The sequence below is a fragment of the Pongo abelii genome, chromosome 19 (genome assembly GCF_028885655.2).
Source record: "Pongo abelii isolate AG06213 chromosome 19, NHGRI_mPonAbe1-v2.0_pri, whole genome shotgun sequence".
In the NCBI taxonomy this organism is placed as follows: domain Eukaryota; kingdom Metazoa; phylum Chordata; class Mammalia; order Primates; family Hominidae; genus Pongo; species Pongo abelii.
This window is the reverse complement of record NC_072004.2, coordinates 66,180,163-66,281,177: the sequence shown is the minus strand read 5'-3', so window position 1 is coordinate 66,281,177 and position 101,015 is coordinate 66,180,163. Positions and strand designations below refer to the sequence as shown.

Genomic DNA, 101,015 nt, shown 5'->3' with positions numbered 1-101,015 from the left:
GCTGGTTTCTAGAGCAGTGCTTAGTAGGAACAGTCTGCATCCTCCACACCTGACTTTCCTAGGCACCCCCTCCTAGAGGAAAGCCTCTGGAGTGGGGATGTTGGTTGAGTACATTCCCAGGAGACTGTGTATAAACCAAAAGATCTGTTTCATGCCCCACTTTAGATTTCTTTCTTCTCCACTGTTCCCACTTACCTTCTTCAAGTCTGCCTCAAAACTACAATTGTCCCTGGGGGCAAATAAGCTACAATATCTTTGACATTCTTCACCTGATTCTACATCCACTCCCGCTCCCTTCCCTTCACACCATGCACCAAATCAGGCATCAAGTATCATCAAAAGGGCCAGGTACGGTGGCTCACACCTGTAATCCCAGCAATTTGAGAAGCTGAGGTGGGAGGAGTACTTGAGCTCAGGAGTTCGAGACCAGCCTGGACGATATAGTGAGACTTGGTCTCTAGTAAAAATTTAAAAAATTAGCCAGGTATGGTGGGGCATACTTGTAGTCCCAGTTATTTGGGAGGCTGAGGTGGAAGGACTGCTTAACCCAGGAGATCAAGGCTGCAGCAAGCTAATTTTGTGTCACTACATTCTAGCCTGGGTAACTGAGGGAAACGCCACCTCAAAAAAAAAAAAAAAAGTATCATCAAAATCCAGTTCAAGCTGGGTGCGGTGGCTCATGCCTGTAATCCTAGCACTTTGAGAGGCTGAGGTGGGTGGATCACAAGGTCAGGAGTTCAAGACCAGCCTGGCCAACATAGTGAAACCCTGTCTCCCCTAAAAATTCAAAAATTAGCCAGATGTTGGCCGGGCACAGTGGCTCACGCCTGTAATCTCAGCACTTTGGGAGGCTGAGGTGGGCAGATCACAAGGTCAGAAGATCAAGACCATCCTGGCTAACACTGTGAAACCCCATCTCTACTAAAAATAGAAAAAAATTAGCCGGGCGTGGTGGTGGGCACCTGTAGTCCCAGCTACTTGGGAGGCTGAGGCAAGAGAATGGCATGAACCTGGGAGGTGGAGCTTGCAGTGAGCCGAGATTGCACCACTGCACTCCAGCCTGGGTGACAGAGCGAGACTCCGTCTCAAAAAATAAAAATAAAATAAAATAAAAATTAGCCGGGTGTGGTGGTGGGTGCCTGTAGTCCCAGCTACTTGGGAGGCTGAGGCAGGAGAATTGCTTGAACCTGGGAGGGAGAGGCTGCAGTGAGCCAAGATCATGCCACTGCACTCCAGCCTGGGCAATACAGTGAGACTCTGTCAAAAAAAAAAAAAACCCAGTTCAAAGATATGAAAATATAACAGAAGAGATGAGTAATTTGAAAAGTGGTCTATGGTCTGATTTCCTTTAGACCCAGGGCATAGGCCCCAGAGCTTATTTTCAGAGTCAAAAAATATCATTTATGGCCAGGCGTGGTGGCTCACGCCTGTCATCCCAGCACTTTGGGAAGCCAAGGCGGGAGGATCACGAGGTCAAGAGTTCAAGACCAGCCTGACCAACATGGTGAAACCCCGTCTCTACTAAAAAATACACAAATTGGCCGGGCGCGGTGACACACCTGTAATCCCAGCACTTTGGGAGGCTGAGGCGAGCGGATCACAAGGTCAGGAATTCAAGACCAGCCTGGCCAACATGGTGAAACCCCGTCTCTACTAAAAATACAAAAAATTAGCCAGGCGTGGTGGTGGGCGCCTGTAATCCCAGCTACTCGGGAGGCTGAAGCAGAGAATTGCTTGAACCTGGGAGGCAGAGGTTGTAGTGAGCCGAGATCACACCACTGCACTCCAGCCTGGGCAACAGAGCAAGACTCCAACCAAAAAAAAAAAAAGAAAAATATCATTTATATCGTAGATATAAATTGTTGTAGAAAACTACAAAATATCACCACAGATTTTTATTAAATTTTATTTTCTGTGCCTTGGTCAATGAGATATCCCCCTGCCCTGCAACTCCATCTTCACCATCATTTACTTTAGCGTCAAATTAGCACCTTGCTTTCTCCAAGTGTTCCTCATCTGCCCTTATGCCCTTATCAGCTACTAATTCTTTCAGGACTTAGGTGTTCAGTTTGTAGCCCATAATAATTTTGTAGTAGCTTAAGGTAGCTTTTTTTTTTTTCTTTTTTGGCGACAGAGTTTCGTTCTTGTTGCCCAGGCTGGAGTGCAATGGCACGATCTCGGCTCACTGTAACCTCCGCCACCCTGGTTCAAGCGATTCTCCTGCCTCAGCCTCCCGAATAGCTGGGATTACAGGCATGCGCCACCATGCCCAGCTAATTTTTGTATTTTTAGTAGATATGGGGTTTCTCCATGTTGGTCAGGTTGGTCTCAAACTCCTGACCTCAGGTGATCTGCCCGCCTTGGCCTCCCAAAGTGCTGGGATTACACGCGTGAGCCACTGCGCCTCGCCTTAAGGTAGCTTTATAATTTCTCTAAGTCATTTTAAATCTGGTTGTCTTTTCTCCCCAACTGAAAGCAAAGGAACTCATTAACTCTGGTATTTCTTTCTCTTTTTTGAGATAGTCTCACTCTCTCTCTGTTACCCAGGCTGAAGTGCAGAGGTGCAATCATAGCTCACTGCAGCCTCGACTTCCCAGGCTCAAGCAATCCTCCTCCCACCTCAGCCTCCGGAGTAGCTGGGACTACAGGCAGTCGCCACACCTGGCTAATTTTTGTATTTTTTGTAGAGACATGGTTTCGTCATGCTGCCCAGGCTAGTCTTTTTTTTTTTTTTTTTTTTTTTTTTTGAGAGGGAGTCTCGCTCTGTCATGCAGGCTGGAGCGCAATGGCGCGATCTCAGCTCACTGCAACCTCTGCCTCCTGGGTTCAAGCGATTCTCTTGTCTCAGCCTCCCGAGTAGCTGGGACTACAGGCTTGCACCATCACGCCCAGCTAATTTTTGTATTTTTAGTAGAGACGGGGTTTCACCATGTTGGCCAGGATGGTCTCAAACTCCTGACCTCGTGATCTGCCCGCCTCAGCCTCCCAAAGTGCTGGGATTACAGACATGAGCCACCGTGCCCAGTCAACTCTGGTATTTCTCGTCAGCAACTAGCACAAGCTAGTGCATCCAGCAATGTTGTCAGTGTTGGTTATTTAAGTATTTGACTGTTTCTCCAACTAATATTCCTGATCCACTCCTGAAAGTTGATGCTAATGGTCCTGCAGGCTGATAGTGGGAAAGGCTCCAGATTTTGTGAGGCCTGATGTTTCTTCTTAAAAAAAAAATCATTTTGGGGGGTTCCTCGTTAAGTAAAAGAGTTTAAAAAATTATACACGTAGAATTAGGTACAGTGCCTTGGAAGGGGTCTATGCGAGTGAGGGGCTCTGACTCCCTAAGTTTCACTAGCATCACTGTAAATCTACTTCTCACCCCACCCTCTGGCCCCCCTCTGTTGCCCAGGCTGGAGTGCAGTGGCGCGATCTCAGCTCACTGCAACCTCTGTCTCCCAGTTTCAAGAAATTCTCCTGCCTCAGCCTCCTGAGTAGATGGGATTACAGACATGTGCCACCATGCCCGGATAATTTTTGTATTTTTAGTAGAGACGGGGTTTTGCCACGTTGGCCAGACTGATCTCAAACCCCTGGCCTCAAGTGATCTGCCTGCCTAGGCCTCCCAAAGTGCTGGGATTACAGGCATGAGCCACTGCACCCGGCACTGTAAATCTACTTCTGACTGAAAGAATGAAGCCCAGTTACATCCCACCCAACACTTCAACCCTGACTGAATTTGGTGTCTATTCCTGGTTTTTACTGTGAATTTCCTGTACCCAACACATCTATTCCACAAGATGGCCCTGGCTCAACAAAATGGCCTTGGCAGTCAAGTCTCTCTATCTGATGAAAAAGTCCCAAAGGGCTGACTGACACTCCTCCCACTTAGTAACTTAGTGGCTCTTAGAACAGTGCTCCTTTCGGCAGGTGGTTTCTCCTGCTGTGCATGGTGGAAGGTGAGGAGCTTGTACCCAATTCTGGAAGCCCCTGATGGTTCAATGCCTCGAGGAGTTGTGTTGTGCAGCAGAAGGGCCTGGAATGTTCCAGTACATTCCACCAGTGGCCTCTGTGACCCCTGCTTCCATTCAACTTTGGCAAAGTCCTGGTAGTCTACAAAGTAGCCTGTATTCTGCTGGGGTAGGAAGCAGCTTGGCCTTGCTTCTTCCTTGCCACTCTGATAATATCACACAAGTTGGCACCTTCCCTGGAAGTCCCACCCAAAAGCTCCGTCCAACTCTCTGGCCTCCTGGGTATTCGCCCAGAATGTCGAGTTAGGGTTTAGATACCAATCCTGTCAATTTCTTGGCCCTGTAAACCCAATTCTGAATTCTTCTCCTGATGAGAAACCATGGGGATTCCTGAACCAGTGGTGGGTTTGCATTCCTCGGAATGCCAAAAAAGCACCACCCCCCTCCCTTCATACGCCTGTGGAGATAGTAACATCAAGGCTCCAGGAAGGAAGTAACACAGCCAACAGCCATGATGTAACCGGCCACGTGCCCCTGCTTCACAGCACAGAAGAAGGGCGCTTCCACTTGCTGGGCGCTGACCACAGGCTAAGCAATTTACACACATGGTCTCATTTGATCCTCATGACTACCCTATACAGTTGGTATAATCATCCCCATTTCACAGGTGAGGAAGTTGAAGCACAGAGAGGTTAAAAAATGTATTGAGGGTTATATAGCTAGAAGGGAAAGGTCCAACTGCTTTCAAAGACTGCACAACCACTACTGAGGGGCTCAGTGGACTAGGTCAGAGAGACCCAGACCTAGACAAGTGAGGAATACAGGCCAGACCAGTCATTCCCCTGCCTCTCTGTCACCTTCCACAGCCCTAAAAACTCTACAGCTCTGATTTTGTTTATAATGCTAAGAAATTATGGAGGTGCGTCTAGAGGTTTCTAGCTGCTCCTGGTATAGGAGTTGAACTATTCTGCGAAAGGATTATTATTTACTATTATGTCTCTGCCTCCAGTGGACTAGCCTAGGACCAAATCCACTCCCTTTCTCCAAGCTTCCTACTTTGGGGGAGGAGAGCAAGATGGGGAAAGCTGGGGGGTTTCCATGAAGGAGAAACCAGAAGATTAAAGGAGGAGGAGGCTGGCACTGCCCTTTCAGAAAGCCTGCCAGAGCTAGGGAACCGGGACTCCTAAGACACTTCAATAGCGTGCCAGGGAAAGTAGGAAAGCTCTTTGTGGGGTCAAAAGGGAAGCTGCAAGAGGAGGCCCTAGGGTAGACTTGGTGGAAGAGGGTGGAAGAGGAGATAAGAATCCATGCAGGACCAGAAGCGTGTGTGGATTCTGAAACCACCAAAAATTCAAAAGAGAAAAGGACTCACTCCTTGACTCTGTCTCCCCACCTCTTGGGTGGGGCAGCCAAATAAGGGGAATTCTTGTGGGACTGTGCTCTCCATTGCCAGAAAACACTGGCTGCATTGCCTGCCCAGCCTGCCAGAATGCTGCTGGAAAGAGTGGCTGGCCGCTGTGTTTGGTTGATAAATGATGGGCACCCCTGCCTGCTGCCCATTCTCTCTTTTCTCCCTGCTTAGCTTGCAGCCTTCTGCCTGGCAGGGAGCCTCAGGGTGGGGGTGGAGGAACAGGGTCCTCCAGACAGTATTTCATACTCAGTGATTTATAGGCTGCTGGAAGGGGAGGGGTGGGAAGCAAAGAGGGAAGCCCCAAGCCTAGTTTCCATGAGGCACCAGTGCACCACTGACAAGAGTCAAGGTATCTCTTTTCTTGATGCCTATTCCTTCAGACCCAGCTTTGGGACAGGATGCAGCCTTCATCCCTCCTGGGGCCTAAGACTCTGGTAGTATCTTGTATGAGACCTATGGAACTGGCTGGAATGAGGTTAATGGACACACATCCAAATCCTCAACCTTTTCTTTAAGCTCCACACTGCTGGGAGAGGGAAGAAATAAGTGAGGCCAAGCAGCTTAATAGCTGTTTTTGGAGGATTTTTTTTTTTTAATGTTCAAGAATTCTTTTGAACCCTCCATGGCTCCAAGAAAAACTATTTGAAATGTCCCTTCTTATGGGGCCAGGGGGTTAAGTGCCAGGGATGGAAGGCTAAATGCCAGGGATGCTGGTTGCAGGGATTCTTGGGACCGGGGCTAATGGCCTCCCTGCTGTGGGCTCAGAAATACCAGGCCCAGGCACTGGTTGCCCTGAGAGATGCAGCCATTTTTACTTCTGATTGAAGGGCACCACCTTCTGGGATTTTCCCTTCTTTGGTGGAAAACAGAGTAGAATATGCCAAGGGACCAACAGGGTCTGTGCCCAAGAGTGGAGGGCACTGAAGGCGATAACATGGAGGCACTGGGGTAGGGTGAGACCAATGACTTACACAGCTTAGAATTTGGTCCTTCCTGGTGGGAAGAAGATGCACTTTGTGGGAGCACATGGTGATTGCCCTTCCTAAGGATGATCTCAAAAGGTCAACGGATGGGCCTTGAATAGCCCTAATGTCCCTGAAACAGTCCATTGTATAGCTATTGTCTATACACGTAAAGGAACCCTTCTTGACCCTATTCATACTTTACTTTTCTTGCCTCTGGGGTTTCCCAAGTGAATAATTGCATACTACCTTATTTATCCTTCCACCTAAGTCTACCTCTTTTAAGCTAACAACAAAAATAGTTCAGAACACATTTCTCGAGTCCCTATTAAGTGCCAGGCATCATGCTAGGCGCTGGAGATATTCAGATAAATAACACACGGTCCCTCCTCTGGAGAATGCACAGTCTGTTTTTTAAAAAATGACCCTTAGTGTTGACTTTTGGGATTTTGAAAACAAATCTGCATGTATCACCTTTATATTTTCATATACATGGATCATGATCTCAGCCTCTATCTTTTCACAATCTTTTAACATTTTGCCTGGTATAGTAGTCTCCATTTAGATCAATTTAGATTACTTTCCCCGACTCTGATATATCTTCGTTTGCAGGTAGAGTGACCAGAATTAGGCACTATATTTCACATGCAAATACTATATAAATGTATGGACAAGAGTAACACTATGTTTTCTAACTTCCCTCATTTACCCACTTGCCATTCATGCATACATCCGATAGTTACTGAATGCCTACTAAGTGCCATGCACTCTGCCAGGTCCTGAGAATGCAATGGTAAGTAAAATGGACACTGCCCTCATGGAACTTACAGTCTGGGGTGTGTGTTGGGGAGACAGAAAGTAAAGAATCCAAATAACACACACATAAATGTATAATTACAAACTGAGACAAGTGCTATGAAGAAAAGCACAGTGTGCAATAAGAGCCTGGCAGTGGCGGCCTTGATCTAGCCTGGATGGTTCAGGAAAAGGTTTCCTGAGAAAATGATATTTGAGCTGAGATCTGAAGGATTAGTGAAAATAGGCAAAGAAGAATATGGGGGAAGAACATTCCAGGCAGAGTAAAGAGCATGTGCAAAGGTCCTGAGAAGGAAGAAACCTGCACACTCCTAAGGAATTGCAGGAAGGCCAGTGAAGCTGCGGCACTGAGAAGGAGGCAGGTTTGTGTGAGATGGGCCAGAAGACAGACCGTGTAGGACACTGCAGGCCAGGGAAGGGTTTCTGTCTTTACCCCTCCATGAATAGGCACATGGAATGAAGGTCTTTACAGAAGAGCTGCCAATGGTTCTTTCTCCCAGATTACTAATGCTACTTATAGTTGTCTGGAAGGAGAACAGTCATGGCGGTCTAAGCTGCTAGGAACTTTCCCAGCATCCTGATATGGTGTGGCTATGCCTGGCTGTCACTGGGGAGCCCCCAGAACCCACGGATCAGCCCTAGCCTACAGCCCTCAGACAAGGGATAGCCCCCACCCATGTGGACAGAGGGGCAGGGTGGAGGGTGGGTGGAGTGCTTTGCCTGAGATATCAGCTCCGCATGACATTTGGAACAGCCCCAAGACTATGGCTCTTGTTCCTAGATAACTCTATCATGTGTACCCCCCATTTAAATGGCCTGCCGCCCTTCCTACAGCAGCTGTGCTCCCCACCCAATCTGGAGAAGGTCCCTGGATAAGAACTCTGACTCTGTCCAGAGCCTTGGGTCTTGACCTGCTAAGTTTAGGCCTCAGGACTGTTGGGAACCATGGATATATACATATCCTTAATAGTTTTCCAGGGGTATTAATGGAAGCCATGGCAGAAGACGGTCACAATTGTCGGACTCAGCCTTTCTAAAGCCAGTCCTTTCCTTCCAGTCATATCTTTGGAAAATGTGGTTTGGTGTAGTGACATCTGCTGGCAAGGCTAGGCACATAATACAATGACTGGATGTCCACTCATCCTCATGTAATTTCCAGACTAGCAAGAAAATCGTCCTTAACTTCTGAGATTGGATTGGGCTCAGTAACCTCAGTTGGCAAGAGCAAGACCAAGATGTCCAAGGTTGTGGGTCTGAACTATGTATGGGCTGGTTTGCCTTAAATAGAGAAAATGTGTTTCCTAGTTGTGGCTTATACCCCTCCCATTGGCCAGTTGATTCATATTTGGGTACAGTTAATCACAAGGGAGATTGGGCAAACATGTATAAATGACTCAGAGGAACCCGTTCATAGCCCCTATGCCTGGGAAAGCATCTCCCAACAAATAAAAAGATCCACATTTTACAAATGGCAAAATGCAGTGTCATTTTTTTATCCTCCTGAGGTTGACTAGTTTGGGAAACTTTTTAGTTTCTCCCAGGTTACCAGGAAAGTAGTGTCTACAGAATCATCTTCATGGTTCTTATAGTGGGCAAGACTGACTATGGCTTTTATAATGGCCCCTCCACACGTGCTGGGGTAAGGGCAGTGGCGTGATTTTGGCTAACTGAAACCGCTGCCTCCTGGGCTCAAGCAATCCTCTCACCTCAGCCTCCCAAGTAGTTGGGACTACAGGTCCACCAGTAATTTTTTGTATTTTTAGTACAGATGGGGTTTTCCCATGTTGGGCAGGCTGGTCTTGAACTCCTGGCCTCAAGTGATCTGCCTGTCACAGCCTCCGAAAGTGCTGGGACTGCAGGCATGAGCTACCACGCCCAGCCTCTCCTCACCACTTTCATCCATGCCATGTACACATTCTGTTTACAATCTTACTCTTTTTCAGTAGTATGTGAACTTGACAGCATTCACCACTAGATGTAATCAGGATGCCAGGGGGAAAGGTGAGGAGAAAATACTAAAGACATGATTCTGAAGCAAATGTTCTGCCTTTTTTTTTGAGATGGAGTTTCGCTCTGTCACCCAGGCTGGAGTGCAATGGCACAATCTCGGCTCACTGCAACCTCCACCTCCCGGGTTCAAGCGATTCTCCTGTCTCAGACTCCCAAGTAGCTGAGATTATAGGTGCCCACCACCATGCCTGGCTAATTTTTGTGCTTTTAGTAGAGATGGGGCTTCACCATGTTGGCCATACTGGTCTCGAACTCTACCCAAACTTGGCCTCCCAAAGTGCTGGGATTACAGGCGTGAGCCACCATGCCCGGCCATGTTCTGCCTTCGTAGTAACAGTAACACTGACTCATAACTGAATGTAGCTCAGACAAAGCATCTCTTTCTCTCATTCAAACTTAAGAAAATCATCAAGATAAATTAGTAATGAATAGGGTTTCCCAGAAGAGGAAACAGACCTAGTAAATAAACACATGAAAGACCGAAGTATATCCTCAGTAGAAATAAAATCAAAAGCACATTTGGGGTGCCATTTTCATTTTTATTAAAATGACAAGATTTTTAAAAAGTGGTAACGCTTAGTTCTGGAAACAATGGAAACAATGACTTAAATTGGCACCCTTGCACTGATGATGACACTGTAAATTGTGCAAGTCTTTAAGGAAAGGAAAGAAGCAATATATAAGTGGCAGAAATAAAAACAGGAGAGAGCTATGGATGCATGCAGACACTCACTGCAGCATTATCTGACATAAAAGAGCTTTAATAACTCCACAACAGGGGAATGAGAGCACATTACATCATAGCACCACAGTGCAATGTCACACAGTGAGTATAGTTACAATTATGAGGACTCTAGGGAAACAGAAAATGCTGAGAAGACGTACAAAATATAAAATTTCGGCCAGGCACAGTGGCTCATGCTTGTAATCCTAGCATTTTGGGAGGCTGGGGCAGGAGGATCCCTTGAGCTCAAGAGTTTGAGACCAGCCTAGGTAACATAATGAGACCCCATCTCTACAGAAAATAAAAAATTAGCAGGGTATGGTGGCATGTGCCTGTAGTCACAGCTACTTGGAAGGCTGAGCAGGAGGACTGCTTGAAACCAGGAGGTCAAGGTTGCAGTGAGAGGTGATTGTGCCACTGCACTCCAGCCTGGGTAACAGAGCAAGATCCTGTCTCAAAAAAATAAAAATAAAATTTCATGTAAATAATGAGTCTATCTATATTAAAATATGCACATAAAATGTATGCATTAGGAGAAAAAATGGAAAGCAATATACAAAAAATAAAAATAGTTGGGCCAGGCATGGTGGCTCACGCCTGTAATCCCAGCACTTTGGGAGGCCGAGGTGGGCGGATCATGAGGCCAGGAGATCAAGACCATCCTGGCTAACACAATGAAACCCCGTCTCTACTAAAAATACAAAAAAAAAATTAGCCAGTGTGGTGGTGGGCACCTGTAGTCCCAGCTACTCGAGAGGCTGAGGCAGGAAAATGGCATGAACCTCGGAGGCGGAGCTTGCAGCGAGCCGAGATCGCACCACTGCTCTCCAGCCTGGGTGACAGAGCGAGACTCTGTCTCAAAAAAAAAAAAAAAAGCTTTGTGCCAGGCATGGTGGTTTATGCCTGTAATCCCAATCCCAGCATTTTGGGAGGCCAAAGCGGGTGGATCACTTGAGACCACGAGTTTGAGACCAGCCTGGGCAACATGGTGAAATGCTGTCTCTACTAAAGATAGAAAAATAAGCTGAGCATGGTGGCACGCACCTGTAGTCCCAGCTACTTGGGAGGCTGAGGCAGGAGAATCGCTTGAACCCGGGAGTCACAGGTTGCAGTGACTTGAGATCACGCCACCGCACTCCAGTCTGGGTGACAGAGCTAGACTCTGTCTCAAAAAAAAAAAAAAAAAAAAAAAGCTTTTGTGGCAGCAGTGAGATTAAGGATGTCTTTTATTTTCCTCAGATTTTCATTTAGTGTTATTACACTGCGTTAATCATTTTGAAATGGTGGAAGGGGTTGAGGGCAGGTGGAAGTGCTCCTCTAGCCCCTTCCTGTACATACTTGTCCTAAATTGACAGAGAGGAAAGACCATGTCTGCTTATTCAGCTTCTGGCCAATGCCTAGCACCTATCAGGTGTTAAATAAACATTTGTTGAATGTATAAATGAAAATGCCTGCAGTCTAAATGTCTTAGCCCATGGTGACCGGGTACTTTCCACCCCGGGAAATAAAGCAATTTGATTTTGCTGGAATCAAAAAATGAAGGTTTATCCATAATGGCAATTCCCTGGTCTTCTTGGTAAGTGAATTTGGGCATGGAGAACCCAGGAGAGACAGTCTGTTAAAGAAAACCCAATTACCATTGTGGAACATATGTTGCCCTGAGGCCTCTGCTGCCATAACAACATCTTGTAACTATAACTACAGCCCTGAAGGGCTTTGGCCCCATAGAATATGGAAAAGGATGTCTTCATCATAAGACAGCTTTGTGCTCAGATTGACTTCCCTAGGGAGCTTGGATCAGGGAAGGGAGGTAGATAAGTGGAGGAAGGGGGGAGATGAAGGGCAGAGGTGGGAGAAGAACTGCTATTGAATCAAGATCAGAGTGATTTTTTTTTTTTTAGCGATTTTCAAAATGTGGTTATTTGACTGTTTAGCTTTGGTGGTTATTTATATCCCCAGCTGCAGAGGCGGGGAGCTGTGCCTGAGCCTGCTGGGATCTGTCCAATAACTTCTCCCAGGGTGGGGCTGCGGGTGGGGGCTAAGGGTGCTACAAGATCCAAATTAGGTGGCCAGAATGTAAGAGAAGCTCCAGGCCATCTCCAGCAAGAGTAAGGAAGAAGGGCCTATTAGCGACTGTGCTGACCATTTTTAAGGCAGCTGCAAATGAAAACATTTTAATAGGAATTACGGTCACATCAGCAACCTCTGAGATTCTCCCAAAGGGATAGAGACTAGGCCAATACTTTGCCTCAGAAGTTATGAGACTGGCCTGGCTACACTAGCATTGTCTTTAAAAGGCCAAGGCATGCTTCCCCCATCTTAAAAGACTGCACACAGAGGAAATGGCTATCCCTAACCTCTACTAGCCACCTCACTGGTCAGAAAGAGGCTTAGAGGAGAGAGCATGGCTGGTTCTGTGCAAGCCTCTCCTAGCTGAGTCAACAACTGGCAGTGTGGTGAGAAACATTCAATTTGGTGCCACCCCAATTACTGAGCCCTTTTGGGTGCCAGGCAGCAAGGGAGAAGCTGGAGATGCTGTGGCCATCCAGGCAAGGCTCCCAACCTCTGGGAGAAGCAAACAATGAACAACTACATTTTGTATTTGAAATACGGTACCTATAATTTTACTGTCAAGGAAACATTTTAAAGGACATCAAGGGATCTTTTAGGCAGCTTACAAAACTGAGGAGACAAGACACTGATACAAGTAAGGAAATAACACAAGCACATACACACACAAGATTGCCCCCACTCCCAGTGCCTATTTCAGTCCCTCCTCGTCTCTGGCTAAGGCTATTTCAGCAGCCTTCTAACTGGTCTCCTGCCTTGGGTCTCCCTCCTACTCTGATCAGTGCCCTTCACAGCTGCCAGAAAGAGATTGCTAAAATGCATGTCTGACTGGCGGCCTCCTCTGCTTAAGGACTTTCAGAAATTGCCTACCACTTCCAGTTCAGTCTCCATAGAAGGGTGCTGAACACTCTGCATGAACTGGTTCCCAAAACCATGCCTCTTATGTACCCTCCTAGGCACCCATAGATAATGCTCCTCCACACCTCTCTACTATTGCACATTCTGTTTTCTTTGCATGGAAAACCTTTATATTGTCCTTGTTTACTGGCAAACATTCATCCTGTGAAATTCCACTCTTGTTTCATGTCTTTTATGAATCCTTTCCTAAACTTTTCAGAGGAAACACTCTACCTCCTCCTCTGTAGCACTTCTGAACCTTGCTTATCTTCCTATTTTCCCATGTAATACTCTACAGTGTTTTGTAAGTGTGTGCTCACTGGCTTGTCTTCCCTACTGGATTCTAAGCTCCTTTAGGGGAAAGTTGGTGTTTTGTCCATGGGGTATAACTCAGTGCCTGGTACCTGGGTGATTAATGCCTGCGTAATCACTCTGCATGTCTTCAGTTAAAGTGGTTGAACAGAGGTTGAACAGAGTTAAAGAGGTTGAACAGATAAAAGCAAACAATCACTGAGACCATGTAAAGATATAGTCACTAACATTAGAATGTTATAGCCATGACTAGAGTGACTGGAAATACAAATAACAATAGCCATTTATTGAGCAATTACTCCATGTCAGGAACTGTGCAAAGAGCTTCAAAACACTCATCTCCTTTATTCCTTACAACCTTGTGAGGTGGCTATTAATGTCCCCACATCACAGGTGAGAAAACTGAGACACAAACAAATTTAAAACTTGTCCAAGGCCAGGCATGGCTCATGCCTATAATCCGAGTGCTTTGGGAGGCTGAGATGGGAGGATGGCTTGAGGCCAGGAGTTCGAGACTAGTCTGGGCAATGTAGCAAGACCTCATCTCTACAAATAATTTAAAAATTAGCCAGGCATGGTGGTGTGTACCTGTAGTCCTAGCTACTTGGGAGGCTGATGCAGGAGGATTGCTTGGCCCAGGAGATCAAGGTTGCAGTGAGCTATGATTGTGCCACTGCACTCCAGACTGGGTGACAAGAGTGAGACACTGTCTCTTAAAAAACAAAAAACAAAAAACAAAAACAAAAACTTGTCCAAGAGTAATGCAGGTAGGAAGCAGCAGAGCGGAGATTAAATTGAGATCTGACATCAAAGCCCTGTACTGGACACTAGTAGAGCTGATGATACAATAAACATGATTTATTTATGTTTCTATTATCTGTTTGGGAAGGGAAATGAACAGAATTATCTACCAAATTGTACAAGGAAAATAACAAATCCAGCAGTTAAGTGCAAAATAACGTATCATTACGCCCTACTACCTTACAAAGAATGAATTGGAAAAGATTTTCTGAAAAAATAAAATTTTAATGAGGGTTAGGAGATGCATCCAGGCAGGAAGGAAAGCCTGAGAAAATAGAAAGGCAAGGAGAACTGTCCAGAGTGTCAACGTGAAGTCTGGTGGTTGAGGACAGCCGGGGGCAACCAGTCAGAGGCTTTGAAATCAACATCAGTTCCTGCTTGGAAAGCTAATTGTGTTGTGATGAACATGACCCTCAAAGTAAATATTATATTTGGTTTAAAAAAAAAAAGAAGAAGGAATAAGCTTTTAAGATCCTCCCCTTCCCCATTCTAAATATACCTGGCTGGTCTACTTTCAAGTACTATACACATTTTTTTCCTTATGATCATGCTTCTATCCTACTGGTGTTAGTTTTTTCATCTTTCTGCCAGAGTGTACACTTTCCAAGGACAAGAACCATATCTAAATGAAACTGTAAACTCTTTAGTGTCAGCTGCAGTCTTAGGGAATCTAGCATAAGAAATTAACTAATGTCAAACATGTGTAATGCTGGTATTGGTGTGATGGATGCAAGTCAGGAAAAGATCTTATTCTAAAACACTAATTTCCAGGGAGGGTAACTTCACCATCTCTGAGCGCTATACATTCAGAGACTGTAAAACAGTAATGATATTCTTACTGAGTAGCAAGCATTTACTGTGGGAAGAACAAGGTTTGAGCACCATTAGAAAGCATGGTATGGGCCGGGCACAGTGGCTCACACCTGTAATCCCAGCACTTTGGGAGGCTGAGGCGGGTGGATCACCTGAGGTTGGGAGTTCAAGACCAACCTGACCAACATGGAGAAACACTGTCTCTACTAAAAATACAAAAAGTAGCCAGGTGTGGTGGCAGGCACCTGTAATCTCAGCTACTCGGGAGGTTGAGGCAGGAGAATCGCCTGAACCCGGGAGGCGGAGGTTGCAGTGAGCCGAGATCGTGCCATTGCACTCCAGCCTGGCAACAAGAGCAAAACCCTGTCTCAAAAAAAAAAAAGAAAAAAAAAAGAAAGGCTGGTATGGCTGGGAGTGGTGGCTCACACCTTAATCCCAGCACTCTGGAAGGCTGAGACAGTAGTTGAGCTCAGTAGTTTGAGACCAGCCTGGGCAACATGGTGAAACTCTGTCTCTACAAAAAACACAAAAATTAGCCGGGTGTGGTGGCACACGCCTGCAGTCCCAGCTACTCGGGAGGCTGAGGCAAGAGAATCCTTTGAGCCCACGAGGTGGAGCTTGCAGTGAGCTGACATCCAGCCATTGCACTCCAGCCTGGGCAACACAGCAAGACTCTGTCTTGAAAGAAAAAAAAAGAAGAAGAGAGAGAAAAAAAAGAAGGATGGTATGAAATAATTGAGATACGCTCTTAATGTAAGAGATCCTTACCACCAGTTGGGGAGCCAGAACATTCAAATGTAACCTCAGGAACGTATCAGTGAGTGCAAAATAACAGAGTAATGGTATGAAATTAAATGCTTAAGTGGTGAGGGGCTACAAAGAAGTAATGTGAACCATTTTCAAATAAGTTCTTATGTGCAGTTCAACCTAAGTAGGTTATCAAAGGTATTTATACTAAGCACTAAAAGCTAAGTATTAAATACTAAAAGCTGCCTGTGTCAGCACTGGCCCAGGACATCCCCAAGGAGAGTGCTGGCTAAAGGTCTGGAACTTTAACTCTTCAGAGTTCTTTACTTAGCACATCAATCAGATGTTTACTTTCTGCTTCTTTGTTCTTTAGCCCTGCTCCTGGGGGACATCTCCATCTTAACGGGGCCTTAGTTTGAAATTGGGGTTCGGGATCCTAACTTAATGACTGAGCGTGCTTGGGTTCCACCCAGTCGCAATTGGCCAAGATTTGGTCCTCTCAAGGCCTTTCCTCCGGAGAGATTAATTCCTCAACGCCTGCTCTCCACTTTCCAGCCTTTTCTTAAGGCGCTTCTTTCAGCCTAGTATCTGTGACCAACTTCTCCTTCCTAGGCCCTCTCATTATTATTTAAATGTCCATTCTTTTGGGGGCTTCAACTTCACTAAAAACATTCCTTCCTCTTCCTCCGCCTCGTAACTCTCTGCTCAAGCATCTGGATTCCAGAGGTCATTTGAGCTAAGTGGGGTTCAAAGCTTTTCTGACTCTGGTACTGCATTCCCCACTTTCAAATCACATTTTTCACCCCAGGGCCCCCAGTGGTCTCAAACCCAAACACAGTGCGGGAAGGAAGTGGGCGCTCGCCACAGAGTTAAATTGGGAATTCTTTGAGCTGCAGCTTCTGGAGAATGGTTTTGCCTCCTCCCCGCGACATCAACTAACTCACTTGCTGTTAGCTAAGGGCAAGGACAATGTCTCCTCTACCAGACAGGAAACTTGATGGCGGACGCTATCCTTTAGTTCCTTTTTCAATTCCCCATTCCCATCCCTTCGAGACCAGGATGGTTCTTAAAATACAAACTTTCTTTTACAAAACATCCCTCCGCAACTTTGAGTTTATATAATAAACGGAAACGTCCTTTAAACAATCAGGCTACGAAGGGGTTAAATCTAATCTCAGCAACCTGATGGGTTCTGGGGGGTTTCCTTCCTCGACTCTAGAAATTAAAACGACCGGGAAGGGAAATTTTGCCCAAGGTAAAGATGAGAACCGTTTACATCAACTGTCAGGCTTCTGCCCCAAACAAGAATGGCTACCCACGCCCACAAACAGAGCCACTCACGTAACTAAAAAATGGTTGGCTCCGGGTTCCACCACTGGAGTCACTTTCTGCCCAACTTCAAAATGGCGCTCACTAGCTTCACCAAAATGATCGAACCTCCCAGCACCCTCTCTGGCCCGTAATGTCAGGTGACGCGAGACCCAGCCGGAAGTGAAGGAAAAAGCGCTTCAGCCCGCGGCGCCTGCGCAGAACGCTCCAGACGCTGAGAGGCAGGAGGCACTAGGGATCGTCCGCAGGATTGGGACTGCTACAGAGGCCGCCACGGAGCCCGCCGGAGCCACCGTTCCTGCTGCTGCTGCCGCCGCTGCCCGAATCGGAAGCGTCGGGCCGCAGCCGCCGGCAATGCCGCGAAGGAAGGTGAGAAACGGGAGAGGAGGGATGGCGGGTTTCTAAGGACAGTCGATTGAGCACCGTGACGCAGTTGGCCACGCCTCACAGTGCTTGGGTCCCAACTTCCCGCTCTCCCGAACCTTGTTCAGCCACCCTCTCTTCTGTCCATATCCAACAGAAAAATGTGGGCCCGACCCTGGCCTCGGCCTATGCTTGCAACTATTCCCGCCCTCTGCTTGCCTGGATCGGAGGCGTTCTTCCTAATTGGTCGCTGAAACGTCTGGAAGCATATTGATTGGCTGGTGACGCCGCCTGTTTGGGCCCAACGGTCACCTCCCCGCGTGCGGGGTGGTGTCTGGCCCCGGCCCCAGCGCTCTCCCACTGGCTGGAGAGAACGATCCCTCCTCTTCTGGTTGGTCGGGGTTGGCAGTCTGTCCTGTGGGGGCGCGGCTTAGGCGGACCTCGATTGGGTGGCCCGAATCCCCGCCTTTCCGAGCGGGGACGCTGATAGGTGCAGAGGCGGGGTTTTGGAGGCCTCGTTACCTTCCAGGTGAGGGGCACAACAAAGCAGAAGACTGAGTGGTGGGAAGTCAGCGTCCACTCCCAGGGGATCCCTCTCAGGCCAGTTGCCTCCGAGCAGTTGCCTCTTTCCTTATTTGCTAGTTCGACAGCGCCTAGAAAATGCAGTTGGTAAAAACTAAAAACTTCTAGAATTAGAAGGCACTTAGAAGATCAGCCAGGAATGGCCCCGTCCTTCCTTCTTACAGCTGAACTAACGGAGGTCCATGGAGTGCCGCGAGCCACTCAGGCCTCTCAGGATCAGTGGCAGATCCAGAATGTAGAACAAATGTAACTCAGTTCAACAAATGTCTATTGACTACTTTCTGCGCGGTGGTTGCTGAGGATTCAGAAATTAATTAGATGTGATCCCTGGCTTAAGGGTATCACAGCCCAATAGGAGAAAACAGACATGAATAACCTTAGAAGGATGTAGTAAGTTCTCAGCTTGGAGGTGTATACAAAATGTTGCAGGAGGGAAGTGAAGGAGCAGTTAAGTCTGCCCTGGAGTACAGTGGGAGGTATATTGGTAAAAGCCACAGAAAAGAGCTGAGTTCCAGGATCAAGCCAGGAAGGAACAAGTCTCACGTCAAGGCTTTAAATATCTAGGTAATTAGACTATAATGGTGACTTTTAAGATTCCCCCTTCATTTCAGCCGTTTTCTGTGATTCTTGCTCATTTCCTGGCAGGTTACCCTTAAGGTATTTGGAAAACTGGGTGGTATTCTTACTCATATCAATAGAAATCTTTCTCTTCACAGAGGCTTTTCAGGTTGAAAATGTACACTTTTTAATGCCTCCCAAAATGACCTCAGCTGGTGGGTGGTATGTATGTGTTTGTTTGTTTGTTTGTTTGTTTTTGAGACGAGGTTTTGCTCGTTTCCCAGGTCGGAGTGCAATGGCATGATGTTGGCTCACTGCAACCTCCGCCTCCTGGGTTCAAGCGATTCTCCTGCCTCAGTCTCCCTAGTAGCTGGGATTACAGTCGGATTCCATGACGCCCAGCTAATTTTTGTATGTTTAATAGAGACGGGGTTTCACCATGTTGGTCAGGCTGGTTTCGAACTCCTGACCTCAGGTGATCCACCCGCCTCGGCCTCCCAAATTACTGGGATTACAGGCATGAGCCACCACGCCCGGCCGGTGGTATGTATGTTAAGGCTAACCAAATGCAGGAATAATATTGGTGCCTTGAAATAGGGCCACAGTCCTCTTTCTTAATTTCCCAAATACCAGGAGTTACTTGAAAATGTACATTTTTTTAGTAACCTGTTTGGCGGCAAACCTGTCTTAATCTGTCCTGAGGCTACTTATGGTTTTTGTGTGTCTCATTTAGTGTGACTGTTTATATTTTTTGCTGCAGAAATATTATTATGTTTTGTTATTGGGTGGTATTTGCAGGATACATGCAAAGTACTCCCCTTCTAAAAATCCAAAACAATTACAAATTCTAAACACAACTGGCCCTCAGGGTTTTGAATAAAGAATTGGGACTTACAGTGTGAATCTTTGTATTGTTTTTAGCAAATATTTTTTCCTTTTTGGTTTTATAAAGGGTATAGCGTTAGTGCTTGATTGATAAAAGTTATCTTTATGGCTAAGAAAGAACTCCTCAGGAGGATAATAATTGACAAATACTTGTTCATTGAAAAGATGGTTTTGAAAACAACTGTTTTTGAATACCCATGAGTCTTCATGTGCAAGCTGTCTTTTTGGAAGATAGATGGCTTTCATGTGGAGAAACTTCAAGGATAGATGGCATACGCACTAACAATTTTCATCTTTTTCTGCTTAAATTCTTTTGGGATTAGAGTTGTGGTCCATGATATTTTGAGATAGTATGTGGTTTTTAAAAAATGTGATAGCTTTTCATGGAGACATTGAACGAAAGCTACTGTAAGTTAAATGAGGTCCAGCACCAACGATTTTCTCACTACAGTGGACCTTTTTTGTGATGTTGATCTCCAAATGGTCTTGGTTAATACTTAGTGCTAATACAGTAAGAATTAATTCTCTTCATGGCCGGGTGTGGTGGCTCATGTCTGTAATCCCAGCACTTTGGGAGGCCAAGGCGGGTGGATCGCCTGAGGTCAGGTGTTCAAGACCAGGCTGGCCAACATAGTGAAACCCCGTCTCTACTAAAAATACAAAAATTAGCTGGACGTGGTGGCAGGCGCCTGTAGTCCCAGCTACTCGGGAGGCTGAGGCAGGAGAATCACTTGAACCCGGGAGGCGGAGGTTGCAGTGAGCCACGATTGTGCCCTTGCACTCCAGCCTGGGCAACAAGAGCGAATGAAACAGAAGCTCTTCATTTATTTAACAAAAGTCCCTTATTTGTAGGTTGTTCCATTTAAGTGTTCTAAATAAAGTGAAGTTGCCTGGGGGTTGGGAGGATGGGAAATGCTTGTGGAATCCTTATTTAGGTTTGAACTTGGGGTTTTCAGTGTCACAGCTTGTTTTATTTTCAATGTTAATGCAAACTCTTAGACCAAATGCTTCTATGCTAATATCTGGATCTATGGTATTACAGAGGAATGCAGGCAGTAGTTCAGATGGAACCGAAGATTCCGATTTTTCTACAGATCTCGAGCACACAGACAGTTCAGAAAGTGATGGCACATCCCGACGATCTGCTCGAGTCACCCGTTCCTCAGCCAGGCTAAGCCAGAGTTCTCAAGGTAAAAAATCTTCATTTTTCCTTACCACTCTTCACATCTGGCTGACTGGCCCATCACATTATTTTCCTAGTTAATGTGGAAACTGGTCCCTTGGCTTGGTGTAGATGACAGTGCACCAGATGATTGGTAAAATGTAGAGTGAATGCAGAGTTGTCAGGTCTTTAACAATGCTTCTGTTGGGGGCTACTATCCAATTTGTAGACCCAAAGGAACTGTGGATGGTATAATGGATAGAGGCACACGTATGTCTTGAGTTGTTTGTTTGTTTGTTTGTTTTTTTAGATCGCAGTGTCTCCATCAGTAAAATGGGAATGTTATCCCTTCACTTTCTGTTTGAATGTTTGAGGCTTAGGGACTTGAAGTCCAGATGATATCTGACTTATGGTGGTTTGATTTAATTTTTTTTTTTTTTAACTTTACAGTGGTGCTAAAGCAGTATGCATTCAGTGGAAACTTTTAGAATTTTGAATTTCGGTCGTGTCCTGGGCCAGCGATATGTGGCCCAAATATTTTCTCATGTTGCTGAGCGGTGGCAATGAGCCATAACTCCAGTCAGTGAGCCGTAACTCCCAGTCAGCCATTTGATCATGAGCGTAAACCAGTACTCTTCAGTGTACTGTCTTTAATAAATTATATGCAATATTCAACACTTTATTAAAAATAGGCTTTGTGTTAGATGATTGTGCACAATTGTAGGCTAATGTAAGTGGTTTGAGCCTATTTAAAGTAGGCTAGGCTAAGCTATGATGCTCGGTAGGTTAGGTGTATAGTGCTTTTTTTATTTTCTGGAGACAGGGTCTTGTGCTCTGTTGCACAGGTTGGAGTGCAGTGGTGTGATCTTGGCTCACAGCAGCCTTGACCTCCTTGGCTCAAGTGGTCCTCCCACCTCAGCCTTCTGAGTAGCTGGGACTACAGGTGCACGCCACCATGCCTAGCTAGTTTTCTTTGTTTTTTGTAGAGACGAGGTCTTATGTTGTCTAGGCTGGTCTCAAACTCCTGGACTCAAGCAGTCCTTCCACCTTGGCCTCCCAAAGTACTGGGGTTATAGATGTGAGCCACCATGTTCAGCCTGTAAATGCATTTTTAACTTATAATACTTGCAACTTATGATGGTTTTATTGAGACTTAACCCCATTATAAGTCAAGGAGCATCTGTAGTCTCTTGGACTTATTATTGGCAGAGGCCCACTTCTAAAACCATGTTTAATTCTGGAATGTAATCCAATAAACACTTGATAGATATTAATAGTTGTACCAAAATATCAGTGTGGAAAAATGGAATTTTGCTTTGGTAATAAGGAATCGAGAATCTTGGGGTTGGAAGGTAGTTTCAAGTATCTCTAGTGCATTTAGGCATCTGGGGTTAGATTTGGAGGGTACCCTTGACCCTCCTGGCTCTGCTTTGGTATTCCCTGAGGAGGAAAGAAGGTTGGAGCTAATACAGAAAGCTGATGATCAATAGGTGATAATAGATTAAGGGAAAAAAACTTCAACATGTTTTGAGCACTTCAACAGTGTTGCTTTGGTTAATTTTTTTTTTTTTTTTTGAGATGGAGTCTCGCTCTGTCGCCAGGCTGAGTGCAGTGGCATGATCTTGGCTCACTGCAACTTCCGCCTCCTGGGTTCAAGCAGTTCTCCTGCCTCAGCCTGCAAGTAGCTGGGACTACAGGTGCACGCCACCATGCCCAGCTAATTTTTGTATTTTTAGTAGAGATGGGGTTTCACCATGTTGGCCAGTATAGTCTCAATCTCTTGACCTCATGGTCTGCCTGCCTCGACCTCCCAAAGTGCTTGGATTATAGGCGTGAGCCACCACGCCCTGCTGCTTTGGTCACTTTTATATGAGTATGTTGCACAATGAGAGAAAAACCATCAGTTTTTCAAGCAAGAAAGTGGGAATATCCTCTTTAACAACTGTTCCTAACTTTATTTTTGAATTTAGGATTTCAGCTAAAGTATTGCTATTGTCTCTTGATTTCTTAAGCTTTAAATTTTTACCACAATGAGATTATGGATAAATAGCTACTATAACTCAAGCAGTATGTTATGTACTAGGAACCATGATAGAAAAATCATAGTTCCTGTCCTCAAGGATCTTACAGTTCAGTGCAAGATACAGATATGAAAATTAATCATGGGAATAAATTATGGCAAGGGCTGTGAGAGGGGTTTGCATAGAGTACTACATAAGCCCAGAGGTGGGATAGCCAACTTAGGGCAGCACTCCTACAATGATGAAGTCTTTTTTGTTGTTGTTGAGACAGAATCTCGCTCTGTCGCCTAGGCTGGAGTGCAGTGGCATGATCTTGGCTCACTGCAGCTTCCGCCTCCTAGGTTCAAGGAATTCTCCTGCCCCAGCCTCCCAAGTAGCTGGGATTACAGGCGAGCACCACCATACCTGGCTATTTTTTGTATTTTTAGTAGAGACAGGGTTTTGCTGTGTTGTCCAGGCTCATCTTAAACTCCTGATCTCAAGTGATCTGCCTGCCTTGGCCTCCCAAAGTGCTGGGATTACAGGCGTGAGCCGCCGTGCCCAGTTGCACACTGATGTCTTAAAGGCTCTGATAGGAATTTACAAGTTGAAAGATGGGAATATGTTATTCTCGGCAGATGGAACAGCATATGCTAAGGAAAAGACATAAAGTTCGTAGAAAGTATAATTGACCATGCGCTAGACACCTGAAAACTAAATATTCAAAACAGCTAGGAAATGCGTAAGCGCCAAGTCTCTTTCTGGTTATCATACCTCATGACCACAGAGTTGCACAACTCCAGGGGTACCATTTACAATGTCAGCAATGTAAGGTGGTCCTCCCTAGAGCAAAATGTAGATCATATTGTGAAAGGAGGCCCTTTGGAGATGTACAAATTGATAACCTTGCTCTGTGCTAACTTTTCTCACCCGAAAGTTGGGAAATTTTCAGTTTTCTTCTTTGGAGAATCTATAAGATTTCTTCAGATTTTTTGTTTTTAAAATATACGTTGGGGGGTGCAGCCGTGAGAGAGTGAGGCTGACACCACGCCCTGGCCTGTGCATCCCGCCCTCCGAAAAAAAAATTAATTAATAAAAATAAAATATACTTTAGAGAGGATTTTGAATGTTCTCACCACAAAGAAATGACAAGTGTTTGAGATATGGATATGCTAATTATTTTGATTTCATCATTACACAATGTATACGTCTATCAGCACATCACAGTATACTCCATAAATATGTACACTTATATGTCAGTTAAAACAAAACTAAGACTGCTAGGGACTTACGCGGAGGGAATTGAGCCAGCGTCACCACAATGTTGTTGTTGGAGAGCGAGGAGTTCCTGACGGAGCTGACCAGACTTTTCCAGAAGTGCCGGATGTTGGGCAGCATCTATACCACCTTGAAGAAGTATGGTGGGCGAACCAAACCTGTTCCAAAGAAAGGTTCTGTGGAGGGCTTTGAGCCCTCAGACAAGTGTCTGTTAAGAGCTATCGATGGGAAAAAGAAGGTCAGCACTGTGGGGAGCTCCAAGCAAGTGAATAAGTTTCAGATGGCTTATTCAAACCTACTGAGTGCTAACATGGATGGGCTGAAGAAAAGGGACAAAAAGAACAAAAGTAAGAAGACCAAAGCAGCAGCACAGTAAAGGGCACAAATTTCCTGCTTTCACCTATTAACTATTGAATTGTTATTTTTTCCTTTGGTTTTTACTTTTGGCCACATAGCTAGGTTTCTGGTTCCCCTACACTAGGTGTTTTCACATAAGATGTAGGATCCTTTTGCAAAGAATAGTTGCAATGTTTATAGGGTAGTTGTGGTAAGAATCTAGTTTATTTTACATTTGGCTAATTGGTCTGTACTGCATGGTTATATACTCCTGGATTATAGATTAGAAGTCTGTAGTCATCTCTGAAGAGCAAGCTATGATTAAACATGCCTCTTTATAAAAAAAAACACACAAAAAAACTAAAACATATCTACATATATTTTTAAAAAATGCTTTAATTTCAGCTTTGAATTTCCTTCATTTCCTTTGTCATCAGGTTAGAGATATAAAAGGGCTGCTGAGTGCCTCAGAATAGGTTTTTCCATCCAAAAAACAAAATGCTGCATTCCTGCTTTACCTTTACGAATATATTATGATTGTGCCAGAGAGGGTAATAAGAAAAAAAATCAGCCCCTTAAGAACGGAAATCGTTTTGTTTGTTGTTATATCTTTGGTAATAGAATATCTGTTTTATGGTGGGTTAGAAAAAGGGCAGAATGAGAGGATGCAGTTAATATTTATAAAGCACTGTGTACCACGGGTCATGTTAAGTGCTTCACATGCATTATCTCACCTATTCCCCACCACAGTGTTATGAGGACTGTGCTGCTGGTATTTTCCTTTTCAATAGGTCAGGAAACAGGCTTGGAGAACATAACTTGCCCAGGATGCTGCAGCTAGTTGGTATGGTGGAGTGGAGTTGAATCAAGTTCAGTCCTAATTCCAGAACCTAAACTTATTAATGCTGTACTACATTACATCTGTATACCTGAGCTAGGCGCTTTTGCTTATATTTTATTTAATAAATAGATATTTTAAGGATTTGTTGGATTTTGTGAAATATGAAGAGGAGGAGCGACATTCTAATAAATTATATGGATAGGTAGTAAAACAGATTTCCATCTTTTTTCTTTATTTTCTTTTAAAATTGGGATCAGATTCCAGTCCTGTTCGAAATTTGCAGTCTTTTGGCACTGAGGAGCCTGCTTACTCTACCAGAAGAGTGACCCGTAGTCAGCAGCAGCCTACCCCAGTGACACCGAAAAAGTACCCTCTTCGGCAGACTCGTTCATCTGGCTCAGAAACTGAGCAAGTGGTTGATTTTTCAGATAGAGGTGAGTGGGTATGGTATGACTTAGACCTATTACAGAGCATCTGGGTAAAATTCTTTTTAAGGAGGGCTTGGGGCCACTGCAGGTAGATGCCTAATACTTCAGCTAGATGAATGCTGTTTGCTTGCTTCCTTATGTCTTTTTTTTTTTTTTTTTTTTTTGAGACGGAGTCTCGCTCTATTGCCCAGGCTAGAGTGCAGTGGCGCAATCTTGGCTCACTGCAAGCTCTGCCTCCCGGGTTCACGCCATTCTCCTGCCTCAGCCTTGTGAGTAGCTGGGACTACAGGCACCCGCCACCACGCCAGGCTAATTTTTTGTATTTTTAGTAGAGACGGGGTTTCACTGTGTTAGCCAGGATGGTCTCAATCGCCTGACCTCGTGATCCACCTGCCTCAGCCTCCCAAAGTGCTGGGATTACAGGTGTGAGCCACTGTGCCCGCCTCCTTTCTTACGCCTTGCTGAGGACAGTTTGATATCAGAATATTCTCAAGGTCCAGAATAGCTGGAGTATATTAAATCAGACCTGTAATAGGAAAAAGAGACTGGGCCCTTCTTAACCACAGATGAAAAGGGCTTGAAGCAGACTTTTCTTATAGCCATACTTCTCAGTCCATTTATCTCCAAATTTCTTAATGCAGAGGTTACAGACTGGTGAACTACTTACTTCTAGCTGTCCGCATGGTTGGTTGGTTTGCTTGCACAGTGTTTAAAATTTTTTAAATTTGTTGCTAGTGTATGAAAACAGAATGATTTCATATAAAAACCTGGATTAATAGTTTATTTTAAACAATGAAAAGATCTGGGAACACTGGGTGGCCAATCACCCATAGTAATAATTGGCTGGAGTTGAATAGTAGTTGTCCCCTTTAGATGGACAATGAGCTGTCTATTTGGCCTTGCTGAGCCCCTGTAGGCATTTGGTTTGCAATTCCTGATTTAGAGTCTGGAATTTCAAGATTGAATTGTTAGACTACAAACAGGCTCACTCAAGAATCTAAGTCCATTCACATCTTACACCAAGCCTGTTCAGTGTCATCCAGAAAGACAATCACTGTCACTCATCTTCTGTCCTGTGTATCTCCTGGAAGGGAAGTGGGATAGTAATATTTTAAAAATGTATTTCCATCTAGATTTGATTATCCATGATTAGCAACTCAGGAGAAATACAGATAGGTGTAATAGATGAAGTACAAATTTAATTTTAATCAGAATTTAAAGTTGCACAAAATGAATGGTGTAGAAGTGCCTCTTCATTTTCCATTTAGCCGTCTGGCAGCTGAGTAGCTGAAAGTTACTGGTTAAATCATAGAAAAAGAATCTGGGAAGCCCATAAACTCTTCTGAATAGTAAACTTCTAAATAAATGAACTCCACTCATAACTTCTACCAATTGCTTTTGCTTTAGAAACTAAAAATACAGCTGATCATGATGAGTCACCGCCTCGAACTCCAACTGGAAACGCACCTTCTTCTGAGTCTGACATAGACATCTCCAGCCCCAATGTGTCTCACGATGAGAGCATTGCCAAGGACATGTCCCTGAAGGACTCAGGCAGTGATCTCTCTCATCGCCCCAAGCGCCGTCGCTTCCATGAAAGCTACAACTTCAATATGAAGTGTCCTACACCAGGCTGTAACTCTCTAGGTCAGTGTGCCCCAGCTTCATGACATCCTTTGTTCTGTGGTTCTCCCAGGATCATCCAGAAATGTTTTGTGTTCTGTTGGGATTTAGCTTCTTAGGCTCTTCAGTGATCATGTGCTGAGTGATAATGAGTTGCTCATTGAATAAAAGCATTTCTCTTCTTGGCCGATGGTCCATAATAATAGATCTGGTTGTAAGGAAATTAACTATGATGAGCCATTCAGTTTATCTAGAGCTTTTCCCAGTGAAAAATTCCCTCATTTTCCTAGCAAAAGCAAAAAAGACTATCTCCAAATATCTTACTGCGTGGCACATAGCTTGTACTCAGTGAGGACTAGTTAAGGATAAGGTAGTGCAGAATAGTGGTTGCATGGCCATAGCTGTTAAGGAAATGAGAAAAACATTTCCTGTCAAGAGGCTGTGAAATTAGGAGTACACATGGGACCCTGGCCTTCTGTAACTTTAGTAGCTTTAGGTCTCTTGCTTTGTGTACTTAGTAAATATAAACAGGATAAAATATTTCTTCTGGGATAAATAAGTATCGTATTATTTTCTTATGAGTTTTACCCCTTAATGAATTACTTCAGAGATTCTTGTGGTTTGAACCTTATTTGTGCACCTTCGGTGAGCTGAGGTGCAAATATTGGGCTTAAGGTTTTGTCTAGAGTTGAAAGATGCTGATTGGGAGGTAAGGGGCCTTTCACTACTGGGTCTACTTCTCAAATTCACCCTTTGCATGTGGCTATCAAGTTTGAAAAACTGTAGAACAGAGTAAGTTGCTGCTTGACAGGCCAACAGTACACTTTCTGTAGTGTGTTTTGTTTGTTTGTTTGTTTGTTTTTGAGATGGAGTCTCGCTCTGTCGCCCAGGCTAGAGTGCAGTGGTGTGATCTCGGCTCACTGCAGCCTCCGCCTCCCAGGTTCAAGCGATTCTCCTGCTTCAACCTCCTGAGTAGTTGGGATTACAGATGCCCACAACCACACCTAACTTTTGTATTTTTAGTAGAGATGGGGTTTCGCCATGTTGGTCAGGCTGGTCTCGAACTCCTGACCTTGTGATCTGCACGCCTTGGCCTCCCAGAGTGCTGGGATTACAGGCATGAGCCTTTTGTTTGTTTTTATAGAGAGACAGGGGTCTCACTTTGTTGCCCAGGCAGGGGTGCAGTGGCATGATCATAGCTCACTGCAACCTTAACTCCTAGGCTTAAGTGATCCTCCCATCTCAGCCTTCCAAGTAGCTGGGACTACAGGCACGTGCCTTTCAAGCTTGGCTTTTTTTTTTTTCTCTTTTTTAGTGATGAGGTTTTTGCTGTGTTGTTCAGGTTGGTCTTCAACTCCTGGGCTCAAGCGATCCTCCCCACTCAGCCTGCTGAGTAGCTGGGACTACAAGCGTGAGCCACCATGCCCAGAAAAAAACTTTTCTATAGTGTTTAATTAATTTGGATTGTTTCCTGGCCTTTTTTTTTTTTTTTTTTGAGACTGAGTCTTGCTCTGTCCCCCAGGCTGGAGTGCAGTGGCGCGATCTTGGCTCACTGCAAGCTCCGCCTCCCAGGTTCACACCATTCTCCTGCCTCAGCCTCCCGAGTAGCTGGGACTACAGGTGCCCGCCACCATGCCCGGCTAATTTTTTGTATTTTTAGTAGAGACGGGGTTTCACCATGTTAGCCAGGATGGTCTCGATCTCCTGACCTCATGATCCACCCGCCTTGGCCTCCCAAAGTGCTGGGATTACAGGCATGAGCCACCGTGCCTGGCCATTTTCTGGTCTTATAGCAGTTTCTTAGATAATTTCAAACCATCAAAATGAATAAATACAGCAAAGTTGTCTTGAACTCCATACCAGTTGTCACTCAAAGAAGATAATTGTTTCAGGCCTGCATTGATTTCCTTGGAATAAATAATGAGAAAAACTAAGAAAGACAATATATAATACTAGTATATGATATGATGGCTAATGTGCTTTAAGAGTTTAAGGGGATCGGCTTGCCATGCAGCAAGAAAAGGAATTTTCCTCTGCTTCTGCTTGTTACTAACCATGCATTGCTAAATTGTTAATTTTATGTACTATATTTGGTCATTCATGCAGCAAATATTTACTGAATACTGGTCATGTGCCAGATACTGTTTTTAAGTTATGAGGATGTAGCTATGAACAAGTCAAAGTCTCTGCTCTCATGGAGCTTACAGTCTAGGTGAGGAAGGCAAATACATAGACGTATAATATATTAACTGGAGGTAAATGCTGTGAAGGAAAATGAAACTGGGAGTACTGAGGGTAGGATATTATGTGTGTATATACATACATATGTATATGTATATGTGACATATATATGTAGTTGGCTAGGAAAAGCTGCTCTGATATGGTCACATTTGAGTGGAGATTTGCTGTTGGAATATTTGAGAATAAGCATTATGGGTAAGGAGAACAGCAAGTGCTCTGGGCAAGAGCATAGTTAACCAGTTTGAGGAACACTTAGAGGCCAATATACCTGGGGCAGAATGACCAGAATGGAGAGGAGGAGATAGGTCAGAATGGGGCCTGATTGTGTTATTTATGTCCTGAAGTTAACCTCTTAATGGGGTAGACCATAGGGTAAATAAAAAATATGTTGTATTAGAGGAAAGTTTACTTGTATTTGTTTATTTATTTATTTTGGAGACAGAGTCTCACTCTATAATTACCAGGCTGGAGTACAGTGGCATGATCACTCACTGCAACTTCCGCCTCCCGGGCTCAAGCGATTCTCGTGCGTCAGCCGCCTGAGTAGCTGGGGATTACAGGCATGTGCCACCACGCCTGGCTAATTTTTTGTATTTTTTAGTAGAGACAGGGTTTTGCCATGTTGGCTAGGCTGGTCTCAAACTCTTGGGCTCAAGTGAAAAAGTTTACTTTGACTTTGGTTTTAATGTATTGGAACTTTGAAAAATATGAACCTGAGCTTCCAAAGTATCCTTTTTTTTTTGAGGCAGAGTCTCAGTCTGTCACCTAGGCTGGAGCGCAGTGGTGCGATCTCAGCTCACTGCAGCCTCCGCCTCCCAGGCTTAATTGATCCTCCAACCTCAGCCTCCCAAGTAGCTGGGACTACAGGCACATGCCACCATGCCCAGCTAATATTTGTATTTATTGTAGAGACAGGGTTTCACCAAGTTGCCCAGGCTGGTCTTGAACTCCTGGGCTCAAGTGACCCTCCCACCTCAGCCTCCCAAAGTGTTGGGATTACAGGTGTGAGCCACTGCACCGGGCCCCAAAATATTCTTGACCCTAGTCTATTCCTTAAGAGTTTTATGTACTTGTGAAAAATTAAAACTATAGGAAAGTTTGAAGTACATTAAGTAAAAATTTCCCTTCACTCATACCCCCAGAACTGTGCCACAGATACAAAACTTCTGTTTGCAGTTTTCTATGAATGCTTCCAAGTTTTTCTACATATATAAGCACACATATATGTACACATATTTCCTTTTTGTGATTATTCATAAAACGGAAAATAGGATACATTTGTTGGTTGTACATCTTGGATATTTGTATTTAGAGGCTTGTCTTTTTAAAAGATGCAGAGATTTCATTATATTGATAGTTTATAAATTATTTAAATTGTCTTATTGACATTTAGATTGTTTCTCATTTTCAGCTTTTTTGAACAATATTGTAATGGGTAGCCTTGTATGTACATATTTTGGTGTCTTTGTAGCAAATCTGTAGGATAAATTCAGAGCAGTGGAATTTTTAGGTCAATAGATCAGCTGTTCCTTTTTTATTGTAGATAATAGATTGGTTTTAATTAACATATAAAATAAAGCATGCCCTGAATAAATTACTAAGAAGTATGGATATGCCTGGGTGCGGTGGCTCATGCATGTAATCCCAGCACTTTGGGAGGCCGAGGTGGGCAGATCACCTGAGGTCAGGAATTCGAGACCAGCCTGGCCAACATGGTGAAACCCCATCTCTATTAAAAATACAAAGTTAGCCAGGCTTGGGGTTGGCGCTTGTAATCCCAGCTACTGGGGAGGCTGAGGCAGGAGAATCGCTTGAACATGGGAGGTGGAAGTTGCAGTGAGCTGAGATTGGCCATTGCACTCCAGCCTGGGCAACAAGAGTGAAACTCCATCTCAAAAAAAATAAGACGTATGGATACATAGTATCTGAAAAGCAAGTCTTGCAATAGTAGTGACATTACTTTTTTTTGAGACAGGGTCTCTCTGTCATGTAGGCTGGAGTATGGTGGTGTGACCATGACTCACTGCAGCCTTGACTTCCTGGGCTTAAGTGATCCTGCCACCTCAGCTTTCTGAGTAGCCAGGACTACGGGCATGGACTACTGTGCCTGGCTAATTATTTTTATTTTTGTAGAAATGGAGTCTCACTATGTATGTCGCCCAGGCTGGCCTCAAGCTCTTGGAATCACATAGTCCTCCTGTGTTGGCCTCCCAAAGTGCTGGGATTACAGGTGTGAGCCACTGAGCCCAGCTGTTGCTACATTCTATGTATGGTATTTGATCAGTGAGGATGGTTTTTCGTGTTCAAGATAATTTTGCGGACCTCTAAAATTGCAATTTTTTTTTTTTTTTTTCTGAGACAGAATCTTGCTGTGTTGCCCAGGCTGGAGTGCAACGATGCGATCTTGGCTCACTACAGCCTCTGCCTCCCAGGTTCAAGCCATTCTCCTGCCTCAGCCTCCGGAGTAGCTGGGATTACAGGCATGCACCACCATGCCGGTCTCATTTTTATATTTTTTTAAGTAGAGACGGAGTTTCACCATGTTGGCCAGGCTGACCTCAGGTGATCTACCCGCCTCAGCCTTCCAAAGTGCTGGGATTACAGGTGTGAGCCACCGTGCCTAGCCCTAAAATTGCATTTTTTAAATTTATTTATTTTATTTATTTATTTTTGAGATGGAGTCTCGCTCTGTCACCCACGCTGGAGTGCAGTGGTGCAATCTCGGCTCACCGCAAGCTCCGCCTCCTGGGTTCACACCATTCTCCTGCCTCAGCCTCCCGAGTAGCTGGGACTACAGGCACCAGCCACCACGCCTGGCTAATTTTTTGTATTTTTAGTAGAGACAGGGTTTCACCGTGTTAGCCAGGATGGTCTCGATCTCCTGACCTCATGATCTGCCTGCCTCGGCCTCCCAAAGTGCTGGGATTACAAGCGTGAGCCACTGCGCCCAGCCTAAAATTGCATTTTTAATAATACAGTCCCAGAGAAATGATGGCCTGAATGTCCTAAAATCACCCATTCATCAGTACTTGGACTGTTTTTTCCTTTTAAAGTTTATTCTATAAAGTATGTTGTGTAAGCTTTAAACTCCACTTTCTTCTTTACCCCAAATTAAATGTCTTTTTTTTTTTTTTATGAAAGATGAAGATTTTTGTAGACTTGCTGTTCAGGTTAGCTAACTTTTTATCTCATTAGCATTGTCCTACGACCCCTTTCAATCTTAGGTGTTTTATAAACCTTTGGGTTGAAGAGAAATATATAAAAAGGAAATAATGTTCAATTCCCTGTTTGTTTTCAAAACAACCAAATGAAAAATAGATGAATGGGCCGGGCGCGGTGGCTCGCGCCTGTAATCCCAGCACTTTGGGAGGCCGAGGCGGGCAGATCACGAGGTCAGGAGATCGAGACCATCCTGGCTAACATGGTGAAACCCCATCTCTACTAAAAATACAAAAAATTAGCCGGGCGTGGTGGCAGGCGCCTGTAGTCCCAGCTACTCAGGAGGCTGAGGCGGGAGAATGGCGTGAACCCAGGAGGCGGAGCTTGCAGTGAGCTGAGATTGCATCACTGCACTCCAGTCGGGCAACAGAGCGAGACTCCATCTCAAAAAAAAAAAAAGAAAAATACATAAATGAAGAGATACCCATTTAAATAAAACAAGCTTTCGTGTTTTGTTATTCCTAACGTTTTTCTGTCTTCAGAAGGCCTTGTGTTACTGCCTGTTTCGGGCTTGGTGGCTCATGCCTGTAATCCTAGCACTTTGGGAGGCGGAGGCAGGAAGATTGCTTGAGTCCAGGAGTTCAAGACCAGCCTGGGCAACACTGAGACCCGTTTCTACAAAAAATTTTAAAATGGGCCCAGCGTGATGTTGTGAGCCTGTAGTCCAAGCTACTTGGGAGACTGAAGTGGGAGGATCACTTGAGCCCAGGAGTTCAAGGCTGCTTTGAGCCATGGTTGCACCACTGCATTCCAGCCTAGGTGACATAAAAAAAATTTTTTAAAGTAAAAAAATCTGATTATAGAAGAATCCTAAATCTTTAAGCAAAACTCAGTTCTCCCTCCAAAAAATAAGTATTTAATCTGGTTTAAAGTTATGTAAGTATGTTTGCTTATATGATAGAAAAGGCCGCTTCTCCATTTTTCATAAATTTGAGTATTGAAAAGGGTTAAATTCAGGTTGGATAACATTGCACAGTAGAAAGAAAAGTACACTTATTATACATATAACCTGATTAATTTAGTATAGGAGAGTTACAGTCCACCGAAAGAAAGTGTTCCTGTTCATAGTCTTGTGCTTTAATTACAAATGTTGACTTCGTGACATTTTGAGATTTGAGAAGTCTAAGAGCAGAAAGAATTATAGTTTATATTGATCATACATAAGCATGTTCAAAGATTGCCAGATCCATCCTGTGGAAGAAAAGAATGAGTGCAAGTTATAGCCCTACCAGCCTTACCTTTGGTGGATTCAGTCTGATCAGACATATATTTGATAAAAATGATGTAGCGAAAAAACAGGTTTGTCTCAGAGAAACATACTACCTTCTAAGCTTGTCTTCTTTCTTGAGATTAAGTTTTCCCTCCTTTAACAGGACACCTTACAGGAAAACATGAGAGACATTTCTCCATCTCAGGATGCCCACTGTATCATAACCTCTCAGCTGACGAATGCAAGGTAATTGTGCTCTCATTTATTCAACACATGCTTATTGAGTGCTTACCGTTTGCCAGGCACTTTGCTAAACACTGGGGATACAATGGCCAACAAGATGGGTAGGGTCCTTGTTCTTACATTGTAGTGGAGGAAACATAAAAAACAATGTGCTTTTTAAGAAAAAACTAGTTAAACAGACAAAAGAATTGTAATATGTAATGAGTGCTTTGAGAGAAATTAACAAGGAGATTATGAAACATTTGGAACATCAGCCACTAGTGCATTGATATTTTCTATTGAAAATTGGCTTTGAAGACTGCTAGGGACTTACTCCACTAAGGAATAACTTGCATAAATATGTGATCTTAATATTTATGCATTCGGTTCTCTTCTCATAAATCTATGAAGTCATTTTGCTTTTAAAAACTTTTCATAATTCTTGTCCCTTTTTCTGTCCATTTCTGTGAAATACTTTTTGTTACTCTCAGTCACACCTACTCTTGGCTAATTCATCTTTTAAATTCTTGAAACATAGCTCCTAAATAAACCTTTGGGATTTTGAGATAATGTATTTAAGTAGAAGCTCAGCTCCTATTTGTGTGTTCTTGTGTGGGTTGCTGTTCCCAAGGATGCAACCAAAGATCTAATTATGGGGAAGCAAGAGTGGAAAATGTTATTAATTAAATGGATTGCTTGAGTAGTATTGGACAGGTTATCTAAGCTGGTTAGACCAAAGTATTATTGTTGTTTTTGTTGTTACTTTGCTAATGACACCAGGGTCACAGGTTTATTCCTGTCTGAGCCAATTTCATTGTGAGGAAAATTAGATTCCCTAGCTAACATTAATTTTCCTTGATTCAGAATTTGTTCTCTTATTTACAGGTAGACCGCAGGGGTAAAAGTTTCTTTTGTGTGGTTAGTCTTTCAGTAAAGTTGTGTACTTTCGGTGCTTATATGGATTTTAAAGTCAATGACCCTACTCTTATTTTTCTTCATTTCAAATCTTTTTATAAGTGGCAGTTCCTTCTGCTCTGTGTAAAAGTAAGTTGTAGATCTTCTCATTGTCCTCCCATTATTCTGGGACTAAATCAAAACAGAAAAAGCTGTGCCCACATCTATGTCAGAAGCAGGAAAGGCTTCAGGTACTTCTTTCTCAGAAAATAACTGCGATCCCTGCTTTTTGAGAGTTGTTCTCTACCACTTGTCTCTAAATATAATGATCTGATACTATGGATGGTTTTACATAAAAATCTTCCCGAGATGTCTTTTGCTTTTGAAATTGTTAGTTTGTAGCAATATGACCATGTTACGTTAAGCAGTTTATTTTAGAAAAAGAAAAATTTCAGTTTGGTGAAGAAAATTCTGACAAAAGGAAACATTTCTATCTTGAATTTATCCTCTTTGTTCTCTCTTCTTTGCAAGGGGCATTAGGCACAGAATAATCCGTCTTTACTACTGGAACATGTGCATGGAGGATCAGGAGAATTTCTGAGATGATATATTTTTATTACATTTAGAACCCTAAGTGGAAAGATTAGACAAATTCCCCACATTTATTAACAGCTCTAGTGTTTTTGAAGAACCTGCATATACGTGATTGCTCTTGAGTTTCCCAGGACACCCTTGCGATCAGTGATGTTACATTTGTATTCAGTCATATATTTCTGTAGCTGCATGTGCCAAATACAGGTGTCTGAGGATTCAGTGAATAAAAGACTGCATTTAAGGAGCTCATGTTCTCACAGGGGGAGGCAACGTAAACCTTCAAATTAATAAGTAAATAATTTTGTGCAGTGATAAGTATTGTGAGGAAAAAAAGACGAATGATATAGAGAGAGTCTGTTTCGGGGGTGAGGGTGGGGATAGCACTGCTTTTCCCAGGATGGTCCTGGAACACCTTCCTGAGGAGATGGCATTTGATCTGGGACGTGGATGATGGCAAAGAAGCAGTTGTGTAAAGATCTAGAAGAAAAGATATCTAAGTGGAAGCAACAGCAAGTGCAGAGGCCATGAGGCGCGGCTAAACTGATGGGTTTGAGAGGCTGAATGAAATTAGGCCGTGTATGGCTGGATCCAGATCATAAAGGACCTTGTGGACCTTGGCACAGGCGTATATTTTTGTTCTGATAGAATGAGAAGCATTTGGGGGCTTTAACAAAGGCACGATAGGATTTCAGGCACACTTTTTAAAACTGAAGACTTGTTAACGTGGAGAATGGAATGTGGGGGCAAGAGTTGATGCAGGGTATAGGGTGCTTGGGAGACTGCATAGAAGTTCAGGCAGTAGTTGGTGGACTGGACTAGCTTTGTATCGGCAGCAATTCTAAGACTAGATTGGATTCAGGATACGTTTTAGAGGGGAGCAACCTGTTAGGCTTGCTGATTGATTTGATGTGAGGTGTGAGAAAAGAGAAGAATCTAGGATAACATTCAAGTTGTTGACCGGATCAGCTGTTTAGACAGTATTGCCATTTATTAATACTGGGAAGATTTGGGGTAGAGCAGATTTGTGGAGAAATGCCAGTCGTTCTGTTTTGACCATTCTGAGTTTTAGTGGTGAAGTGGAATAAGTAGTTGGATATCAGTTCCCAATTCCCAGATTATGAAACAGAAACTGTTGAGAGCTGATGTGATTTGTCTGAGGTCATGTAACTACAGAATTAAGTTTCCCTGGAGACTTGAACCCAGGTTTTCTTTTTTTTTTGAGACAGTCTCGCTCTGTCACCCAGGCTGGAGTGCATTGGGGCAATCTCAGCTCACTGCAATCTCAGCCTCCTAGATTCAAGCAATTCTCATGCCTCAGCCTCTTAAGTAGCTGGGATTACAGGTGTGCGCCACCACGCCTGGCTAGTTTTTGTAGTTTTAGTAAAGACGGGGTTTCACCATGTTGCCCAGCTGGTCTTGAACTCCTGGCCTCAAGTGATCTGCCCACCTTGGCTTCCCAAAGTGCTGGGATTACAGATGTAAGGCACTGCATGTGGCCAAGCCCAGGTTTTCTTTCTCTTTTTTTTTTTTATTTTTTGAGACAAAATCTCGCTCTGTTGTCCAGGCTGGAGTGCAGTGGCGCGATCTCGGCTCACTGCAACTTTTACCTCCCGGGTTCAAGCAATTCTCCTGCCTCAGCCTCCCGAGTAGCTGGGATCACAGGCGCCTGCCACCACGCCTGGCTAATTTTTTGTATTTTTAATAGAGGCGGGGTTTCACCATGTTGGCCAGGCTGGTCTCAAACTCCTGACCTTAGCTGATCTGCCCGCCTCGGCCTCCCAAAGTGCTGGGATTACAGGTGTGAGGCACCACACCCAGCCCAAACCCAGGTTATCTAATGTTTTCTTTGTACTTCCATACTCTATTCTTGCACTTCCTCATGCTTTTTTTTTAAAATTTATTGTACTTTGGGAAGAGTCCAGGCTCAGAGTCATCAGACATGATTAAAACCTTAGTGATCCCATCATTTAGCTGTGATCATTTCAACTTCTCTGATCCTGTTATTGGCTGAGAAGGCAGAATGTGAAGCTTGCCTTATCTTTTTCTTGCAGAGATTGTGACAATAAGTGTGAAGACCCTTTGAAAGTAAAGTACAACATAAATCCAAGGCGTTATCATTGTATTCTTATGCTTTAAGTAAACGTAGTCTTAGAAGCAGGTGGATTTATTGACGTTGTTGATGGTTGCAGGTGAGAGCACAGAGCCGGGATAAGCAGATAGAAGAAAGGATGCTGTCTCACAGGCAAGATGACAACAACAGGCATGCAACCAGGCACCAGGTATGGGCCTTGTTAAAGCGCTGGCCATTCATAGTTTGAGGTCCGTTTCTTGGATCTCCTCTATAATTGTCTTCAGGCATGTCTATGCCTCATTTCCTGTGGTATGTCTTCCAGACGTAAACTTAGAATCATGTTTGTTTTTCAAACAGTAAATTTTCACAAAACAAACACTTCTACCTCATAAATAAAGGAATCATGCTATCTACAGTAGTAGTAGTAGTAGTAGTAGTAGTAGCAGTAGTAGTTAGTAGATAATTCTGATTATTTGAAAGATTATACTTGCTGCTTCATTTCCTCACTTTGCATCCTTTAAGACTATTGTAGCTTGCTTTCAAACCTCTCCACTCTGCTAGCACCTTTCCAAGGCCACCAGTGGCTTTTCCTCAGCATTTGACACTTGCTGACTGTGTTATTTTTCTTCTACTTATCTCTTCTCTTGGTTTGTAGGGAGCATCCTGGCTTGGTCCTAATCCTCCTCCTGCCTCTCTGAACATTCCTGCCACATTGGTTCACTTAATTCCTTGTTCTTCCCTGAATGCCTTTGGTCTTCACTCTTCCTGTTTTCCTGCCTGGAATGCTATACCTGTACCAAGAAGAGATGGTATTTTCTTTCAAGGCCCGTGCAGTTCTCAGCTGTTGCAGGAATTTTTCCCAAATTCTCTCCCACCGTTAAGGAATTTCTTCCTTACGTATTCCCATTGTAGTGCTCTCAAAATGTTAGCCTTTGTGACATATTATATTTTGTTCATCATTTAGGTGTCTGTTTTTGCAGTTAGATTATAGGTGGATAGCAGAGATATATGGTGATGAGGAAGAAGTTTGACTTTGGAGCCAAACAGATGTGAATTTGAATACTGATTATTTAACTCCAGCTATGTTGTCCTGGGCAGGTCAACTAACCTATTTCTTTGTTAATAAGAAGAGGTGAATAATGCCTACCTGGCAGGGGAGTCAGCTAAATTATGTATGTAAAGTGCCTATACCCAGTGCTTGGCAGGTAAAAAGCACTCCATAAGTGGTAACTACACTTTTCTTCGTTGTCTATCTTGGGTTTAATTTAATTTAATTTAATTTAATTAATTTATGTTTTAGACAGAGTTTCACTCTTTTTGCCCCGGCTGGAGTGCAGTGGTGTGATCTCAGCTCACTGCAACCTCTGTCTCCCGGGTTCAAGTGATTCTCTTGCCTCAGTCTCCCAAGTAGCTGGGATTACAGGGGCACGCCACCACGTCCAGCTAATTTTTGTATTTTTAGTAGAGACAGGGTTTCACCATGTTGGCCAGGCTGGTCTTAAACTCCTGACCTCCAGTAATCCACCTGCCTTGGCCTCCCAAAGTGCTGGGATTATAGGCATGAGCCACCATGCCCAACCTTGGGTTTTATTCTTATTCAATTTTTCTATTTAAATTAATACATATAAATGAATTTTTGTACCACTGTTGATCAGATCAATAAGCATTAATTGGAAAACAGTAAGCATTCTATAAATGATTAGTTGCAATGATCTTAATTTTATTCTTGTTGCTTTGGTGGAGATGTCTATCCTTAGTTTGTGTTAATAGTAAAATAAGTTTGTATTCCTGAACCTATATTTAACTGGCAGTAAACGTGGTGGGGCGATGAGAACCTGATTTGGAATTTTTAAATTGCCATATTCATGAAAAAATTAGCTGGGCTTGGTGGTGTACACCTGTAGTCCCAGTTACATGGAAGGCTGAGGCAGGAGGATGGCTTGAGCACAGGAGGTGGAGGTTGCAGTGAGCCATGATCATGCCGCTGCATTTCAGCCTAGGCGACAGAGCGAGACCCTGCCTCAAAAATAATACAAATGAATAAAATAAAATTGCCATATGATTTGCAGTGTGGCTAGAAAATTTCTGGCATTGTTTTCTCTTTAAAATTTTTTAAATGTTTTGGTACCTTCTTCTTTTTTTGTTTTTGTGCCAGATTCTCACTCTGTCTCCCAGGCTGGAGTGCAGTGGCATGACTGGCTCACTGCAACCTCTGCCTCCCAGGTTCAGGTGATTCTCCCGCTCAGCCTCCCGAGTAGCTGGGGTTACAGGCATGCACCACCATGCCTGGCTAATTTTTGTATTTTTAGTAGAGATGAGGATTCACCATGTTGTCCAGGCTGGTCTTGAACTCCTGATCTCAGGTGGTCTGCCTGCCTTGGCCTCCCAAAGTGCTGAGATTACAGGCGTGAGCCACCGTGCCGGGCCTTGGCACTTTCATTTTGAAGCTTAGTTTTATAAGGAGTTTTCTCTCAGTTTTCTCCTTTTTCGTTTTAGGCACCAACGGAGAGGCAGCTTCGATATAAGGAAAAAGTGGCTGAACTCAGGAAGAAAAGAAATTCTGGACTGAGCAAAGAACAGAAAGAGAAATATATGGTGAGGGAAAGTTAAATATTTAATGAGCATGAACTCCTGCTATCACATTTGATTCCTTTTGCTTTCTGAGCTTCTGCCTTTCAGATTTGCCATTTAGTATTCTCTACATGTGAATACCAAGTGACTCTTCTATGGCACTTAGAGTTTATTTCATCCCCCAAAACTGAATTGTTGAGAGTGGAAACGGGAGGTCTTGGGAAAATGAAATTTAATTGGAATTTAAATTTAAAAAAATTTGATCCTCTAGTTGTTCATAAATTTTACTTTCACCTTAAAGGGTTAAATTTACCCGCTAGAACACATGCCATGGCACTGGAAGCATCTGTATGAAGAAAAATATTCAAGCTTAATAGTAGTCTGCTTATTTTAATGGAAAAATAGATTTCCTCCATGATTAAAAGGTATTAATTGGGTGAATATTCTATAATAGATCTTCTTGTAGTATTTTAACATTTTTTTCTAACTTTAGAAGTAATGTACATTTGTAAGAGAATTTAGAGTGATTAAGCAAAGTATATGGAAGAAAACAAATCCTACTACCTAAAAATAGCCACAGTTAGTGTTTTTGGATATATCCTAGCTTTTTCACAATCTCTTATTTACATAATTACCTTCTTACTGTATGTAGCACTTTGAATTCTGCCTTTTCACTTAAACATCTTTTTTTTTTTTTTGAGACAGTCGGCCAGGCTAGAGTGCAGTGGCACAATCTCGGCTCACTACAACCTCTGCCTCCTGGGCTCGAGTAATTCTCCTGCCTCAGCCTCCCGAGTAGCTAGGATTACAGACATGTGCCACCACGCCCAGCTAATTTTTGTATTTTTAGTAGAGATGGGGTTTCACCATGTTGGCCAGGCTGGTCTCGAACTCCTGACCTCAGGTAATCTGCCCACCTCGGCCTCCCAAAGTGTTGGGATTACAGGCGTGAGCCACCATGCCCGGCCTTAAACATCTTTTTTTAGGAAAAGATTTTATTATAAATGTATTAATACATGCTTACTACTGAAAATACCAAAAATGTAGAAAAGAAACATTCCAATAAAAAAATTGTCTTTCAAGATACAAACCACTGCTTAACATTTTGATGTGTGTTCTTTCACAGTCTTTTTCTTTTTTTCTTTTTTTTTTTTTTTTTTGAGACAGAGTCTTGCTCTGTCACCAAGGCTGGAGTACAGTGGTGCGATCTCGGCTCACTGTAACCTCCGCCTCCTGGGTTCAAGCAATTCTCTGCCTCAGCCTCCCAAGTAGCTGGGATTACAGGTGTCCACCACCACACCCGGCTAATTTTTGTATTTTTAGTAGAGACCGGGTTTCACCATGTTGGCCAGGCTGGTCTTGAACTCCTGACCTTGTGATCCACCCGCGTCGGCCTCCCGAAGTGCTGGGATTATAGGCATGAGCCACTGCACCCGGCCTTTTTTTTTTTTTTTTTAAATATTTATTTATTTTAAATTTTAGATAAGGGTGTACATGTGCAGGTTTGTTACATAGATCTATTGTGTGATGCTAAGATTTAGGCTTCTGATGATCTTATCCTGTCACCCAAGTAGTGAACATAGTGATAGGTAGTTTTTCGACCCTTGTCCGCCTCCCCACTCTTGGAATCCTCAGTGTTTATTGTTCCCTTCTTTGTGTCCCTCTGTACCCACTGGTTAGCTCCCACTTATATGTGAGAACATGCTGTGTTTGGTTTTCTGTTTTTGTGTTAATTTGCTTAAGATAATGGCCTCCGGTTGCATCCATGTTGCTGCAAAGGACATGATTTCATTCTTTTTTATGGCTGCTCTTTTAGATTTTTTCTGACATTTTAGTTTTTTTCATAGAATTGGAATGTTTTCTTATTCAGCCATTAGGACAGATTCTTAAACATAGGGCATGTGAATACTTAGTCAGAGCATGGCTTCACTAAGACAAAAATATGTCAGACTATGTATAGTTGACCCTTTGTATCCTTGGATTTTGTTCCTGTGGATTCAACCAACCACGGATTGGAGATATTCGGGGAAAAAAATGTGTGTTTGTACTGAACGTGTACAGACTTTTTCTTGTCATTATTTCTGAGATAGTAGTGTTAACAGCTATTTACATGGCATTGACATCACATTATAAGTAATCTAGAGATGATTTAAAGTATACTGCTGGATGTGCCCAGGTTATATGCAAATGTGATATCATTTACATAAGAGATTTGTGCATCCATGGATTTTGTTGTATGCAGGGAGGTTGGGGGGGCGTTCCTGGAACTGGTCCCCCAGGGATATCAAGAGATGACTGTATTTACTTTTCTTTTTTTTGAGGCGGAGTTTTTGAGACAGAGTCTCACTCTGTCACCCAGGCCGGAGTGCAGCAGTGGTGCAGTCGCAGCTCACTGCAACCTCTGCCTCCTGGGTTCTGGGTTCAAGCAATTCTCTTGCCTCAGCCTCCCGAGTAACTGGAATAATAGGTGTGGGCCACCACACCCAGCTGATATTCGTAATTTTAGTAGAGACAGGGTTTTATCATGTTGCCCAGGCGGGTCTCAAACTCCTGACCTCAAGTGATTTGCCCACTTTGGCCTCCCAAGGTGCTAGGATTACAGGTATGAGCCACCACACCTGGCCTGTATTTACTTTTTTGACAGTCTTCACTGTCTTAAATGCTAATTTTATGAATACGTGGGCATAGGCCAATGTAAGATGGGTTGTGGGGTGAATTTGTAGTTAGACCTTTACACCAGACTGTGTTGGTTTGTACAGTGAGGGCTTCAGTAGTGGGCTATAGGGTACCAGATTGTTTGCTTGCCCCAGTCTTGTTCACTGTTTCTATCTGCAAACTGGTTAGAAGGGTAATAAGACAATGATATCGTATATTGAGTGATTAGTGCTAGGCACTGTGGTTGTGATGTTCCTTTGATCTTTTAACAGTCCAGTATGATCGGTGATATTTCCCGTATTTTATATACAGGAAAACTAAGACTGAGAGAGGTAACTTGCCCAAAATCATACAGGTAGAAAGAGTGTCTGAAGTAAAAGTTCTTGAAATTTTTAACCTTAACAAACATCTGCTCTGCTTTTCAGTAATTTGGGATAGGTTATTAGGACCCAACCTCCTTGATTAAAATGCTGGCTAGGACTTTTTTCAAGCTTTTTTTTTTTTCCAGTGTTCCTCAAAATAGAAGAAATAACTAATGCTTAGAACCCAAATCTTAGATGATAGAGTCCAAATTTAAAAAGATTCACAGCAGATGGAATCAGATTAACCAGAAGAAATTTTAATAGGGATAAAGATACTGATGAATGGTGTCTTCATATGGTAATATGTGTGTGAAATCTATAATGTTTTCCTGGGATGAGCCATCCACTCCACTTAACTACCATTATCTCCTATTCTCTGGATGGGAGGTGGAGCTTACAACAGAGTGGGAAGGGCTAAAATCAAAGGCTTAAAAGGGAAGTTTCTTTTGTAGAATCTCTTTCCTGGAAAGGATTCTTGCAGTGACTGCCATGGTAAGATTGGGGAATTATTTAAGACTGGATTATTTTCATGCTTTTAATTTGCTATGACTTTTCCCTGTCGTATTCTTGCTTAATATTTAGTAAGTCATTTTTCTGTGCATGTGGACTGGAGTTTGAGGGTAGCACGCCTTTTGCAGACAGTGTAATGGTGGCTGGAGCAATTCAAGTGAAAGAAGTTACAAAGGACTGCTTCATCCAGCTGCCCCTGCCCCTCCCTTCCTGCAGATTTTCTTTTGAGTCTAAAATCTTAGACACTAAGGCTTAGAGAATCTGGTTTTTGTTTGTTTTGTTTTTAAATCGGGGAGTATCCACCAAAGCTCCTTCCAAATCTCAGGATTCTGGGAATTTGTAGTGTCTCTGGGTTTGTTGTACTTTATTTATTTGTACTGTCATGTACATTTTTACATGAAGGAATGGAGGCATAGCGTTCTGATCCACAAAGTGTATCTTTTCAGAGATAGAAGAATGAAGCTCCCTTCTGGAGGTGTGGGAGCATTTCCTCTCCAGATTCACCGGGGTGGGTAGTGGGAGTCTTGTGGCATTAACCTGATAAGTAGTATGTCTTGTGCTCAATCCCTAGCACCTAGTATGTAGGCACTAAATAAATAGCTTATGGTTGTGTGGTTTGCATGGATTGAAATGAAATAGATTAAAAAGTTCTTAGAAGCAGAGAGTATCAGAGTATCATGCTCTGGTTATTTTCCTAGGAACACAGACAGACCTATGGGAACACACGGGAACCTCTTTTAGAAAACCTGACAAGCGAGTATGACTTGGATCTTTTCCGAAGAGCACAAGCCCGGGCTTCAGAGGATTTGGTGAGTATTAAAACCTCCAAACTGAAGGCCACTTGTGAAAGGTGCTTAGAATTGCCAGGAAAAATGATTGCAAATCAGTTTGATGGGAATTAAATGTACCTTGCTTCTGGAATCTCCCTGTCTCCCAGCTGTCCCTTTTTGGAGACTAGCCTTCCCTTTCAGATTTAAAACGAATCACCCCTCTTCCCTTCCTTTTTTTATTCCCTCCTTTCCACCCCAGCTCCCGGAAGTGCCAGTTTGGCTAGAGCTGATGAGGCTGGATAAAACCATAGGCGCCCCTTTGTCTCAGCTGGACAATTTGCAATTCTGAGAACCTGTAGCCTAGGAGAGACTCATCTCTGTTGTTTTCTTAATCCCAACAGGAACTCCCCTTTTGCTAGGTTTCCTCTGCAGTAAGAATGAAAATAACAGTGAAGAGGAGTAATGGAAAAGGCTGTTGTCAGATGTTTTAGAATTAATCTTTGACACAGCCAAGTTTGATACATTGGTTTTCCATTCTGATATTTATTTAGAGCTAGTTTATACTGAGTTGCTGTCCTAGGCAGAATTTTTAACAACTTTGCTTGAAGAAAATTCTGGTGATTGAGTTTACCTCTGATATAACAGATTAAATGTGTTCAGGGAAGCTCAGTTTTAAAGTAAATCTCATCTTCACCCCCTTCCCCCTTGTATTAAGAAAAAAAATTGTATCAAATACTAGACTTGTTGAAAACTTGGCGGAGGCAGGGTTTGCTGGCTACCCTTGGCTGGGATGGGCTGTTACTGCTGCTGGTTTTCTCTATCCTATTCTGGCATGGAGCATTTCGTGGGCTAGCCTTTCACAACTTTACACCTGGTTATGCTTACAAAGTATAATACTTGAGGAGCCACTGAATGGAGATGGATATCCGAATTTTTTTTTTTTTCCTGAGACAGGTTTTGCTCTGTTGCCCAAACTGGAGTGCAGTGGTGCCATCATGGCTCACTGCAGCCTTGACCTTCAGTGCTCAAGCGATTCTCCCACGTCAGCCTCCTGAGTAGCTGGGACTACAGGCATGCCACTACACCCAGCCCAGAAATATTTTCTGCCTTCTAGAGTTTAGATTCTAGAATTATCATGCACATTTCAAAAATATTTTTTAAAGGGCCTACTTTTTTTTCTAAGTGACCATTGTGGATGTATTTCACGGAGATTCATATAGCTTTATAAAAGCTTCTGCAGATAAGTAAGGCGATTCTAAATCAAGTTTTTTGTTTAGTTTTAGAATACTTTATAAGGGTGGGGAGTTTGTATCTGTGATGATTTTCTTTATAATTCAGTTTGGTCTAGGCTGATAAAAATGAAGTTTCCAAGGTCTCATTCTGGTGAGGCCCAGAATGTGGGAGGTAGCAGAGAAACCTCTCTTTTGAGACCTGTGCTCTGGGCAGTATGGGTAGTTAAAGTTTTCTGTATGCCTGTGTGATTTTTCATGTAGCTCTCTTTAGTGTAAATTCTCATGGGTAGAAGCCAAATCTGTCTGATTTTTTCATAGCCTAGTGTGGTGGCATGCACACACGCTTTTAAAAACAAAGATAATATTTATTTTTTAAAAAAGGAGCCTTGCTCTGTCTCTCAGGCTGGAGTGCAGTAGTGCGATCTCAGTTCACCGCAGCCTCTGCCTCTTGGGTTCAAGCGATTCTTCTGCCTCAGCCTCCCAAGTAGCTGGGATTACAATTGTTTGCCACCACACCTTGCTAATTGTTGTATTTTTAGTAGAGATGGGGTTTTGCCATTTCGGCCAGGCTGGTCTCGAACTCCTGGCTTTAAGTGATCTGCCTGCCTCAGGCTCCCAAAGTGTTGGGATGACAGGAGCCACTGTGCCCTGCCTGAAAGCAAAGATAATAAATTCTGATTCTCCTTTGACTTTTGATTTCTTGGCAATAGGAGAAGTTAAGGCTGCAAGGCCAAATCACAGAGGGAAGCAACATGATTAAAACAATTGCTTTTGGCCGCTATGAGCTTGATACCTGGTACCATTCTCCATATCCTGAAGAATATGCACGGCTGGGACGTCTCTATATGTGTGAATTCTGTTTAAAATATATGAAGAGCCAAACGATACTCCGCCGGCACATGGTGAGTTGTCTTGGGTTCCTCTGCCTTGACCATGATGGCAATAAGCTGTAGGGTCTCTAGATTTTGCCATAGCGATGGTATCTGTTCAGGCACCTTCTCAGTGGTCCTCAGTAGTGGGATGAAGGCATAGGAAATGGCAGGCCACAGCTTAAGGCGGGGTGTAGAGCCTGAGGTATGGCTTGTGCTGGGTGCCACCCAAAGCAGCTGAGGGCCTGTACCCACATCCTGTCATGTACATCTTCCTGTCTTTTGTTCTTGCTGCCTACTCCTCTTCATTTCCTCCTTGGAATATGAATTACCTCTGCCCACAGGTTTTGTGTGTCCCAAACTAGATGAAAATACAGACTTCATTAGGCACAGCAGAGACAGCATGGCTCACCTTCATATCCCTAGCGACTAGTGTGGACAACTGATGCCCAAGAAATATATGTTGAATGGGTACTTATTAATACTTAAGAGTGATCAGCTTGTGACAGATTATGAAAGTAGCAGAATGTGTCTTTTGGTGCCTTCCCCTCTTTTTCCTAATAAAACAGGTATAAGGAGTTGAATCTGTTATTGTTGACAAATAGGTTTACTAGATTTTTTGCAGCTTCAAAAAAAAAAGCCATTTTTCCCCCCTCTGTTATGGAATAAGCTTTGTCTTAAGGGGAATTTCTGCCATGGAGCAAGGATGCGGAACAGGGGAAGGAGTAGAGGTTAGATTAGCCTTTCAGCCAGAGAAGCCTTTTTCTTGTGGTTTTTTTTTGAGATGGAGTCTTGCTCTGTTGCCCAGGCTGGAGTGCAGTGGCGCGATCTTGGCTCACTGCAACCTCCGCCTCCCAGATTCAAACGATTCTCCTGCCTCAGCCTCCTGAGTACCTGGGACTACAGTCGCACGCCACCACACCTGGCTGATTTTTGTATTTTTAGTAGAGACAGGGTTTCACCATGTTGGCCAGGATGGTCTTGATCTGACCTCATGATCCACCCACCTCAGCTTCCCAAAGTTCTGGGATTACAGGCATGAGCCACCATGCCCAGCCCTTGTTCTCATAATCACAATATAATTGTGGCTCTAAGGCCTCTGGGGTGTCTGTTTTTCCTTCCCCTTCCTTTTTTATTTCCCAGGATTTCCATATGTTGAGCATCTATGACCCAGGCTTCCTGTGATTTCTGTCATTATACTCCTCTCCCCAGTTTGGTTGGTGATACTGCTTTTTTATGTTCCCAGTTCAGGAGCATGTGGTCTGTAGGTTCAGGGCCCAGTACTGTTGCTTTGACTCAGGTTCTCCAGGCCCTGGCACACTTGACTGCATGGGGCTAGAGTCATGGAGGGGAGATGATTGGTGGCGATTGGTAGAAATATCAGTGCACAGGAAATAATGGGGTCAGAAGGAGGGGCACTGACACAGATGGCAGTCCGTGGAGATAAAGTAAAATGATTTTACTATGTGAAAGCAGGTATTTTTATTGATGTGAACTGCTTACCATTTATGCCTTTTTTCCTTTTTGTTTCTGGTTGTTGAGTGACACTAACCAATGAAATAGCCAAAAGGGCAAGAAATAGTAATAGAAGGAGAAAACAAAGAGCCTAAATAAATCTGAGAATCAAATAAACATTCTGAATATTTGAAAATCTTCCATATTATATGATATAAAAATCAGATTTCAGGAAATACCTATTTTATTCCATGCCTGTTCTTATTCCCGTTGCTTCAAGTGTGATCACTGAAATGAAATGGCCTTCCTTTGGCTTGGCTTCTGTTTCTAAACAAATAATAATTGTTACATGAGTTTGGTTATTGTTGGGAAGAGCCAGCGTGAGTAAAGGGGTAGAGATAGGAACAAACTATAGATGGAATTTTCTTGGATGGATTCCAGTTAATAAATATTTGGATTTACATATGACAAATTGGTACATGCTTCTTGAGTTGACAAAAAGAGTTGCAGTAAAATTGCTTAATAGAAAGTGTTTCATGGGCCAGGTGCGGTGGCTCATACCTGTAATCCCAGCACTTTGGGAGGCTGAAGTGGGAGGGTTGCTTGAGGCCAGGAATTTGAGACCAGCCTGGGTAAAATAGTGAGACTCTGTTGCTTCAAAAACCGTTTTAAAAATTAACTAACCAGGCATGGCGCCATGCGCCTATAATCTTAGCTACATGGGAGGATCTTTTGAGCCCAGGAGTTCGAGGCTGCATTGAGCTATGATTGTGCTATTTCAACCTGGGTGACAGAGTGACACCCTATCTCAAAAAAAAAAAAAAAAAAAAAATTATATGTCTATACTTTTTAAACACTTTTTTCTTTTTTTCTTTTTTTTTTTGAGACAGAGTCTCTCTCTTCACTTAGGCTGGAGTGCAGTGGTGCAATGTTGGCTCACTGCAGCCTCCACCTCCCGGATTCTTCTGCCTCAGCCTCCAGAGTAGCTGGGATTGCAGGCCCCCGCCACCACACCTGGCTAATTTTTGTATTTTTAGTAGAGACGGGGTTTCACCATGTTGGCCAGGCTGCTCTCAAACTCCTGACCTCAGGTGATCTACCCACTTCAGCCTCCCAAAGTGCTGGGATTACAGGCGTGAGCCACCGCACCAGGCCTTAAACATTTTAAAATGTAAACCTTTTAAAGAATTCACCTAACAGCAGATGGCTGGCTGGCTGCCTGCATTAAAACAATTAGCACTTGAGGGTGAGGAAAAGGGGGTACTTTGTGCTCCCTTGTGGCCAAGTGACCCTAGCTTCCTGCTGCTCAGCTAGGCTGCTTGCCTTTTTTTTTTTTTTTTTCCCCCCCCTTTTTTGCCACAGGACTTTCTCTTAATTTCCTTATATAACAAAGGGAATGCACTTGCAGGGGAGAAGGGCAGACAGGTAGTGGTACATGGTTTTTATCATTGTGTGAGTGGGTTTTCTCATCTGAACAAAGAAGGCCATCATGGTTAGGTGGTAATGAGAAGTTATGGATAAAGGTGAGAGTAAAGTACTTAGCCACCCTAAGCTGCTGGAAATAAGCTGCTTAAGAATTTCCTGTTGGCTTGAGGCATTTGGTAATAAGCAAGCGTATTGTTATTTATTTGGCCTTTATGTAGTGGGTGATTTTAATCTCCTGGGCTAAAGCAGTGCCAGAATGTAATCCAGAATACTTGTTCCAGATTGCTATAAAAGTGTCATAAATATATTCAAATGACTTTGGAAGCCTTTGTTTTATGGAAAAAAATCTCTGTTTTGCTGTATGTTCTCAGCTTGTCCAACTGTCCTGTAGCTCAGTTAACCACATTTGACCTATCATTCCTTTTCCCTTTTGAGGAGCAGTCTTGTTGGGAGGCTTTGGTTCCCTCATGTGAATTTCATTGTCTTGCAGGCCAAATGTGTGTGGAAACACCCACCTGGTGATGAGATATATCGCAAAGGTTCAATCTCTGTGTTTGAAGTGGATGGCAAGAAAAACAAGGTAAAAAGTGGTGACTTTAGAAAGGAGTTGTAATGTATATTCACAGGTTTCAGAAGGCATGTGTTTTTTCTCCATCACACCTTGTGAAGGACATAGAACTCTTCTTTAGCCAAAATACACGATGTGTTTCATTAATAATTATGGTATGTTTGTGAATTTTAGACCTTTATCTGTTTAGGAATCAGTGGCCCACACATGAACTCTGTTTCTTTGCTTCCAGATCTACTGCCAAAACCTGTGCCTGTTGGCCAAACTTTTTCTGGACCACAAGACATTATATTATGATGTGGAGCCCTTCCTGTTCTATGTTATGACAGAGGCGGACAACACTGGCTGTCACCTGATTGGATATTTTTCCAAGGTAAGCAGGATCTGGAGATTAAGAAGCCAATGGCCAGAGCAGGGTGATCCATGTTCGCAATTGGGGGCTCAAATCACTGACACGAAGAAGCTGTACTCTGGGCAATGATGACACCCCTTCCTTAAATTAAAAAAAAAAAAAAAAGGCAAACCCATGTATCAAAGATTGTTTATGAAAATGCAGTTTTTATTAAAAGCTTCTGGTTCATTCATTTCTAGAATTGTGAACTGGAGCTGCCTATTAATAACTGGCCAGAGCCCTCCCTAGTAACCCACAAGCCCACATCTTGTAGTCAAACCAATTCTGCTGGCTTTGCCTGCCTCTATGTTATTAGCTGAAAACCAGGAATATACTCCTTTTGCCTGATTGTTTAGCTGGGCTCCTTCTAGCACACACAGTCCCTTCAGTGATAACACTACTGCGCCTTTTAAAGATCCAAGGCCAGATTTTTTTTTTTTTTTTGGACAGAGTCTCACTCTGTTGCCCAGGCTGGAGTACAGAGGTATGATCTTGACTCACTGCACCCTCTGCCTCCCAGGTTCAAGTGACCCTCCTGCCTCAGCCTCCTGAGTAGCTGGGATAACAGGCACCTGCCACCATGCCCAGCTAATTTTTTGTGTGATTTTAGTAGAGATGGTGTTTTACCATGTGGGCCAGGCTGGTCTCGAACTCCTGACCTCAAGTAATCCACTCGCCTTAGCCTCCCAAAGTGCTGGGATTACAGGTGTGAGCCATTGCACCTGGCCCAAGTCATAAAAGTTTATGACTTTTAGTATAACAACTTTATTGAAATATAATTCATATACCATAAATTCACGCACTGAAAGGGTACAATTTAGTGGTTTATAGTGTATTCACAGAGTTGTGCAATCAACCCAGTTTGCATTATCCTGAGAAGAAATTGTTAGCAATCACTCCTATTTCTACTCAGTCCCTCTCAGTCCTTCTGTCTCTATAAATTTCCTTATTTTGGACATTTCCTGCAAGTGGAATCACACATTTTGATTTGATTCAATGTGATTTTTTTTTTTAAATCCCTTTGCAGAATGGGGACTTACAATGTTGTTGCCTTCCCTTCTCTTCCAGTAGGCAGCTCCTTTTCAAAAATTGCATTTAAAGTGGGCTTCTATATACTGAGTCAGCAGTCTTAACCTTCTTGCCCTGCTCTGTGGCTGTCAGGAACCCAGAATCAGCCCCCTTAAAATGAGACTGGAGGTCTCAGCTAGGGAAATCCTGGGATGATTAATGGCTTTGGCCATGATAAAGGGTGTGGTTATAACAGCTGTGAGCCTGGCAGCCACTCCTTGGGACTGGTTAGCCAGATGTTTTGCAAGCAGCCTTATTTTGCATCTGTGGAAGTGCTGAAACCTTTGGTTTCAAATCCTCATGACGTGTTCATCTGTTTGCTCTTGATTTTAGGAAAAGAATTCATTCCTCAACTACAACGTATCCTGTATCCTTACTATGCCTCAGTACATGAGACAGGGCTATGGCAAGATGCTTATTGATTTCAGTAAGTGAAACTGCTAAGTCATTAGTTCCACAAGGCAGGGACCATGTGAATATTGTTTGTCTTTTTGTCCTGTGGTCTCTGCAATTCCTGGAATGTAGTGGAGGTACATGGATATTTAGTAAATGAATGAACAAGTAGGAAAAACGTGAACATTGTCTTTCTGCCTGATACACATTGAACATTGAAGGAGTACTCCTCCTTAATGAGTAGGAGGTACAGAGGATGATAAAGTAAGCTCTTTAGGATTATCTCAGTTTGAGACTTTTAAACAGCACATTACATGCATGAGGCTTAAAATCTGTTCCTTGATGCTAGGGATTTCACTTTTGTAGGGACTTGTCTAGAGGTAATCCATGTACCCAGTGGACCCTTTGCATAATATACTCTGCCCTCATTAATTGTGGATTCTGTGTTTGTGAATTTGCTTACTCACTAAATTTTATTTGTAACCCCAAAATCAATCTTAACATTTTTGTGGTCATTCGTGAACATGCGCAGAGCAGCAAAAAGTAAGAGTCATGGATGCACACATTCCCAGCTGACTTCAGAGTTTTCAGCTCGTATACTGTAAACAAGTTCATTTTCAGTCTGGGAATGCCACACGGTTTTGGCCTTCTGTTGATTTTAAATGGCCCCTATGAGTAGTACTGATGTGTCTGGTGTTCCTAATCTAGGAACACCTAGATAGCTTTTTTCAGGTGAATTAGAGAGTTGCTGGCAGTGAGTTCAATGTTAATGATACCAACAGTGTATATTAAATAAGGCATTTTTAAACAGAAACATAAAATAAGGTTATGTATTGATGGTTGACCAATATGTGACCAGAGGCTTGCAGGAACCTAACCCTCCCTGTATTTCCCCTAGGAGTAGTGGTTCAATATTCACTAATTCAGGTTCTCAGTGACTTTATAAAACATAACTGCTGTGAATAATAAGACTCCACTGTGTGTTATTCTATATTTGATGTCCACTGTCATAGGACAGGGTATATTGTAATCAAAATTGGAATTCCTAGAATTAGCCTTCCAAGCCTTCTTTCTTTCTTTTTTTTTTTGAGGCGGAATTTTGCTCTTGTTGCCCAGTTTGGAGCACAATGGCCCGATCTTGGCTCACTGCAACCTCCATCGCCCGGGTTCAGGCGATTCTCCTGCCTCAGCCTCCCGAGTAGCTGGGATTACAGGCATGTGCCACCACGCCCAGCTAATTTTGTATTTTTTTCGTGGAGACGGAGTTTCTCCATGTTGGTCAGGCTGGTCTCGAACTCCCGACCTCAGGTGATCCACCCACCTCAGCCTCCCAGAGTGCTGGAATTACAGGCGTGAGCCACCGTGCCCGGCCACCTTCTTTCATTTTTAAGTCACCTGAGAAGAGATGAACTGGGAAGTGACATAAGAGGGGAACTATATATCTTTGGAATAGGTAACACTGTTCTTATAAACTTGATTTTATAGAAATTTTTAAGCATTAACAAAAGTATAATAAACCCTTCTATACCCATCACTCAGCTTCAATAATTACCATTTTTTGGGGGGCTAATCTTGTTTTACCTACATTTTCACTTGCCGTTATTTTGATATCTCTAAAAGATAAGGTCTATTACACCTTAAAAAAAAAAGTCCTTCATGTCATAAATTGTGATATTCAAATTTCCTTGGTGTGATTTTGTTCTTTGTTTTATTTTTATTTTTTTAATACTCAGATCCAGGTAAACTTGATAGTGGGATTGAGAAATATGGCTCATAATTCACTTTTAGTCTAAAACTTTCCACTCCCATCTTTTTTTTCTTGCTGTGTTTTTGTTGAAGAAAGCAGGTTAGTTGTCTAAAAGGGTTCCCCAGATTATGAACTTTGCAGATTGCATCTCCATAGTGTTGTTTTGTATATTTTGTATAAATTGAATGTTAGGTGTTTAGACTTTACAACTAGAGGCTTCATCATTTGGATTTTTTACACCCTGCACTATCTTATAGGTGGTACTGAGCTAATCTGTTCTTACATTCAAAGATTTAAAAAATATTAAAAAACTAGGTAAGGAAGTGGCTTCACATTTTTGTTTCCTGTCTCCCTTGTTTCCAACACACACCTACAGAGATTCATTATTATCAAAATGATTAATAGTGAAGCCTTCCAGAGTTCTTTTAGTGCCTATTACAGTAGTGCCCTCCTTATCTGCCATTTCACTTTCTGCAGTTTCAATTACCTGTAGTCAACTGCGGTCTAAAAATAGGTGAGTACAGTACAATAAGATATTTTGAGAGACAGACAACCTTCACATAACTTTTATTACAGTATATTGTTATAATTGTTCTGTTTTACTATTACTCTCTTCCTGTTCCTAATTTATAAGTTAAACTATAGCATAGGTATGTATTGATAGGAAAATACATAGTATGTATAGGATTTGGTACTATCCACAGTTTTGGGCCTCCACTGGGAGTTTTGGAACACATTCCCTGTGAATAAGAGGGGACTCCTGTGTCATGTAAATGCAAATACACATTCTTCCCCTTTTGTTTATACAAAGGCAGTACACTATACTTAACCACACAGTATTCCATTGAATGACTAAATCCTAATGGAGTGGACTGTGCTTCTTAAACCTTCTTCCATGTTGGCACACTGTTTTTTGCTATTAGGATAAGATCGAGTGTTGCTAGAAAAAGTCTGTATTTGTTCCCTGGCAGGTTATTTGCTTTCCAAAGTCGAAGAAAAAGTTGGCTCCCCAGAACGTCCACTCTCAGATCTGGGGCTTATAAGCTATCGCAGTTATTGGAAAGAAGTACTTCTCCGCTACCTGCATAATTTCCAAGGCAAAGAGATTTCTATCAAAGGTTGGTTTTTGACTCCTTGGAATGGTTGATTGTTACCCAAGAAGTTAACTTCACTGGGTATTGTGTTTCCCCTGAATGTGAGAACGGAAGGCCCACTGAATATGGACCACTGCAGAGACCCTCACTAAAGTTGCCTAGGAGTCCAAAGCATTTGGCCCCTGGGAATGGTTATTAATTGGCTTCTCAAATCCAGAGTTGCCAACACTTTAATTCTTATAAAAGTCAAGAAGTAAAACTTCAGATCTTTTGGTTCATCTTTCTGAGAAAGACATCCCTGTGTATTCATGCAAGGGTGGAACAGTTTAGTTTGATCTATATTTCATCCTGATTTCTAAGGGGCCAAGAGTAGCTTCTTACTGTAATATCCTTCTGTAGTTATTTGGACTGGTCAAATGAATACTTTGTAAACTCCTTCTAAACAGATTGGGTTGAGTACAGAAGATTCTGTCCATTTGGATTTCTTTTAAGGGAAAGTAGACCTTGGTTGGGGGCAAAGGGGTGGGAACCTGCACTTTGGCCAGGTTGTCAGTACCTCTTCTTTTTCAGAAATCAGTCAGGAGACAGCTGTGAATCCTGTGGACATTGTCAGCACTCTGCAAGCCCTTCAGATGCTCAAGTACTGGAAGGGAAAACACCTAGTTTTAAAGAGACAGGTAAGGTTTTCATCAGGGGTTTGCTCATTGCTGGATGTCCTTCAAGGCTTAGCAGAGCAAAGTAGGGGCCTTAAGACTCAAGAGAACCTTCCCTTAAAGGAGTTGGGCTACACGCCCCTTTTACTGGCTCTCATTTCTGTAGCTGGCAGTGATGTCTGTGTTGCCTTATCCTTATCAGAAGGTTTTGGTAAGCTCCTGTCTCAAATTTGGATGACACAAGTTAAGCAGCTCCAGTTAAGCAGCTTTATGTTGTACAGCATTTCTGTCATTTGATGTTTTTCTTAGATGGGAGGAAATTGCCCATCTGTAGAGGAATCTTCACAAATGCTGTCTCAACTCATACTCACTTCTAATTTTTTAAATTATTTCATACATACAATAAAGGTCAGTGAGTGATGATTTTCATTTCTCACTGAGGGTAAAGTAGGAAGAATGGATTAGATAGGAAAGCAGTTTATAAGTCAAAATATAGTATTTTTTTGATACCCTAATATGTTGTTAAACCTTTGCAATTCCTTCTTGGCAGTTAGTTATTTTGGAATCTATGTAAAGGCACTTGAGTTGAAAGTATATAATCCTTTTTTCCATTGTTCTCCCTCAGGACCTGATTGATGAGTGGATAGCCAAAGAGGCCAAAAGGTCCAACTCCAATAAAACCATGGATCCCAGCTGCTTAAAATGGACCCCTCCCAAGGGCACTTAAAGTGACCTGTCATTCCGAGCCAGCGAACCCCAGCAGTAGGAATCCGTACCCTAGGGATCTGTCTGTCATTTCTGTTGCTCTTGTGATTGGCAAGTACAGTATCCTTTGGGAAGGCCATCCCCCTCAGGACTGTCCTGGCTCCGACCTTTGTGTACACTGCAGACGCTGGTTCTGAGGAACTGTTGTTTCGGCCTCAGTGAGGTTGCCTGGATGGGATCTGTATTAGACTTGAGTGCAGGTCTCTCAGCACTGACCCAAGGAGTTCTGTTATGGTACTGTACCTGTCCAGTCACTGGTTCTCTCCTCATGTCCTCTTGCCCCATGAGGTTGTGTTGTGTCTTCTAAGCGTGGTACTAGTGCTTGCCGCCTGGTCACCAGACCTCCAAATATGGCTGCCACCACCAGGACCTTTCCAGTTACTCCTTATATGTGTGTTCTATGGAGGGGCAGGGAAAAGTTGGCACTTGTGAGTGTGTGTGGATTGGCAGGGGGTCCATTCACTTTGGGTTCCATCTTGCTTTAAATTTCTTTCCTTCATTTTGATTAAGAGACCTTTTTTTGATCTGTATTGGGCTAACCAGAGCCAAATACTTTTGAAGAGTTTCCCAGGGACTAGTCATGGTAATAACATATAATTGATCTGAATGAGATGGAGAGAAGAATGAAGGGGTGGTGGTTCTGGGTTTGATTTGAGTTCACCTGTGGGCAGTGGGCAGTGTCCTGGTGAAAGGGAGCGGATACTACTTTTTGCCTCACTGTAAAGTACTCACTAGTAAATATTTCCTTCTCTCTTTACGCCCACTTTTTACGTTTGCAGGTGCCAAAAGTAATGTCCACTTCTCCCTTTCATGCTGCATATTAACTGGTTAATTATACTGCAGAAACCTTTTCACCTCCACTAGTCTGATACAGTACATCTGTACTTCCATATACCTTGCACTGATTTTGTCTGAATGCCCTGGGAGAAGTTGAAAATGATTGAAAGTGACTTCCGTATCTCAGCCCATGACTCAGCAAGGCAGAATGGCCACCCCTGCCAAGGTTTGCTTCTCTTTTCAACAGTGCCTCACCCTCCCTCTAGGATTAAAGTGCTTCTGCCCTTCCACGAACTTCTCCTCCATTTCCTTTTTGGGATTTGTCACCATCCTTCTATTCTCTGGTCTTCTATTTTTGGTGTTGTTCAAGTGAAGGAAGAGATGTTCCCTCTAATTTCTCTCTAGCCCATTATAACCTGCTATCTTGGGGCAACTTTTGATGTATGACATGTCACCCTTCCCAACTTGGTCTCCTCCAACATGCTGTCTTCATGTGGAGCCCTCACCACAATCCCTGACTCCGGTCATTTGTGCCTTTCTCTTGTCATCTCTGTACACTACTTATATTCACTGTGGGTTGGGGGAGCTAATTTTAAGCATGTTCAGTGGCAGCTCCCCTCCAGTTTCAGTGTCACTGTTAAAATTTATCCAAAAGCAACTTCACTAGGGGTTTTCTTAAGGGATAAAGGCCTTTTACAGAAGCTAAACCCTTCCCCACATGTGGTAGAATGTGCTCTTCTATATCTACTCCTCAATAAAGCATGTTCTCTGCTCAAGTCTGTTTCATCTGGGGGCTCTCATTTATATATGAAAATGATGCACACGATCTGCTACTAATAGTAAATGCACTTGGGATTTGCTTTCCCTAGCAGTAAACTGTTGAGGGATGTGGTTTGTGGCTATGGAATGTTTTTCCCTGTGATACAGGCTGTAAAGATCAAGGGAGTGCTCACTCTGAACTTCTCTAGATGGTGGCACAAATTTGATCTGCCTCAATTTGGTTCCAGCTAATCAGTATACGTAGCAATGATTAGTATTACCCATTCTTTCACTAAGTGCCATTTTCCACTGATTTTAGGGGCAAAGGAACCAATAAGAAATTAGGATATATGGGGGTACAGTTGATGCCTGTGGGAGATGGGAACAGATATCCATTCTCATCTCCAAGCTCATTCACCAGTATTGAGCAGTGTCACCTCTAATTATTGACTCTCTCCCAGGTTGAAATGATTCTTTTTGAAAATAGCTGCATTTTCCTGTAAGATATACCCAGCACAGGAAAAGGGTGGCTGAGCACTAACATCCATATGGTGGAAAGGAGGAGGCTGGGAATTGTATGTGCTGGAATGGTTTCACTCACTGTGGCCAGTAGTGGTGAGAACCCATACAAGCTGAAGTTTTTTGCACAGTCCTGATCCCAGGTCTCCACTCGCTTTGCCATCCCACTTTACTCACTGAAAAATAAAAGGATTTATTATCTCATTTAAACCCCCACAGGTGTGGGAACAGAGTTTCACTTCCCTTGGCAAGTTTGAGTGAGACTATCCCATTTCACTCCCTCTTTTTTTTTTTTGAGTTGGAGTTTGGCTCTGTCGCCCAGGTTGGAGTGCAGTGGCGTGATCTTGGCTCACAAACTCCGCCTCCCGGGTTCAAGTGGTTCTTCTGTCTCAGCCTTCTGAGTAGCTGGGATTACAGGTGCCTGTCACCATGCCCAGCTAATTTTTGTATTTTTAGTAGAGACAGGGTTTCGTCATGTTGGCCAGGCTGATCTTGAACTCCTGACCTCAGGTGATCCACTCACCTTGGTCTCCCAAAGTGCTGGGATTACAGGCGTGAGCCACTGCACCCAACCCTTTTTTTTTTTTTTTTTAAAGACAGAGTCTCACTCTATCATCCAGGCCAGAATGCAGTGGCATGATCTCAGCTCACTGCAACGTCCGCATCCTGGATTCCGGTGATTCTCCTGCCTCAGCCTCCCAAGTAGCTGGGATTACAGGTGCAGGCCACCTGGCTAATTTTTGTATGTTTAGTAGAGACAGGGTTTTGCCATGTTGGCCAGGCCAGTCTCAAACTCTTGACCTCAAGTGATCACCCACCTCATCCTCCCAAAGTGCTGGGATTACAGCCGTGAGCCTCTGCACCTAGCTTTTAACTTCCTCTTATCTGCATAACAGAAGCTTAGCTGCTTAAGCTCCTTTATTCGAAGAGCAAAAGTCTGAAATTGTTCCTGAAACCTGCTCAATGGAAGTATCTACTCTATTTCTGGAGGAAGAGAGCCATAGCATGGGCTGGTTGCTTCCCATATGGTTGTCACTGTACCTTCATACTGCCTCATTTGACCCTCATACTAGCCCTGTACAGTAGATGCATACACTGGTTTGCCAAAGGAGACCTGGAATCCAAGGTGGAGGTGAGCAGCAAAGCCAGAAACTTCAATTCTGGTCTGTCTACATTGATAGCCCGACCCTCCGCTCTACTGTTTGCTTCTACTGTTTTTGATTCCTTAATGATGAATCATCCTCTCCCTTCTAGTTGGATTTCTTTGTTTCTGATGGCTTCCATTACAAGGATAATAATGAAACTGGTGAAAACTTTCAGGCAAAAGGATTGATTTTCTTTTTATATTTTTTCTTATTATTTTTTAATTATTAACCAAATTAACTCATTACAGTAAAAAGGACTGATTTTTAAGCCAGCCATGATAGCTCTGTAATAGTCTGTAATCTCAGCACTTTGGGAGGCCAAGGTGGGCAGATCGCTTCAGTCTAGGAATTCGAGACTAGCCTGGGCAGCATGATGAAACCCCAGCTCTACAAAAAATAGAAAAATTGGACGTGGGCACATGCCTGTAGTCTCAGCTACTTGGGAGGCTGAGGCACGAGAATCGTCTGAACCTGGGAGGTAGAAGTTGCAGTGAGCCAAGATGATGCCACTGCACTGCAGCCTAGGTGACAGAGTGAGACCCTGTCTCAAAAACAAAAAACAGAATTGATTGATGTTAGTTGGCTTTAGAAGCAGCAACTTTAGGGGGCTACAGAGCTAAACCAGGAAGCAAAAGATGTGCCTCATTCTGGCATTGTTTCTGATTTAGGAATAAACTGTTTAGTAAGCACTGTCCCTTTACTTTCATGGTTTTCTTCATTCCTCTCCACAGCACAGTAAGGTGGATATTATAGTCTTCTTCCAGATGAAAAATTGAGGCTCATAGCGGTCTTGCTGCTGTGTTATAGCAATAGAATGAGAGAGCCTTGCTTCCCTGAGTCCAAATCCCATACTTCTGGCATTGTTATGAGGTCTGGTCACCTGATGCTTCCATGCTATTTTCCCATTTCTTATCTGGGGATAGTGAGTCATATTAAGTAATATTTTTTTTTGAGATGGAGTTTCGTTCTGTCGCCCAGGCTGGAGTGCAGTGGTGCGATCTTGGCTCACTGCAAGCTCCGCCTCCTGGGTTCACGCCATTCTTCTGCCTCAGTCTCCCGAGTAGCTGGGGCTACAGGTGCCCACCACCACGCCCGGCTAATTTTTTGTATTTTTAGTAGAACGAGGTTTCACCATGTTAGCCAGGATGATCTCGGATCTCCTGCCCTCGTGATCCACCCGCCTCAGCCTCCCAAAGTGCTGGGATTACAGGCATGAGCAATCGCACCCAGCCTTTTTTTTTTTTTTTTTTTTTTTTTAAGATGACGTCTCACTCTGTCATCTATGCTGTAGTGCAGTGGCGTGATCTCGGCTCATTGCAACCTCTGCCTCCCGGGTTCAAGCGATTCTCCTGCCTCAGCCTCCCAAGTAGCTGGGATTACAGGTGCCCACCACCTCGCCTGGCTGATTTTTGTATTTTTAGTAGAGATGAGGTTTTGCCCTGTTGGCTAGGCTGGTCTTGAACTCCTGACCTCAGGTGATCCACTCACCTCAGCCTCCCAAAGTGCTGGGATTATAGGCAGGAGCCACCGCGCCCAGCCAAGTAACTTTTAACAGTGTGGTATAACCTTTAAATGACAAGGTGATGCTTTTGACTTGTCCTCAACTTTGATTTGTACTGATTTGTCCCTATAGTTCTGGGTGGGGTGGGTCAAAACAAAGTCTCACGAGCTGCCCCAGGATCAAGAAGCACAGCTCAGCCATGATCCTTTTACCACTTTTTTCTTCTGTCCTTGAGACTCTAATTAAAGCACTGGATTTTTAAAAATCACCCTTGTAAATATGCACACATTTGTCTATAGTTGAGGAAATTGTGCCGTTGAAGTCCATTCTTGGACATGGAGTTAAGAAACCCTGGTTTGAGAAAAAGCCCCAGTGAGACAGCAGGAATCCTTTTACCACACAACCCTCAGCTAGTTTAGTGTGCTCAAGCTCAAATAACCAGTCCCATCAAGTGAAAAGAATGGCAGCAGGGAGAAGGCCTGGCTCACTGAGGCTCTCAGCATTAGTTTCCTCTACCTCTTGTGTCTCACAGGTGCACATATGTACAGCATATCAAAGTGTTGAATGTCATGAGAATAAAATATGAAAACTACTTTCCTGAATGATAGTATGTGATGTGTGCTAGGACTTCTAGAAGCCACCCTTTGCTGTTCATTGGGATCATGGAATCAGACCTCAGCTGGTTTTGTCTCAGCACTTTCTTCCACAAAATTATGTGTGACTGCCTCCTCCAGACTGTTTCCTGCTGATAGGGGCAGTTTAATAGCCTTCTTCCTGTGTGGTATCTGCAACAAAATCCCAATGAATGTAACCAAGAAGGAAACAAAGGATTGCCCAGCGATGAGAAATGTCCCTGGTGCCAAAACATCAGTTTGCCCCTAACCTCTTGTGCAATACCTTTAAGTCCAGGTCATGTTGTTACCATTTGGGGGTTTGGGGATTTGTTTACTTGTGCCCAAGAATGGAGAAAATAACCTGTACTATTGCACAACTCTGGCTCCATGGCTCCTCACAATGTTCCATGTGAGATATAAACATCTTTACCCTCGACAAGTCATGTTCATTCCAAGAAACCAGTCTTTGTTCTTAACTGGGCATTTGTTTCTGGAAACAGCTTACCATACATTCAATTCCAAACTTATCAGAAACCTACACTCTTATCTCACAAATTTAGAGGTGTGGTAGATCATCTCCAACGATGGCCACCAACAGTTGCTCTCATCCTCTGTGCACGTGCTACTTCCAATAAGGTCTATTTTTTTCCTCAGCGTGGGCTGAACTTGTGACTTGTTTTGACTAATCGGATATGGAAGTGATATTTTGGCAGCTTCCACTTTTGCTCTTGAAAATGAGCTGACATGTTTCCAAACGAGAAGCTTGGGCTAAATTACTGAATGGTGAGAGATGATGCATAGGAGAACCAAGGTGCTGTAGTCACAGCACTAAAAGCCCAGACTTGTGTCTCTTGAAGGTTTCAACCCCGCCAGACTCCCAGCTGAATGCACCCTCACGAGTGGCCCTTGCTGATACCACATGACACTAAAGACATCTAGCTGAGTCCTGTTAACCCAGAGAATTATGAGAATACTGTTTTAACCACACGTTTTGGAATGGTTTGATACATGGCAATCGAGAAGTGAAACAAGGGGACTTCGGAAACTAAAGGGCTGGAATTCAGTTTGCCCTGTAGGTTGATTGGAAGCCAGATGTGCCTAGAGGAAGGCTACCACCTTGTGCAATTCCAGGGGACACTGTTTATGTTCTGTGTAAATGGCAGCCTCAGTCAGTTCACCTCGTTTGGTTATTTATCGTGTCTTCACTGTCAGTCAAATTGCTTCTGAGATAACTGGCTGGCCTTGGAGTTCTTAGCCACCTCCTTAAGTGGATCAGGAAAACTGAAGAATATCCTTCTGTGTGTATGTATGTGTGTATGTATGTATGGATTGATTGATTGATTGATGAGACAGGGTCTCCTTCTGTCACCCAGGCTGGAGTGCAGTGGTGCGATCACGGCTCACTGCTGCGTCACCTTCCCAGGCTCCAGCTATCCTCCCACCTCAACCTTCAGAGTAGTTGAGACCACAGGCGTGCACTACCACGCCCAGCTAACTTTTTGTATTTTCAGTAGAGACAAGGTTTCGCCGTGTTGCCCAGGCTGGTTCAAGCGGAGCTCAAGCAATCAGCCTAGCAATCAGCCTGCCTCGGCCTCGCGAAGTGTTGGGATTACAGGCATGAGCCGCTGCACCCAGCTGCCTTCTGCTGTCGAGATACTGCTCATCACCTGCCTGCTCCAGAATTCATGTGGCTTCTCATTGCTCAATGGATTAAGTTCATGTTTATCCTGGCTTTCAAGTCTTTCCGTAAGCTGACTCAACCTACATAGCTTTCATCATTCCCTTACACATAACCTCAATGTGCAACAGGATTAGTCTGTTATTCCCTTTCTTGTATTTACTGAGAAAGCCTCCACTTCAACGTTCCATGAAGTGTGTTCCATTAAATGTCAAAGTATAGGCAAAAAGTTCTGTGGTCAAATAAATTTGGAAAACACAGAGTGTTTCCAAAGTTAGTATCAGGCCAGGCATGGTGGGAGGATCACTTGAGCCCAGGAGTTCGAGACCAGCCTGGGCAACATAGGGAGACCCAATCTCTACAAAAAAATTAGCTGGGCGTGGTGGTGTGCACCCATAGTGCCAGCTACTCGGGAGGCTGAGGTAGGAGGATCACCTGAGCCCAGGAAGTCGAGGCTGTGGTCAGCTGAGATCCCACCAGTGTGCTCCAGCCTGGGTGACAGAGCAAGACCCTGTCTCAAAAAATGAAGATAATACCAGTATGTTTCTTGACTTGAAGATTTCCCAAAACCTTCAGTAGGCTAATGGGTGTTGGAGTTTTCCAAGAAGACACAGGATGTAACATTTCCTAAAATGATTTGATCTGGCAGGAGCCTCTTGGACTGGTGTCCTGGGGTAGGGCTTTTGGAAATGTTTCTTTCCCACCCAAATAGGCCCCTAATTCTGCTTGAGACTTGTCTGAACTATCATGGCATAGACCAAGTGTGGGGGTTGATGCATGTGAAGTCAAGCCACCGTAGCCTAAATCCTGGCTGTCATTTCCTTTGTAACTTCAAGCAAGTGGCTTATCCACATTGGCAGAATGGGGATAAAATTGTGGAAAATTCTCTTGCAGTGCCTGCCATATATTCATTCATGTAGTCAGTAAACAAGTTCTGTTCTGCCCACCATCTAAGGTGGGAATTAGTTGAGTCTGGGGAACCGGTGGTAAGCCCTGTCTAAAAAAGGACCTTTATCCTGAGAGCTGAAAGATGAGTTAGCAGGGTGGGGGCAATATGGAGTAGAGGGACTGGGGCAGTGTCCAGATCCCAGAGCAGGCCAGCATTTGGTGTGTGTGTCTGAGAGAGCCTGGTGGCGAGTGTGACAACACAGAGGAGAGGGACTGTAGAGCACAGGGCCCTGGAGGTTTCTGCAAGAATGTCAAGTGTATGCTAGGACACCGTTGGACTGTGGCCGACAAGGAATGGACGCGATCCTTTTTCCCATTTTAAAAGGTCACTCTCCGGTGGACAAAGGCTGGGGGTGGCTGGCTGGCAGGAGGGTGGAAAGCAAGGAGGTCTGCCAGGAGGCTACTGCCCTCCAAGACAAGGGAGGAGAGTGGCTGTTACCAACAGTGACAAGATGGCAAGAAGTAGGTGGACTCAAGATAGATTGTGGAAGGGTCATCAGCTAGGGGATAATGAGTTAGGTTTGAGGAATTGAGGGGAACTCCCAGGTTTGTAGCTGGGTACGTGGAGGTGCCGTTTGTAGAGTTGCAGAAGATGGTGAGTAGCTTTGCGGCAGTGGATCAACAGTTCAGTGTATGGAAGGTTGAGTGAGAACTATGGGACGTGTTCAGTAAATAGCAGCTGCTACAATTTATTTCAGTTACTTGTATTAAGTTTGGCTCTCTAGAGACAGACTCCTTGAGGACAGGAAATGTGAGTCCGTCACAATGCTCTCCAGGGACCTCTCATGTGCCAAGCACTATTGTTGGCGCTGAGGGTGCAAAGATAATAAGATGTGGTCTGCGTTCTTCAGAAACCCTGTTCTGCAGGGGAGGTAAATCATTAATTATAACATCAACATTGTAACACAGAGGAAGTGCTGAATGAAAGAACTTGTAAGGCATTTCGGGAATGCCAAGGAGGGAATGGACGAGTGTTTCCTGGGCTGGAAAACCTTTACAGAGAAATGGATCTTGGCAAAGAATTCACTCACCAGGATGGAAAGAATGGCATGTGCAGAAGCCAGAAGCAAGAGTGAACGTGGTGAGCTTGAGAAAGATAGGACTGGGGAGCAGAAGGCGGAATTTGCGTCCGTTAGTACATCTTGGCTCTCCTATAATACTGTGAGGTCTTCAAGGGCAAATTCCAATGTCACACTTCATTCATATCCCCAGTCCCATCGGAGTTCCTAGTGAAATGCTGGCACATAGATGAAACTATTTGGTGAGTTCACTTTTGTCCTAAATGTCCCCGACTTCAAACACAAGAATGAGATCTTCAGCCCTCTTTGCTGGTGCTTTGAGTTGGATTATTGCAGTGAACCACCTCTTGGCACCTCACCGGTGGCTGGGTGGGGTGGGGCAGGCACCTGGGATGCCTGGTGGGTTAGGAGGTTAGGAGTGGGTGAGATGGGAAGTACATTAACTGGAAAATTCTGCAGCAGTGTCAGAGTTCCAAGGAGGAGGCTTGCACTGGCCCCCACTCCCATATTCATTGCTGGACATGATGGTAAGGTGTGAAGATGGAGAAAACGGGGCCCTGGGGTTTGTTAGGGGCTCACAGTGAATAGTGAGTCTTGGGAGAGAGACTACCTCACTACAGGTTAAGTGCAAGTGCAAGGACTCTTCCTGCGTATGCTGGCCATTTGGCCTCCTCCTTGCAGCCACCTTCGTTGTCTCTAAAGCCTTTTCTGGCACCCACAGGAGGGTCCTGCCCTCTGTACCAGCACGCCTGCTTCCTCGTCCTTTTTTTTTTTTTTTTTTTTTTAAGAGTCTCACTCTGTTGTCCAGGCTGGAGTGCAGTGGTGCAATCTTGGCTTACAACACCCACCTCCCAGGTTCAAGCGATTCTTCTGCCTCAGCCTCCCAAGTAGCTGGGACTACAGGTGCATGCCACCATGCCCAGCTAATTTTTATATATTTAGTAGAGATGGGGTTTCACTATGTTGGCCAGGCAGATCTGGAACTCCTGACCTCGTGGTCTGCCTGCCTCAGCCTCCCAGAGTGCTGGGACTACAGGCGTGAGCCACCGTGCCCGGCCCCCTTTCTTTTAAACATAGTCCAGCTCCCAGCTCCCCCCCACCTGCCTGTAAAGAATCAAACACCCAGAAAAACTCCTAACCTGTTTTCTTTATTTTGGAGAGAGGGACACAGAAGCTAAATGCTTTGTAGCCTAGTGGATTAATGAGCCTCCTTTACTGCTGGACCCACACACAATTCCCAGTGCATTCTTTGGTTCAGCACCTCCACATTTAGGACCTAGGTTTGCCTCCAGGATTTCATGCTGGCTCATGCTGCTTTCTAAGGGGTCCTCTGTGTCCCACCTGCCTATAAACTGCTAGTGCAGGGACAGTTGCCTTCTCAGTCTGGGGCTCCCTGAGGTTGGGAGCTGTTTTGCTCTTCTAAGGTGCTCAAGAATGGGACTGTGTCTTAACCACAAGGCAGTTAGTTGAAGGGTCACCTTATACAAGACAATCGAATAAGCTGGGACCCTGTTCTCCGAGTCAGGAGACACATGGATTTGAGCTCTTGAGATCATGTCTGTGAGTAGGGAGAGGGTGTCTTCTTTCAGGCTGGGGCTTCAGAGGACCCTAAAGGGAAGAAAGACCCCTTGTTTTCAAATCCCTTCCCTTCCAAAATGCCTGCAATACCTTCCCATCCCATCGTGGTCTCTTTCCTGTTTCTGTCATCCTTACCTGTGTCCCAAGCCTGTTTTCCCACCTGGGGGCAGGACCAGGGCTGTTCAGTATGTCTCTGTGATTCTGCAAAAAGGCTCTTGGCCTGTTGACATATCAGTGAGGCCACTGAACAGGCTACAGAGCCCAGGCCATTCCTGCCCTCTGCTGTGCACCAGAGAAGGAGCCATTCACTGGTCACTCATTTATTGAGCGCCTGCTGTGTGCTAGGCACAGGATACAGAGTGTGTGAGTCTCACTGCTGTGCAGTGAGATGCCAGCTCTGAGTGTGAGGGAGGGCAGTCAATGCAGCTTGCAACGGCGAAGCTGTGCATTTATGCAGGACTGCTGCCTGACACCGAGAGTCCAGAAAGAAGCCCAGTGGGTTCAGTGTGGGCCTTGTGTGAAGTGCCAGCGATGAGGACAGGAGACACAGAGAAGAGAGTTGGCCTGCCGGCTTGTCAGCTGTGACATCCAGGTAGGAAGAACTGGCACCATGTCCTCTGGGAAGTCTGCGGTGGGGTCTTTTACTCTGAACCTTGGGCCTTATCCTCTCTGCCTGGGGAGAGTTTGGTGTATGAACCATGGTTAGTGGGGGGGGTCTTTTCTGGCTCCTCCACCCTTAGAAGTCTTCCCTAGTTGCATTGAAGGCCTTCATCTTCCTAACCCCTCTCTCCTGTCTGGAGATACCTAGGGCAATGGAATTATAGGCTCATCTGTCATATCTTCCATTATTCAATTGCTAATGCCTCCGGAGCATGGATGGAGCCCACCCTCAGTTACCCTCTTTAGAGGTGGGGAAGGCTATCCAAGAGTCCTGGGAACATGGCAGGTGACATGGACTAGGAAGCAGGAGACACAGTTTAGTCCTGGCTCTGTTATCGGCTCACTGTGTGACTATGGGCCAGTAGCTTTCCATCTCTGAAAAATGATGACTGACTCCTAATACTCCTGCCCACACCATGCGTGGAGGAACATTCATCTCTATTTGTTATTGAGGTGACTTCCATGGCTATTGAATGGAATGAGTCGAGCAGGTGTTCTTTCAGGGGTGCTAGGGAGGCGAGGGGTCCAGAAGTCTGCAGCTCCGGTGGAGGAGGTTAGGCACTAGGGAAGGCAGACTGGAGCTCAGTGTCTGTGACCTGCCGGGGCGCCCACTGCCCGCTCACTTGAGCTGTGACCTTTCCCCAACCTGATTGATTTACCTACTTTCATGCCTGGTCCCCTGGAACCATTTGGGGGCGTGGCCTCTTCTAGAAGGTGTGAACTGATAACTGCTTGTGGTGTTATTCCTCCCAGAGTGATCTGCACTTATTTACAGTTGTTGAAGGCAGAAAATCTCTGAAGACTAAAGGCATGACCCTCTAATGATCAATGATTAGTGTAATGATCAACGATTAGAGCTTTGCAAACAGTGAGGGAGTAGGGGATGTTCCAAGGTCTGGAAAACTAGGCATCAGTCCCTGTGGTTTCAGCTGGCCCTGAGGGGCAGGGGTGGGGGCAGGGCAGAGTGCGCCTGGGTGTGTCATGGGTGGGGAGGGTGCAGCTTCTGGGCCACAGCAATTTCAGTCTTGGATCATCAAAGGGACCACCTCCTTGCACTCGACTGCCTCCCCTGGGGGCCTCCCCATGACGGCTTGTGGGGAGCCTGTCTGTCTAGCTGCCCAGCCCCCACCTTGGAGACTGGCAGCAAAATGTCTGGCCATTTTCCCATGATGCCCTTGCAACCACCAGCACCCCTTGCCTACCTTCTGTGGACAGGCTTCTCTTGCCCAGGAGGCCCTGGAACGTGTGTTGCAGCTGATACACTGGCAGTGGGAGAGAGAAGTGGTAGAGAAGAGAGAGGCAGCAGAGGTAGGCTGTCTTGGGAACTAGGGAAGGGCAGGGCCAGGGCCAGGGCTGGGGCCTTGCAAATGGAATCATTTCTCTGTCATCCCGAGAGGCGAGGAAACACCATGGACTGATTAATTTATTCACTGATTCATTCATTGATTCCTTTCTCCCCTTCCTCCATTCTCCCTCTGCTCTCCCTTCACAAACACCTAGTGGTGCTTCTAACAGGCAGAAACTGCTGGGAACTGGAGATACAGATACAGAGGTGACAGCAGACCTGATGCCTGTGTGTTGGGGGGCTTCCAGTCTGGGGACACCAGCCAGCCATGTGACCCAGCAAGACAGTGTGGTACAGTGTGCCAGGAACAGGGTCGCACTAGGCCACGGAGACAACCTCTGTGTAGGGTAGGCAGTCAGGGAAGGAGAGCTGGTTAGGATGGGGCTAGGAGTCAAGTCAGTGAGGCAGGCCTGAAGGATGCGGTGAGTCACATTACGGGACTAGACTTGGTCCTGAGAGCACTGAGGGAGTGGAGGGTACAGGTTGGTTTCTTTTTTTTTCTTTTCTTTTCTTTCTTTCTTTTTTTTTTGAGATGGAGTCTCGCTCTTGTCGCCCAGGCTGGAATGCAGTGGCGTGATCTCGGCTCACTGCAACCTCTGCCTCCCAGGTTCAAGCCATTCTCCTGCCTCAGCCTCCCAAGTAGCTGGGATTACAGGCACCTGCCACCATGCCGGGCTAATTTTGATATTTTTAGTAGAGAAAGGGTTTCACCACGTTGGCCAGGCTGGTCTCGAACTCCTGATCTCAGGTGATCACCCGCCTCAGCTTCCCAAAATGCTGGGATTACAGGCGTGAGCCATCACACCCACCCGGCCAGTTGCTTTATTTTCTTTTGATTTTGTTTTTCCCTTTTCGCTGAAAGATTTAAGCAGAGTAGTGGCTTCTTAGATTTGTATTTTTTTTTTTGAGACAGAGTCTCCCTCTGTCACCCGGCCTGGACTCGGCTCACTGCAACCCCCGCCTCCTGGGTTCAAGTGATTCTCCAGCTTCAGCTTCCGAAGTAGCTGGGACCACAGGCACCTGCCACTACACCGGGCTAATGTTTGCATTTTTAGTTGTATTTTGTATTTTTAGTTGCCATGTTGGCCAGGCTGGTCTCGAACTCCTGACCTCAAGTGATCTGGCTGTCTTGGCCTCCCAAAGTGCTGAGATTACAGGCGTGAGCCACTGCCTGGCCCAGATTTGCACTTTTAAGATCATCTGGGTGCCATGGTTTGAAACTTTAAGCACTCTTATCTCTAGTGGTTGACTTTTTTTTTTTTTTTCCTAATTCCAGGCTTTAGACCTAAGGTAATTTTGAAACACTGGTTGAACTAGATCCATCACTGTCTATTCCTATCCCTGCAGCTGCTCCTTAGGACCACCCCTCTTAAGGAAACAACCAGAAAGCCTAGCATGGCCAAACCACACTGGCCCCACCTCTGCACAGCAATACCAGCCTGGCCTGCCCCTGGCCAGAGCATCTCCCCTCACCCACCTGGTTTGTTTGTGCTGAGGACAACTCAACCCTCCCCAGGGGGCATGTTGAGGGCAGGTTTGGGCAATACTTACCTTTTTTTCTCCTTGGCTGGATCAGAAGTCTTCCTGGGGGAAGGAGAAAGAAGGAATGAGGACTGCGGACTGCACTGCTTCCCTGGGGGCTTGGTGAGGTGGGAAAGGCTCCAGTTCTTTGAGGGTTGGTGCATTGGTGGGTCTTCAGTAGAATTCTAGTCATCCCCGGTTATCCTCTGTGGCAGTAGGAGTGTGCTGGTGGGGGGCGGTGTGGAGTGGCTGGAAGTGCACAGACTTTGGGGTCACTGGCACCTGGTGCCAGCCGGGTGGGCATCCTTGGGAAAAGTGCTTAACCTATCTGAGCCTTGGTTTCCCCGCTTGTGATAAGGGGGATATTATTGTGGAAATTTAATCTTTTTTTTTTTTTTTTTTTGAGAGTCTAACTCTGTTGCCCAGGCTGGAGTGCAGTGGTGCAATCTCGGCTCACTGCAAGCTCCGCCTCCCGGGTTCACGCCATTCTCCTGCCTCAGCCTCCTGAGTAGCTGGGACTACGGGCGCCCGCCACCATGCCCGGCTAATTTTTTTGTATTTTTAGTAGAGATGGGGTTTCACCGCATTAGCCAGGATGGTCTTGATTTCCTGACCTCATGATCTTCCCGCCTCAGCCTCATAGTAGGTGCTCAAGAAGTATTTTCTCTGACATTCCCATCCCCCATTCTTCATGGGTTGTTGGATTTGGAAAAGAAGTTTGAAATGGGCCAGGCACGTTGGCTCACACCTGTAATCCCAGCACTTTGGGAGACCGAGGTGGGCGGATCACAAGGTCAGGAATTCGAGACCAGCCCGGCCAACGTAGTGAAACCCCATCTCTACTAAAAATACAAAAAATTAGCCAGGCATGGTGGCAGGTGCCTGTAATCTCAACTACTTGGGAGGCTGAGGCAGGAGAATTGCTTGAACCCAGGAGGCGGAGGTTGTAGTGAGCTGAGATCGCACCATTGCACTCCAGCCTGGGTGACAGTGTGAGACTCTCAAAAAAAAAAGAAGTTTGAAATGGCTCAGTTCAAAACTCATTTTGTAGAAGAGGAAACTAAGGCCAAAAGTGCTTGGTCACAGGTTGGTTTTCTCTATTTTTTATACGTGTATTTTTTTTTTATTACAAAAGCAGTCCTTGAATACATCCACTATTTTGAAAAGGTTTGTACAAGTAAAATTTAAAGTCTCTCTTCCCTTTCTCCCCCTCATCTCCACTTCCTGTCCTTGAAGTAACCACTGTTTACAGTTTGATATTTATCCTTCTAGAACTTTCCCCATGCATTTGCATATCTGTGTGTATGTCGTTTTTTAAAAACAAGTAGGCTCCTCTTGAATATTGATCTGTAACATGCTTTTTCCCACTTAACCATGTATCTTGGAGATCTTTCCGTATCTTTCTATGGGTCTGCCTCATTCTCTTAATGGCCACAAGGGTTAAGGATATGCCTAATAGATTTTGACCATTCCCTGATTGATGGTGTTTATGTTATTTCCGAATTCTTGCTATTACAAGCATGTTGGCAGTGAACACCCTCAGGGCTCATGTAGCAACAGCATGGCTGCCTGAGAAGCGAGACTCTGGGTCAGAAAGGTAAGCACATTTCCAACTTGCCTGGAGATTGCCAACGTGTCCTCCAAATAGACAGTGTAAAAGTGCCAGTTTTTTCACACCAAGCCAACATGGAGCATTACCACTTAAAAAATATAATATTGACAATGAGAGAAAACTGCTCTGTGTGCAGAGTATTTTCTCCTGGTCCCCCGAGGACAGGACTCCTGAGTTGAAAGTGTCTTCAGGGAACACGGGTTTAAGTTAGTAATTTTGTTTCAGCCAAAGAAAATTGACTAGAAAGCTTGGCTTGTGGCTTTGCCCACATCCAGACTGGTCTCTAGCTTCACTGCCACTCCCCAGAGTCATCCAGAGCATGGAAGGCACCACCCAGGGTGCAGAGCCTGTGCCCCCACCCTGCAGGTGACCGTGCTCCCCATTGTTGGGAACAGCCTGGTTTACACCTGTTGCCTGGCGTAATTACTAACACTCTCCAAAGTGTCCTGGTTGGATGCTAATTTCTTTTTTTGAGATGCGGTCTCGCTTTGTCGCCCAGGCTGGAGTGTAGTGGCGTGATCTTGGCTCACTGCAACCTCTGCCTCCCGGGTTCAAGCGATTCTACTGCCTCAGCCTCCTGAGTAGCTGGGATTACAGGCATGTGCCACCATGTTTGTCTAATTTTTGTATTTTTAATAGAGATGGGGTTTCACCATGTTGGCCAGGCTGGTCTCAAACTCCTGACCTTAAGTGATTTACCCACCTCGGCCTGCCAAAGTGCTGGGATTACAGACATGAGCCACTGCCCCCCGGCCTGGATGATAGTTTCTATGGACAGTCTGTGCCACCTCATCTGAGCGACCCCTGCTGGACTGGAGTACCTGACCCCAGTTCCTAGGCTTTGACTTAGGGCCTCTGCTTTATGTTGCAGAACCCACTCAGAACCCCTGCTTGCTGGGCTCCATTGTCATTGTCACTCACCTCCCACTCGCTTCCCCATCAGCCCAAAGAACTGGCTTGGCTTGCCCGTCTTCACTTCCTGCAGCTGGAGCTGAATGCTGGGGCCAGCGCCTTCCTGAAGAAGCAGAGAGTTAGTGTTAGAGTTGGGAGGTTGTCCAGCAGACGGCGAGGCCAGCCTGGGCAATGGCAATCTCAGGAGTGACAGCTGGTGGTCAGCAGAGACTCGCTGTGCACTGGCACTGGGCACTTCTGCATATTTTACACAGTGCTGCACATCCTCGTAATAATAGCTAACATTTCACCTACTATGTTCTGAGCACTTTAGTAACTAATTTAAACCTCACCAAAACACCAGGAAAACAGTACCCTGAGTACTGTTACTGTCATTTTACACATGAAAACACTGAGACACAGGTTAAAGAATTGTTCAGCTGGGCGCAGTGGCTCACACCTGTAATCACAGCACTCTGAGAGGCCGAGATGGGTGGGTCGCTTGAGGTCAGGAGTTCGAGACCAGCCTGGCCAACATGGTGAAACCCTGTCTCTAATAAAAATACAAAAATTAGCTGGGCGTGGTGGTAGACACCTGTAATCCCAGCTACTCAGGAGGCTGAGGCAGGAGAATTGCTTGAACCTGGGAGGCAGAGGCTGCAGTGAGCCAAGATCCTGCCCCTGCACTCCAGCCTAGGTGACAGAGCGAGACTCCATTTCAAAAAGAAAGAATTGTCCAAGGTCACCCAGCTGGGAAGTGAGAGGTGGAACCAGAAGTTGAACTCAGGCTCAAAGGCTGGTCTGAAACACTGCAGTCATAATCTCGTTTAATCTTCACAACCACCATAACTAGTAGAAACTATGATTGCCCCCGGCCCCTGCATTTTACAGATGGAGAAACTGAGATGTAAGGAGGTTAAGTGACTTGTCCAAGGTCACACAGGAAGAGGCTGAGCCAAGATTCAAAGTCTGACTTCACAGTACTGGTTCTGCTCTATCTTGGGAAGTGTCTCCAACATAGACAGGAGAGGACAGCCAGTGAACTCACGGTGGGTCCCCAGGAGGCAAGGCAGGACTGCTTCCCCTCCCTATCCCCACTCTAATGCCCACTCACCTCTCTTCCCCAGGCACTTCCCCCATTGTCCCAGATTTCCCTTGCCTTAGAGCCTGGGCCTCCCGGAAGGAAATGGCATGTGGTCTAGGGGTGGAGGCTATTACTCTGGGCAAAGACATTTTAATCCTTGTGCTGATGGCGTCCTCAACCAAGGACTATGGATTGACATTCTCATTCTTCCATTAGCCTCTGTGACCTTGGCCAAAGCCTTCTCCCTCTCTGACCTTAACCTGAACTTCTGAACTGGGGCTTGCTCAGTTCTGCTGAAAGGGAGAGTTGCTCCCTAGTTGAGAGAGTGACAGTGGGTGACATTCATTAGACTGTCTTCACATGTCTGTATCCCCAGTTCCTGGCACTGAGCCTTGCACACATAGGAGCCCAGCACACATGGGACACAGAATGCCGAATGAGGAGTCCTTTCCCTGAGAGTCTGGGAATAGGGAAGGGGCTGGAGTCCCCTTTTCCAGGAAAGCTAAAGATAGAGCCCTAGAGTAATGCGAGCCGCCTGCCAGGAGGCTGGGAGCTGGGCTTGGATCAGAGGCTCTTTCTTCCATCCCCAGTTTCCCTAGGAGTAGCACTGGAGCTCCTGGGACCAGCAAGGACCTGGCTAGGGACGATGTAAACCCTCTTGTCTCTCACAACTTGTGTTGTCGCACCTTTCAGGATCAGGAATGGATTGTTTTCTAAGCCTTGGACTAATTCACTCACTTCCCATCTGCTTCCCTCCCACCCAACCAGGACGTCAGTGGCTGGGGCAGCTATCTTGAGCTGGAGTCACCCAGCCTGGCCAAGAACTGGAAAAGTCTCTTTGGAGATTTGGACCCATTTCTGAAAAGCTCATGAAAACCACTTTGCCTTGGTAAGAGGCAGCCTTCAGGTGCAAGCTGGAGAGAATGGCCACTTATGAATTCAATAGGACTGACCTTTCTCCCCCACTGGGTTTCTGTGCCTGGTGGGGGGGCATTCGGAGACATTGGTTCTCATTCACTCTGAAAGGACTCCTGCCCCTACCCAGAGCCCTCCATATCCATTTAACCCAAATCCCTAACTCCAGGGATGACTACAGGTTGGGGGAGCCCTGAGAGCAAGGGAGGTAAATGATGCGATCATGCCCCATTCCTGTTACCTCATTTTTTTTTTTGAGACAGGGGCTCACTCTGTTGCCCAGGTTGGAGTGCAGAGGCACAAGCATGACTCACTGCAGCCTCAACTTCCCGGGCCCCAGTGATCCTACCCCCTCAGCCTTTTGAGTAGCTGGGGCCACAGATGTGCATCATCATGCCTGGCAAATTTTGTTATGTTTTGTAGAGATGGGGTCTTTCTATGTTGCCCAGGCTGATCTTGAACTCCTGGCCTCCAGCAGTCCTTCTGCCTCTGCCTTCCAAAGTGCTGGGATTACAGGCATGAGACTCCACAGCCGGCCCTCACTTATATTATGCTTAGCATCCCACAGCATTTGTAAGTTCTTCCTGACTTCTAACCCAGTCTCTCCTCCCATATTCCAAGCCCTGTATTTTGGGAAGCAGAGGGACATGATATTAAAGGAGAGTGAAAGGAGAATAAGGATTAGACCCAGCTGCAGGATGAGGTGCTTTTGGGAGGCGGTCCAGCAGCACTAGTTGAAGTTTTTAACGTTTCCCATGGGGCTGCGTAGTGAGGCCCCATCACCCAGCAAGGCTTCTGTCTCTAGACCAGGTACCCTGATGTTTGGTGCTGACTCTATGAAGCATATCAAAACTGGAGAAGAGCGTTGGGGGGTCACTTCCCTCCTCCGTTTTGCAGGTAAGGAAACTGATGTCCAGAAAGCAGCAGGCGTCAGTGGAGACACTCCTAGCCCTGCTGCCTTCTCCTCACTGCACGCACTTCCAGGTTCAGACAAACCAGAAAGGAAACCCACCATGCAGGACTATCCACGTGATGGCTCTTCCTGCGGCTCCATTTCTAAGCGCCTCCAAGGACCTCACCATGGCCCAGGACCGCTAGCCAAGGCCACCCCAGTGTCCTTACCATCCTGGGAATGGGAGGAGCCAGGCCCAGCCTTGTCCTGTCTGCCCCCCTGGAAGCCTTCCCTGAGCACGGGCCTCTTATTTACCCGTCTTTGTCTCTGGCCTGTTGGTCTCTGTCCCTTGTCTGATTAGGGAACCCCTGAGGTCAGGATCTTTGCCTCCTCAATCAGATTGTCAGGCAGGAGTGGGGGTAGTGCAGATGCTGGGTCATTTCTACATGTGAGACCAAATAGTGTCCTGTTTAAGTTGATCCCCTTGAAAGAAAATTCTGGAAAAGCTCCTCAGATGCACAGATACACAGAATCAGACCTTGGGCAAAGTGTGTAGTTGTGCTTTTGAAGCTGTGAAACTTTGGACAAACTACTTGACTTCTCTGTGCCTCAGTTTCCTTATCTGTGAAATGAGGGGTAGTCATGATACCTTCCCCATGAGGTTGATGGGAGGATTGAGTTAATATTTATAAAGCATTTCAGACAGTGCCAGAAATATACCGTGTGTTAAATAAGTATTTCTTACACACACACACACACACACACACACACACACACACGCACTTCGGAGGTCTGCCAGGCCAGGGCTCATTGCCTTGAATCTACTCAGGGTAGAGAGTCAGACAACTTGCCTTGCAGGCTGCCTGCTCTCCCAGCAGCCATGCCGGGAATCTTCTGCCTCTGCACTGCCGATTATCCCCTGCCCTTGTCAGAGCCTCTCCCCAAAAGTACCTCCAAGGCCACAGTTATCCAGGTCTCTGCTTCAGTGCTGAGTGTCTGTTCCTCTCCACCATCACCTGCCACAGTGCACACGGGCAGCTCCATCAGGAGAAGCAGGGCGAGGCAAGGCAGCATGGTGAGCCTGCACTGTCCTGGAACCTCTGGGAGCCCCTCTCAGCCTGAAGACGCCTCCTGCAGGCTTTGGTTTGCTCTTTGGCTCCTTGAATGTAGATAGGGGAAACTCCCCCTGTTTTCTGGTCCTTCCAGCTGTTCCTGATTCCTTCCTTTGGCTTAACTGACCCCCAGGCCAGTTTCTGTGACGCCCCTCCCTCCCTGGCTGGACAGGCCAATGATATTAGGAGCTGCTCAGGAGGAGGGATCAGACCTCTTCCACTGCTGCCCCCTAACATTTGATCCCAGGGCTTAACACTGTGATGCAACACCTGCCTCACCTTTGGCTGTTTCCCTGGTGGCAGGTGCACAGTGGGGCAGTGTGTGGGACCTGGAGCTTGCAGCTTCCAGGCTGGAAACCCTGAGGGGAACTTCTCATCTTAGAAATAAGGGAGGGGGCCATATGCCTTCTCCCTATCTGGTGCTCTGCTCCCCTGTACAGAGAGGCCTCTCCCTGGAAATTAGCAGTATCCCCTTTCTGTCTCCTCTTCCTGTCTTTGAGCCCCCTCCTCTCCAGCATTCTCCTCCATCAATAGTACCTGTGTGTGCAAAAGAACACATATCTTGCTCTAAGAGAAATAACACATTGCTTAAAGAAATGAGGCTCCTCACGAGTGGGAATTGGGATTTGCCAGAAAAATGGCTGCAGGTTTCAAGCGTCATTGGCTGTAAATGATCTTTCCCCTGTTGTCAAAGTGATCTTTCTAAATCCCTAAACTGACTTGTCTCTCCTGCTTACAACCTTCCAGTGTCTCCCCACTGCCCTTGAGTGAATTCAAGCTCCCTAGTGTGGTGTTCCTGGTCCTTCATTTAGTTCTTGCCTCTCGCCTATCCACCCAGATCCATTCATCCATCTATCCACTCATCAGTCTAGAACAAGGGCTCTGTGGTCACAGAGGCCTGGATTCCAAATAGCTGTGTGACTTTAGGCACATTACTTAACTCTTCTCAAGAATCCTTGTCTGTAAAACAGGATTAATAATAGCACTTGTTTCCAAAGTTTGAGGATGAAATGAGAGAATGCCCTGGAGCACTTAGCATAATACGTGATGGTCAATATTTACCACCTGCTGACCTTTCTTTTGTTTGTTTGAGACGGAGTCTGGCTCTGTTGCCCAGGCTGGAGTGCAGTGGCGCGATCTCAGCTCACTGCAGCCTCTGCCTCCTGGGTTCAAGCAATCCTCCTGCCTCAGCCCCTGAGTAACTGGGATTACAGGCGCCCGCCACCACACCTGGTTAATTTTTGTATTTTAGTAGAGACAGGGTTTCATCATGTTGGTCAGGCTGGTTTTCAACTGCCAACCTCAGGTGATCCGCCTGCCTCGGCCTCCCAAAGTGCTGGATTACAGGCATGAGCCACCGCACCTGGCTTGACCATTATTACTGTTACTGTTATCGGCATTGGATGAGGCAGTGGGTGGTAGAAGACAAGTAAGACACTGATCCTGTAGCATCTCACAGTTCAGCCACGGAGACCTCTGGTTGGTAGATACGGTTTGACATGTACCAGCATAGCGGTGGGAGCAAGGGAAAGGCACGTGCTCCTTCCCAGTTCACCCCTACCCCTGTTGCAGGACAGGCTGTTGCCTCTGCTGGACCTCCCTTTCCGCCTGGTGAACTCCCATTCATTCTTAAAGATACAGCTTAATACTCGTGTCTTCCATAGAATTCTGTCTCTATTCCTGTCTCTAGCAAGAAGTAATTGGCTCCTTTTGCCAACATCTCCCACTTGGATCTCTATGGCTTCCCATGGGCCTCTATGTGAGGTTGTGCAGGTTGTGTCCTGCACAAGGCTGGCTGCGGAGGGGGCCAGTGGAGGTGAAACGCATCCCCAGCTCTGCTCACTGATCTGCGCAGCCTAGCTCGGGGTGTTCACCCCTGGAAGAAGAAGCTTGGCTCCAGTTCTCCCAGGACAGCTGGGCTGAGGGCATCTCTGCTAGTCAGCCATGTGGTTGTTGACTTTGCCATGAGCTCTCTGAGAGTAGGGCTATGATAGATGTGTGCTTGGCATACAGTAGGTCCTTAAGAAACCTGCACTCACCCTGAATCCAGGCCAGCCAAGTCAGAGATGATTAAGGGTAAGTATGGAGTGTTTGAGGGAGGACTACCCCCTCCCCCCACCCACTTTCAGGAATCTTTTTGGTGGGTTCTAAACTGGAAGGCTTCAGAATCCCTGAATTTGCTAAAATGCAGCTTCCCCAGCTTAACCTAATTCCCAGGCAGCCAGTCCTGGCTTGTGGGTTGCTCCCAACTCTGCAGGGAGGCAGTCCCCCAGCCTCGCACTGGAGCTCCCCCAAGCGCAGGACACCTAAAGCCTCACACTCCATTTGGGGTTTTCCATTGTCATTAACAGGTTCTTCCTTAGAGGAAACAAAATGTTGCCTTTCATCCTCTTTTTTTCACAGGTGTGGAAACTGAGGCAGGCCGGGCTTGCTGTAGGATACACTGAGAATTCATTGGCCGACTGGCTTGGACCCCCCAGCCAGCTCCTTCCCACCTTCCAGTGGGGCCTTACCCACAGGGCTTCAGGCAGAATCACAGCCTGGGCCTCTGGACAGGGGAGATGGCCTTCCAGTCTCCCGATGCAGATGGGGTGACCTTAGTCTCTACTGAGTGTCTGAGCCTTAGTTTTCTCCATCTGCAAATTGAAGCTGGCCCTCGTAGTGTGTAGTAAAGATTTCATGAATTCCTGCCGGTAAAATGTTCAGCAGAGTCCCTGGCACACAGCACGCGCTCGGTTAACCCTAACTTAATTGCTGTGATGATGATGAGGAGGAGGATTTTATTCCTTCCAAGGAGCGCTGGTCTCCTGGCCCCCTCTCAGGCTCCCGATCGCGCCAGCGCCAGAGGCATCTTGCATGATCCCGACCTCGTCAGCGCCAGAGCCGTCCTGTATGAGGCAGGATGTGGTGGGCGCACAGCAGGGACGAGGCGGGGGGCACGGGGCAGAAAGGAGAGGGCGACGGGAAGAAGGCTGAGAAAACCCAAAAGGTCCGGAAGGCTGGGAGGGAGGCAGGGCACAGGCTGGAAACCGCGGCTATTTGCAGCGTCGCCCTCGGGCTGCGGTCAGGCTGGCGCTGGCAGTCCTGGCGGCCGAGCCCGCCGCCCCTCCCGGTGCCCTCGGCCACCCGGGCACGGCCCTGGCCGGTGCGTCCAGCTCCTCCCGGTCCCCGCGGCCCCGGCGGCGGGTGGGCTGCGGCGCTGCCGCCAGAGGAGGGACCCGGCCGATCCGGGGTGGGCTGGGGCAGGGCCGTGCGCAAGTCTGGGTGCGACCCCCAGGTGAGCCGGGCTGGGGGCGGCGTGCGACCCCCGGCGGGGTATGTCGCGGCGGTGGCGCCCCAGTGGGAGCCGGGCCGGGGGCGGGTCGCGGCCGCGGCGAGGCTCCCAGGGCGCCGGGTGGGCGCAGGATTGCTAAACGCTGCGGTTTGGCTAAGATTGCGGAGCCGAGAAGAGAAAGGGCGCAGGAGGGAGAGATTTAAAACAAAACCAAAAGTGGTGGAGGGGGAAGCAGAGGGAGAACAGAGAAGAGGGAAACGTGAGATGAGGGCGGATGCGGGCAGGAAGCTGACATCTCCTGAACGCCTCCTCCAGCCAAAGTCGGTGCTTGATGGGCCCATTTTACAGGCCGGCGCTGGGAGAAGGCCGCCAGCCACTAAGGGGCAGAGGCGGGATTCGAACCTAGACCTATCTGCTGCTCGCGGGCTCTTTCATCTTGACTGAGGAGCGCGAACCCGAGGGAGTGGGGCTTGGGGCTGGGAGGCGAGGCGGAAGGGAGAGGGCTCGGTGGGGGGTCATGACTGCCTGGTGGGGACCCTGGGGACAGGGGCAGCCGCAGGTTGACGATCTGGATTCCTTCACCGACCACGCACGAAGAGTGAGGGGAGGTCTGCTTCAGTCTTTCCCGCGCCCCTCCAGCGCCCCCACGTGGAAACTTCTGACCACCTCGTTTCCCCTCCCAGAGCGCCGGCGTGGCGAGATCCAGGCTGGGCTGGAGCTGGGTCCTGGACTTGGAAAGGCCTGTCACTGGATAGAGGGACAGGAGATAAAGGAGGGGCAGGGCTGCCACGGGCAGGGGGCCTGGGTGTCCTCGGGCACATAGTGCGGCCCTTCTAGTGGCGGGGAGGGTGGTGGGTAAAGGTAGCCAGGAGTGCTTGACTGGGACTTTGCACTCTGTGCTTGGCCCTCTCCCACTGTGATGGTTTAAGACTTCGGAAAAAACAACTCTTGCCCCAAGTCTTTGAGCTTCCTTTCATGCATTCATTCACTGATTCTGGATTTACTGAACACCTTTAAATGAGAGTTGCATGCGATCCCAGTTGAAAGAAACAGAGGGCTGGGCACAGTGGCTCACTGTCTGTAATCCCAGCTGTGGTGGGATGATCACTTGAACCTGGGAGGTGGAGGTTGCAGTGAACAGAAATTGTGCCACTGCACTCTAGCCTGGGTGACAGAGTGAGACCCCATCTCCAAAGAAAGAGAAAGAGAAAGGAAGGGAGGGAGGGAGAAAGAAAGAAACAGACAAGCATTATCACAATTTTAACACGGGGATGAGGTGGGGCACACAGGGAAGAAAGGAGAGGGTGATGGGAAGAAGGCAGAGAAAACTCCAAAGGTCTGGAAGGCTGTAAGGGAGGGAAGGCACAGGCTGGAAACCGCGGCTATTTCCGCAGTGTGGAAAGTGCCATGGCAGGGCATTTGGGGGAAAAGGAGGAACCCAGGACTCCCTTTACCTCGTTGATAATGTGGGTGTGCTCAGACACTTGTCCTAGACAGAACACTTAGGGTTTGGAAAAGCGGATCTCTAGGTCCACAGTGTAGATGGAGCAAACAGAGCCCTTGCCCTCTGTGCCCAGAGGTTGTGTGGGCAGATGCCTTTGCCCATATTCGTGGCAGGTGGTTTGGCCCAAGCCTGCTTTGGTCTTGGCATTTCTAGCCCCTCAGTTATGCCCCGTGTGTCTCTGAAAGGGCCTGAAGGTATTGCCCAGTTTCAGAAAGAAATTCTCACCACTAGCGGATCAGAGTTCTTTTTTGTTGTTGTTGTTTTGAGTCTTGCTCTGTTGCCCAAACTGGGGTGCAGTGGTGCGATCTCGGCTCACTGCAACCTCCGCTTCCCGGGTTCAAGCAATTCTCCTGCCTTGGTTTCCTGAGTAGCTGGGATAACAGGTGTGAGCCACCACGCCCGCTTTGTATTTTTAATAGAGACAGGTTTCACCATGTCGGCCAGGCTGGTCTGGAACTCCTGACCTCAAGTGATCTGCCCGCCTTGGCCTCCCAAAGTGCTGGGATTACAGGCGTGAACCACCGTGCCTGGCCTATTTCTTAGACAAGGTTGAGCATACAAGGACCTTAAAGGTAGATTTCAGAAGCAGAGGGAGCCAGGCTGAGGGAGGCTGGTGAAGCCCCTCTGTTGGGGCATGTGGGGTCTTCTCCTGACTAGCCTCAAATGTGGCCCTGAAGAAGTCTCCCTCCAGTGTGCTTATTCCTCCTGGAAGCCTGTGTGCTATCAAGGCACCAGTGTCTGACCCCATTAGTAAGAGAAGAGAAGCTTATGATTAACATCAACCTTTTCTTCCTGGATCTTGGTTAGCAAGTGCGAGAGAAAAGTGAACGGCTAATTGCAAATGTAATTATAATGCACTGTCCTCTGTCTACCAAGTGGAGCCTCCAGACCCCAGTGTCTGCAGAACGGTTTTTTTCTCATATCAGGGAGGACTCGAGCCAGCCACATGGAGACAGCACCCATGGGTTGGGGACTTGGCTGGCAGGGACTTGGTATGAGGGGCGCACGGAGCTGCCCTTTTAGGATTGACCCTCCATCCTGCTCTCTCTGGCTGGACCAGAACCCCTGAGCTGATGGAGCTCGGGGCAGCAGCTATGGGGGATGAGAGGCTGCCCAGTGTGTCTGTGGTCTGGGAAAGCAGGGGTTAGTCTTGGGGTGGGGAGGGAAGAACCCCAGTCCCTTTCTGGCCTCATGTGTGAGCACTCAATCAGGGAGCAGAGATGGCTAGAGAAGGCAAGTAAATGATTTTCTAAGTCCTTAGGGTTGACGTGATCCCAGGAAGTGTCCAGGTCTGGAGTTGGGACCCTAGGCTCTGAGGTCTTGGCTGGGCTGGCTCCCCATTCCTGCAGTTCTGCCCCTGCAGATGGAAACAGTTGGAAAGTTTTAGGGCACAGTTGCCCTGTGCCTTGCACTAGATATGGTCTTTAAAGAACTTCCCTTTAGGGGCTGTACGATCTTCATGTCTTCGTACTTTCCCTCCACTTGTCTGCAGACTCCTCTTCTCCCTCCACTATCTCCTTGTTTCGCCTTCAGCTCTGAGTGACACTAGGCATGACCTTTCTTCTCTTTGAGACTCATCTGTAAAATGGAAAGTTTGTTGAATAGGAAGATTTGAGATTCTAAGTGAGGTGGATTGGAGATATTATTTGGAGTAAGTATATATCTGGGATGGGCAGAGAGGGAGGGAGGGAGGGGGCAGAGGAGAGGAATAGTCTGAGTGCCACCTTTATGGTTAAGTAAACCATCATAGACAGGGATGCCCTATACAGTTGTGCAGGTTGAGCACTGCCCAAAGGTGCCTGGCTGAGGCAGATCATGGAGGCTGAAATTCAGCCCCACTCATTTCACCAAACCAACCACTTGGGGCCTCACCTGCACCATTCAAGGAAGGGCTGCCTTTTCCTGTTTCACACAGATGTGCCTTATGGGCTAGCACAGGCCCTGATAAAGCCAGACTGGGGGGACAGACGATGAAATATTAGAGCAGAAATCCAAAGGGGATGATGGAACTTATCTTGTCCCCAGATAGGCATCCTTTGACCCCTAATTAAAATGCCTGTGCCAAGCATGGAGAAATAAGAATAAGACATGTCACAGCCCCAGAAAGCTTACACGGGGCAGGGGGAGAGAGGCATGTGACTGGAGACAAAGCACAATGGTACCATTGCTTTAAGCATGGCAACCATATTTATTTGAGTGTCAAATCAGGACATAGTGTACATTGTATGAGCACACATACAGGGCTCACAAAAAGGGGGTTTTTGACTTTAGTTTTCTGGTCAACCTGAGCATGAGTCTGCAGGAGTTATAGCAGAGTTTTGTACAGAGCATGGATGCATGGAGGGGAAATTTTGCTGGGAGAGTCAGGAAAAGTTCTCAGAGGAGATCTTGAATGGTGGATGCCAGTTTGCCGAGTGATGATAGGGAAGGGTGTCTAGGCAGCGGGAACAGCACAAAAAGGTACTGAGGCTTGACAGAAGACAGTTCTCACTGGGTTTAAGTTCAGTGAGAGCCTGTACAGGCCGTCTGGGAAATGGGGAGCCTCGAATGCAATGCTGGGGAGCTTGGATTTTATCCAGACAGATAAAATCCCTAGGGATTTTTGTTTCTTTTAAGGGCTCTTAAACTCTCCTCTCCTCAAAGAGGCGATGAGGAGGAGGGAATGGAGATGGGGAGGGGCTGGAGGCAGGGAAGGCTTTTAGGAGGAAGTCATTGTAATAGTCCAGGGAAGACATGGGTCAGCCTCGAAGGCAGACCTGGGGCTGGGGAGAAGAGGGCTGGGGCCAGTGACATAGCAGAAGGCATCAGGCACCAGTAGATCTGAGACCTGGAGGGAAGGAGGATTGGGAGGAGGAAGAGGAAGGAGAGCAGGCTCGGGGAGGCGGGTGGACTGTGATTGTCCGTTTGGACAATTTGATGGGACATGCTGGAGATTCTGGAGCTCCAGGGGCAGAGCCATGGAGCTTTAAGGAACTCAGTGTTTGGGGCTGGTGAAGCTAGAGGAGACAAGGATAACCCTGCAAAATCAACAATAACAGGCTGACATGGAGACCTAGGTAGGCTATGGCAAGGGGGTGGGATGGGAGAGACCCAGAAGGAGAATTAGAAGGGCAGGTGTGTCAGGAGAGAGAAGAGGTGTGGACACCAAGGAGAGTGACGCTTACAAAGATACAGACGCATATGTACAGACATGTACATGTTCACACCTGATAAGGGCAGGAAGCATACACTTCTGAGATGAGCTGAAGTAACATCATCTATTTGATATGCTGTATTATTTGAATATTTTACAGTGAAAATATGTGTGTGTATTACTTGCAGCATTAAAAAGCAATTGAAGGCCCAGTGTGGTGGCTCATACCTGTAATCCCAGCACTTTGGGAGGCCAAGGCAGAAGGATTGCCTGAGTCCAGGAGTTTAAGACCAGCCTGGGCACAAATCAAGACCCTATCTCTACAAAAAATAAAGAATAAAAAATTAGCTGGGTGTGGTGACGTGTGCCTGTAATCCCAGCCACTCAGAGGCTAAGGTGGGAGGATTGCTTGAGCCCAGGAAGTCAAGGCTGTAGTGAGCAGTGGTTGTGCCACTGTACTTCAGTCTGGGTGACAAAGCAAGACCTTGTCTCCAAACAAACAAACAAAAACAAACAAACAAAAACACTTCTGAGATGAGCTGAAGTAACATCATCTATTTTCAATCTAACAATTGAAAACAGATAAAAAGTAATCAAAATGTCCATTAACCTGAGAATGGATTAAGCACTTATGGTAGTGGACTATTACACAGCAGTGAAAATAGATGAGTTAGAGTACATGTATCAACATATAAACTCATAAAACGTTGACCGGTTGCAGTGGCTCATGCCTGTAATCCCAGCACTGTGGGAGGCTGAGGCGGGCGGATCACGAGATCAGGAGATCGAGACCATCCTGGCTAACACGGTGAAACCCTGTCTCTATTAAAAATACAAAAAATCAGCTGGGCGTGGTGGCACTCGCCTGTAGTCTCAGCTACTCGGGAGGCTGAGGTAGGAGAATCGCTTGAACCCGGGAGGCGGAGGTTGCTGTGAGCCGAGATGGCGCCACTGCACTCCAGCCTGGGTGACAGAGCAAGACTCCATCTCAAAACAAACAAACAAACAAACAAAAAAACAACTCATAAGATGTTGAGCAAAAGCAGCAAAGTGCAGCAGAATACCTATAAGGCCAGCCCATCTAGGTAGAATTTACAAACATGAAAGACACATCTCCATGTTATGAAGGGATCCATATACATGTAGTGAAAGTGTGAAATACTCATGGGAATAACTGATGGGTTTAGGAGGGAGCTCACCCATGGGGAGGGAAGGAGGGAGGGGGATGGGGTCAGGAGAGGACACAGGTGGTTTTAATTCTTCTTGGAAATGAGTTATTCCTTAAGCTGGGTAGTGAGCATTCGGTTTTGCCATACTGTTATATGTGCTTTATGTAACTTACCCATTTTGAGAAAAAAGACTAGAAGAGAAATATGAAAAGCCCATGGGGAGAGGAGTTTTAAGAACCAGGGCCTGGCCAACATGGCAAAACCCCGTCTCTATTAACAATACAAAACTTAACCAGGCTTGGTGGTGCACACCTGTAGTCCCAGCTACTCGGGAGTCTGAGACAGGAGAATCACTTGAACCCGGGAGGCAGAGGTTGCAATGAGCCGAGATCGCACCATTGCACTCCAGCCTGGGCAACAGAGTGAGACTGTCTCAAAAAAGAACAAAACAAAACCATGGAAGGTGGCTAGGCATGGTGGCAGTGGCTCACGCCTGTAATCCCAGCACTTGCGAGGCCGAGGTGGGTGGATTGCTTGAGCCTAAGAGTTTGAGACCAGCCTGGGCAACATGGTGAAACCTTGTCTCTATTAAAAAAAATTAAAAATTAGGCCAGGCACAGTGGCTCACACCTGTAATCCCAGCACTTTGGGAGGCTGAGGCAGGCGGATCACCTGAGGTCAGGAGTTCGAGACCAGCCTGACCAACATGGAGAAACCCCTTCTGTACTAAAAATACCAAAACTTAGCTGGGCATAGTGGCGGGCGCCTGTAATCCCAGCTACTCAGGAGGCTAAGACAAGAGAATCGCTTGAACTTGGGAGGCGGAGGTTTCAGTGAACCGAGATCGTGCCATTGCACTCTAGCCCGGGCAACAAAAGCGAAACTCTGTCTCAAAAAAAAAAAAAAAAAAAATTAAAAAATTAGCCGGACATGGTGGCATGTGCTACTCAGGAGGCTGAGGTGGGAGGATCACTTGAGCCTGGGAGGTGGAGGTTGCAATGAGCAGAGATTGTGCCATTGCACTGCAGCCTGGGCGACTGAGTGAGACCCTGTCTAAAACAAACAAACAAACAAACAAAAACAGGGAAGAGTCACCAGTGTCAAATGCAGCAGAAGGTCCCACAGGGAAGCAGGGGCTGGAGGCAGAGACATTGGGGTGCCCCGTGGCAGGAACACGCCCACCAGTGTATTGGGCCTGCTTTCAGTTTTCCTGCGAAGAATCCTCCTGGCCAGAGGGCCCTGAAATCCCATTATCAGCCACTGGTCCCCTGGGGGGTTTCCCCTGTGGCTTAGAGCCCCGGCAGCCTCTGGGACTTGCCTCTGGGACTCAGAGGCAGCACCTTGGTTCTTTGATGTTGTTGATGATGGTAGAGTGAAGCTCTCCTCCTCTCTCACCAAAGAGTAAATGGAGTCATCACCTTGAGACTCATTGGAGGACCTGAGGGGGTGACAGTAGTGCCACCACCCAGTGCTCCCGGAGGTGTAGGTTGGCCCTGAGACAGGGGGATGACCAAGCTGACTTCAGGAAGAGTTGGAGAGTCTCCAGTGGAGAGTCTTCGGCGCCCAGGGGCAGGTGGGCGAGGACGATGTTGAGGCTTGAAGATTTGGGGAGGCCAAAGCCAAACCCTGGTGCCCAGGCATGGAGAGTGAGTGATGCCCAGGCTTGGCAGACAGCAGGCTGAAAGATGCAGTGCCAAACTGGGGAGAGGGGCTGCCAGGGTTGAAGATCAGAGGAGCGGATGGGGGAGCCGGGGCACTGTCAGGGCTTGAAGCAGGAGGCCGCCGGGGGTGGCATGTTGGGGAATCAGTGAAGCCAGGGGAGGCTGGGAGGAAGCAGGCATTGCCAAAGCAGCAGTGGGAAGGAGTCGGTGCCAGCTCGGGGCTGGGGGTGGGGAGCTGGGGCAGCAGGAGGGAGCCCTAGCACTAATTCCCTCCCCAGGCTTCCTTCAGTTTTGCAACAAAAACAGATGCCCCTGTTGGTGAGTTGTAAACAGAGTTTTAGGGTTCAGAGGGTCCTCTGTGGGGTCTTTTCCAATCCTGTTTTTGTACAGATGGGGACAGCAAATGCCCAGAGTTGGGGAGGTTGGCCTATGCAAGGCCACCCAGTGAGTCTAGTGACAGGACCTGGATTGAACCTGCCTGCATGTCCAGGTCTCTGCCAATGTCTGTGGACTATAGGGTGGGGACCTGGGGGGAAGGGGGTTCCCAGAGTGAAGGGCTCCAGTCCTGACCACAGGGAGCAGCTGTCCTATTGGGGAGGGAGACGAGACGAGGCTCAAACACATCTAAACCCAGCCATGGATGGAAGGCTGTGTGCGCCGTCGGGGAAATATTCTGGGGCAACAGTGGAGTGGCCCTCCGGGAGCCAGTGTCTTTGAGGGAGGTGTGCCACGGAAGCTGTAGCTTGGGCAGTGCTCCAAATAAAGGGGAGGCTTTTAAATCTGTTAAGAGTTTATTTTCAGTGGAACCCAAATATCCCAGCATACTAGAAAAGATGTGAAAGACAAAAATCCATCATGAAGGTGGAATTATTATTATTATTGTTATTATTTTTGAGACAGAGTGTTGCTCCGTTGCCCAGGCTGGAGTGCAGTGGCAGTATCTTGGCTCACTGCAACCTCTGCCTCCCGGGTTCAAGCCATTCTCCTGCCCCAGCCTCCCAAGTAGCTGGATTACAGGCATGGACCACCACACCTGGCTAATTTTTGTAATTTTATTAGAGATGGGGTTTCACCATGCTGGCCAGGCTGGTCTTGAACTCCTGACCTCAGGTGATCTGCCCACCTCAGTCTTCCACAAAGTGCTGAGATTACAGGCGTGAGCCACCACGCCTGGCCAAGGTGGAATTTTTGTTGGGTGTCTAAAGCTAACCTTGGTCCCTCATGCTGTCTGAAGGGAGCCAGGGTGTGGGCCTCCAATCAGCAGATAATCCTGACCCTGTAGGTCTGCTGGGGGACAGAGCTGAGGGCCTTCTCTTAGCTTTCATAAACTGCAGCCCCAGGAACGTGCACCGCAGGCCAAGGGCAGAGGTCACTGGGGAAGTGCCCCGGAGAGCATCAGTTCGCCACCTCGTTCGACAGTGCCACAGCCTGAGGTCCCGGAAGAAGTAACAGCCTCAATGTTTGATTTATTTCTAGGATGCGTTTGGGGCCTCGCATGTGACTAGAGGAGTGTTTGCCACTCTGGGAGGGCATTAGCTTGAACTAGGGTGATGCCCCCAGAGGGCAGTGAATGGCCCTGGGATAGGTGCTCAGGAGAGTGGGCCTGGCTGGGCAGAGATGGAATTGTGGGGAGGGGCCCATGGTGGCCTGAACCCTGAACTGTCTCCACCCTGTGTTTGGCCTGGGGGTGCTGAATGACTTGGAAGGGTGGCCCACCATCAGGGGAAGGGTGGGGTGTCCAAAAGTTCCCGGGGGCTGCAGGATGAGACCCATTTAGCCTCCGCAGTCATCTGACCCCCATGACTCAGGCCTGGCCCTGCCCTTGAAGGGCACTGGGCCAGTCTGAGCTCATCACCACTGCCCAGAGCAGAAGTGGTAAACAAGTTCACCCTCGGCCTCCCACCCCTGAGAGGAAGCAGAGGGTGAGGTGGGGGCCCTCAGGCAGCTCAGCCCAAGCCTTCTACACAATGCAGGTGCATGTCACGGGTGTCCCAGGGGCCGGTGGGGTGTGTGCTGGGCTCCTGCATGCGGGCGACACGCACAGGTACATGCTTCCCTTCACTCACACTCATGGGGGTGCCCATGGCCAACCTTTCCAGGGGCCAACTTGGCTAGGTTCATGGGGACCATTTCACCCCCTCCGTGATGTCCAGGGCCAACAGCCCAACGCTTATGAGGCTGGGCCTGAGGACTAGGAGTCCCCATGGAGTAACCCCTGGTTTGATTCCCTGGTCGCCAGGCCTAACGGCTCAGACCCATGTGCTATGGGGTCCCTTATGGCTTCTGGGACCCTAGAGATGCCACAGAAAAATATTCTTGGCCTACCTAGGCCTGTGGTAACATCTGAGAAGGTCCGATCTTCTTAAACATCTTGCTTCTCCTGTCATCTTCTGCCCTCCCTTCCTCCGTCTTGCCTTTCTCTGTCTTCCTCCTTTTCTTTTTCATCCCCTGTGCCTGGTCTTTCTCCATCGCTTCTCTCCTCTCAGCCCAGGTAACTGTTATTGCTACTTGTAGCCACCAGATGGCACCAGCGCATCATGTGTCCCCCCTCCTTGCTGGGGGTCCCCCCCACCCACCAAGATGATTAACCTTTCACAACACCCACACCCTGTCCAACGCTTTCCCAGGACTTTACACCCAGAGGAAAACATGCAGCAAAATACCAGCAGAGCCAGGGTAGGGGCAGGAGCATCCAGCTCCCTGGGGAGAGCCTCTATCTGCCATTCCCTTCAGGGTGTCCGCCTACACCCACCGAGGGTGTGATAGCCTTTACTCCTGGCAAGCCAGTGAGGTCCTAGTGATCATCTCCAGAGAACAGAATTCAGAGAAGTGAAGCCACTTGCTGAAGGCAGGACAGCACGTGTGTAGCGGAAGGGAACTCAAACCCAAGCTTCGCAGGTTCCAAAACCCTGGGCTTCCTGGGCAAGTGAGGCAGGAAGGGGCTGGGGCAAGGATCCCCAGAGCCAGAGCTCTCTCTTCCACACCAAGTCCCTGTTCCTACTTCCGTCCCTCTCATGTCTCCTTGGTCCGCTTCTTTCAGACCTGACTCAGAACCCTCTGCCCAGGGAGGTGCTCGTGATGACCTCAGCCCTTGGGTCTTCTTAGAATTTAGGCATCTGGGCCAGGCACGGTGGCTCATGCCTGTAATCCCAGCACTTTGGGAGGCCGAGGTGGGCGGATCACCTGAGATTGGGAGTTCAAGACCAGCCTGACCAACATGGAGAAACCCCATCTCTACTAAAAATACAAAATTAGCCAGGCATGGTGGCGCACGCCTGTAATCCCAGCTACTTGGGAGGCTAAGGCAGGAGAATCGCTTGAACCCAGGAGGCGGAGGTTGCAGTGAGCCGAGATCGCGCCATTGCACTCCAGCCTGGGCAACAGAGTGAAACTCCATCTCAAAAAAAAAAAAAAAAAAAAGAATTTAGGCATCTGTACATGAACCAGTTTCTTTTTTTCCCTTTTTTTGCCCCTTTGTTCTGTGTATCCCGGCACTCTTTCTCTTCTAATGAGGTTGAAATGTAGAAGAGGTGGTCCCTGCCCTCTGGGAGCCCCCAGGCTGATTCGAAAACATAACTCTGCCCCAGGGGCCAATCGAATGGGGGAGACAGAGGTGCGGCCAACTGGGAGCCCCTGCTAGTGTTGAGCCTTAGCTATGTGAGGATATTCAAGGCAGGCTTCCTGGAGGAGCCAGGGAGGGGGTGGGCCAGGACTAGGGGAGGTAGGCTGAGTGAGGGTAGTGCCCTCTGTGACAGCCATGGGGCCAAGAGTTGTCCAATGATCTTCATGTCTGGGGAGCAGAGGTGGGGCTGTCACAGCCCTGTATTCAGGGGAGGGGACCACGTTGGCCCTAACTTGGGCTAAGCTCCCCTCTGGCCCATCCCGCCACCCTACCCCTCACTCCCTGTCCCACTGGGAGGCTGGCTGTGGGCTGGGGCCAGGAGGGCCAGGGTGGGGTCCCTTCCTCAAGGCCGGAGCAGGATCCTGAGCAGGCTGTGGCAGTGCCCGGGAGCCAGAGAGGAGCCGCCGCCCCCCACCCCCTTGGGCCCCTCTGTAATTAGGGCTATTTTTAGGCCCCTCTTCCTTCCTATTTCAGGCCTCTGGACTGGGCCGGAGAGTGGGCTGTCCTGGGGCCGCGGGCTGGAGCCGCTAAACTGGGCCGCAGCGTGGGAGCTGCAGCCACGGCAGAGACCACAGCCCGGGCGGAGTCCTGGTGGGGGAGGGGATCCCAGGACGTGGCCAGGCCTGGGGCAGGGCTGGAAGTGGGGGCGTGTCTTGGCTCATCAGATCCCTCCCTGGGCCCCTCACGGATCGGTTCCACCCTCTGCCCATCCCTCTGCCAGTGCCCCCAGCCCTACTGATGTGAGGCAGTTAGTCCTCAGCCTGCAACTCTGTGTGTGTCCAAATATTGTGCAACCCCAGCACTTTCAGGGCAGTGTTGGCCCTAGGAGGGATGCCCAGAATGTTCATAATAATGACCAGCATTTATTGAGTGCTTAGTTTGTGCCAGGTACGGTTCCAGTGCTTTACCTGTATTAACTCATTGTTTACAACAACACATTGAGATCAGTGCTATTTTATCTCTATAAATGTCTCAGATAGAAAGATTGAGACTCAAAAATAGTCCATTTGACAGCCGGGCACAGTGGCTCATGCCTGTAATCCCGGCACTTTGGGAGGCTGAAGCAGGAGGATTGCTTAAGCCCAGGAGTTCGAGGCTGCAGTAAACTGTGATTGCAGGACTGCACTCTGGCCTGGGCGACAGAATGAGACCCCATCTCTTTTTTTTTATATGGAGTCTTGCTCTGTCACCTGTCGCCCAGGCTGGAGTGCAGTGGTGCGATCTGGGCTCACTGCAATCTCTGCCTCCTGGGTTCAAGTGATTCTCCTGCCTCAGCCTCCCAAGTAGCTGGGATTACAGGCACGTGCCAGCACACCTGACTAATTTTTGTATTTTTAGTAAACGGGGTTTCACCATGTTAGCCAGGCTGGTCTCAAACTCCTGACGTCGTGATCCACCTGCTTCAGCCTCTCAAAGTGCTAGGAGTACAGGCGTGAGCCATCACACCCAGCTGAGACCCCATGTCTTTAAAAAAGAAAATAAAAGAAATAGTTGATGTATCCTGTGTCAGGCTTATTCTTGTCTTTGTGAGGTGTTGGAGGAAGGAGATGCTGAGAGACATGCGTTTCTTCCTGGATATTTTCAGGCTCCAATCTGAGGGTACAGGCATGGCTCCCAGGCAGCTGCCTGCTGACGCTCTGCCTGTCCATACTGTGAAGGTCCATGACCTGTCCTGCAGGCGGAAGGGTGGGTCTTGCCCAGCTGGTTCCAGTTAGGCACAAGAAAGCGGGCGAGGGGTATATTTAGCCCTGGTTTCTGGAGGAGCCAGAGGTCTTTCATCCTTGGAGGCGCCGGCCGCAGTGGGACTCAGCTTGCCAATGCTGGGCTCCTGGGCTGCAGGCTTCAGGGCAGAGAGTGGGGTCAGGGAGAAGAAGGGGCAAATGTGATCCTACCCATTTCAGGAGCCAGAGTTGAGGGCCAAGTGGTGATGCCAGGCAGGGCAAGCGAGGCTTGACTGCCATGCTCAGAATATGTCCCTGTAAGCTGGAGGGCTCCTGTAGGTAGTGGAGGGCAGGCCTGGTGGTGGGGGAGGCGGGTAACCTGCTGCCTACCCCTCCAGCCCAGACCCAGCCTAGGCCTAGTGTGTCCGCCGTGTCAGGTTTATTCTCGGGTGCTTAGCTCTGGCCTGGGAATCTGGGGGCCTGTCCTTAGGAGAAGTGAGCAGAGGCAGAGTTCAAGGAGTAGGGAGGGGGTACTGTAGACTGCCTGCCATGTTTGGGTGTTCATATTTGGAGAAGGTGGGAGGGTTGGGGGGCAGATATACACGTGCAGGAGAGAAAGAGGCAGGCACAGAGCGGCAACAACATGCCACGTGGTGTGTTGGGGTCTACAGGAGGGGCGCACATGTTTGATTCAGCACTATGTGCTGGGGCTATGTAGTCTGAACATGGTGTGATGGGGCTGGTGGGCTGGGACCCCGTGAGGTATGGAGGATTGTGTTGCTGGGATCTGGTGGTGTGTGGGTGTGAGATGACCCATGGGTGACCGTGGCATGCTCCATTGTGGGTGACTAGGACAGCGTGTGGCTCCATCATGCTGTCTGTGGGGGCAGCCTGTGAGTATGATCGGAGACGAGGGACTAGAGTTTAAACTGTACAACTGTGATCTTGTGGGGTGTGTAATTATCCCCCTGGATGTTGGTCTCTGTGTGTGAGACTGTGAGTAAACACATGTGTGGATGGAGAGTTTGGGGCTCTGACTCTGTGTGTGCATGTGTGTGTATGTGTGTGTGTGCGCGCATACGCACGTGTGATTGTGATTCTGAGTGTAGCTGGGTGTGTGAAACGTGCACAGACCTATCAGCCACTGCAAACAAGGCCTGCTCCCTGCTGAGGTTCATGGCCTCTTGCCCTTCTGGGGACCCCCACCCCAAAGCCACAGGCCCTCTGGGCCTGAGGGAGGGAACCCTACAAGTTGTAAGCGCCTGTCTCTCTCCTAATCCTTTCACCCCCACTCCCTCCGACCCGTCCCCACAGACTGCAGGCTTCTACCTGCCCCAGGCGGGAGGCAGGGGAGAGAAAGAGGAGCCTGCCCGCCTGCCCGCCGCCCCTCTGTCGTCTCCACGCTCAGACAAAGAGCTCACCCTGGTCTCTGTGGGCGTCTGGGAGACGCTGGGGGGATTATCTGCCCGCACCGCCCTCTCCCCACCTTGTGCCAGCCCACCCGGCTGGCACCAACACCTCAAGCCCAGGGGCGGTGCCCTCACCGCAGCCTCTATAGCCTGGGAGTGTGTGTGTGTGTGTGTGTGTGTGTGTGTGTTTGTGTGTCTTGCTCAGCAGGGGTATGTGTGGAAGCAGAGGTACAGGCCCTGAGAAGCGGGTCTTGGGACACCACCTTCCACTGCCGGCCTGGGCAGTCTCTCACCTTGGTTTCTGCTTCTCTGTCACTCCAGCCTGTGCTTGGCAGGCCTGTATCTTTGTTGTCACCCCTGTGTCTTTGAATCCCTCATTCCCTGCCCTCTCACCCCTCCCCCACTGTTGACTGCAGCTCAGACCTTCCATTCTTTCCCCTGCATTCCTGGGGGAGGGCATGACCAGGCCAGTGAGCTCTGAGAGCAGGAGGGAGAGAAGGCGGCAGGCTCCCTCCAGTGAGAGCTAGGCATACCCCCCCGAGGCTAAGCTGTCCATTTCACCACGGGCTCAGGAGGGATGAGGCTGGATGGAGGAGACTTGGGGATGACACTGGGCGTGGCTGTTACTTGTGTTTCAGGAGAGTCCCCTGTGGCTTCCCCTGCATCAGCAGAGCAACTAGTATATGGTTAGAGTAACTGTCTCATGACTTCAAGGCCCAAAGTTTAGCCCTTTTCTTAGCATTGTGCAAAACCAGAAATGGTTTTCAAAATTCTTTCATGTTTATTTTCATTGGATTTTCACAACAGAAAGGGTGAGTATTGCTACTTTTCTCATTTTAGAGGTATTTAAACCAAGGCTCAGAGAAGTTAAGGGATTTATCCAAACTCACACAACTGGTGAGCAAGAAAGCCGAGAGAGAACCCAGGGTCTTGCTCTATCAGTGTCAAGAGAGACCCTTTGGATCCTTCATAATTCCTGTGACCAGGCCTCTGCCTTCCCAGTACCTGTCCCCTCCACCCCTGAAGAATCTGCTGTCTTGGGAAACTCCAGAATGGAGCCCGGCCAGTGGGAGCTGGATGAGATGACCTGGCTCCTCCCTGAGTCACACCCAGTCCTTGAGCAATCAGGTCCCAATTCCATGGACAGTTCTTATGGTCCATCCCATGCTTTTGAGAGAGTTATGGAAATCCTCCTCTTTCTGCTATATGGGTTGGGGTCTACTTTGTTCTTAAAGAGCCCTCCATATTCTTCTTTTTCATCCAAAAGTTATTATATAGTTTAGGCCCCTCCTGCTGCAGAAAAGGACTGTCTCCTTTGGTTTGGTCTTCAGTGGAGGTGGTGAGGCACTGGCCCCATCCCTTCTATGGGAGTGTGCTTCCAAGAAGGATGCTGGGATTTCCCAATGACTGGGGGAGGCCATGAAGGTTAGGGAGCTGGCTCAGTGTCTTGAAATAAGAGATGACCTATAAATGTAGAGGAACACACAGTGGTGAGTGGGTGGATAAATATATGGAAGTGGGTGATGTCCAGGTGAGTGGATGGAGGATGCATGTGTGAGTTGGTGGGTAAGTGGATGGACGGATGAGTGGGCAGATGGGGTTTGTGGATGGAGGAGCGGCTGATGTTTGGATGGATTTGTAGGTGTTTAGGTAAATGGATATAAGGGTGAATGGTTGAATGGATAGATTGTTAGGTGGGTGCATGGCTGGCTGGCTGGCTGGATGGATGGATGGTTGAATGGATAGATGGGCAGAAGAAAGAAAGGAAGAATAGGATGGATGAATGGATAGATGGATGGAAGGAAGGATGAACAGGTGATGGGAGGATGCATAGGCGAATGGGATAGTGGGTGGATAGGCATGAGAGTAGATTCGTGGCAGAGATTTGGGAGCCTGGAGGAGTCTTTGAAAGACAGACTACACATAGTGAACGAGTTTTTCACATCTACCTTGGTTTTGGTCAGCTCTCAATCATCTAGACTGATGGAGAGAAACCTTGTTATGGAAAAATCTAGAAGGTGTTGGCCTATTTCTTGGTCTCTTCTGCCCTTCTCTTGGGAAAAATCTTCTCTTGTGGGACTCTGTGGCCTGGTTTCCCATGATTATAGGAGCCCTCATGCATTGAGAACATGCTGGATGCCAGGTGCCTTACATACATCATCACATTTAATTCTCACAACATCCCTTCAAGGTATGGAGTACTTCTCCCATTTTACAAATGAGGAAACTGAGGCTCAGAAAGGTGAAAGGATATGCTCAGTATTACCCAGGTAGGATGTTGGAAAATCAGGATTCCTATTCAAGTTGGCCTGACTTTTCTGCCTCATGCCACCCCTAATTTCTGAACACCCCCCCTCCCTGCAGTCCCAGGCCCAGCTGTAGAGAATCGGTCCAAGGAGCATCAGCTGGAGGGACACATCAGAGAGGTGAAGGAGAGGGCTTCAGAGGATGCGAAGGCTAGAGGACCAGAGATGGGCCCACATGGGGATCCTCAAGGCTTCCAGGGCTGGTGCAGGGGCCAGTCAGCCTCTGTCTGAAATAAGAGGCAGCATGAAGGATTTGGGTGAGACCACCAGAAGGACTTTCTGGCCTAGAGGGGTATAGAACTCTGGAATGGGCGGAAGAGGGAAGGCATAGAGAAACATCCTTTGGAGAAAGCATCTTCTGGGAGCTGCAGTGAGGCTGACTTGCTGACCAGAGCAGGAGGTGGCTAGAGGTCATTTCAGGACGTGCCCTTTCAGCCAAGAGGCTGGCATCCCTGCCTGGCTGGAAGTTCTGAACCTCAAGAGCTGGAGTTTTCCCGGCCCAAGGAAAGGCAAATCATGGGGACTGCTCCTAAGATGCTGAAGCTGGAGCAGTTTGGAGCCCACCTCAGAACACTGAACCTGGGGCAGAGAAAGGCCAGGATGTTTTTTTCTGGAAGACAGAGAGGTGGTGGCTGCAGGAACCATGAGAGATGCTCACCTCGCTTAGAAGTCCCTGAGGTCAGCAGCCTGCCCTTCGCCTGGGGATGCTGCCCGTGAGCAGGTGGCTCTGACCTCTGGCCAGCTGTGGGCAGGGGTGGAGGAGGACTGGGGGCTGAGACTGTGTGGTCCAGGTGGCCCGAGCAGAGGGTGGCCCCTCCTGTGTCTCTCCTCTCCCTCTGGCCTCGCCTCCTGGCCCTTTGATGCTCCTCTCACCACAGACTTCAAACAGGCTGCCCTCTGCTCTGCCTGCCGCCCGCCCTGCCTGCCTGCGATAATTAGAGCCTCACTCCCTGCCTCTTGCCCTCACTCTCTTCCCAGCTCTCCAGGGAAGCTCTCCCAGCTCTCTAGGCGCCGATCCTCCATTCTCTCTTCATTTTCTCACCCCTTCTCTTTTTCTCCATCTCTTCCCTCTGTTCTTGGTTCTCTGTCTCTGATCCTCTGTCTAGATCAGGGACCTCTCTCCCAGGCTGCAGTTTCCCAAGGATGCTCTCTCTCTCTCTCTCTCTCTCTCTCTCTGTCTGTCTCTCTCCCTTCCCCCTCCCTTCTTCCCCATTTCTCTATCTACCTCTGTGTATTTTCTCACTCTGTCATCTTTTCTCTTTCTTCTCTCCTCTATCCATCTCTGTCTTTCCTTTTATTTTTCTTCTTTCTTCCTTTTCAGGAGATCTTCACCCCCACACATGGACGGCTGCCCTCTTCTGTGCCTTTACCCTCCCAGAACCTGGGCCTCGGGCCTCCCCTCTGCTCCCTGATTGAGCTGGGTCCTGGTGCAGGCAGCAAGTAAGCCAGCACAGGGCCCCTCTGCCTCCTTTCTGGTCAGGGCCCTCTGGGCTCCTGGGCCTGGAGGAGGGGGCAGCCTCAGGGCCGTCTCACCCCTCCTTTGGCCTCTTTTAGGCCCTTTGCAGGTCTGGATTTTCTGACTCACCTGGCCTCCCACCCAGAGTGTCCCCTTCGTGGCCCTGTGGGAGGCGGTACCGTGGCCATTCTCTTTCCCAGGAGAAGAGGGGTCTTGCCTAGGAGCCTCTCCGTGGCCTGATGGAAATAGGGGAGCCAAGAACCCCACAAACCTCCCTCCACAGAGCACTGGAGCTTGGGCTGGACCTTGAGCCCCTGCCAGGGCCCAGGCACCTCTGGCAGTATCTGTCAGTCAGGGGCAGGGGTCCCATGCCCACTGAGGAGAGGCTCATACCGCCCCCCACCCCCGGGCCCAGGACTTCTGGTGCTGCACATCCAGGCCTCTGGATCTGACTAGTTTTAAGGGGCAAGGGCCTTGGAGGGTGGTGAGAGCCTGGGCTGTGCACAGACTCCCAGGGCTGAGAGCTGGATGGGTGGGAGCCCCCATTAGCACTGCAGCCCCGGACTGGGCCCTTGGCATCCCTGGGTTGCAGTTTCCCAAGGGCACTGTGATGGTAAGAAAGGCATGACACAGCCCTCAGCTGCGCATGCTGCTTTCCAGTTCATAGCCCTTTCCTGGTCACGAGCCTCCTGACACCCAACACGAGCAGGAAGTCTACATCCTTTGTACAGATGAGGACACTGAGGCATCAGTGGCGCCCCAGGTGCTCTTCTCTAAGGTCCCTCCTGGAGGGGGAGGGCAAGCCAGCTGGGCTGCAGGCTCAGGGCCCCATGGGAGTCCAGGCCCCAGACAGTGGGTGGAAGGCAGGACACAGGCTTCTGTCCAGAACTTCACTGCCCTTCAGGCCTGGGTAGTTCTGGCCAGTTCTAGGTGGCAAAAATGGGTGCTCCCCAGGTAGGTGGGAGCTGAGGAGTGGAGGGGCTGCAGCAGGAAACCCAATATTTACTGAGCATTTCTGGATAGGCCCCAGGAGAAGCCATGTCTGGGGCCTGCCCAGGGGATCAGGAGCTGGACAGGCTGGGGGAGGGGCCCTCTGAGTTGGCCAGACCTGGGGCAGAGGGATCTGCCAGCCACCCAAGGGTGTGTGTGTACATGTGTGTGCATGATTGTGAGGCGGTGTGGGATTGTGTGTACAGATGTGAATGCAGCACGAGTGACTGCAGGTGTGCTGTGTGTGTGCACACGTGTGCATGTGAGCGAGGGTTTGGGACTATGTACATACGTGTGTGTGAAGGTGTGGTTATGTGAGTGAATGGGAATGAGGGGGAATGACTGTGTCAGTGGCTGCGCCCTGAGTGTGCGTATGAATGGGCTGGGGTCTGCTGGTGAGAGGATCCATGTAAAGGTGAGAGAAGGGGCGGGAGTGAGCAGGCATGAGAGTGTGCGCACATGAGCATGAGTGTGTGTGCTGATGCATGAGCGTGTGTGCATACCTGGGGTTTCCTCCTCATCTTTAGGGCTCGTAGCATTGGCCACCTTCTTCCTCCATCCCAGCCTCCCTTACTTCTTCCCTTTTCCCTTCCCTCTCCCCTTCCTGCTCAGCCACCCTGTGAAGACTGAGTTCCAGGAAGCACAATGGGGATGCCCTTTTCTCCCTTTGCTGGCAAGAAGGGGGTCCCCAGAGCCCGGGGTGGATGGTTGGTTCAGGAAGGAGGGTCCTGGGGCTTGCAGGGATTGAAGGCTCTCCAGGGCTCCAGGGCACAATGGCCCTTATCTCTGGGAGCTGGGTACAGAGGAGGAGTAGGGGAAAGTGGCCTCCTCCCTGCTCCTCTCCCCGCGTGATCCCAGGTGAAAATGTGCATGAGAGAGAGTGGTTGTTAAGTGTCAGCATCTGAGACCTGAGTGTGGGACTGTGTTGCTGAGGGAGGCAGCTCCAGGCAGTGCCCTGGGTGCCAGCTCCTGCCTTCCCTGCCCTGTGGCCTGGCAAGTCCCTGCCTCTCTGGGCCACCGTGCCTCACCTTCGAAGGCTTCTCCTTCTGGTCCTCACACCTGGCTCCCTGGCTCTCACCCCCTTTCCTACCTCAAGAACTTTGGCCCATTTTCTCCTGGCTCTGCCAACTTGGCGGGGCCTGTGGTCTGAGGTTCTTGGCTGGAGAGAAGGCCTAGAGGAGTGAGGGAGTTTATTTTGCCTTTAGAAATCAGGGCTTTGGGCTGAGGTTGGCTTGCTCACCCCAGACAGACTTGTCTGAGCACACCTCTGCTGCAGGGAGGGCTGGGCTCGGGCACTCAGTGCTGCCTTCTCCTGCCACTGCCTGGGTGGGAGGGAGCTGTCTGAAGGGGACACGTGCTCTGGGGAGCCCCCATCCAAGGGGCAAAGCACAGCCCTGGCCTGGGGGACCCTTCTGTTTGATGAGAGAGACAAGACACACTGGATACCGAGAGAGCCAGATACACACAGTGGAATAGGGACACAAGTCTTGGCCAGACAGAACCCCCAGAGTGTTTAACCAAGGGCCGGGTAGAAAGTTGCCACTCAATTCTTTTTTTTTTAAATCATTTGTTTGAGACAAGGTCTTGCTCTGTCGCCCAGGCTGGAGTGCAGTGGCGCGATCTTGGCTCATGGCAACCTTGACTTCTCTGGCTGAAGCAATCCTCCCACTTCAGCCTCCCAAGTAGCTGGACTACAGGTACACACCACCATGCCCAGCTAATTTTTGTATTTTTTTGTAGAGATGAGGTTTCACTATGTTACCTAGGCTGGTCTCCAACTCTTGGGCTCGAGTGATCCTCCCACCTTGGCCTCCCAAAGTGCTGGAATTACAGGCGTGAGCCACCTTGCCTGGCCTAATTCTTTGAATAAATGAATGAATGAAAGAAAAGAAAGGAAAGAAGGAAGGAAGGGAAGAATGACATCAGGGCCAGAGGGGAGAGAGGAGACAGGTGGTGCTGAGTGAGTGAGGAGCCTGGGCAGCTTCCTGAGGGCTCCAGGATGCAGGGACAATGAAGCCTTTTCCCTCAAGCTGAGGACATTTGAGGCCTCTGACATCTATTTTGACTAGTATTTTTTTTTCCCCTCAAGATGGAGTTTTGCTTTTGTTGCCCCGGCTGGAGTGCAATGATGCAGTCTCGGCTCACTGCAACCTCTGTCTCCCGGGTTCAAGCCATTCTCCTGCCTCAGCCTCCCAAGTAGCTGGGATTACAGGCATGTGCCACTGTGCCCGGCTAATTTTGTATTTTTAGTAGAGACAGGGTTTCACCATGTTGGTCAGGCTGGTCTCGAACTCTTGACCTCAGGTGATCCACCCACCTCGGCCTCCCAAAGTGCTGGGATTACAGGTGTGAGCCACCATGCCCAGCTTTG

General features: G+C 47.0%; 2 protein-coding genes across 3 annotated transcripts; one reads left to right on the top strand and one right to left on the bottom strand.

Moving 5' to 3' along the window:
- The first annotated feature begins 17,055 nt into the window (after positions 1-17,055).
- Positions 17,056-57,442, top strand: KAT7 (lysine acetyltransferase 7). 2 transcript variants are annotated; one of them, XM_009236595.4, is made up of 15 exons: positions 17,056-17,223; positions 20,285-20,432; positions 25,117-25,293; positions 26,695-26,934; positions 33,744-33,826; positions 37,480-37,569; positions 39,858-39,956; positions 44,158-44,268; positions 46,172-46,363; positions 49,701-49,790; positions 50,011-50,151; positions 51,571-51,664; positions 54,349-54,495; positions 55,042-55,148; positions 55,750-57,442. In XM_009236595.4, the coding sequence occupies exons 1-15, from the start codon at positions 17,209-17,211 to the stop codon at positions 55,849-55,851; spliced, it is 1,836 nt and encodes a 611-aa protein (XP_009234870.1). In that variant the 5' UTR covers positions 17,056-17,208; the 3' UTR covers positions 55,852-57,442. The 2 variants fall into 2 exon arrangements, with proteins under 2 accessions (XP_009234870.1, XP_024091309.1); XM_024235541.3 differs by lacking the exon at positions 37,480-37,569 and having other exon boundaries at positions 17,073-17,223.
- A 15,036-nt stretch (positions 57,443-72,478) lies between these two features.
- TAC4 (tachykinin precursor 4) lies at positions 72,479-76,563 on the bottom strand. Its single transcript, XM_002834279.2, has 2 exons — positions 76,299-76,563; positions 72,479-72,580 (listed from the first exon to the last, which is right to left on the bottom strand). Exons 1-2 carry the CDS (start codon positions 76,419-76,421, stop codon positions 72,479-72,481), a joined length of 225 nt encoding a protein of 74 aa, XP_002834325.2. The 5' UTR covers positions 76,422-76,563.
- Between the last annotated feature and the right edge of the window lie 24,452 nt (positions 76,564-101,015).

Excerpts from the sequence above, each read along its gene's own strand:
- KAT7 (XM_009236595.4), top strand. Across the intron at positions 20,433-25,116 it reads GCTAAGCCAGAGTTCTCAAG|ATTCCAGTCCTGTTCGAAAT; the intron begins GTAAAAAATCTT and ends AATTGGGATCAG. Across the intron at positions 50,152-51,570 it reads TGATTGGATATTTTTCCAAG|GAAAAGAATTCATTCCTCAA; the intron begins GTAAGCAGGATC and ends TCTTGATTTTAG.
- TAC4 (XM_002834279.2), bottom strand. The coding sequence starts at position 76,421 with ATGCTGCCTTGCCTCGCCCTGCTTCTCCTGATGGAGCTGCCCGTGTGC. Across the intron at positions 72,581-76,298 it reads GGATAACTGTGGCCTTGGAG|GAAGGCGCTGGCCCCAGCAT; the intron begins GTACTTTTGGGG and ends CTGCTTCTTCAG.